Source organism: Pimephales promelas, chromosome 10, assembly GCF_988280905.1.
Source record: "Pimephales promelas chromosome 10, fPimPro1.hap1.1, whole genome shotgun sequence".
Taxonomy (NCBI): Eukaryota; Metazoa; Chordata; class Actinopteri; order Cypriniformes; family Leuciscidae; genus Pimephales; species Pimephales promelas.
In genome coordinates, this window is record NC_142778.1 from 27,891,694 (window position 1) to 28,013,589 (window position 121,896).

At 37.3% G+C, this 121,896-nt stretch overlaps 12 protein-coding genes and 1 long non-coding RNA gene across 20 annotated transcripts; 6 read left to right on the forward strand and 7 right to left on the reverse strand.

Moving 5' to 3' along the window:
• Positions 1 to 13,229: 13,229 nt before the first annotated feature.
• LOC148977428 (uncharacterized) lies at positions 13,230 to 13,781 on the forward strand. The gene is made up of 2 exons (XR_016145453.1): positions 13,230 to 13,377; positions 13,462 to 13,781. It is a non-coding gene; the product is annotated as an uncharacterized LOC148977428 (long non-coding RNA).
• An 18,258-nt stretch (positions 13,782 to 32,039) lies between these two features.
• swap70b (switching B cell complex subunit SWAP70b) lies at positions 32,040 to 50,995 on the reverse strand. The gene is made up of 12 exons (XM_039693042.2): positions 50,810 to 50,995; positions 50,116 to 50,256; positions 43,838 to 44,011; positions 42,699 to 42,926; positions 40,986 to 41,132; positions 40,719 to 40,827; positions 39,443 to 39,624; positions 37,133 to 37,240; positions 36,329 to 36,495; positions 33,965 to 34,163; positions 33,391 to 33,487; positions 32,040 to 32,907 (listed from the first exon to the last, which is right to left on the reverse strand). Exons 1-12 carry the CDS (start codon positions 50,966 to 50,968, stop codon positions 32,789 to 32,791), a joined length of 1,830 nt encoding a protein of 609 aa, XP_039548976.2. The 5' UTR covers positions 50,969 to 50,995; the 3' UTR covers positions 32,040 to 32,788.
• Positions 50,996 to 51,310: 315 nt separating this feature from the next.
• On the reverse strand, positions 51,311 to 57,677 carry wee1 (WEE1 G2 checkpoint kinase). The gene is made up of 10 exons (XM_039693266.2): positions 56,605 to 57,677; positions 55,928 to 56,133; positions 55,558 to 55,624; positions 53,934 to 54,106; positions 53,562 to 53,830; positions 53,369 to 53,461; positions 53,207 to 53,292; positions 52,938 to 53,108; positions 52,653 to 52,798; positions 51,311 to 52,521 (listed from the first exon to the last, which is right to left on the reverse strand). The coding sequence occupies exons 1-10, from the start codon at positions 57,073 to 57,075 to the stop codon at positions 52,365 to 52,367; spliced, it is 1,839 nt and encodes a 612-aa protein (XP_039549200.2). The 5' UTR covers positions 57,076 to 57,677; the 3' UTR covers positions 51,311 to 52,364.
• A 637-nt stretch (positions 57,678 to 58,314) lies between these two features.
• znf143b (zinc finger protein 143b) lies at positions 58,315 to 65,249 on the reverse strand. Of its 2 annotated transcripts, none has more exons than XM_039692761.2 (16): positions 65,098 to 65,249; positions 63,520 to 63,635; positions 63,339 to 63,428; positions 63,060 to 63,143; positions 62,838 to 62,918; positions 62,397 to 62,581; positions 62,103 to 62,171; positions 61,901 to 62,017; positions 61,708 to 61,783; positions 61,498 to 61,623; positions 61,212 to 61,391; positions 60,830 to 61,057; positions 60,418 to 60,551; positions 59,893 to 60,048; positions 59,664 to 59,807; positions 58,315 to 58,662 (listed from the first exon to the last, which is right to left on the reverse strand). In XM_039692761.2, the coding sequence occupies exons 2-16, from the start codon at positions 63,626 to 63,628 to the stop codon at positions 58,579 to 58,581; spliced, it is 1,863 nt and encodes a 620-aa protein (XP_039548695.1). In that variant the 5' UTR covers positions 63,629 to 63,635; positions 65,098 to 65,249; the 3' UTR covers positions 58,315 to 58,578. The 2 variants fall into 2 exon arrangements, with proteins under 2 accessions (XP_039548695.1, XP_039548694.1); XM_039692760.2 differs by having other exon boundaries at positions 63,060 to 63,155.
• A 61-nt stretch (positions 65,250 to 65,310) lies between these two features.
• On the forward strand, positions 65,311 to 71,713 carry LOC120493859 (uncharacterized). Its single transcript, XM_039692759.2, has 9 exons — positions 65,311 to 66,181; positions 66,853 to 67,092; positions 67,213 to 67,430; positions 68,530 to 68,886; positions 68,978 to 69,099; positions 69,184 to 69,325; positions 70,270 to 70,507; positions 70,616 to 71,194; positions 71,448 to 71,713. Exons 3-9 carry the CDS (start codon positions 67,233 to 67,235, stop codon positions 71,699 to 71,701), a joined length of 1,890 nt encoding a protein of 629 aa, XP_039548693.2. The 5' UTR covers positions 65,311 to 66,181; positions 66,853 to 67,092; positions 67,213 to 67,232; the 3' UTR covers positions 71,702 to 71,713.
• Positions 71,714 to 71,815: 102 nt separating this feature from the next.
• Positions 71,816 to 73,306, reverse strand: akip1 (A-kinase interacting protein 1). The gene is made up of 5 exons (XM_039692762.2): positions 73,147 to 73,306; positions 72,745 to 72,918; positions 72,584 to 72,664; positions 72,373 to 72,501; positions 71,816 to 72,214 (listed from the first exon to the last, which is right to left on the reverse strand). Exons 2-5 carry the CDS (start codon positions 72,898 to 72,900, stop codon positions 72,071 to 72,073), a joined length of 510 nt encoding a protein of 169 aa, XP_039548696.1. The 5' UTR covers positions 72,901 to 72,918; positions 73,147 to 73,306; the 3' UTR covers positions 71,816 to 72,070.
• Positions 73,307 to 77,235: 3,929 nt separating this feature from the next.
• On the forward strand, positions 77,236 to 83,368 carry LOC120493283 (uncharacterized). Of its 4 annotated transcripts, XM_089116401.1 has the most exons (9): positions 77,242 to 77,978; positions 78,559 to 78,669; positions 79,263 to 79,373; positions 79,559 to 79,669; positions 79,828 to 79,938; positions 80,874 to 81,065; positions 81,188 to 81,344; positions 82,275 to 82,463; positions 82,706 to 83,368. In XM_089116401.1, exons 1-9 carry the CDS (start codon positions 77,801 to 77,803, stop codon positions 82,905 to 82,907), a joined length of 1,362 nt encoding a protein of 453 aa, XP_088972527.1. In that variant the 5' UTR covers positions 77,242 to 77,800; the 3' UTR covers positions 82,908 to 83,368. The 4 variants fall into 4 exon arrangements, with proteins under 4 accessions (XP_039547715.2, XP_088972529.1, XP_088972528.1 ...); XM_039691781.2 differs by lacking the exon at positions 79,828 to 79,938 and having other exon boundaries at positions 77,236 to 77,978; XM_089116402.1 differs by lacking the exon at positions 79,559 to 79,669 and having other exon boundaries at positions 77,237 to 77,978.
• Positions 83,369 to 83,942: 574 nt separating this feature from the next.
• Positions 83,943 to 86,084, forward strand: LOC148977429 (uncharacterized). The gene has a single exon (XM_089116651.1). The coding sequence runs from the start codon at positions 85,023 to 85,025 to the stop codon at positions 85,971 to 85,973; it is 951 nt and encodes a 316-aa protein (XP_088972777.1). The 5' UTR covers positions 83,943 to 85,022; the 3' UTR covers positions 85,974 to 86,084.
• Positions 86,085 to 87,706: 1,622 nt separating this feature from the next.
• Positions 87,707 to 89,485, forward strand: LOC120493319 (apoptosis facilitator Bcl-2-like protein 14). Its single transcript, XM_039691837.2, has 6 exons — positions 87,707 to 87,815; positions 88,098 to 88,236; positions 88,343 to 88,432; positions 88,551 to 88,618; positions 88,717 to 88,980; positions 89,128 to 89,485. The coding sequence occupies exons 2-6, from the start codon at positions 88,116 to 88,118 to the stop codon at positions 89,161 to 89,163; spliced, it is 579 nt and encodes a 192-aa protein (XP_039547771.2). The 5' UTR covers positions 87,707 to 87,815; positions 88,098 to 88,115; the 3' UTR covers positions 89,164 to 89,485.
• An 840-nt stretch (positions 89,486 to 90,325) lies between these two features.
• On the reverse strand, positions 90,326 to 97,436 carry tph2 (tryptophan hydroxylase 2 (tryptophan 5-monooxygenase)). Of its 2 annotated transcripts, none has more exons than XM_039692846.2 (12): positions 96,757 to 97,436; positions 96,140 to 96,669; positions 95,596 to 95,739; positions 95,284 to 95,467; positions 95,069 to 95,208; positions 94,230 to 94,297; positions 91,980 to 92,176; positions 91,740 to 91,875; positions 91,532 to 91,658; positions 91,099 to 91,194; positions 90,870 to 91,003; positions 90,326 to 90,755 (listed from the first exon to the last, which is right to left on the reverse strand). In XM_039692846.2, exons 2-12 carry the CDS (start codon positions 96,374 to 96,376, stop codon positions 90,581 to 90,583), a joined length of 1,638 nt encoding a protein of 545 aa, XP_039548780.1. In that variant the 5' UTR covers positions 96,377 to 96,669; positions 96,757 to 97,436; the 3' UTR covers positions 90,326 to 90,580. The 2 variants fall into 2 exon arrangements, with proteins under 2 accessions (XP_039548780.1, XP_088972530.1); XM_089116404.1 differs by having other exon boundaries at positions 95,596 to 95,742.
• Positions 97,437 to 97,559: 123 nt separating this feature from the next.
• On the reverse strand, positions 97,560 to 108,430 carry tbc1d15 (TBC1 domain family, member 15). The gene is made up of 17 exons (XM_039692844.2): positions 108,318 to 108,430; positions 107,302 to 107,397; positions 106,715 to 106,786; positions 106,431 to 106,572; positions 106,028 to 106,232; positions 103,417 to 103,519; positions 103,101 to 103,298; positions 102,841 to 102,969; positions 101,914 to 102,017; positions 101,726 to 101,820; positions 101,496 to 101,612; positions 101,164 to 101,264; positions 99,114 to 99,213; positions 98,926 to 99,023; positions 98,673 to 98,789; positions 98,251 to 98,337; positions 97,560 to 98,133 (listed from the first exon to the last, which is right to left on the reverse strand). Exons 1-17 carry the CDS (start codon positions 108,339 to 108,341, stop codon positions 97,927 to 97,929), a joined length of 1,995 nt encoding a protein of 664 aa, XP_039548778.1. The 5' UTR covers positions 108,342 to 108,430; the 3' UTR covers positions 97,560 to 97,926.
• Positions 108,431 to 108,870: 440 nt separating this feature from the next.
• Positions 108,871 to 110,122, forward strand: chtf8 (CTF8, chromosome transmission fidelity factor 8 homolog (S. cerevisiae)). 2 transcript variants are annotated; one of them, XM_039693069.2, is made up of 4 exons: positions 108,871 to 109,089; positions 109,183 to 109,275; positions 109,362 to 109,479; positions 109,722 to 110,122. In XM_039693069.2, the coding sequence occupies exons 2-4, from the start codon at positions 109,253 to 109,255 to the stop codon at positions 109,953 to 109,955; spliced, it is 375 nt and encodes a 124-aa protein (XP_039549003.2). In that variant the 5' UTR covers positions 108,871 to 109,089; positions 109,183 to 109,252; the 3' UTR covers positions 109,956 to 110,122. The 2 variants fall into 2 exon arrangements, with proteins under 2 accessions (XP_039549003.2, XP_039549004.2); XM_039693070.2 differs by having other exon boundaries at positions 109,065 to 109,103.
• A 66-nt stretch (positions 110,123 to 110,188) lies between these two features.
• Positions 110,189 to 119,880, reverse strand: has3 (hyaluronan synthase 3). 2 transcript variants are annotated; one of them, XM_039692035.2, is made up of 5 exons: positions 118,811 to 119,880; positions 116,826 to 117,302; positions 113,967 to 114,596; positions 113,357 to 113,458; positions 110,189 to 113,278 (listed from the first exon to the last, which is right to left on the reverse strand). In XM_039692035.2, the coding sequence occupies exons 2-5, from the start codon at positions 116,832 to 116,834 to the stop codon at positions 112,349 to 112,351; spliced, it is 1,671 nt and encodes a 556-aa protein (XP_039547969.1). In that variant the 5' UTR covers positions 116,835 to 117,302; positions 118,811 to 119,880; the 3' UTR covers positions 110,189 to 112,348. The 2 variants fall into 2 exon arrangements, with proteins under 2 accessions (XP_039547969.1, XP_039547970.1); XM_039692036.2 differs by lacking the exon at positions 116,826 to 117,302.
• Between the last annotated feature and the right edge of the window lie 2,016 nt (positions 119,881 to 121,896).

Below are 121,896 nucleotides of genomic sequence, written 5' to 3' on the forward strand. Positions count from 1 at the left end.
TTTTTGTTTTCGGGCGAAAAATTAAGTTTCTCCAATCTTCTCAAAACTCTGGATTATGATAGAAGGCCGCGAGACTTTGACCTGAGTGCAAAAATGGATGATCTAGACCCTTCCAGAGCTGAGATATCAAAATTCAAAATTTCAACCCGAAAAAAAAACGACAGTGTTACCCCTTTCGTTTTTTTTTCATTTTTGGGCGAAAAATTAAGTTTCTCCAATCTTCTCAAAACTCTGGATTATGATAGAGGGCTGTGAGACTTAGACCTGAGTGCAAAAATGGATGATCTAGACCCTTCCAGAGCTGATATATCAAAATTCAAAATTTCGACCCGAAAAAAAAACGACAGTGTTACCCCTTTCGTTTTTTTTTCATTTTTGGGCGAAAAATTAAGTTTCTCCAATCTTCTCAAAACTCTGGATTATGATAGAAGGCCGCGAGACTTTGACCTGAGTGCAAAAATGGAGGCTCTAGACCCTTCCAGAGCTGAGATATCAAAATTCAAAATTTCGACCCGAAAAAAAACGACAGTGTTACCCCTTTCGTTTTTTTTTATTTTTGGGCGAAAAATTAAGTTTCTCCAATCTTCTCAAAACTCTGGATTATGATAGAGGGCTGTGAGACTTAGACCTGAGTGCAAAAATGGATGATCTAGACCCTTCCAGAGCTGAGATATCAAAATTCAAAATTTCGACCCGAAAAAAAAACGACAGTGTTACCCCTTTCGTTTTTTTTTCATTTTTGGGCGAAAAATTAAGTTTCTCCAATCTTCTCAAAACTCTGGATTATGATAGAGGGCTGTGAGACTTAGACCTGAGTGCAAAAATGGATGATCTAGACCCTTCCAGAGCTGAGATATCAAAATTCAAAATTTCGACCTGAAAAAAAAACGACAGTGTTACCCCTTTCGTTTTTTTTCATTTTTGGGCGAAAAATTAAGTTTCTCCAATCTTCTCAAAACTCTGGATTATGATAGAGGGCTGTGAGACTTAGACCTGAGTGCAAAAATTGATGATCTAGACCCTTCCAGAGCTGAGATATCAAAATTCAAAATTTCGACCCGAAAAAAAAACGACGGTGTTACCCCTTTCGTTTTTTTTCATTTTTGGGCGAAAAATTAAGTTTCTCCAATCTTCTCAAAACTCTGGATTCTGATAGAAGGCCGCGAGACTTTGACCTGAGTGCAAAAATGGAGGCTCTAGACCATTCCAGAGCTGAGATATCAAAATTCAAAATTTCGAGCCGAAAAAAAAAACGACAGTGTTACCCCTTTCGTTTTTTTTCATTTTTGGGCGAAAAATTAAGTTTCTCCAATCTTCTCAAAACTCTGGATTATGATAGAGGGCTGTGAGACTTTGTCCTGAGTGCAAAAAATGGATGATCTAGACCCTTCCAGAGCTGAGATATCAAAATTCAAAATTTTGACCCGAAAAAAAAAAGACAGTGTTACCCCTTTCGGTTTTTTTTTTCATTTTTGGGCGAAAAATTAAGTTTCTCCAATCTTCTCAAAATTATGGATTATGATAGAGGGCTGTGAGACTTAGATCTGAGTGCAAAAATGGATGATCTAGACCCTTCCAGAGCTGAGATATCAAAATTCAAAATTTCGACCCGAAAAAAAAAAACGACAGTGTTACCCCTTTCGTTTTTTTTCATTTTTGGGCGAAAAATTAAGTTTCTCCAATCTTCTCAAAATTCTGGATTATGATAGAAGGCCGCGAGACTTTGACCTGAGTGCAAAAATGGAGGCTCTAGACCCTTCCAGAGCTGAGATATCAAAATTCAAAATTTCGACCCGAAAAAAAAACGACAGTGTTACCCCTTTCGTTTTTTTTTATTTTTGGGCGAAAAATTAAGTTTCTCCAATCTTCTCAAAACTCTGGATTATGATAGAGGGCTGTGAGACTTAGACCTGAGTGCAAAAATGGATGATCTAGACCCTTCCAGAGCTGAGATATCAAAATTAAAAATTTCGACCCGAAAAAAAAACGACAGTGTTACCCCTTTCGTTTTTTTTCATTTTTGGGCGAAAAATTAAGTTTCTCCAATCTTCTCAAAACTCTGGATTATGATAGAAGGCCGCGAGACTTTGACCTGAGTGCAAAAATGGAGGCTCTAGACCCTTCCAGAGCTGAGATATCAAAATTCAAAATTTCGACCCGAAAAAAAAACGACAGTGTTACCCCTTTCGTTTTTTTTTATTTTTGGGTGAAAAATTAAGTTTCTCCAATCTTCTCAAAACTCTGGATTATGATAGAGGGCTGTGAGACTTAGACCTGAGTGCAAAAATGGATGATCTAGACCCTTCCAGAGCTGAGATATCAAAATTCAAAATTTCGACCCGAAAAAAAAAAGACAGTGTTACCCCTTTTGTTTTTTTTTTCATTTTTGGGCGAAAAATTAAGTTTCTCCAATCTTCTCAAAACTCTGGATTATGATAGAGGGCTGTGAGACTTAGACCTGAGTGCAAAAATGGATGATCTAGACCCTTCCAGAGCTGAGATATCAAAATTCAAAATTTCGACCCGAAAAAAAAAAGACAGTGTTACCCCTTTCGTTTTTTTTTTTCATTTTTGGGCGAAAAATTAAGTTTCTCCAATCTTCTCAAAATTCTGGATTATGATAGAGGGCTGTGAGACTTAGACCTGAGTGCAAAAATGGATTTTCTAGACCCTTCCAGAGCTGAGATATCAAAATTCAAAATTTCGACCCGAAAAAAAAACGACAGTGTTACCCCTTTCGTTTTTTTTCGTTTTCGGGCGAAAAATTAAGTTTCTCCAATCTTCTCAAAACTCTGGATTATGATAGAAGGCCGCGAGACTTTGACCTGAGTGCAAAAATGGATGATCTAGACCCTTCCAGAGCTGAGATATCAAAATTCAAAATTTCGACCCGAAAAAACAACAACAGTGTTACCACTTTCGTTTTTTTCATTTTGGGGCGAAAAATTAAGTTTCTCCAATCTTCTCAAAACTCTGGATTCTGATAGAAGGCCGCGAGACTTTGACCTGAGTGCAAAAATGGATGATCTAGACCCTTCCAGAGCTGAGATATTAAAATTCAAAATTTCGACCCGAAAAAAAAACGACAGTGTTACCCCTTTCGTTTTTTTTTTTCATTTTTGGGCGAAAAATTAAGTTTCTCCAATCTTCTCAAAACTCTGGATTATGATAGAGGGCTGTGAGACTTAGACCTGAGTGCAAAAATGGATGATCTAGACCCTTCCAGAGCTGAGATATCAAAATTCAAAATTTCGACCCGAAAAAAAAAACGACAGTGTTACCCCTTTCGTTTTTTTTCATTTTTGGGCGAAAAATTAAGTTTCTCCAATCTTCTCAAAACTCTGGATTATGATAGAGGGCTGTGAGACTTAGACCTGAGTGCAAAAATGGATGATCTAGACCCTTCCAGAGCTGAGATATCAAAATTCAAAATTTCGACCCGAAAAAAAAACGACAGTGTTACCCCTTTCGTTTTTTTTCGTTTTCGGGCGAAAAATTAAGTTTCTCCAATCTTCTCAAAACTCTGGATTATGATAGAAGGCCGCGAGACTTTGACCTGAGTGCAAAAATGGATGATCTAGACCCTTCCAGAGCTGAGATATCAAAATTCAAAATTTCAACCCGAAAAAAAAACGACAGTGTTACCCCTTTCGTTTTTTTTCATTTTTGGGCGAAAAATTAAGTTTCTCCAATCTTCTCAAAACTCTGGATTCTGATAGAAGGCCGCGAGACTTTGACCTGAGTGCAAAAATGGAGGCTCTAGACCCTTCCAGAGCTGAGATATCAAAATTCAAAATTTCGACCCGAAAAAAAAACGACAGTGTTACCCCTTTCGTTTTTTTTCATTTTTGGGCGAAAAATTAAGTTTCTCCAATCTTCTCAAAACTCTGGATTATGATAGAGGGCTGTGAGACTTAGACCTGAGTGCAAAAATGGATGATCTAGACCCTTCCAGAGCTGAGATATCAAAATTCAAAATTTCGACCCGAAAAAAAAATGACAGTGTTACCCCTTTCGTTTTTTTTCATTTTTGGGCGAAAAATTAAGTTTCTCCAATCTTCTCAAAACTCTGGATTATGATAGAAGGCCGCGAGACTTTGACCTGAGTGCAAAAATGGAGGCTCTAGACCCTTCCAGAGCTGAGATATCAAAATTCAAAATTTCGACCCGAAAAAAAAACGACAGTGTTACCCCTTTCGTTTTTTTTTTATTTTTGGGCGAAAAATTAAGTTTCTCCAATCTTCTCAAAACTCTGGATTATGATAGAGGGCTGTGAGACTTAGACCTGAGTGCAAAAATGGATGATCTAGACCCTTCCAGAGCTGAGATATCAAAATTCAAAATTTCGACCCGAAAAAAAAACGACAGTGTTACCCCTTTCGTTTTTTTTTCATTTTTGGGCGAAAAATTAAGTTTCTCCAATCTTCTCAAAACTCTGGATTATGATAGAGGGCTGTGAGACTTAGACCTGAGTGCAAAAATGGATGATCTAGACCCTTCCAGAGCTGAGATATCAAAATTCAAAATTTCGACCTGAAAAAAAAACGACAGTGTTACCCCTTTCGTTTTTTTTCATTTTTGGGCGAAAAATTAAGTTTCTCCAATCTTCTCAAAACTCTGGATTATGATAGAGGGCTGTGAGACTTAGACCTGAGTGCAAAAATTGATGATCTAGACCCTTCCAGAGCTGAGATATCAAAATTCAAAATTTCGACCCGAAAAAAAAACGACGGTGTTACCCCTTTCGTTTTTTTTCATTTTTGGGCGAAAAATTAAGTTTCTCCAATCTTCTCAAAACTCTGGATTCTGATAGAAGGCCGCGAGACTTTGACCTGAGTGCAAAAATGGAGGCTCTAGACCATTCCAGAGCTGAGATATCAAAATTCAAAATTTCGACCCGAAAAAAAAAACGACAGTGTTACCCCTTTTGTTTTTTTTCATTTTTGGGCGAAAAATTAAGTTTCTCCAATCTTCTCAAAACTCTGGATTATGATAGAGGGCTGTGAGACTTAGACCTGAGTGCAAAAATGGATGATCTAGACCCTTCCAGAGCTGAGATATCAAAATTAAAAATTTCGACCCGAAAAAAAAACGACAGTGTTACCCCTTTCGTTTTTTTTCATTTTTGGGCGAAAAATTAAGTTTCTCCAATCTTCTCAAAACTCTGGATTATGATAGAGGGCTGTGAGACTTAGACCTGAGTGCAAAAATGGAGGCTCTAGACCCTTCCAGAGCTGAGATATCAAAATTCAAAATTTCGAGCCGAAAAAAAAAACGACAGTGTTACCCCTTTCGTTTTTTTTCATTTTTGGGCGAAAAATTAAGTTTCTCCAATCTTCTCAAAACTCTGGATTATGATAGAGGGCTGTGAGACTTTGTCCTGAGTGCAAAAATGGATGATCTAGACCCTTCCAGAGCTGAGATATCAAAATTCAAAATTTTGACCCGAAAAAAAAAAAGACAGTGTTACCCCTTTCGTTTTTTTTTTCATTTTTGGGCGAAAAATTAAGTTTCTCCAATCTTCTCAAAATTATGGATTATGATAGAGGGCTGTGAGACTTAGACCTGAGTGCAAAAATGGATGATCTAGACCAGTGTTTCCCAAACTTTTTTTCTGGCGACCCACATTTTAAAGTCGATAAATCCTTGTGACCCAAAAAACATTAGGCCCATATAGTTCATATATCACGAAGAGAATTTATGCATTAACAAAATATGTATGACCATTTTTTAAGGTCATTTTTTAAGCTTCCAGTTAACTATTTAAAAGAGATACAGATATTTGACAAAGCACTTTTTTTGTTTAACCTGTTGTTGACAATATGCAGAGGTGAAATGAGAAAGGAAAAGTTGACAGGGCATCTCATTGTTTTCATATTCTCATAGTTACAGTGTACATAATTTACTTAATTTAACTTAAATTAAAATATTCTGACACTGAGACTTTGTAACCATGCATGGCTCACTACCACTGCATAAAAATGCCTAAACAGGCACAAAAAAAAAAAAAACTACACACACGATTAAATACATATTCCTCTACCCCCCTAATAAATCTAAGGCAATATAAATGACTATAACATAGCATTCAATATAAATATTCCACATTTATGCCCAAACCATGGTAAATTATTACATTCAGGCTATTACATGGTAAATGTTTGTAAGGGGGGTGATTAGGGCATTTAGTCTTCTAACTTTATTCATGTTTCTTCTATTTTTCTCATAGTGTTGGGAATGTTAAGACTGTTTCATCCGATTTAAAACTAGTTAAAATCATTGAGTGATGTGTGGTTTGTAAGAGAGAGGAGTACGTGTCCGACGCTTCTTAAAGGATGTCGCGCAACGTTGTTTAATAATAGTGTCCGGGACCGGGAGTAAACGCAACTCCTTTAAGCTTTGCGTTCCGTTATCCACTGGGCCGTGCTGCCTAGTTCAAAGTAAACTAGTGAAACGACTGAAACCAGCGCTATTTTGTTCTCTATTTGTTGTTACTTACCGAGAAACCGCTTCAGGTGAAAAAAATCCGAATCGTTTCAGACCGTTATGCACGCGCGTTTGGCCAATGGCCAATTCATGGAAAGGAAATAATCAAACCAACGAAAGATTATTATCGCTGGTTCAGTCGACAGAAATACGGGACACACATAAAAACTGCTGAAATATTCGGACTGTAAACTTTTCTCTCAGGTCAGTCGGAGTGCTCATGGTACACACACAGTGCGTGCGTATAGTCATCCAGCTGCACGCGCCACTGCATCCACGCGCATATCTAACCAAATTTAGCCGCGCGGCACCACCAGAAAATAGGAGGAGAGGAGGTTGGGGTGCCCTCGGCCGTATGGAGATGATTGGCGGGCCGCACTTGGCCCGCGGGCCGCCAATTGAATAGCCCATATCTAGAGAGTAGCCTACAACACACTGAAAAATAGTGCTCGACTTGGCGACCCAGACAAAATCTCCCGCGACCCACGTGTGGGTCGGGACCCCGACTTTGGGAATGACTGATCTAGACCCTTCCAGAGCTGAGATATCAAAATTCAAAATTTCGACCCGAAAAAAAAAACGACAGTGTTACCCCTTTCGTTTTTTTTTCATTTTTGGGCAAAAAATTAAGTTTCTCCAATCTTCTCAAAACTCTGGATTATGATAGAGGGCTGTGAGACTTAGACCTGAGTGCAAAAATGGATGATCTAGACCCTTCCAGAGCTGAGATATCAAAATTCAAAATTTCGACCCGAAAAAAAAACGACAGTGTTACCCCTTTCGTTTTTTTTCATTTTTGTGCGAAAAATTAAGTTTCTCCAATCTTCTCAAAACTCTGGATTATGATAGAGGGCTGTGAGACTTAGACCTGAGTGCAAAAATGGATGATCTAGACCCTTCCAGAGCTGAGATATCAAAATTCAAAATTTCGACCCGAAAAAAAAACGACAGTGTTACCCCTTTCGTTTTTTTTCATTTTTGTGCGAAAAATTAAGTTTCTCCAATCTTCTCAAAACTCTGGATTATGATAGAGGGCTGTGAGACTTAGACCTGAGTGCAAAAATGGATGATCTAGACCCTTCCAGAGCTGAGATATCAAAATTCAAAATTTCGACCCGAAAAAAAAACGACAGTGTTACCCCTTTTGTTTTTTTTTTCATTTTTGGGCGAAAAATTAAGTTTCTCCAATCTTCTCAAAACTCTGGATTCTGATAGAAGGCCGCGAGACTTTGACCTGATTGCAAAAATGGAGGCTCTAGACCCTTCCAGAGCTGAGATATCAAACTTCAAAATTTCGACCCGAAAAAAAAACGACAGTGTTACCCCTTTCGGTTTTTTTCATTTTTGGGCGAAAAATTAAGTTTCTCCAATCTTCTCAAAACTCTGGATTATGATAGAGGGCTGTGAGACTTAGACCTGAGTGCAAAAATGGATGATCTAGACCCTTCCAGAGCTGAGATATCAAAATTCAAAATTTCGACCTGAAAAAAAAACGACAGTGTTACCCCTTTCGGTTTTTTTCATTTTTGGGCGAAAAATTAAGTTTCTCCAATCTTCTCAAAACTCTGGATTATGATAGAGGGCTGTGAGACTTTGACCTGAGTGCAAAAATGGATGATCTAGACCCTTCCAGAGCTGAGATATCAAAATTCAAAATTTCGACCCGAAAAAAAAAACGACAGTGTTACCCCTTTCGTTTTTTTTCATTTTTGGGCGAAAAATTAAGTTTCTCCAATCTTCTCAAAACTCTGGATTATGATAGAGGGCTGTGAGACTTAGACCTGAGTGCAAAAATGGATGATCTAGACCCTTCCAGAGCTGAGATATCAAAATTCAAAATTTCGACCCAAAAAAAAAAACGACAGTGTTACCCCTTTCGTTTTTTTTCGTTTTCGGGCGAAAAATTAAGTTTCTCCAATCTTCTCAAAATTCTGGATTATGATAGAAGGCCGCGAGACTTTGACCTGAGTGCAAAAATGGAGGCTCTAGACCCTTCCAGAGCTGAGATATCAAAATTCAAAATTTCGACCCGAAAAAAAAACGACAGTGTTACCCCTTTCGTTTTTTTTTATTTTTGGGCGAAAAATTAAGTTTCTCCAATCTTCTCAAAACTCTGGATTATGATAGAGGGCTGTGAGACTTAGACCTGAGTGCAAAAATGGATGATCTAGACCCTTCCAGAGCTGAGATATCAAAATTAAAAATTTCGACCCGAAAAAAAAACGACAGTGTTACCCCTTTCGTTTTTTTTCATTTTTGGGCGAAAAATTAAGTTTCTCCAATCTTCTCAAAACTCTGGATTATGATAGAAGGCCGCGAGACTTTGACCTGAGTGCAAAAATGGAGGCTCTAGACCCTTCCAGAGCTGAGATATCAAAATTCAAAATTTCGACCCGAAAAAAAAACGACAGTGTTACCCCTTTCGTTTTTTTTTATTTTTGGGTGAAAAATTAAGTTTCTCCAATCTTCTCAAAACTCTGGATTATGATAGAGGGCTGTGAGACTTAGACCTGAGTGCAAAAATGGATGATCTAGACCCTTCCAGAGCTGAGATATCAAAATTCAAAATTTCGACCCGAAAAAAAAAAGACAGTGTTACCCCTTTTGTTTTTTTTTTCATTTTTGGGCGAAAAATTAAGTTTCTCCAATCTTCTCAAAACTCTGGATTATGATAGAGGGCTGTGAGACTTAGACCTGAGTGCAAAAATGGATGATCTAGACCCTTCCAGAGCTGAGATATCAAAATTCAAAATTTCGACCCGAAAAAAAAAAGACAGTGTTACCCCTTTCGTTTTTTTTTTTCATTTTTGGGCGAAAAATTAAGTTTCTCCAATCTTCTCAAAATTCTGGATTATGATAGAGGGCTGTGAGACTTAGACCTGAGTGCAAAAATGGATTTTCTAGACCCTTCCAGAGCTGAGATATCAAAATTCAAAATTTCGACCCGAAAAAAAAACGACAGTGTTACCCCTTTCGTTTTTTTTCGTTTTCGGGCGAAAAATTAAGTTTCTCCAATCTTCTCAAAACTCTGGATTATGATAGAAGGCCGCGAGACTTTGACCTGAGTGCAAAAATGGATGATCTAGACCCTTCCAGAGCTGAGATATCAAAATTCAAAATTTCGACCCGAAAAAACAACAACAGTGTTACCACTTTCGTTTTTTTCATTTTGGGGCGAAAAATTAAGTTTCTCCAATCTTCTCAAAACTCTGGATTCTGATAGAAGGCCGCGAGACTTTGACCTGAGTGCAAAAATGGATGATCTAGACCCTTCCAGAGCTGAGATATTAAAATTCAAAATTTCGACCCGAAAAAAAAACGACAGTGTTACCCCTTTCGTTTTTTTTTTTCATTTTTGGGCGAAAAATTAAGTTTCTCCAATCTTCTCAAAACTCTGGATTATGATAGAGGGCTGTGAGACTTAGACCTGAGTGCAAAAATGGATGATCTAGACCCTTCCAGAGCTGAAATATCAAAATTCAAAATTTCGACCCGAAAAAAAAACGACAGTGTTACCCCTTTCGTTTTTTTTTCATTTTTGGGCGAAAAATTAAGTTTCTCCAATATTCTCAAAACTCTGGATTCTGATAGAAGGCCGCGTGACTTTGACCTGAGTGCAAAAATGGAGGCTCTAGACCCTTCCAGAGCTGAGATATCAAAATTCAAAATTTCGACCCGAAAAAAAAACGACAGTGTTACCCCTTTCGTTTTTTTTTTATTTTTGGGCGAAAAATTAAGTTTCTCCAATCTTCTCAAAACTCTGGATTATGATAGAGGGCTGTGAGACTTAGACCTGAGTGCAAAAATGGATGATCTAGACCCTCCCAGAGCTGAGATATCCAAAATCAAAATTTCGACCCGAAAAAAAAAACGACAGTGTTACCCCTTACATTTTTTTTTTTTTGGGCGAAAAATTAAGTTTCCCCAATCTTCTCAAAACTCTGGATTCTGATAGAGGGCCATGAGACTTAGACCTGAGTGCAAAAATGGAGGTTCTAGACCCTTCCAGAGCTGAGATAACGAAACTCAAAATTTCGACCCGAAAAAAAAACGACAGTGTTACCCCTTACGTTTTTTTTGGGGTGGGCGAAAAATTAAGTTTCCCCAATCTTCTCAAAACTCTGGATTCTGATAGAGGGCCATGAGACTTAGACCTAAATGCAAAAATGGAGGCTGTAGACCCTTCCAGAGCTGAGATATCGAAACTCAAAATTTCGACCCGAAAAAAAAACGACAGTGTTACCCCTTACGTTTTTTTTTGGGGGGCGAAAAATTAAGTTTCCCCAATCTTCTCAAAACTCTGGATTCTGATAGAGGGCCATGAAACTTAGACCTAAATGCAAAAATGGAGGCTGTTGACCCTCCCAGACCTGAGATATCGAAAATCAAAATTTCGACCCGAAAAAAAAACGACAGTGTTACCCCTTACGTTTTTTTTTTTTTGGGCGAAAAATTAAGTTTCCCCAATCTTCTCAAAACTCTGGATTCTGATAGAGGGCCATGAGACTTAGACCTGAGTGCAAAAATGTAGGCCCTAGACCCTTTCAGAGCTGAGAGATCGAAACTCAAAATTTCGACCCCAAAAAAAATGACAGTGTTACCCCTTACGTTTTTTTTGGGGGGGGGCGAAAAATTAAGTATCCCCAATCTTCTCAAAACTCTGGATTCTGATAGAGGGCCATGAGACTTAGACCTGAGTGTAAAAATGGAGGCTCTAGACCCTTCCAGAGCTGAGATATCGAAACTCAAAATTTCGACCCGAAAAAAAAAACGACAGTGTTACCCCTTATGTTTTTTTTTTTTTTTGGGCGAAAAATTAAGTTTCCCCAATCTTCTCAAAACTCTGGATTCTGATAGAGGGCCATGAGACTTAGACCTAAATGCAAAAATGGAGGCTGTAGACCCTCCCAGAACTGAGATATCGAAAATCAAAATTTCGACCTGAAAAAAAAACGACAGTGTTACCCCTTACGTTTTTTTTTTTGGGGTGAAAAATTAAGTTTCCCCAATCTTCTCAAAACTCTGGATTCTGATAGAGGGCCATGAGACTTAGACCTTAATGCAAAAATGGAGGCTGTAGACCCTCCCAGAGCTGAGATATCGAAAATCAAAATTTCGACCCGAAAAAAAAACGACAGTGTTACCCCTTACGTTTTTTTTTGGGGGGGGGGGGAAATTAAGTTTCCCCAATCTTCTCAAAACTCTGGATTCTGATAGAGGGCCATGGGACTTAGACCTGAGTGTAAAAATGGAGGCTCTAGACCCTTCCAGAGCTGAGATATCGAAACTCAAAATTTCGACCCGAAAAAAAAAACGACAGTGTTACCCCTTATGTTTTTTTTTTTTTTTTGGGCGAAAAATTAAGTTTCCCCAATCTTCTCAAAACTCTGGATTCTGATAGAGGGCCATGAGACTTAGACCTAAATGCAAAAATGGAGGCTGTAGACCCTCCCAGAACTGAGATATCGAAAATCAAAATTTCGACCTGAAAAAAAAACGACAGTGTTACCCCTTACGTTTTTTTGGGGGGGGGGGAAATTAAGTTTCCCCAATCTTCTCAAAACTCTGGATTCTGATAGAGGGCCATGAGACTTAGACCTGAGTGCAAAAATGGAGGTTCTAGACCCTACCAAAGCTGAGATATCGAAAATCAAAATTTCGACCCGAAAAAAAAACGACAGTGTTACCCCTTACGTTTGTTTTTTTTTGGGCGAAAAATTAAGTTTTCCCAATCTTCTCAAAACTCTGGATTCTGATAGAGGGCCATGAGACTTAGACCTAAATGCAAAAATGGAGGCTCTAGACACTTCCAGAGCTGAGATATCGAAAATCAAAATTTCGACCCGAAAAAAAAACGACAGTGTTACCCCTTACGTTTTTTTTGGGGGGGCGAAAAATTAAGTATCCCCAATCTGCTCAAAACTCTGGATTCTGATAGAGGGCCATGAGACTTAGACCTGAGTGTAAAAATTGAGGCTCTAGACACTTCCAGAGCTGAGATATCGAAAATCAAAATTTCGACCCGAAAAAAAAACGACAGTGTTACCCCTTACGTTTTTTTTTTGGGGGCGAAAAATTACGTTTCCCCAATCTTCTCAAAACTCTGGATTCTGATAGAGGGCCATGAGACTTAGACCTAAATGCAAAAATGGAGGCTCTAGACCCTTCCAGAGCTGAGATATCGAAACTCAAAATTTCGACCCGAAAAAAAAAACGACAGTGGTACCCCTTTCGTTTTTTTTTTTTTCGGGCGAAATTTTTAGTTCCTCTGATCTTCTTGAAACTCTGGATTCTGATAGAGGGCCATGAGACTTAAACCTGAGTGCAAAAATTGAGGCTCTAGACCCTTCCAGAGCTGAGATATCGAAACTCAAAATTTTGACCCGAAAAAAAAAACGACAGTGTTACCCCTTTCGGGTTTTTTTTTTTCGGGCGAAAAATTAAGTTTCTCCAATCTTCTCAAAACTCTGGATTCTGATAGAGGGCCATGAGACTTAGACCTGAGTGCAAAAATGGAGGCTCTAGACCCTTCCAGAGCTGAGATATTGAGATCCCACATAGCCCGTCTGCAATCTATTGAATGGGGATTTGGGTAGTTTAATTTTTGGACATTTTAATTAAAGTTCCTGTCATGATAAAAGCTATTTTACTGCACTCAGAGGGGCGCCCTGAGTCTGTGGCACCAAGCGCCATCCCATAATTCCACCGTCCACGAACCCACTATTTTTATAATGGCATAAATTTAAACAGAGATATTACAACACGTTTCAGAGTCTTGCTTTCTGTGCATTTGCTGCAGAGCTTTTGTGGAGGAGCAGGACCTGCAAGGAAAGATGATGGCAGCATTTGTTGGGGGAAAAAAAGGTTTTAAGGATTTTATTCAAATATAAAGTAAGGTTATTTTTAATACATAAATGAAATGGCATTGTGCTGTTAAAATGACTGCTTTTGTGTAACGTTTGTGCATTTTTGTAGGATCTGAAATGTCTGCAGACTGGTGTGAGCACTGAGGATGAGGAGCCCAGAGCCGAATCCTGGAAGTGGTGCCATGGATGAGACCCTCCATCACTCCATCTGCCTTTATGAGTCCCTTCATCTCTCCACCTGCCCTTATTGCCTCAGATTGTGAAGCGCAGCACAGCAACAAGCTCTGGGACAAAGGCACAGTCACATCTGGTGAATTCAGCAGAATGGGAACCGCTGTGTTGAGATGGCAGTAGGGTTTGGTGTTCTGCGGCTGTAAATACATGCTTGTAGTTTGAATAAAGCTTTGTTTCATGTGTTGTTGACTTGTATATGCATTTGTTTATTGTGCTGGTTACTTTTATTTGTTATTTTACTCATTCATGCTTCTTGTTGTCTGTATATAAAATATACTGTAATTATTTAATTAATGTATGCATTAATTCATCGATTGACTGACAATTAAGATGTTTCACTGCATTTAGCAATATGAATGTATTCATGCATAACTGTCATATGAAAAAACAAATTACATTTTGCTTGTTATATTAAATTATATTTTTAGTATATAAAAAGTTATATAATTAAGTATTGGTCAGCATTTAATATTATTATTTTGTTTAAGTTTTGGGGTGGGCTAGCAATGCAATTCATTCTGAGGTAATATTATTTTTCAAGGAGTGATACTTATTTTTTATTTTTTTTTTATATAAAATCAACAGTTTTCTCAAAAAGAGATCTTCGATCAGCTGCCCGTCTCCTTTGTGCAGACATTACAAACGCAGAAACCAGTGATGTACCAAGTGTTAGTGCACCTGTTGCTCTGCTCATATAATTTAAACTTATTACACACTGTACAAGATCATGGAAAGATACCATAATATAACAATCATAATGACAAAACAGAAAATATAAAGATCATTGGTTTGTGGACATCATAATAAGAAATTATAAAATTATATTTATGCACTAGAAAAAAAAACAATAGCAAGGCTAAATATCTTCATAATAATTCTTCATATACATAAAAAAAATCTGAGGGATGAAACGAGATATTCATCAATAAAAAGAGGAAAACATAAAGGAGAAACTTTTGGGGTATAAAATAAAGAAATTAACAACATATTCAAGAGATGACGATTTTGGGGTTTCTTAATAAAAATATATATACATATCGTTAAAAGAATAACACTGTTGGTCACATAAAATATAACAACTTAAATCAACCCTAAATGTATTAACAAACTAAATGGGCAGCTGTTACTTCAACAAAACCACAATAAGATGAGCAAGTTTCATCAATATCGAGATATATAGATGATGAAAATGGAGTCTCTAGACCCTTCCTGAGCTGAGATATTGAGATTCTCAATATCTCAGCTCAGGAAGGGTCTAGAGCCTCCATTTTTGCTCTCAGGTCTAAGTCCCATGGCCCTCTATAAGAATCCAGAGTTTCAAGAAGATCAGAGAAACTCAAAATTTCGACCCCCCCAAAAATACGACAGTGTTTAGCAGGGTACCCCTGTCGTTTTTTTTTTGTTTTTTTTTTCAGTGCGAAAAAAAAAGTTTCTCGAATCTTCTCAAAACTCTGGATTCTGATAGAGGGCCATGAGACTTAGACCTCAGTGCAAAAATGGAGTCTCTAGAATCTTCCTGAGCTGAGATATTGAGATACCATGTAGAATTTATGCCATTATAAATATCTCAATATCTCAGCTCTGGAAGGGTCTAGAGCGTCCATTTTTGCACTCAAGTCTAAGTCCCATGGCCCTCTATAAGAATCCAGAGTTTCAAGAAGATCAGAGAAACTCAAAATTTCGACCCCCCCAAAAATACGACAGTGGTACCCCTGACGTTTTTTTGGGGTTTTTTTGGTGCGAAAAAAAAAGTTTCTCCTATCTTCTTGAAACTCTGGATTCTGATAGAGGGCAGTGGGACTTAGACCTGAGTGCAAAAATGGAGTCTCTAGACCCTTCCTGAGCTGAGATATTGAGATTCTCAATATCTCAGCTCAGGAAGGGTCTAGAGCCTCCATTTTTGCTCTCAGGTCTAAGTCCCATGGCCCTCTATAAGAATCCAGAGTTTCAAGAAGATCAGAGAAACTCAAAATTTCGACCCCCCCAAAAATACGACAGTGTTTAGCAGGGTACCCCTGTCGTTTTTTTTTTTTTTTTTTTCAGTGCGAAAAAAAAAGTTTCTCGAATCTTCTCAAAACTCTGGATTCTGATAGAGGGCCATGAGACTTAGACCTCAGTGCAAAAATGGAGGCTCTAGAATCTTCCTGAGCTGAGATATTGAGATACCATGTAGAATTTATGCCATTATAAATATCTCAATATCTCAGCTCTGGAAGGGTCTAGAGCGTCCATTTTTGCACTCAAGTCTAAGTCCCATGGCCCTCTATAAGAATCCAGAGTTTCAAGAAGATCAGAGAAACTCAAAATTTCGACCCCCCCAAAAATACGACAGTGGTACCCCTGACGTTTTTTTGGGTTTTTTTTGGTGCGAAAAAAAAAGTTTCTCCTATCTTCTTGAAACTCTGGATTCTGATAGAGGGCAGTGGGACTTAGACCTGAGTGCAAAAATGGAGGCTCTAGACCCTTCCAGAGCTGAGATATTGAGATATTTATAATGGCATAAATGCTACGTGGGATCTCAATATATCAGCTCAAGGGTCTAGAGATGCAAATGTAAAAGACCTGACTCCATTTTTGCACTCAAGTCTAAGTCTCATGGCCCTCTATCAGAATCCATAATTTACTCACCCTTAAGCCATCCTAGGTCTATTTGACTTTTCTTCTTTTAGCCAAACATAATCGGAGTTATATATAATAAAAAAAATGTCCTGGTTCTTCCAAGCATTATAATGGGAGTGAATGTTACCCTAGATTCTATTTATAACTTTTATAAACTATAACCGACTTCCAGTCTAGTTCCGGCAGAAGAGTGACGTATTGACGAACACTGAAGCTCAGGCGATAGAGCAGAATAAAACACCGGTCACGAATTAGAATATTTTTAAAGTGAATTGTCAGAGAATTTTAATGGAGCTTGAGTTTGTTGCCCAGTCCTATTTGTTTGAACCGCGAGAGGCTTCTACTCTCACCTAAGCTTATATGCTACTCCTATATCCTACATCATATGTCAGGTTAGAGGTCACTCTTCCACCAGAACTTCCCATTATGCACAAATGCAATTTCAGTGTTTTTAATCATGAGACTTCCACAGAAGATGTACATTTTGTTATATTTTGACCACTTCTATAACAAAGTGTTGCTAGCTTTAATTACTATGATGTCCCAATGTAAACTCTAGACCTTATAAGGTGTTGAGGGTCATTTTTAAAGATGGCAACAGTGGATGGGATGTACCATCACTCAACGGCAAATAGTATTTACAATTTTTTTTTTTAGCTAATTTATGGGTTTAAGAAATACTTGTCAAATTATTTCAATTTTTTTAGGTTTTGTGGAAGTAAAAATAACTTAATCTTGACCTAAATCTTTTAGATTGCAACTGTCACCATTAGAAATATTATAACTCATGGCATGGTTTCCCTTGAATCATTACCATTTCCAAAATCTCATAAGCTGCAAAAATTAGACAAATAAGAGTTTAGTTGGAGTTTGGTGTCTGCAACCATAAATGCAACCAATTTTTCCAACACGTTTGTGACAGTCTTTAAAGCATGCGGGCCTACCATTGTTGATGGTGATACAGCACGTAGGTTTTCTCTGTTGGAACTAGTGCCAAACCTCGGCAGATTCATGCAGGCCCAGAGATGGCATGCAAGGAAGCTATTACGGTTACATAATGATGCAGTTGAAACCAAATGTAGGCTCGGGTGAACATTTTCCTAGAAATTCTCAACATGGAATGTTCTCTATGCTGACATGGTAAAGTAATATATCTTTATCATGACACCCTTGAGATGCTCATAGCCACAAATGTCACTTCCAAACTACAAATTGCTGTTATTTTATCTTTTAGCTGAAAAAAGACAGACAGGGCGGTGTTAACCCATTGAAAGTGAACAATTAGCATGATTATATAAGATAATGTTTAATGGATTATGGATTATGTTATTAGGATTTGAATGTACTGTATATAAGAATTATGTTGGTATTAATAAATGTTTGTTTATGGAAGTAGTTGGGTGTGATATAGGGAGCAATACCTGCATTTCTGTTATTAAGTATGAAATAATGGATTTTTAAGAATTTTAGGCTACATGATTTGTTTAAGGGGTATATGTTGCACACACACACACATTGTATTTATTTATTTTTATATATACACCATTCAAAGGTTTCTGTCAGTAAGACTTAAAAAATGTATTCAGCAAATGTGTCTACATATATGTATAAATAATATCTTTATAGAATGTTGAGGTCTATAAATAAAACGAATGAATGGATTATTTAGTCTTGGTGATTCGCTTTCACCACAAAGCACATTTTAGATGATTTTCCTGATCACAGAATGTACTGTAAAAGCTCAGATAAAACATTTCAAAAGTCTCATTCAGTGAGACGTAAAGCCCGTGTCACGTTTTCCAAAGAGGTTAAACTAATCTTAGATATGGATTTGACCTCTTTTCAGAAACATTTGTTTTGAAACAAAACAATTCAATGTGAAAATCCTCACTGGAAACAATCATAAAGAAAATCAACTGAGTGAAAAATGACCATCGTCTGCTTTACGCATGACTTCCTATACTGACTGAGTTCATTAATGCTGTTTAGAGTTACGCTTGTTTTTCTTGAAAGATTATACAGATCTGAAATAAAATATGGTGCTTGGAGTGTGCGGATCGATGGGAAGGATCATAATGTTTTCTTTCCAAACAAAGACGGCTGTTATGGCATACCGCAGATGACCCTAGGGCAGTACAGACTGAGAGGTCATAAGACACAGAGAAAACCTACATTAATTGTTCGTTGGCTTGTCTGTTAACTCTAAAATCGTCAGTGACCTGCATTCCATTTGAACATGACATCAAATTGCTCACTGAATTCATTTAGGTTATCCTAATCCATGTTTTGGGATTATAGGTCTCAGAACTGTCTGTTTTTGTCATAGGCCAGATATTTCTAACTTCAGACATTCCAAAAATACAGCAGTGCAAAGGGAGAAAGGTCTTTTCAACACCTTCTGTGTCCCCGCTGAACACTTTAGATTGAGTTTCAGTGCAGAGGTCAACTGGGGTTAATTTGGCTCTTGGGACCCGTCTTTTGCTTTTCCACTAAGGACCAAATAATGAAAACTACTTGATGCTATTTCATATAGATAAACACTTTTTATTTTTATATTTAAATAATTATAATTATATATTTATATAAACCATGGTTTAAAAATCCTTTAGTTTCTGCATATCCCCTGATAGATTTGTTGGCCAAAAAAAATGAAGTCATCATGTTCAGTTCACAGTCTGTTTTTTTTGACCCAGTTGTGCTTCAATGCGGGTTGAGTGACATGGAAGTCCCAAAGCAAACATAAAAAGCTATTTTGATTGCTGGCACCACTGAAATATTAATGTAAAATGCAAATGCAGACAAGAAAAGCAGGTCACAAAAAAGGTCATATTTCACCCCAAGACAACCGCTTACTGTGGTCTTGAATGTGCTATGAACTAAGATCTACTCGTTCTTCTACATTCTCTTTGTGACCCTGTGGTAATCGAGGAGCATTTTGCATGACTCATTTGCTGTAGGCTATTCCTCTTTATTTATGTTTTCACAGACATCAGAGAATAACGCAGGCACCGACTTCAACATAAAATTAGGTTAGTGTCACTGAATGACTGAATAACATTCAGCTTTTTTGATAGTTTCATTTTCTGTAAGGATCCCTTAACTGGACCGCTGTTTTCCTCCTGGTCGGCAGGTGGCGCTTCTCACCTGACTCCTGCTGAACACTACTTCTCATTATACCTGATGTATCACACCTGTGTCTTGCCCGATTTAAGTGTGTTTGTGCCATGCCTTTTTGTTCAGTCTTGAGCCTATGTTACCAGTTGCAAGCCAGACTGTTAATGTTTAAAGAATAAATTTATTTCAATTAATCATAAATTTTCCCTGAAAAATTCATAAAAATCCGACCTTAGGTCGCTGGAAAGCAAGTTTGGGTTCCACTTCCGTTGCAACATCATATACTCCGCTCCCCCAATTCTAACTTGCTCCACTGCCACAGCAGTACCATCTCTTCCACTCCCGCTCTACAAAATAAACTGCTCTACAGTAATTTGAAAGTCACTGCAGTACCAGTTTTGGCCACAATCTTATATACGGCTCCTTTAAAAGTTTAGTGTCCAAACTTTTGGCCGATTGGCTAATTATATACTATTATACTACATAATATATATATATATATATATATATATATATATATTTACATTTATATATTTTAACATTTTAACATATATATATTTTAACATTTTACCTGCTACCTTTATTGTTGATATGCATCATGACATTATCATAACTTGCATATGAACTGGAAATCTGGGGATTCTGCTTTTCCCCCACTGAAAGAATGTAAACTTGTTAAAGCCACTGCAATGATTCCAACAAGAAAACTGACCAAATACGCACACATTTTTGGACATCAATTTTGGTTCACAGCTTTCGATCAGATCAGCTGATGTTTTGGTCTTTATTGGTAGTATAATTGTTTCTGATTGCCTTAGATTTGACCAAAACCGGCAGATTCTGTACACAAACCAAAAAAAATTATCTGTTGTGAAACACTGGTTGAACTGTTTGAACAACTGTTCTTCTCTATACAAACACCCCCACTTAATCATGTGCAAAAGTACTTCTAGCACTTCCCGTTTGTGTTGTTTATAGATCTATTCCAGAGTAAATACTTGCATTAATTTTATTTATTTTTACCTTTTTTTTCTTTTTTGCACTGGCCCTCATTTGCACTGGTCTTCAGAGCTGTCTTCCCTGTGATATTTTAAGCACATCCAGTCCTTAAATGCAGCAGACTGTCTGGGCCAGCTGGCTACAGACTCAGAGAGAGGTCAAAGGTGACCCTATTGAATTTCTCTATTAGTCTCTCTTCCTTCGTCCAATAACCGCAGGCAACTAGAGACCATGACATCAGACAGTATACGCTATAACTGTAGTATTGTGTGTGTTTAGAGTGTGAGATTTGGTTTATACTACTATTAATAGAATCATTGTAATACGGACAAGATGTATAGACCCGTTATTTCACTAACTCAATATTTATAATCAATAATATAAAGAAATGTTCCTATACTGTGACAGAAATAATTAAATAGAATAGTTCAGCCAAAAATGTAATTCACCCTCGTGCCATTCCAAACCTGTATACTGTAATTGTGTTAGAATACAAAAGGAGAGAATTTGAAGAATGACAGTTCATATTGACCATTACTGTCAAGCTTCAAAAGCAACATTCATATGGACTAAGTTTGTTTATGTTTTTTGAGCTTTGGGTAGTTACAATGAGCTGTTCTTGTATGGAAAAGATTTTTCTTAAATTAATTTAGAAAATCTCTATCTCTAAAATCTCTAAATCTCTAAAACTTTTCGGATTTTGCGAAAACACTTGCACAAATGGACGCTAACAAATCTTCCATTGGAGCCTCAAGATGACAATTCAAGCCAAAACAAACAACTAAGGGCCAGTCCACACGAAGACGCGTTTCGCTGTATACTACGTATTTTTTTACATTTTTTATTGTATTCGCGTTTCATCCACACGGATCCGGCGTTTTGGGAGAGTGAAACCGGGTCCCAAAGTGGATAAATCTGAAAACGACACCCTTGCAGTTTCGTGTGTACAGCCAATCTGTATATTTTGTGTCATCACATCACATGTCGGCTGCGTCACACACCATCTTCGTCTTCTTCGTTCGTATAGACCATTTCACAAGATGTAAACAACACTGGTCCAGAAACACTTCCTGTTTCAGTTTGTAACTGTTTTCTTTATTTCACATGTAAAGAAAACATCTGAAAGATTTTTGTTTAACTTTTTGATTCAGTTTTAAATGTTCTGTTGGTTGTATTTTATCCCAGCTTTTATGTAGTGTTAAAAAACTGAAACAGGAAGTGCTTCTGGACCAGTGTTGTTTACATCTTGTGAAATGGTCTATACAGCGCGCAAGGTCATGCGCATGCTCAAAGTCTTCTTCTCCGTGGATAGTCTATCTCTGTGGCAGAATTACAGCGCCCCATACTGGTCTGGCATATATACTACACCGTTTCCAGTCGGTTTCAGTGGTTTTGTGTGTACGCAGATATTTTTTGAGACGACGCCGTGTTTACGGATTTTTTTTTTAGAACGAGGGAAAAAAATCGGATAGGGAACGCACCGGCTTCGTTCTGGACGTGGCCTAAAACAACTAAAAATCTAGACATTTTAAGCCATCCACTGAATAACTTTTTTTTTTCTTTAAAAACCTAGATATATGAGGTAGCCTAATTTTGATTTCTAGAAAAAGATTCAGAAAAAGTTGCGCAACTTAAAACATTCTTATAACTCCATGATTATAAATTTTTCAAGTAATGGCAAGCTTTAATAGAACACTTTTTTAAAATCCTTATTCTTAATCCTTGTCGCCGAAAAGTAATAAAAATCTGAAAAGTCACAGGACCTTTGAATATTGTTGTGGACAATGAGAATCAATAAGTTTGAGAACCACTGATCAAAATAGATTATATTGCTTCTGTCTGGAACTTGTCTTCTTGGTAGAAAGAATACTTCTACAAGACCAACACAACCCATAATCAATTGTATATTTTGTGCACAACGTGGAATTCGCTAAACAATCACAAACAAAACACTCAAAACAAGACTATTACCATATTCCAGTCACCACCTACGTCCTCCTGTCATTGTTTATGTTTCTGTCACTTATTAATTTATCTAGCCCATGAGTGAATACTTATTTGTTTGGGGTTTGTTTGTTTTTCTCTCATTTCTCTGCCTCCCTCTAGGGCGACAGGCTGTCCAAACTTGTCCTGTCGGACATTTTCCAGATATTGGGTCATGGTACTGAGTTCCAGTCTCCAGCCAAGACGAATGGATCTGTCTGCTACCGGTCATTAAGACTGACCCGAAAATAACAAGCTGCGTTTAGTACTTCTATACTGATCAAAATCTGACTTGTCTTTTTAGTACCAAAAGCAATCAGTGCAATCAATAGTAACCTGTTTAACCACCTTTAACTTGTTTAAGTCACCATCATGTTTAATGACCAGATCTCAATCCAATAGAGCACCTTTGGGATGTGGTGGAATGGGAGATTCGCATCATGTGGCGCTTTTCCGCTGCTGGTACGGCTCGGCGTTTTGTTTTTTTTTTCTTTCTTTTTTCTTCAAGCAAGTCAAGCAAGTAGTTTTAAAACAGGTGCTACACCGGCGGATGTTACTGGCTTTTTAAAACTAGCAGGTTTGATGTCTCGCAAATACAATGAGGCTGGTAGTGACGATTCTGTCTGACTGACCAATCAGTGATCTGCAGTGTGTTCACGTCACATTTTATGGTGCTTTTCCACTGCATGGTACGGTACGGCTTGGTTTGGCTTGGCTCACTTATGGTGCATTTCCCTGCATGCTACAGCAGAGTCTCAGATGACGTCGGTTAGATGACGTTATCGGATCCTAACCCTACCCCAGACCTAAACCTACCCGTCACGTAACTGATGTTAAAGGTAAAGCGTCAGTTGTATGACGTCACAGGATCGTCATGTAACTGACGTTAAAGGGTACCCTAAAATGGCGGATGTTGACGTATGGTCAAAAGACGTCCCAAGACGTCAGTTATATGACCTCTTGGGATGAGACTGTGTTACATGGTACGGTACGGTACGGCTCGCTTTGGCTCGCTTTAAATGGTACCTGGTCTGTTGAGGTTCCAAGCGTACCGTACCGGTACTAAAATGTGACGTGAAACACTGCAGATCACTGATTGGTCAGTCAGACAGAACCGTCACTACCAGTGTCATTGTATTTGCGACCAATATACATCAATTTAACACTGGAAACCAAACCCGCTAGATTTAAATAGCCAGTAACAGCCACCACTGTTATCGATCAGTCTATAATCCCATCCACTTTAAGCGGTACCACGCAGTGGAAAAGGGAAGCGAGGCGAACCGTGCCGCGCCGAACCGTACTGAGCCGTACCAGCAGTGGAAAAGCGCCATTACTATCGGTACGGTACGCTTGTAACCCCAACAGAGGTGGTACCATTTAAAGCGAGCCATACCGTACCATGCAGTAGAAAAGCGCCACAAGTGAGCCGTACTGAGCCGTTCCGTACCATGCAGTGGAAAAGCACCATAAAATGTGACGTGAACACACTGCAGATCACTGATTGGTCAGTCAGACAGAATCGTCACTACCAGCCTCATTGTATTTGCGAGACATCAAACCTGCTAGTTTTAGAACCTTGGAAAAGTGCCAATGTGCATCCGACAAATCTGCAGCAACTGCGTGATGCTATCATGATAATATGGACTAAAATCTAAAAGTGTTTCCAGCATCTTGTTGTATCTATGTCATGAAAAATGTGTTGAAGGCAAAAGGGGTACTATCCAGGTGTACCTTATAAATTGTTTTATTAACAAAGTTTGGGAAGAGCACTTTCAGATAATTAACACAACAGGAGAGCACTCAGCAATCAACGATAAGAGGTGTGTGTATTTAGCAGTCTCACCTCAATCCGTTAACAGTTTAGCAACATCCCTCCACCACCCCTTCTCCACTCTTCTAGTCCTAACCATTTACATACCGGGGGGAGTACTCTGGGTTCGGGCCGAGCTCGGAGTTCCTTTGGTCTTCTGTCTTTCATGCTATTTTCAGAGGTTCACTCTAAATTTCTGCAGAAGGATGCTGGTAAACAATATGTTGGTTGAACTCCAGTCTCCTGAACCAGGCCAGACGTCTCTAAGCCAGAGGAATTATAAGGAGACACAGATTGTGAGGAGTTGGTGGGAAAGGGGTTAGATCCATGGGGGGTGCTTCACATTTTTTTGTGTGGAGGCACTGATGTTTTATATTTGCTCATTTCCGCACATTCCTCTGCGCTAGAAGAAGAAGAGGAACAGGGACGAGGAAGGACTGTGCCTATAAAAAAATCCTACTTATTGGCACGTCCACCATTGCAGACAAATGCACAAATCCACTCTGCCCTACTCACGCCATGCCCCCATGGGACACGAAAGGAGAAAAAGAGAGAGAAATGAATAAGAGTTGCGGTGTAGACTTTTTGTCTGTCATTTTGGAACTTGACTTATGGGTTGTTTGAGTCTCCATTCTATGCAAACTGCTTGACAAAGGTCGAAGTGGCCACTGAGCGTATTTATAACCAGAGAGAACAATTGGAAGGGAAGGGTTCAATATCCCACTGAGTTTCCTGTGAAAATTATCCAGGTTTGTATTAAAATTATTTGGGGCTCGTTCTTTACCACTGCCTCAGGAAGAGGTCAAGAAACTGGGCAAAATAATAAGCAAAGGAAATGACCTGATTTTGATTACAGTAACAATTAGTTGCTCAGCACATTTAATATAATATTAATATAATATATCGATTTAAAATTTTAAAATGTTATTCGTTCTTGTGATGACAAAGCAGCCATTACTCCAGTCTTCAGTGTCACATGATCCTTCAGAAATCAAATCATTATAATATGCTGATTTGGTGCTCAAGAAACATTCACCTGATTTTTTTTTTTTCCAGGTTAGTTTGATGAATATAAAGTTTATATTGACAATAGTATTTTTTTAAAGAAATCTTTTGTTACATTATAAATCTATCTTTGTGTCATTTTTGATCAATTTAATGCTTCCTCCTTACTAAATAAAAGTAAAATAAATTACCGTTTGAGCTCAGTACGATTTTTTTAGTGTATATTCAGCATTTAAATAAAACCAGAAAATATGGATATCATTTAAATTATGTTGAGTGAAAAAAAAGTTATGTAGGCATTACAGTTAAATGCATTGAAATTCAATGCATTGACTTTGCATCAATTTTTTCATACATTGAAATGTATTACTGCATTATAGTAATGAGAATCCCCAATGAAAATAATGGAAATTACAAACAACAACAAATGGATGTATTATGGCAATGAGGAATTCCTTATATTGTCAATCATATTATTAATATATTTGACCTTAACATTTGGTCAGATTCGTTCTCAAACACGTAGATGCTGTATAGTAGTAATGTGAGTTGAAAAACCTTATTTATTCATAACCATGACCCATCCTTATTATCACAGTATTTAGGCTTAGACTGGATCTATATCTGAACTGTCAGCAGCGCTCTCTCTCTCTATATATATATACATATATATGCATGCATGCATGCATGTGCAGCTTTGATTACGAAAAATACTTGTTTTCATATTGTTATACCAACTGTAACATTTATGAATCATTTTACTGTCATTTACTTGGAACTCTGACATTTTTTTTTACAAACACCTCCAGACTATCAATGCAGAACAAGCCACTAATCAGTTCCATAGATAGCTGCGACTTTTACAACACTGCACATTCCAAAGACTCAAAGAATTAAACTGAACACATGGCTCCCCAGAGGTGCTAGCAGCTCCTCGCAGCACAGATGTAAAAATGCCTTTCCGTGGACACCCCAGAGCCCCCTTTTTTACAGTATCTACTGAGGGGCCACGGACAGGCATAACCCAGCGATGTATTCCAGATCAGGAATTTGATGCATTTCTGTTTCACATCATTTCTCTGGAATGTTGCGCTAGCACAGAAGGCCCCAAACCGGAGCTGATGGATTCAAGGAAGTTTGAAAGAGGAATGATGGGATACAGGCGCTGCTGGGGAGCGGGGCGCATCCGGCGTCCACCATTAATGACCCTCCATCTCGCCGCGTAAAAAGCTCAGCCAGAACGCCGTGCATCTGGAGCGCACATTTACCCACAGCCTGTTTCTTGCTCTCCGTCACTCACGTAGTATGCAGATATTTGCACAATCATTAGATTTTTCTTTTAATATATAAATAATTTGGAAGGTCACTGAAAAGATATTTCATCAACCGTGGTGTTGAGGACGTGAAGTCCGTGACGGAACGACAAATGATGATGGATGCATAAATATGGGCTGTGATGTTGCAAATTATGCACGTTTTTTAATAAGTGCAGCACTTTTTGTTCTGGATGTACATCAGATAGATTTGGAGGAATGCAGAGAATCGCCCATTTACATCACTAATGACGTCTTTCGCCGGAGCCAATCAATCAGCCAGGGGGACGTAGTTGAAATAAATATTGCTTTTATCATCAAATATCTGATTGCATGTGAGTACACACGCGAGGACCGGCTTACTTTAATGAGCCAAAATATTTCAGCATAAATTGACTGCAAAATTTTCAGATCATTGGACGAGGCTGGGGGTCACGGGGTCGGTTTCGGCAGTAAATACAGCTTTAAGTGGTATTGTCAGTTGCACCGTTTATTATAACCACAGCTGGACGTGTTACATAAGATATTGATGTGGTTCACCTTTTGCCCTCTGTGTTTGTGTGGTATAGCTATAAACTTCAAGGATACAATAATTTGTCTAATGCCAGTCTAAACCAGAAGAGGGACAACATCATTCTTCTGCACCACATTTCCCTCTTTAAAACCTCTACACAAACAAGCACAATGCAATTGGGTGGTTCTGTATGGTAGCCTACACTGTAAAAAAATAAAATATTTTCACGATTTTTAATCACAACATTTTTTTCTTTTGTCAAATCAACTTAAATAATTGATGTAGTTCAGATAACATCCTATTTTGATGATCATATTCATTCTCGATCTCAATCTTCATTGTAATAACTTCAATTTTCCTTTTCAATGAACTCAAAATTTTAAGGCAACCAGGTTACTTAATTTTTTAAGTTAAACCAACATTTTTTACAGTGCATAAGTATATTATACTTTGCTTTGAAACAATCTGTATTGTTTATTTATTTATTTATTTATTTATTTATTTGACAGGGACAATGCAAACAAACATAGTGTCAAGATCAAGCATGTCACTGAAGTGTTGTATATAAAGTTTATAGCTATAGCTAATTTTCAACTCCTGTCCCTGGAAGGGCTTTTATACACAATAAAATTTACATGATTAGCTACTTCAAAAAAAATAAAAAATAAAAATAATAATAATAATAATAAATAATAATAATAATAATAAGCATACCTACATATCATATACAACTCTAATAATTAAATGTAGTTAAAAATGAGTACAGTTTTGGTTTTATTTGACCAATTTTTCAATTTCTTTGTAAAAAGCACTATATAAATAAAGGTCGGCAATTAAGCAACTATTGGTAACACTCATTGGTAAACATTAATTAATTACATTAACATGAACTAACAATGAACAGTACCTTCACATTAACTATTTATTCATTTTAAAATATAATAGGTATACTATAAATGCATATCTAAATTTTTAAATCAAAACGGTAATGCACTGAACTAACATGAACACAATGAACAACTAGCCTAATAAATGCAATAAAAAATGTATAGCGCATTGTTAGTTTATATTAGCTAATGCATTAATAAATGTGACCTTACTGAATAAATATTTTAAATAGGCATATTAATATATGATTTTATTAATTTTCATAGATGAATATTATAATCACATTTTGTTTAAAAAATGTTTTTGTTTGTTTGTTTGTGTTTAAGCACAGATTGATCTTTTTTATTGACAATGTAATCTTGCTTCTCCTATTTTCCATATATGGCAGCCAGGCAGCACTTGAAAGAAGTAGAAGAACTAGAAATTAATATCTGACAAGATAAGGCATGAATTTTTGTGATATTTCAGAGGGTGAGTTCATGGAAAACAAATGGACCCTTGCGCCTAATAACACAAATCTGACACTTCCGAACAAGAATGGAGGCGATACAAATTTAGTGTGTACAAGTGTTGATCTGTCATCCTCTTGGATAAGAGAAGCATTAACCTCTGGTCAAAGTCAATCTTACAGCTTAAAATAATCTCAATTATTATCTCATCTTAATCATTCCATGCTGTACGAGAGCAAGCATGCTAAATAAGAAATTCAATTTCCTCCGTTATCTGAATATACGGTTCCCCATTGAGAAATTAAGATGATATATCTTTGCTCCACTAAGTTAACCTTTGATTGTTTAGGCTATGAGTGATTTTCAATCGATTTTAAATAGTTTATGGAAACTGTGAGTCTATCAGGAATCCAATTATCATATCAATGGAGGATGACAGTGTCCTGAAAGGTGGCCAACTTTTTTTTAATAGACTTGTATAACATTTGATCAGGAACACATTTATGCACAGGGCGACCACATTAGTCTCCTGTCCTCCTATTCATATTTTTTTTTTTTCTTTCAATCCATCATATTTTCATTGTTTGGCCCTTGTAATACATCTTGAATAGAATTGAGTATTTCAAACAAATCTCTATAAGGGCAGGTGTGACAGTAAACTAAAGTGCCTCACCAAAATATTCATCCAAACATAGACTATATACACTGAATTACTAAAAAAAAAAGTAAACTTAAGCATTCTGCAACAAATATTTTTCAGATTTTCTAGACTATTTTAAGTCGTAAAGAGCTCAGGATACATTAAGATTTTTCCAGGTGAATTTGGTAGGCCTATCTTATGGAAGCTTGTTTCCACCATGGAATGAAAAATATAAAAGGTAATTGCGACTTTTTATCTCACAATTGTTTTCTCACAATTGCAAGATGTAAAGTCAGAATTGCGTGATATAAAGTCACAATTGTGAGATATAATGTCAGAATTGCGAAATATAAAGTCAGAATTGCGTGATATAAAGTCAGAATTGCGTGATATAAAGTCAGAATTGCGAGATATAAAGTCAGAATTGCGAGATATAAAGTCAGAATTGCGTAATATAGTCAGAATTGCGAGATATAGTCAGAATTGCGAGATAAAGTCAGAATTGCGTTATATAAAGTCTGAATTGCGAGATAAAAAGTCAGAATTGCGAGATATAAAGTCAGAATTGCGAGATATAAAGTCAGAATTGGGTGATATAAAGTCAGAACTGCTTGATATAAAGTCAGAATTGCGAGATATAAAGTCAGAATTGCGAGATATAAAGTCAGAATTGCATGATATAAAGTCAGAATTGCGAGATATAAAGTCAGAATTGCGTGATATATTCAGAATTGCGAGATATAAAGTCAGAATTGCGAGATAAAGTCAGAATTGCGTGATATAAAGTCAGAATTGCGTGATATAAAGTCAGAACTGCTTGATATAAAGTCAGAATTGCGAGATATAAAGTCAGAATTGCGTGATATATTCAGAATTGCGAGATATAAAGTCAGAATTGCGAGATAAAGTCAGAATTGCGTGATATAAAGTCAGAATTGCGTGATATAAAGTCAGAACTGCTTGATATAAAGTCAGAATTGCGAGATATAAAGTCAGAATTGCGAGATATAAAGTCAGAATTGGGTGATATAAAGTCAGAACTGCTTGATATAAAGTCAGAATTGCGAGATATAAAGTCAGAATTGCGAGATATAAAGTCAGAATTGCATGATATAAAGTCAGAATTGCGAGATATAAAGTCAGAATTGCGTGATATATTCAGAATTGCGAGATATAAAGTCAGAATTGCGAGATAAAGTCAGAATTGCGTGATATAAAGTCAGAATTGCGTGATATAAAGTCAGAATTGCGAGATATAGTCAGAATTGCGAGATATAAAGTCTGAATTGCGAGATATAAAGTCAGAATTGCGAGATATAAAGTCAGAATTGCGAGATATAAAGTCAGAACTGCTTGATATAAAGTCAGAATTGCGAGATATAAAGTCAGAATTGCGAGATATAAAGTCAGAATTGCGAGATATAAAGTCTAAATTGCGAGATATAAAGTCAGAATTGCGTGATATAAAGTCAGAATTGTGAGATATAAAGTCAGAACTGCGAGATATAAAGTCAGAATTGCGAGATATAAAGTCAGAATTGTGAGATATAAAGTCAGAATTGCGAGATATAAAGTCAGAATTGTGAGATATAAAGTCAGAATTGCGAGATATAAAGTCTAAATTGCGAGATATAAAGTCAGAATTGCGAGATATAAAGTCAGAATTGCGTGATATAAAGTCAGAATTGTGAGATATAAAGTCAGAATTGTGAGATATAAAGTCTAAATTGCGAGATATAAAGTCAGAATTGCGTGATATAAAGTCTGAATTGCGTGATATAAAGTCAGAATTGTGAGATATAAAGTCAGAATTGTGAGATATAAAGTCTAAATTGCGAGATATAAAGTCAGAATTGCGTGATATAAAGTCTGAACTGCGAGATATAAAGTCAGAATTGCGAGATATAAAGTCAGAATTGTGAGATATAAAGTCAGAATTGTGAGATATAAAGTCTAAATTGCGAGATATAAAGTCAGAATTGCGTGATATAAAGTCTGAATTGCGTGATATAAAGTCAGAATTGCGAGATATAAAGTCAGAATTGCGAGATATAAAGTCAGAATTGCGAGATATAAAGTCAGAATTGCGAGATATAGTCAGAATTGCGAGATATAAAGTCAGAATTGTGAGATATAAAGTCAGAACTGCGAGATATAAAGTCAGAATTGCGAGATATAAAGTCAGAATTGTGAGATATAAAGTCAGAATTGTGAGATATAAAGTCAGAATTGTGAGATATAAAGTCAGAATTGTGAGATATAAAGTCAGAATTGCGAGATATAAAGTCAGAATTGGGTGATATAAAGTCCAAAGTAAATCTGTGGTGAAATATGGAACTGCAGTGCACATTGGTGCAGGTTTCTGGGTTTCTGACTGCCCCGCTTCTTTCATGTTACCTCACGTAAATCTCGCTCCAGAACAAGACAAAATCAGTTGGCTTCAGAAATGTATCTGCATTAGGTCAGTAACTAGTTGGCATGTCTGTTCTTCCTATGTGGGTAACATATCAAATTAATGAAAGTTTTAAAAAAAATATTTAGTTTAAACGTGCTTATGTGAATAGCGTCTATAGGGTAGTTCTGTTGTTTGTTTTATGTTTGTTCTGAGAATGGAAATGACTGTTTTCTTCACTGGAATTCCTACACAATTGCGTTCTAAAACAACATTCGGAGGCAGTTTACAATTCTAAGATGATGTACTGAAGTCTATCAAGCATCATTATAGCGCCACCCTCAGGCTGAATATCGCAAGGACGTTGGAGTGCTACCAAACGTGTGTGTCTGGTGTGTTCAGGGATTAGAATATAAAAGCATGATATAACAAAATATAGTTAGATAAAACAACAGGTGTATCATACACTAGCCCTAAGCCCCAGAATATGCACTACATTTATGGCCAGAAGCCACTGCTGAAACAGATGATATAGGCCAACTCGTGACATTCAGACATTCAGACCTTCACATCCAATCTACAAGCAGGGAAGTAAATACAGTAATCTAGCGACCCCTTGTGGACGGTTACTATTAAAACCTTTCACCTTTCATGCACTGAACAAAATGACTCTGGTAACAAGGCAGTAGGTTCTAAAACACAGAAAATAAATAATTTACAACTATTAAATAATGCCCTTTTTATTGAATGATAAACAATACAGTCTCAGGACTTAAATCTGGGCATTAGTTTGAGGCAAACACATTAGTTTGGTACGGTATTGTAACTGACTGAATAATCCCAAAAACACAGATAAATTGTGGCATTGAGTTTAGTTAATTATTAGTTAATACCGCAATCATGTCTCCTTGAATGAGAATGGGTACAACTGCTAGGTGAACTGTACTTGCAAAAGTATTATGTATGTTATAAATTATCAGAATGTTTTAGACCATTTTACATGATAGCTGACAGACATTTTTAATAAAGAAAATGTAAAACTAAATTAGAGATATAAGTGCACTTTGTAAAAAGTTACTTGGTCAGTAAGGTTTTTCACTTCATTGTTTTTTTTTTTTTTTTACATTTATAAAAATAAAAAATGGTTTAAAACTCATGAATTACGGGGAAGAAACATCTGCCATTACTTCGGTGGAAATGCAAGATGTAGAACATCATACAAAAATGTATAAAATCACTTCAAAGCAGAGGGCCAAATGACACTGGAATGTTACAGTATAGATTGCAATGGTGAGACACGATTCTTTCAGATGAAGCCAGGCTAAACTTAACCCTATGTAAAGTCAAGTGGCCTACAGATTTAGTGTGGTCAGAGACTAACCCCACAGAGGCAGCATACATACTTCACTAGTGACTTTATCTACAGTAACGGTGTATTAACAGCACAGCATTACAAACAAAACTTTAAGGGCACTACTGTGGTGTAGCAGGCCTGTTTTTCTTAACCTGCCAGTCCTTTTCTCTCAGACTCAGTTCTGCCTCTGTGAATGCTGCAGGTCCCCAGTTTGTGATTTTCTGAGGGTGCTTAGGACCTGAACAAAAAAAGATATATAAACGTCTTAATTCAGCAAATACTAATCTAAATTTAGTCACAAATTAGATTAATATGAGCATAAACGGTCAACTGCATTTTTTATGGCACTAGATGATCAGTAAATAATAATAATAATTAATTGTTAATATTATTTTCCAAATGGGGTTATTGAATGGGGTTATCCTCAACAATAAAATTCTAATTAAAAATGTATAAAAAATAAACGGTTATTACTGGTATTTATTATTATTAATAAAGACATTAATTACATCGATAATAATTGCAAATTTATTGGTGTAATAAGTAATAATAATAATAATATAAATGTTATAAATCAAAAAAATATGGTCCATCGCAGACAGTATATTACATAATTGGTGTGAATCGATGTGCAGCATAAAAAGTTCTAGTCATATTTGAAAAGATCAGGTGCTGGAAAATAAATGTTAAATAGAAGTACTTAAATTAAAAACTAGGTCACCTGGCTGAATGAGCCGTATGAGTCCCTCATGGTGGGTCACCTTGTCTTTCCAGCTCTTTGTATTATTAGCAGCATCTGCTAGTTTCTTCATCACCTCCTGCTCAGACAAAACATACAAACCCATCATGAGTTGTGTCTGGCTGTGCACCAAGGTATATTTGTGATCTTATTGTGAGATCTTCAAATCACTTGCTTTTAAATGTGTCACGATGTTGCTACAAATTAAAAGGCTGGGCCCAAGCTTTGGATTGCTCTCCCATATCATGTGAGGTCTGCTCCTTCATTGGACATTTTTAAATCTACTCTGAAAACACATTTTTATTCTGTAGTCCTTGTTGTTTTTTATAGTGCAGTCCTGCTATGCACTATGTACAGCACTTTGGATCAATATTGTGTTAAAAGTGCTTTATAAAATAAAGGTTGTTGTTGTGATGAGAAGTAGCAATATAAAAGAGTGGTTACATTGCACCAATTCAGCCATTAGATGGCAATCTACACAGGAAAATCTTTGAAAGCGAGAACGATCGCAACTCGAGTATAATTAGCCTGCGGCTCTATTATTCTAGTGTCCTACCTCATATTGCTCCAGAGCCCCCAGTCTGTCCGCCTCGAGCTGCTGCAGCTGCTGCATGGCAGACTCCAAAGCGCTTTCCTTTGCCAGCCGTTCTCGTTCCAGCTCCTGCTTCTCTGCTTGTGTCTGAGAAATGGTCTGCTGTTGATACAGGTGTATCTGTTCCAGCTCTGCACGCTTGGATACCTCCTCTTCCAACAGCCTGCAGCAGACATAGATACACATGATCACATTTTAAAAAAACATTTCATTTTCAAATGCTATTTGTAGCTTTTTAGATCTTAATTAGACAACCAGAAGGCAAACTGAAAAGTGGCGGGAGGAAGTGGTAAATCCTTGTCGCAAGCTCTTGCGTTACTGCTGTGCCAAAAAAAGTATACATTCTAAACATTTGTCATACTGTATTAGTGAAATAATACTACTCAAATACACTCTTATACTTGTACTGGCAGTGCTGGGGTTACACATTATCAGTTACGTAATCAGAATATGCATTACTTTTAATTTAACAAATCTGAGTTGCTTTGTCAAAATTTGAGTTACTGTCTTCCCGTTTATTGACTGACAACTCTCCAGTCCCCAATATTGTTGTGAGAAATCGAGAGTAAGTGCAGAGGCGTTGTTACTGAAAGTTCTGAGCATGCACTTTCTCATCTGACTTGCACAAAAACAGATTCAGTATTCCTTGAAATTAATACAAATAGTGAAATGCAAACTCAGAATACCTACAATAATTAAATGTTAAATGACACAAATATAAAAATCTGCTTTTACTGCTGATCTTCGATGATCCAATTCAACCATAAGCAAAAATTACTTTAGATAAACACATTTAAACACACATAAATCATGTTTTTATTGTTGAAGTAAGAGTGTTGTTGTGCTATGTCGCAATTTGACTGTTTGTACTACACCCTGAACGTATGTACTCTTTTTGTGTGTAGCAAAAGGGTAGACACGCTCTAAGACATACTATCGTGTCATTAAATTGTGTCTTTTGGACAGACTGATCTCATGAAATGGCGTATGTATGACACGCCAATTTGTATTTCCATTTTTGGCGTACTATCAACACGCATAATTGCTTTTCAGCATGCTTATGAACGCCGTTGACTCAACGTTATTACTATACATATAAATATATGACCTACCCCACCCCCGTCCCTAAACCTACCCGTCACTAATAGCATTTATGAGTGTTCCCCTACCATCCTTGGAAAAAAATATATGGCTCTCCAGATGTAGATCTACATTTTGTTTCGTTTCGCTCTGACATTTGACGGAGTGTACATACACGCGGAATCACTCGGACATTAATGGCGTAGATATACACGCATACACGCTGATAGCTCAAAATGCGTATAGATAACACGCCACTTGACTTGAATGTGGCGTGTATGTTTACGCAAAAGTCATGATGTCATGTTGCTTTTGGAAGGCGTTCTGTTGCATAGTTACACACATCTTGTCACATACCTGGCCTGTAAATCATCTGGTCACAGTTAAATTCCTCCACATTTAATTTCATTTAATTTTCTACAGTATTGGAGAGAAAAGAAGTGCCATATTGTTCTGCCAGTTGTGGAGAACTCTCCTCATGTGTTTGCTTTACAATTAAAATTTTAGCCAAATGGATCTTTAGAAAAGTCCACATTGATGTTGCAGATGAATATAACACAGCTAACGTTAAATAACAAACCTGTACAGTTACAGATGTGAAGTAAATACATTTAAAAAGCATTTTTACTGTATATAAACTCATGTGACCTAAAATAGACTGTATAAAGCAAGCATGTACACATTGAATTGCATATATTTTAAACCGAATGGCCTTTGCGAGCCAAGATGTGTGGCCATATAAATGAGGGGAATTCACACACGGTTAATAGTGCAGATTGTGTCAGTTTGGGTAAGTGATGAGCTTGCGATGGGTCAGCACAAACACAGGAAGAGAGATGGCTTTCGTGGGGTGAGACTGGGAACAGGAACTGCAGACTTGAACAGACATCATGTGTTTGTGACGCTACTGCAACTTCCCACCTTACAAGGAAATGGACACCCCTTTGTAGCCAACCACATGACCTTCATGCCTCAACTGTGTGTCTATGGTATAATAATATGTTTCTTCGGAACTACTGAGCAGATCAAACCACAGCTTATTCTAATAAATAGGCTAGGAAGACACAGATTCTCTTTACTTAAGGATAGTTACAAAGTATTATGTTGAAAATCTTAGTCTCCTATCAACTATTTTTGAATAGGCTAATTAATGGTATGTTATTTTGGATGTACTGTATTTCTTCAACTATATTGCTGAAATAGAGCACCAAAATGGTCAGAAACGGCCCTGACTTTATACATATTTACCTGGCCTGTAGTTTTCGGACAGTTTCCTCATCCTGTCTGGCCTGTCTTTCGTCCTCTAGTGCCTCTTCTAAGCGGTGGTACATGCTCTCCAGCTCACGTACGCGCTGCAGATACTGCTCTAACTCACTGGACTTTTGAGCCACCTGTTCCTCCATTTCTTGCCGCACCTAAAACACACAAAATAATTGTAAAAATCCCATAAGACACTATTTAAATAACGTTTTAATTCTTGAAACAACACTGGACCCCACTGACTTTCATTGGACAAAAACTTTTTTTCAAAATTTCCACTTTTGTCTTCCACTTCCACAGAAGAAAGTAAAGTCATTCAGGGGTGCGTTTCCCGAAAGCATCGTTCGCCAACTATGGTCGCAAGTTCCGTCGTTACCAATAGAGTTCGATGGAAATTGCGACCAACTTGCGACTATAGTTGGCGAACGATGCTTTCGGGAAACGCACCCCAGGTTTGAAAACACATGATGATCATCAAATGATGACAAACTTCATTTTTAGATGAACTCTCCCTTTAAAAAATTCCATAAGATCTAATTTATCAGTTCAGAGAGAATGAGACTGATTATTTCTTTATTTTTATGTGTGTGTAACTGTGTGCACATTTTGTGCTTCCACATTTCCAGTTATAATAGTAGAAAGCAGAACATATGCTGCAGCGTACTTCCTGTAATAATCAAACGAGGCTCCGTGGAGCTGAAGTAATGAACGCTATTGGTCAAATTAACATCTCTAGGTGCATGACTTCAAAACCATAGAAGAATCAATCAGGTAAACAGAGAAAAAAAGTACCATTTTTTCTTTCTCCATTTCCACCCGGTAGAGATCCTGCAGCTCGTTCTGGATCTGCAGACGTCTGTGTTCCTCTTCTGTTGCATTGGCTGCAGCCTCCTCCAGTTTCTGTGCAACGGAAACACTTCATTTGTAAATACAACAGATACACGTGCTGAACTGGATATTTAGAGTTGGCTATTAAAAGGAGGAAACAATCAACTTCTCTTCATTGGATCATAATACCACTACCCAGAATGCAAGTGGTCAGAGATAGGCAGTACCATCTGGATTAGGGCCAGTGCAAACTTAAGCACAGCAGGATCTAACCAAACCAAACACAAATAAACCACAGAACCACTAAAACTGACACATCCACACCTATAACTCTTGAGCACAATGTTGTAAAAGCCAGAATACTTTTTTTTTTTTCTAGTTAAATATAAACAGCAACAATATCCTCCATTTACACAGCTGACCACAGTCTCTCCCCTCAATCACTGTCTATATGGTTGTGCTCAGATGGCAGGTCAGTGTGAGATCCCAGGTGGCCGTGCTGAGTGACAGGGCAGGTATTGTTCAGGGTTTGGAACGGCCCTCTCTAGCTCTCTCCCCAGGCCCCTATTGTCCTGCCATGTATAAGAGGACAGGGGGAGAGGCGCTGACACATCAATGCTGGACTGTTCTCCATTCAGACAACAGTTCAGACACAACTGGACTAGACAATGAGAACTTGTCATCACTGTAAATTAAATGATTGTTTCCACTTAACACTGCATTTACTGTGCCACTGGTTTTCTATCAGAGAATATGCGAGTATTGCGTCTAATATACTGTAATCAGCTGTTAGTTTTTTCTTCTGCTGAACACAAAAGAAAGAATTTTGAAGAATGTTGGTGATTATTACAGTTGATGGACCCAATTAAGTTCCATCATTTTTTTCTCATACTATGGAAGTCAATGGGAATTATCAACTGTTAGGTAACACATATTATTCACATCATCTCCTTTGGTGTTCTGCAGAAGAAGAAAAATGAATACAAGTTTGGAACAACTTGAGGGTGAGTAAATGTTGACAGAATTTTCATTTTTATACATTAAATGCTTAAACTGAAAGCATGCAGGTTAATTAATACATACATAAAACACTGTTTACATTTTAATTTCTCTGTGTTTATAGACTAAGTAAACCAATAATTAATATAGAATAATTTCTATTTAAACATAATTTAAATTTTCTATTTACAAAACATGTTTAAACAGTTTAAAATACTTTTTAATACTTGTGTTTTTCATATATATATATATATTTATATATATATATATATATATAATGATGAAAAAACTTTTGTCAAGTAAATGTTTGAATGTTTTTAAATAGTTTATAGTGGTTTGTGTGTATACAGTAGCTAGTCAAGTCTAAATTATTGATTTATTTTTGTATGCCAAAAGATTAATTTAGTATTGCTTAAAGTCTATAAACAAATTTCTATACTGCACATTACTCAACATTTAAAATGCTCACCAATGAAATCTCAGTCTTGGTTGATTAGTCGGTGTGTTAAATCTGTTCAGGGTCATGCTTATCTTATAGATTTTAATCCACTTGCTGACGATAAAACTCACTGCGGATAAGTCTGGCTAAACCCTTATTTAACAATATTAAATCACTCAACCAGAAAAGATAATTAGGATAACGAGAAATGGGATGAAAGAAGGTTCTCACACATACATACTAAACTCACTTCTTTGCTCAATCCACATTTCTCTATAGGGTGTGAAACCACACACTCTAAAGCTAATCTGATTTCAGCTTTCAGTACAGTCTGTTTAGGATTAAACAACTTCTGCTGCAAGTTTCTGTAGAGGGCCTGAATAGGGAAGGTGGTACTTGAAATCAAAGAAAAGGGATTCAGTGACATCAAAATTCATGAATAGCAGAGAGAGAGAGATTACAAAGAACCACCGTGGGTTCCTGGGGAAACATTTCGTCATGAATGGTCAGTCGCTAAAGACAAAGTTCCTGTTTCACTCATAGTTCACTCATTTCAATTGAACAGTTTTGTTCGCAATCCCTACAACACTTTATCTTTTCATTTTAAATGCAAAATGTTTTTGCCATTCCATGCATGACTAAATACAGGTTTTTCAAGTCTCATAGTTGTACTAAAATTTTCCAGAGATGGTGATATTTTGCAAGGATTGTAATAAAAATAGAAATTAAATTTAAAATGTTGAAGGAACAAAACATGCAATTTCCAGTAAAAGGTCTGAGAGACATTTGTTTGTGAGTTGTAAGCTCAGCAACTGTTGATGTAGAACATTACAGACCTTCCTCATGGCCTCCAGCTCTCTCTGTTTGTTCTCATTGGCCGTCTGCAGCTCTCTCATCCTCAGCTCAAGTTCTTCCTGCTCAGCCTGTTGTTTCTGTCGTAACTCTCGCCGCTTCTGCCGTGCCTCGTGGTGTGGAGCCGGACGTCCGACCTTCAGGAGTGTGATACAAGTCTGAATGGCTGAGTGGGCATAAATGACAGAAATGATTCAATATCTCAATATTAACTAGATAACTCTCACAAAAATGTGATATACTAACCTGACAATGGTGAATAACAATAAAGGATAATGAAACAATATAAACAGTATGCACTCCAGTACACTTTTCTCAGACCTACTCATTCTTTATTAGAGTATTTACCACATTTTAGAACATTAGTAAAGTATTCAAAACTACAGTACCACTACACTACCGCAAGGATTAATAACATTTCTCAAAAGTCAAAAAAAAAAAAAAAATGTCCTGTTACAAAAGATTTTGGTATCAAATAAATGTTGTTCTTTTAAACTTTCTATTCTAAGAATCGTGAAATTTTCACAAAACTATTAAGCAGCATAACTGTTTAAAGCACCAATTTGAGCATCAAATCATCCTAACTGACACAACTATAATTTTAAGGCTGGGCAACGATTAATTGCATCCAAAAAAAAAAGTTTGTTTCCTTAATATTTGTGTGCGTAGTGTGTAACTATTTTGTATATATAAATACACACACATGCATGTATATATTTAAGAAAAATGTGTTCTTAATATATCAAATATTTATGTTTATACATAATATTAATTATGTATAAATATATATAAAGTATATACATGCAAATATTTCTTAAATATAGACATGCATGTGTGTGTAATTATGTATACAAAATAGTTATACACACTACGCACACAAATATTACATAAACACAAACTTTTATTGTGGATACGATTAATCGCGATTAATCGTTGCCCAGCCCTGCTGCATTAATTGCGTCTGAAAACAGCGGCAAGTATGACGAGAATGACGAGAAGCTGTAAGGAAAGGGTGTGTGGAAAGCCCTTATATGGAGATGGTCTGGTTGTGTTTTATCTAAACCACTGACTACCCTCGGACACACTGTTGCTCATTTAGAGTACTCCAAATTCAATAACATCAGAACGATTTTAAGAACAGATTAATGTGTGTACGAACGTGTTGTTCTCCTGTGTGCACAAATACGAAATAATCCACGCAATTATTAGTGAATGTGACCCAATATGACCAAACTTTTGATTGGATATTTCATATCTCACCTTGAATCCACTCTTGTTTTTTCTTCTTATCGGAGGCGCTGATTTCAAAGCTTTTGTCAGAGCACTTAACGTAGAAAAGGCATTTTTTGCCCTCCTTATCGGGTAAGGACTGCAGAGGAATGCATGAGGTCATCACAAGAAGAGGAAAAGGAAATGCGTCCATGAGAATGATGCCACCATAACAATTGCAGACAGATTTCACTTATAGTAAAACCCAAGCTGAGATCACAACGTTTACAATAAATCATTGCAGAAAAGCGTTCTTGCCTCAACACAACAGTTTCCATCTAGTAGTATGTCTCCTTTCTTCTCTGTAAGATCTTCACTGGCATAGTATGAAATTACACTGGGCTTCAACAGGAACCACCGCTCGGTCCAGTTCTTCCTTTTGTGGCCCTTTTTCATCATGTAACCCTGTAACAGGTAAAGGGAATAGGTCACATTGCAGTTGGTGGAGCCAACAGCTGGAAACAACAGTGAGTCCTGCTCCTCAAATTATCTATGAGTCACTCTGCATCACTGCTGCAAGTGCTAAATGGACCAAAAAGTCTGGATAGCCATGCTGACTCACATGCTCTATTTTTTTCTAAGGCGTCTTTTACACTGAATGCACATTTCAAGCCATGAAAGTATCACGTCCTGTTTAAGAATCAGTTTCCTATGACTTAGTTAATCTCTACCTTTCCTGACTGTGTCTGCACAGCTGGCCTTGGCACCAATCTTTCTCTCATTCACAGTCAAAGCAGAAAACAACATTGATGCAAGTGTGCTTTGTTCACACTGCCCTCAGATCTACAAAACATTCAGACATCAAAACACAGGCAACTGATTTAATGGCTGTTAGCCAGACGCCAATATACTAAAGGCCATTTTTAACAGTCAGGCTACACTCTGTTAAGACATTAACATTCCAGGTATGACTTACATTCTTAACCATTAGGAAATTAAATTGTAACAGGTTTGGCAACAGCCACCACAGTGAAACAATGATTATAACAAACCAGATTTTCCATGTTTATTCAAAATGACTTCATGAGATGAACTGTACATTTTTGCATAGCAAATTAATTAACTGTTAATAGTTTACCTTCTAAGCAAAATTTTGACTATACTTAATAAAAAAAATGGATATACACTATCATTCAAACTGATGCAGTAAATTGATCAAAAGTGACAGTAAAGACACAAGATTTTTTTTTAAAAAACAAAAATGAATAAATAGAAATAACAATCCTGGAAAAATATATATCATGGTTTCCAAAAAAAAAATATATATATATATATATTAAGCAACGCAACGGTTTTCAACAATAATAACAAATAGAACTGTTTATTGAACACTAAATCAGCATATTAGAATGATTTCCAAAGGATTGTGACACTGAAGACTATGTAATGGCTGCTGCAATTGCCTATCACAGGAATAAATTACAATTTTAAATAGAAAACAGTTGTTTTAAATTGTAATAAAATGTCACAATATTACTGTTTTTAATGTGTCCATCAAACATTCAGAGGGTATGAGCACAACTGTCTATATAATAATTAAATATAATAATTAAATTATTTTGGGTCCAAAATTAACACCTGCCAAATAAGACGAAAATTGAATGGTAACTTTATTAGGAAAGATGGGATTATATATCAAATTATAAATATCTAATATATGATCGAATGACAACGTGATGCAAAACAAAGTAGAGAAACTTGTCTCCAAACTACTTTTACTTCAGTGAAAATTGTATTTAAAATGTTTTAAATTTTTCAGCTCATAACATTTTTGTCAAAAATATGAAAGGGAAAAATCAGCCAAATAATACCATTTTCATAGCCTGATAGCCAATTAGAAATATTTATGGCCAGCAGATTTTCTCAATACTAAGGCCAACGGAAATTATGGCAAAAGGTACATTTTGGACCCTGTATGTATGTGTAATCTGTATAGAGTTTGCATTATACTGGAGCCATACTCCTTCTTACCTGTTTGAGCACATCCAGAATAAGTTCCTGGAACACTTCATTAATGCCCATGGAGAGGGTCTGGCGGTCCATGCCCTTACTGAAGTGACCCATACCCACCAACTCGATCATCTCCCACACGATCAGACACTGGTGCTTGCTGCTCAGCTGGAGCTTGTACTCTTCAAATTTTTCTTCGATCCAGCTGCCACCCATGGTATCCGTTAGCTTACGAAGGAAGTACTCTATCTGAGAACAAACACATAATTATATCCATACTTGTTTTAATAATTAACGGAAAGGGATAAGGTAAGGAAACGGAAAGGTATTTTTGTGAGCCTAAAACAAATGCACATTTCTTAGTAAGATGATAGTTTTTCGTGTGCAACATAGCTATTCTGCTGCACTAATTATGAATTTGAGTTTTTGAGTTTTCTTTGGCACATTAAGTAATTGTATTTGTACAACTAAGAAAGGTATAATGATATTGATATAGTTCCCTCTCTATTAAAATATCACAGATTTCACACTGATGTAAAATTTCCTTCTTACAGACTGATCACAACCATAACAAGAATGAGAGAACCTAACAGAAGTTTATAAAACAGAAAAGTATATTTTATTTTATTTATTCATTTTTCCATTAAAATATCATGGGTGATTAAAAATACACTATTAATCATGAAATGAGGTTGGAAAAAGGTTGTTCTCTTTCCAGGGTTCCCAAAAACATACAGGAATATTGAGGAATCATGTCAGGATTAAAAAGTCAGGAAAATGGATAAAATATTTGAATTGTTAAAATTGTTGAATACAAATTGTTGTTAAACACTAAAATATTTTGTCAGAACCCAACTGCTCTTTGTGTGAAATTAAATAATTATTTATAAAAATCTTTCTCTAGTGATCGACTCAAAAAGTCATGAAAATAATTTGTCAAAAGGTGTGGAAACCCTGTTTTCAGACAATCATATGTCCATTTTCAGTATGCAGATCTCCGCATCTACATTTCCTAAATAGAAATCTCATGGACATTTAGTAGCACCCGTATATCGCATGTAAGTTTACATCATTTTGCAAGTGATTTTACCAAGCTGTCTGGTTCTTTCTTGTAACATTTTGTTTCAGAACTTAGCAAAAAATATAGTTATCATTCTCACCTCCTCAGCGACCATGACCAACGGATATTTATCCTCAGACAGGAAGTTGAAAATGCACCAAATCTTAAATGCATCATCATCTGAGATAAGAAGGTGGTTTCTGTTTAGGTTTTTTCTGGCACACAGTGTCCAACACAACATGTTAAAATCCATTCGGTCAAAGTTGTCCTGGACCTGCAGGGGGAAAAAAGTCATCATGAGACCTTGTGGTACTGAAAATGAAAAAATAATAATAATGGGCAGAATAAAGTGTTAGATGGGTTCAACTCTAAGCAGATTTGTTATACAGTTCAGATGAACAAAATGTCCTGAATCTGGTTTACAAGTGCAAAGAAGGCCTGAAACCTATTCAAAGCACACACAACACTGCAAATAAGACATGTTTTCCCCTCAGTACTTAACTAGAGTTCCCATGGATACTTTTGGAGAATTCTGGGCACAGTTTGCAACCAGTGCCCATCTGAATAGTGAATCTGAAACATTCTGTTTGAAAAACTCCAAAACATTTTAGCAAAGCAAGCTTTGGGGCCGTTAACACGGCAGCGTTTTCAACTAAAAACCATACGCGTTTCGGCCATTCATTTACATGACGACAGCATTTTGGCGGCCTGAAAACACAAACTTTTGAAAATGTGTTACAAAGTGCAAGTTTTTGAAAACAATGGTGTTATAGAGTGGTGCAAGTATGATGTCAGAACCCTTCATTCTAATTCGCCGGTGGTTCCTTCATATCTAAATAAAGACAAATGCTCTCAATAACAAATGCGGAACAGTCAGTTCATAGTGTAAAACCCAGTTCTAGTCCAGGACAACTGGAAGCTGTAAGAGACTGGAAAATGCTGGCTGATTTTTATCAACGGCTTATTTTTCTACCTGAGATTGCCACCACTAACCTACGACCAGATATTGTTTTGCAGTCTTGATCAGCACACATTGTTCAACTGATAGAGTTTACAGTGCCATGGGAGGATGCGGTAGATGAGGCATATGAGAGGAAGAAACTTCGGTATGCTCATCTGGCCACTGAAGCAGGACAGCGAGGATGGAGATTCCAGGTTTATCCAGTGGAAGTGGGTTGTCGAGGTTTTGTGGCACACTCTACAACCCGGTTCCTCAGAGGCGTCGGATTCAGTGGCCAAGAGTTGCGTCGCACAGTAAAGAACTTATCTGAAGCAACAGAGAGGAACAGCAACTGGCTGTGGTTGAGACGGAAATATTCTAGCTTGCTGTGTACAGGCCGCCACGCTACGGGTTTGTAGAATTCTTGAACAACTCATAGAGTCTGTTGGTTTATTTGTATAGTTTCATTACATTTATTACATTCCTGTGTATATTGCGTGAATGAGGGATGGTGTTTGGGCAGATAATGTGTTTTGCGGTAGGTAGTATGCCATATGGAACCGTTGCCACTAAACCTACTTTAACGAAGAGGGTGGGGCTCGACAGCCTTAGTCAAATGGGTTGGCGTGTATGGTTGGGTTGCAGAGAGATTGTGGGATTGTGGTTAGGTCACATGTGAACTACGAGGATGGATGTAAAGGTCAGTAAGCTGGGCTGAGTTGAGTGAAGGACGGAGGGGGACGCCAGAGTTACTGTCAAGCCCTCTTAAGGTGTCGTGGGCTAGTCAACGAAACACTGAGGATGGAAGGTGCCCACTTGAAGGCCATAGAAATGTCCCCTACTCGGCTCAATCCAGACGGTTGTGGTGCTGGTCCACTGAGGAGACCACACAATAGTTGCAGCCGTCGTGTGTGCTAACGCACCAAGTACACTGCAGCCGTTAACGCCGGACAGAAGGAGATTCACATCACCATATGAAAGAAGCGTAAATGGGTGGAGAAGCATAGTTTACTGTAAAGCTACGTCTTAGTTGGTGCTTATCTTGGCGAAAGCCGAGTACAAATCAGCATGAAGTTTTAACATCTACTCTCGTGTAATGGAAATTATGTGTTAATGACCTCAAGGCTAAACGTTTGGGAAAAAAAACTCCATTTGCACCAAAATGCAGCAGCTAGAGTTCCTACTAGAAGCAGGAAGTATGACCACATTAGCCAAGTTGTGTCAGCACGGCACCCTACAACACATCTCATTCATTTTAACATCTAGCTAATTACTTACAAAGCACTAAATGGTTTAGCTCAGTACTTGAGCAAGCTCTTAACACATTATAGTCCTTTCTATATAACGTCTATTGTGATCTCAAAATTGTGGCAAGTTGATACCCAGAATATGATCAACTGCAGGTGGTGGATCCTTTTTGCTATTTAGCACCCAAACTCTGCAATAGTCTTCCTATCCTTGTTCAGGAAGCAGAAACACTCTGTCGGTGTAAATCTAAACTAAAAACACATCTCTTTACCATGGCTTACACATAACACATGATACATTGTATTATTCAAAGGCTGCATAAATTAGGTGCTTCAAAATGCATGTTTTCGCAATGTGTGTGTAATTTATGCTGTAGAACACAATGACAAAATATGGTCAAGTTATGTTTACAACACAGGTTTATTTTACACAAAAAACATTATAAGACACCAGAAAAAAACCTTGAAGGAACCAGAGGTGAATTAGATGTCCAGGTTCTGATGTCAAACCTGCACTATTGTCTCTGTGACATGTAAACTACGAAAACATCAAAAGTCATGTCATAAACTGACAAACTTAATGAAACAAAAGTAGTAACGCCTTTAAATGATAGGGCACAATTCAATTTATAAAGCACTAAATGTGTATTGAACACAAGTCTGACAAAAGCTAATGAAAGCTAGTCTACTCTGGATTATTACAGTCATTATTCAATACAAACCTACAACATATTAATAAAACCTATATACATTATTGACAAAGAATAAGAAAAGATAAAATACAAATAATTGAAAAGAAATAACCTGGGGTGCGTATTCCAAAACCATGATTAGCCAACTTTGGTAGCAGGTTTCGTTGAACTCTATTGGTAACTATGTAACTTGAGTTGGCTTTGGAAAACCCCAGATCAGCAGCACAATAACAACTCAACAAATATCTACAAAATTTTAACAGTGGTTGTTCGCAAATGTTTTTATGTTTGTTTTTTTTTAAATATTGTGTGTAAATTGATTATCTTTTTAGCTTCAAAGGAAGAAAATATATTCAGCTGAATGGAATTTAAAAAATGCAAATGTTTCCAACAAAAGAGAGACCAGACAACTCCCATTAAACACTGTGATCCACTGTAAACTCAAGCGCCGTCTCAGTTGCTGTGGTGTAATTCTGTTTGTTTTGAAATGGCAGCTCTTCTTTACTAATATATGTGCCAGATTTGATCCCTCGCTTCCACGCACACCTCCCATCGCGCCCCTGGTTTCTCCGGGAACCTTACAATAGGGGCCTTGTAGAGACCTGAGAGGCCAGTGGAGCCTCTGTTCTTCTCCAGATGAAGCTGTTCATTTGTATTCAGTGGAGCTTGGGCTCCATCACATTCATAAATAGACTTTATCACGCCTGTGAATAACTGCTTTATGGTTTCTCTGACTGTATAAAGTGTTTGGGATGAGCAAGATGCTGAAAACTAGCCAATGCAATCAGTGAATATTTCTAACTATAGACGAATTGCATGTATTTGACCTGTAATAAGGGTACAAACTGAATTTTGTGAGCTGGAAGTTCACAAAACAGTGTCAACTAACTTCAACAACTATGGACATCAATATAACAAAGAAGTAAGGAATAAAAACCAATTGCACGTACATGATTTCATAGCTACTGGAATGGACATACAGTATTAATTTTACTTCAAAGTATTTTATTATGTGAGGTGAAAGACAGAGTAATATAAAATAGATTAAACTAGCACATGTAGAGAATCAATTGCCATGGGACAATGGTCAATTATACACTTTAGTGGATCTCCAAAGCTACATTTCATTTTCAAAAAAAAAACAAACATTACGATGTAAAGTATATTTAAATGGCTGTGGTCTATTTGTTGTTCCGCTTAATATTTTTTCTGAATAACAAATTTCAAAAGCATTTATTTGTAACAATCTTTTTAAAATCATTATTGCTGAAAAAAGTATTACTTTTTTATTAATATTACTAAATCCCAAACTTTTGAAAGGTAGCATATGTTTCCTGTCAGTTGGTTTTTGTGTATCATCTACCGCGGTTTTTGAGTATCATCTAACCATCATCTCAAGTAAAACATAGTTGAGAAACAAACATATTTTGAACTCTACACATATTGTGGCCACAGCATGTTATACAGGAACACAACCACACTACGTATTAGACGAAGTGGGTCACACAGCACTAGCCCATTTTGATATAACGTCAATCTATTTTGGTCTTGTGTTGGTTTGCGCTCTTTTGTTCCTCATTTGACATCATAACATTTCACAGACAATGCATTTCTGGAATCAAAAGAGCTGAAAGGCTATGAAAGATGTGGGGCATAATTTACCCCAAACAAAATCACACGATCATACATAGTCTTGCAAATAGACTTAAGATGTGTGACTAAGCTGTTTGTGTACTGACAGAAGGCCATGACTGTGAGTGTAGTATGTGAATGTATGAGTGTAAAACTGTGTGAAGCACTGTAACTTGTTTTCTCCCACTGACCACAAGTTAAATGACTTGGATGAAAATCAAAATGGAATGCAAGGAAAGGGGAAAGGCGGGTCTCTTTGCAGCAGGGTGGAGTGAGTGTTTGGTCAGTCATACAACTATACAATTAGAGGCAGAAGTGTGACCAGAGAAAGCTGACAATATGTGGCTAGTGATGTAAATGCCCCAAAGTTTGTTTAACATGAGACCTCAGGTCAACATAAATAGGCAAAGGGTATAATTTGCCTTTCCGCCGTAGGAATTTTAGGCATTAAAATTCAATGTGGCTTATATGATATCTTTTTTCAACAACAAATCTTGCCTAAAGAGCAGAATTAAACTGCTTTGTGGTGCATTGAGAAATCTGTTCCCTCCCTCTGTTTCCCTTTTGCATAAGAAAATGAGAAATTACAAAGTAATTCTTCCATGATACTTTCAACATCATTTCTCTTGCAAAATGAAACACAATTCTCATGCCTTTTATTACTGTATCTAACATTTACTCTAAATAGTTCTAAATGCAATTGTTTTAGTCAAATTGAGGTAAGTGTTCCATGAAGAGGACACATTTTCACATAAAAAATGAACAAAAGAATTACAGAATTTATGATAACGAAAACCGCACGCCGTTTGTAATAAGAATGGCCCTCAAAAGGATTATTTGTCAGTACAGGCAACATATATTTTATGTTGGAATTCTCTGCCCTCTGAGATTAGGAATGCAGAATCCCTGAAAGGAGTAGTTCACTTTTAAAAAAACTTTTGCTGATAATTTACTCACCCCCATGTCATCCAAGATGTCCACGTCTTTCTTTCTTCAGTCGAAAAGAAATTAAGTTTTTTGATGAGAACATTCCAGGATTTTCTCCATATAATGGACTTCATTGGGAACCAAATGGTACAAGGTCCAAATGAGAGTTTCAGTGCAGCTTCAAAGGGCTTTAAACGACACCAGACGATGAATAAGGGTCTTATCTAGGACCCTCGAGTCATGACTCGAAAAAAGATTTGTTCATTTTGATGAATGAGTTCGAACAGGAGAGTCATGAACAGAGCAAGAGAACAGAGCAAGGCTAGCATTTGTGCTTATAAAACTTATAAAACTTTTTTTATTTATTTATTTCTTAAATGACTGATCGTTTTGCTAGATAAGACCCTTATTCAACGTCTGATGTCGTTTAAAGCCCTTTGAAGCTGCAATGAAACTCTCATTTGGACCTTGAACCGTTTGGTTCCCATTGAAGTCCATTATATGGAGAAAATCCTGGAATGTTTTCATCAAAAACCTTAATTTTCTTTTCGACTGAATTCAGCATCAGCAAAGTTTTTTTTAAAGTGAACTACTCCTTTAACGGTTTTAAAACTTAGTTTTTTGGGGTGGCTTTTATGTGATTCGTGTGATTACTTTGTTATTATATTAGCTTTTTGTTTTTATTGCTTGTTTAGTTTTTATTGCCTGGACTGTTATGTGTATCTGTTTAATTTCATTATTTTTATGTAAAGTGCTTTGAGATGCTACTTTTTAAAGGCACTATATCAAATAAAGTTTATTATCATTATTTATCTAGAGAAAAACTAAGATCTAAAATGTCCAAAATGTGGGAAATCCAGACATTTTTGTCAAGATCATTTTTTCCACTCAGTGATGGCCCACAATCCTTAAATCTCTGGAAAATGAAAGAAGTGCTCACCTTGTCCAGAATGAATCTGTTCAGGTAGGGCATGTATCCCTGATTGGAAACAGGACCTTCATCATCATCTCTAAAGTGTTCCTCCAGAGCTACAGGATCATGAGGGATCTTCATCACTGTGCAGAGGTTATGGGAAAGCACCTGCAAGGCAACACTGAGATTAACACCACAACATCCAATAAAAATTCAATAATGGAAATGTATATTCAATAATAATTATCTAAATCAGTGCTCAGACACTTATGAAGAAGGACTAGTGTTTTTTTTTTTTTTTTTTTTTAGACGTCATTGTGTATTTTTGGGAGAACATTTTCATGTGTTGGAAAGAATGTTGATATAATTACTTAATTAATTTGAAAATATTTTAAATATTGGATAAAGTTTTAGAGGCCTGTAATAAAGTCAACGTTTTGGAAGCGATTAGAAAATAACTCAGTCTTTAAATAGTCAGGCTGCATTTGTATCTATTGCCGTCATCTGTAACGCACTGCAATTAAGTCAGACCTCAGAAACAGAAGTTTTGAAACAAACTAGGGTTTGAAATTCTAAAGACAACGTCACATGAAACATTGTTACATTTAATTCGCGCGTCCTTAAACACTAAGAATTTCCCGCACTGAGCTATTGAAACAAGTTACAGTCCAGTGCCCAAACTTAAAGAAACAAGACAGTTAATGCAAAGGCAAAAACAAACCTTTAACTGTGACTTGGACACTTTCCCACTTTTATCCACATCCAGCGCTGTGAAAGCATGCCATATTGCCTTGAGAAGTTCGTCCCTTAGTCCCATTTTCAGAGGTAGTGTTTCCCGACTACTGTCTGCTGTCGCTCTTGATGTGAACTGTTTTCTCATGAGGTTTGACAATAGAGCGGTCACATGACCTTAGGACTGGAACCACACAACTCGTAGTTAGAGCACCACTCAGCGATGAGCGCGTGCTGCTGAAAGACTTGTCAGGAATTTATGACATCAATCAGTAGGTACGGTGATAATTAACAATGTTTTTTGGTTTTTTTTTTACATAATACGTTTCTACATTTCCAAACATTTAAATGTGATATTCACGAAAGACAGTTGGGTTTGCCGGAGCGTTACAATAGAAACGGTAATCTGCCTGTTCTAGCGCCATCAGAATGTGAAGGTTTAATTACAAAAAGTTAACTGTTAAAGTTCAAATAAAGCAAACTAGTCGCGTTTAGGTGAAAACAGTTTATTAAAATGAACTTATTTACAGACAAAATGAAGTTTTGAGGATTAGCAAAACCAAAGTATCTAAACAGTACCCTATCAATGTAGTTTATGTAGCACATAAGTCAAAACTATACATTATTAACTAAAAAGACATAGGATGAACTGGACAGATTGTTTTAATGCTACAAAAATAGGGTTGGAGATTTGAATGGCATATGTAGATTTAAATCATTTGAGTCCAGTTTTAAGCATATTTGTCACATGGTTAAATTCAAGATTTGACAAGATTGAACAAAGCAAAGAAACAGATGAATGTAATTGCAAAAAAAAAAAAAAATTAATGATGATGTTTTGAAATATCGCTTGTTTGAAAGGATAAAATGATTTAAAAGTTACTTAAAGAAAAAACAAAAATCTTCCAACCCTACCAGGATACAGACGAACATGAATAGCAGCAGGCTTTCTGTGGCAAGCTCACCATTGCCTCCAAAGTGCTCATTTTAATGGCAATCTAACTCAACCCCCAAGTTCTGTGGCCCAACAGGCTTTTTTTCACAGGCAGTAAGGTGTGCACCTTAGGTGTGCACCTTGTGTGCAAATCTTCGATCTGGTACATTCACATATCAGGGCTCAATAGGGGCACACATCTCCAATTTGGTAAAGAGCACACTGCAGCTTTGAGAAAGCAAGTGCAGGGAGACCATTTTGACTCTTACCTATGGAACTTAAAGCAAGGATTAGGAAGACAGATCTATACTAAAAATGTGTCCATTATAAAGGCAATTCTGTCAAGAGATTTTGAAATGGCAAACCTAATAGATAAGGCAGATCTGCATTACATATTCAAAGGCTATTGCCAAAACAATGCAGAAGGACCCAAGCTTCAGTATAGACCATGGTACTTGTGTCAAACAGTGTAAGCACTATAAGTCACGGGACAGTCTGTGTCATCCTTCTGGCTATAGACAAAACTGTCTGTGTGCAGTGCACAATCTTTTCATAAGCACCACTGTAGTTCTCGCTCAGGATTGGTCATCTCCTTTGTCTGGAGTTCAACTCAGTAAATTGTGAGGCTAACAGAGCGGTTCATCTTCTTTCCGATGAGTCGAGAAGTTCTCGAGCTGGACTGGATTGTGGAACGTGTAAGAACGCGATCCGTGGACAGAACCCTCTCCTCTGCTGCAGCCTTTGCCATCTGAGCTTTCTTTAGCTCCCTGAGAAACAAACACCAAAAATGAATTCAATCCAAAGTAGAAGTTCTCACCAGTAGGATTTAGTATAACAAGTAAAAGACTTCTTAATGTCCAGAATTTGCCTTTTTAAATGAAATAATATAATCACATACTTCTGCAAAAGTGCGTTCTTGAATTTCTCAGCATTGAGCTCTACACGCAGCTGGTCAGCACTCATTCTGGAAGCAGTCAGAAGAACGGGATGTCTGACTAGGTCAGTGGTTGAGGGTCGCCGTGTTGGGTCAGGATGGATCATAAGCTGTCAGGAGGATATATACATTTTAATCAAACATTCAAGACCCCGTTCAAAAACATTTTTAAAAAAAATGTTACGGCACTACAGATTTTGTTTTTTAGAATTACTTACATTTAGGACTATTTTATAGAAGCAACCTTACCTTCAACAAGCTTAAAAATTCTTGAGAAAGCACTTGTGGAATATGTGGCAGAATGCCCTGTCGGATTTTGTGCCACTTTTCTCCATTGGTGGGAAGGGGCTCTGCTCCACAGGCACTGACTAAAGTCAGAGCAAGGGCAAATATGTCTGCTTTTTTCAGGTTACTGTAGTCCTGTGGGTAAGAACAGCTAAATTAGTACATGATATTTCACACAAGTTTGTGACCCTTCAGGAATTCTAAAGAATAATTAAAAAAAGAAAAGGGTGTACCTCCTGAAGAACTTCATTTGCCAAGTATCTGCTGTCACCTTCTTCAACTTGTGGATTGGTAACCGTTGTAACATGACCCAGATCACCTGAAACAGAAGAGATTGTTAAAATCTTGTCAACTTCATTAAGCAATCATCTAGGCATGTAATTTCAGCATTTTACCTATTTTGTATACCACACTTGTAGTGGGCCCATCTTCTTCATCTTCAAATTCCTCAACACTTGGAACAGGTTTGCGTGAAATGAATATATTGCCTGAAAAAGAAATCCAAAATTAAAGCATAATTAAATGAAATTTTAACAAAGCATCAACAAGATATTTTAAGCTAAACGGCTGTAATGATCAAATACATACTTGGCTTGATATCCATGTGAACAAGTGCTGTAGAGTGAATGTACTTCAGTCCACGAGAGACTTGCAGTAGCAGATCCTTCAACTCCAGCTCAGACAGGAAGTGTATGCGTCGATTGTTCTCAGCGATGACATCAGACAGGGTTCCACCATTGCAGTACTCATTCTGAATCAGCATGTGGTCATCTTCTGCCCAAGCAGAGTAATACCTCACAACATGGGGGTGCTGTCCAAGAACTGCATGTGCATATACCTCACGAAGTGCATTTTGCCTATTGGGACGGATAGAATTCACAGAAATAATTCGAAAACAATAAGAACCTCCATTCAATAAAGTCAGTGTTGTCGAAAACGCATTCATGAAGGTGCACTTACTCATCCACAGAGCCTGCCAGGGGCTTTTTAGAACGTTTGATTGCATAGATACACCCGTCCAACCGCTTGACGCATTTGAAAACAGAACCAAACTCCCCAGAGCCAATCTTCTCCAGCTCATGGAATTCAGATGCATATCTGGACATCATGTTATTCTCCATCATTGTGATCCTCTGTGGGGAAAACCAGTTTTTATTAGGGCAAAAAAAATACAGCAGTACTCATCTAACTAGATATTCAAGAGATTAAAGTAGGAATGCACCCAAAAAAAAAAAGCCATTTCGTGTTCTCGCCCAAGTGTTATTGTTAAAAATCCAGACTGAAACTGACCAGAAACGGTTACTTTAAAATCCAGTAAGAGGATCTTTGACAAAAAGACATCATGAAATAAAATTGACCCATTTACTTAGTAAGCGGACATTACATTACATCACTCTTGTGGTGAATCCATAACAAGAAAAAACTGTTCGTCACTGTAATCTATATTAAAATCTGAAAAAAAGAAAAAAAAAAAAAAACGTTCCTTCTCAGATGACTCCCCTCCAACCGTCAGTCAGCTATGAGCAAGGGATGGAGAGGAGGTGCGCTAAAGTAAAACCCCACTTTCTATACAATATTCCAGTTCACTTGGAAATACATCACAACACTGAAGTCGGTTGCAACTACCAGTTCACAGGGACTTTTAATTTAAAGGGATAGTTAACTTAGAAATTAATTTGATATGTTTTGGCTTACCTCAAGGGCATCCAAGATGTAGTTGTCTGTTTCCACAGTATTTTCAATTTTGATGTTTTTAGGTCAAACTGTTGTTGTCTATCAGTCATATAATGGAGATTTATGGGGCCCACCCTAGGTTCACCTCAAAAAGCATTCACAGAGAAGTCCAAATTAAACATGATTTAATGACTCGTAAAAGTACACATTGATGGCCTAAAACACGAAATGAGCGGGGTTTTTGTTTTTCCGGAAGTTTTACCTTTCACTGTGAAGATCTAAACATATTTAGATATACAGGAAATCGCAATGGAAGACGATTTCGATATATCTAAATATGTTTAGACCTTCACAGTGAAAGGTAAAACTTCCAAAATCTGTGTAAACAATAAGTGACGTAGACGTGCGAGAGATCACTTCCGGCGCTTGCGCAGACCGAAGCGCCCGCACCCTCAGTGTACTTGGACGCGACTGTGATCACAAGAGGTAAAAACGATAAAAATACTTTGTTTTCCCACACAAACTGCTTGTTTCGTGTCTTAGGCCATCAATGTGTACTTCCATTTATGAGCCATTAAATCATGTTTAATTTGGACTTCTCTGTGCATGCTCTTTGAGGTGAACCCAGGGTGGACCCCATAAATCTCCATTATATGACTGATGACAGACAAGAACGGTTTGACCCAAAAATATCAAAATTGAAATACTGTGGAAACAAAGACACCTACATCTTGGATGCCCATGAGGTAAGCTAAAACATATCAAATAAATTTCAAAGTGAACTATCCATTTAAAAATCAGTTTCAGTTCCTTTTGGTTTCTGCCTAAATGTATTTCTGTGCTTCAATCTATAAAAAGCAAAGAATTTAAGAGTACAACTCACAGCTACAATTAAGTATAAAAAAAATACCTTTGGGGGCGGAATCAGTTCCTCTTCTATTTCAGCATCACTTGCATCCATGTCCTCTCCGCAGGAGCTACGGAATGAAAAGACATTATTAGAACGCTAGGGGCAGCAGAGAGGCCTGACTAAGCACATGGCGTGTAGTTGGAGCGAACACGAGGAGCTGGTTCCTCTCCAACTTTTTGTCTTGTAACAGAATTAGTAAACGGATTTAACGAACGGCCCTGCAACCTGTGCCACACCTGTCCAGTATCAGCATAGTCTATCATTCTATTAAAACTACTTCACAGCAGTCAGCAACCTCCTGTAGGTTAACTCGATAAAAAAAAGAAGAAAAGATAGAAAAGAAATTTAAAGTGCATTATGATCAACATACTCATTCCAGTGTGACCGTTTCCTGTTGTTTCTTTGTAGTGTTGAGGACTGCACCAGAATGGAGTCCGGGGTGAAGGGGTTGATGTTTACTAAAGGTGTCTGGTTTCGTCTTCCGTCCAGACAGGCTTTGCTCGTTGAATCCACATTCTTAAACAAGGCGACTCTCCGGTTCGTCGACCCCATCGTCCTGGCCCTCGACAACAAGCTCTGTAGATGCAAAATTAATACTCGTTTTTAAAACGCATTTAAAGTTTTAAACCACATTCCCAAAACACAGTAAAATTCAAAACAAACCGACACAGTCAAAAAGAAAGAAAACAGGGAGGGGAAAGGAACACTGCACAGTTTTAAATGATGTAATGTGCTATTATCAATAGACTGATTCACTCAAGTGGTTACGCAACTTTGTACAGCAAGTCCAATATGTGTGTCACTAGGTGAACTCATCCACCTAGTAAAGGCTGGACTGCTTTTTCAAATCATAACTAGGTTAACGTTACTTTGCTTTTTGAATATTAACAATGGCAGAGGAGACATATTATACAAATGTAAACAACAAAATGTTCTCTTGCGTTATGTATTTTGAGTAGAACCAATGTTATATATTTAACATCGGTTCTACTCAAATACATAACGCAAGAGAACATTTTTCATGATTAAGGTAACATGAAAACAAACCTTTGGGGTGTGAGGGGTATCAAACAGACGGAGTTTTCTGAAGGTTTTATGGGGTGGTGTATCAGGACAGTCCGGGACAGGAGAGCTGGATCCTTCCATGTCATCATGAACGTAACTCCTCTCGGGTGAACTGTCGTAAGCCTGGGGACTTTTCCTTGGCGATGGAGAACCTTTCATGTAAAAAGTTTGTTTCGCGCGAGACGGTGAGCCAAATCCCTCCTCGTCCCAGGACTCGTCGTCGTCTCTGGTTCGGCTAAGCGGGCTGCTGCTGCCCAGGTCCTCCGGCCTCTTATCGCTGCTGCGCCGCACGGACACCGGGGAGTCCAGCTCCGTGAAGCCCGACTCGGCCCCGGTGCTATTGTTTGCGTCTTCGATGCTGTCCTCTTCGCCATCACTTGGCGAAAATTGCAACTTTTGGCGAACGGGTTTAATATTTGGAGACTTGCCGTGCCTCCGTGGGCCGAAACTCATCTTTCCAGGCAAATGTTCAGTTTATGTGAAAAGATCAAACTTAAAAACACACAACGCAAGTTGTGTAAGAGTATAACAACCAGCCCAAAACGGCTGGAAAATCAGGCAAATATTATGCAACTTAATTTAGATAAACATATCTAACAACACTGCTCGTGCAATGCAACAACCGGAACGCCGATGAACAGTCCCAAAAACGGCGATGCGATGTCCCAGGTGAAAACTGCTACAGATTGTCCGAAAAAATATCTCCTTTTGACGACTGATATCTCCGTGACAAGTCCAAACTAGTTCAGTTTAGACGCATATCGAAGCTGATAACGACGTTGAACTCGTATAAAACAAGCGTCCACGGAGGAGTTTCGACTGAAAAAATGGCTGCTCCACAAACTTCCAACTGATTTAGAAAGAACTAGAAAAAATAAATTCCTAAAAGTAACTACGCGATATTTAAGACGCCGAATTAGAAGGCAAACTTCTCAAAACATGTCAAAACACCTCAAATAGTATCTTTTAACACAATAATGTTTACAAAACTAGTTTGAATGGTGAGCTACTCCTCCCACCAACACGCGTGGTCAAAGCCTTCCCGCGACCGTTGGTCATGTGACGTAATATACTCCAATGAGCGACGACTTTCAAAGTTTAAAAGATAGGAGGTTCTGTAAGTGCTACGTCAGTAAGCCCCTCCCCTGAAATGCCCACTGACTGTGACCTCAATTTGGCGCGAATGCTCTTCTTTCATCTACGAAATGGTCTCGTTTGATCATGGAGTTGATCAGACGAATGTTTTAGTGAGCTTTCACTATGGCACATTGTCTTCCGTTCTAGGTGACACACAGGAACACGTTACATTAATAGCTTGGTATTATATTTGATTAAATTAACAATTTTTGTTAGTGTTTTTATGGTGGTGTAAATTAGCCACATGGTTTTGTTTTGATGCTTCTCCAGTTGCATTCACTGGCAATCAGTTAACAATAGCAATCACTTAAAAAGCCTGTTAGGCTAATGATGTTTTGCACACCATGTTATTGGGATTTTCCAGTATTGTTCTCAGATTATCAGGATTAACTCAGTACATAAAACCCCCAATCACAATACTGAAATTAGATACAGTACCATGTTTGGGTAGTCTCTAAAAATGTATATGGTAAATATGAAGTGAATTCCAACAGTTGTTTTGTTAAGTCTGTAAACATTTTACTGCATGATGTCAAAGAATACAATACAAATAAATACTTTTTTCATCAATATATTTGTAGACCTTTTCATAACAGTTTGCAAAAAAATAGCATAATCAAATATATACAGAAAAACTCTACTTTTAAAACAGTTATATACATATCCACACAAAAATATCTTCTTGATATATTGCATTCATGATGTCTGCATTACAAAAAACAATGATGCTTGACAGGTTTTCAATACCCAGACTTACACACACACACACACACACACACACCCTTGAGATGTTTAGTTCATTCTGTTATACAATGTGAGTTAATCGTCCATGCCAGGAGTTTCTCCTTGCTGTATTCTTGATGCTATTCTGATGGCTTCTTCTAGAGAGGGCTGATCACTGAGCTGATAGGGGGAAAAGTTGAAATTAAAATTTAATACAACTAAACTGTTTGCAATTGTAGCACAACTAATCATTTCAAAATTGTCCATCTTGCAATGCACAATGGCACCACCCACCAAACACAAAGTGACCCCTTTTCTAGAGAGTGACACATTGCCAGCTCTTTTGTTGGCAATAAAGGCTCATTAATCAGGAGTGAATGGAAAACCAGTCAACAAGGTTGATTGGACTAGGTTGGTCAGTTAGTTCTCCATTAGTGCAAAAAAGACAAGTGATACAATCACTAATCATAATTATTAGATGATTAAAAGCTGGAATCAGTGCTTCATTAAATAGTATTATTTAGAAGCCAGGATTAAAAAAAGAAAAAGATTATGGCCTGGTTCCACAGACAGGGCTTAGATTAAGCCAGGATTCAATTACGACATTAAGTAGCTTTTATAAATATGCCTTCGAAAAAAAAAAAACACTACTGGTGTGCATCTTGATACAAAAAAAAGGCATTGACATATTTTCAGATGAACATAAATAATAATTTAAAAAAAATACTCTAGCTTTGGTGTTTTTTTGTTTAAAAAAATATAATTTCTAATATAATACATAATATTAAATATTAAATACATTTGATCTGGCTTATCTTAAAATTACTTATATCATGCTGAGAAGCGTAGTGCATTTTATTTAAAATGCTTCCAAACATTAGACCTACAGAACAGTCCACTATACTAATTCGGTTGAGAGACGTACATCTTTAACACACATCCTAAAAACACTCTCAATGGAAAGGTTACAACCACCAACAAACAGTCTTTTGGAAATAATTGCATGTTCCCACCCTAAAAGTGGCTTAAAGGTTTACAGCATTAACTGGAGATTTTATTATTTATTAACAGGCAAAGTAAACACATGATTTAAGCTCTGTGACCACTCCTAACTTTGTGTGTAACGTAACACTGTCTGTGAGAGTGAGAGTGTCCATAATGCATGTGTATATGTTCTATACCTGCACAGCTATGTGTGTGCCGTTAGAGGTAGCCAGCAGCGTGACTGGGTGTGGTCTTGTGGAAACCACATGCTGTTCGTGATCCTGTACAAGTTCCCCTTCTTCTGTCTGGTATGCAGATAGATCTGGCGTCACAATGGCCACCTAAATCGCAAATAAAGTTTACAAATTAGCTCAACTTATTTGTGTATTTAGCAAACTAATGGAATCCCTAGGTAACATCACCAACCTGTCCCTCTGTACCATCTGAAGACACCATTGTGACAGAATGTGCTCCCCCTGAGGATAGCATTGCTTCATGTGCTGGGATAGTTATGGTGGTTCCCTCTTGTGTTACCATTGTAATCGTGCCTCCCATAGCCTGCATATCTTCTTGAGACAGAACCTAAGAGGGAAAAGATACGTATTTACCTGGAAGGTAACTGCATATGTGGATCACCCTGACATAGATTTTACTACACCAACAAATGTTTTACGTTTCCATTTTCCAACTGTGTACACCGGACGCAAGTGGCACGACATGACAAAAGCAAATAGGACCTATTATAACCAGTGGCATGGTGTGATGCGAAACAAATTCCTGACAGTAAACTGATGTCCCTGTTCTATTTCTCACATACTCCAAGTACCTAAGCTATTTCTGACATGAAGAACAAATGGATTTGCAACGGTCACTTAGTTGCGTCCAATGTATTGTGGTGCGACACGACAACAACAATCTTGTCTGGTGCAGACAGTGCATGTCATCACTGACCTGTTGTGTGCCATCCTGAGATATGAGAGCCACATGATGTTGTCCCATGACTTCTGATCCTGACACCTGCTCAGACCCTGAGTCATCTTCCACCACTGATGGAGTGTACATTAACCCAGGCTCATCAATGGCCTCTGAAAAAGGTGCGATTTCAAAATTCAGATTATGAGTTAATCAATATCATTTAATCATTGCTCATTGACTAACATGTAAATGTAATGCGCCGCCTTTATGCGATTCTAATGAGATGTAGGCAGTACTGCGATTACAACTGTGAAACAAGAGTAAAGCAGTATGTCATGTACACATCTTTCGGCATTAAATAATAATCCTGATTATTGGAAATAATCACATTATTGGTCCACATGTAAATGTTGTCATTGTTTGTGACTGCAGATTTAAGTAAACAGACCTGCAGGGGGCTCAAAATAAGCTTCTTGTTCCTCTTCAATTGGCTCTGTGTCATTGTGCGCTGTGCGTTTATGCATGGCTAATGTAGAAATCTGCTTGTACGTCTTTCCGCAGTGGTTACAGTTGTAGGGTTTGCAAGGCGTATGAACCACATGGTGCTTGTACAGGCTGGAGTACTCAGTGAAACGCTTGTCACAGCCAGGAACAGTGCAGACGTAAGGCTTCTCACCTAAACATGATGAGACACACTTTTGAGCTTATGGTCTGAAATTATACCTTATTTCTATACAAAATAAATCCATGCAAACTCAAAGTGTCTTCAGGTTTCATTATAATAATACTGTTATATGTTGGAAGCAGTTAAGAGCAGACAAGACAAGTACCTGTGTGGATCCTCATGTGATTTTTGTAATTGGTGGCACTTGCAAAGGCTCTTCCACAGCTGGGTTCGGAGCAGTAGTAAGGCCTCTCACCTGTGTGAGTACGGATGTGGACTTTACGGATATTGGAAGTGGTGAAAGATCTCCCACAGCCTTCAAATGGACATTTAAAGGGTTTTTCTCCTACAAAATGAAATGTTATGCAATTTAAACAACAAATTTAAAAACAATGTATCAACATCAAGTCAGATGAAACCCTTATCAGAGATGAGGTAAATATGAAACCCACCTGTATGTGTTCTTGTGTGTTTTTGTAAGTCTCCAGAGGTTTTAAAAGACTTGAGGCAGTTAAGTTCCAGACAGCGATATGGTTTCTCTCCAGTGTGTGTTCTGACGTGACTCTTGAGACCATACCCTGAAGAAAGCGGAAAGAAAAATAAAATGCTTGTACAAATAAATTGGAGGACAATAGAAACAAGCTTGTGGAAACAATCTTTACCTGTTGCAAACTTTTTGCCACAACCTATATGTTCACAAATGTATGGTTTATCCCCAGTATGCGATCTTTCATGTACCTACAAATATTTGGAAAACGACATTTTCAAGAAATTAACTTCAAAAAGTACAGCAGAGACAAAGGACACATGTGAACAGAAAACTTTTAGAAAATCTTCTCTCTTGCACAATTTCACCTTCAGATGGTGAGCAGTAGTATACAGTTTCCCACATCCCTCATGTTCACATCGGAAGGCCTTTTCCCCAACATGCTGGATTCTAGGTGACCGGCTGTCTTGACCCTGCAGTACAATCTGAGTACAAAAAGTGGGGCACGGCTTCATTAACATGCAACGCATTCATTTTATTAGATACTTATTTAATAAATAGAGACGGTACCTGCATATGCACACTGCCATCAGAGTCTCCTCGACCAAGTAACCCAGTGCTACATTCTGTGGCCTCCATCTACAAAAAGCCACACATTTTAAAATAGATTTGTAGTTACATTACATAAAGACAAACCCTTTCTTTAAATTTACAAACAATTTAAGAGTAACGCAATACATTTATAAGTTTAAATCGGTTTAGTATTCCAATACATGTTTGTTTCTGTTAGAGTGGGTTAATTAAACCATATAAACAGAATAAATAAAAAGAATGCAGAATAAGTGACAGGGCATTGATCTTAACCTTAGTAGAGTATTGCTCCAGCACACTGATGGTCTCAGCATCAATTGTCCCATCCGTCTGTAAATCTGCTACAGTACCATCTGCTTGGATGGCCAGGATGGTGTTGGATGGAGGCATATGCTGAATATATGCAGTGGTGCCATCCTCCAGCTGAACAGCCTGTAAACCGCCCTGATCATATGTTTCTAAAAAGATAGAACATGTGGAGATTTTCTAACTTGATATCATCATAGCGAATCTAACATTTAAACTGATTTTTTTTTTTCTTCTAGTGTCTTTAAAGGCCAATTCACCCCTCACTGACAGACGGCAACAGTCTGTTGAGTCTGTTGGCGTCTGTCGGAGCTTGTTTTCACCAACTGAACACGCTAAATAGGAATTAAAATGTCTGAGAAGCGACAAGTTGTAGTCACAATACACAGTAGTAGATCTGAGACAGACCTTTGGGTGCATGAATGTAAGCAGTCGTTCCATCCTCTAGTTGCACAGCTTGCCCATCTTCTAGTCTCAATCCTTCTCCACCTGAAAAATAAAGGTTAAAGCATAAAGGCAAATGTATGGTCTTTAAAATACAGAAGTAGTCTGCGTTTTATCAAAATAGTCCAATTAGACAGTCAGTGATCATAGAGCTGCATCCATTAGAAGGAAATCCATATGAAATACCTGTTTTAGACATTGGTAGGTGCTGGACGTAAGCAGCAGATCCATCCTCCAGTTGAATCACTTGCCCTTCCATTAATTTGTTTTCTGTGAAAGAAACTATAATATGCTGTAAGATTTGAATGGTGACTGAGCAAGAAAATTTGTGCATGCTTTGTAACCACACAAATGTTTGTTCGTAAGATGAATGAAATACAGAACATCTGGACATTTTGTATCAGAAGAAGAACTGAATTAGCTAATGCATGCCAAAAAGTACACATTAACGTTTAGTTACATTACCTTTAGGGCTATGTTGGATGTATGCTGTGGAGCCATCGACCAAAGTCACCGCCTGCAAGCTCACTGTGTCCATTCCATCCATGTTGTCATCTGTGTGGGAGCAGTTGACCATTATGGGTCTATATTGCACAATCTACAAATTATAATAAGGTTACAGAGATTTTATACATATCCATCTCACCTCCAACTGTTACTGCCTCCGTCAGACAAAGGGTGACCTGCTGCGGGTCCCCATCAATGCTGTGAAACTCCATGCCCTGGGTGTCTCGATTCACCTGGGCTAAGAGCATGATCAGCCTGTACAAACCAAGCAATAACCATCAGTGATTTTGTGTTAAAACCCACAGGTAATCAAAGGCCTGAGATGATTTACTGTCATGGTGGGTTTTGAAATACTCCTGTCATTTTACAAAATTTAGACAGTGCATGAACTAAATTTATTATAATTTAGCTATATTTAGTTTACAAACTGCAAAAACACATTGAAAAAAGTGACAGGATATTACATTTGTAATATACCCTTCCTGTATGACCTAATTTTTAAAGATTTTAACATATTAAAATATGTTATAATAGTGAACCTGACCCCTACTGTACTACATTGTTCAGAAGTGTACGTGCATTTCTTAAACCAGCATATATTTTTTTGTCCTAAAACTTTTTAAATATGCTTAATTTAATCATTACATAAACATATTATAAATACTAGTAAAATCAAGTAGTGACAGTGTTATTCAGATATCAACTATTCCCCAAGTAATTTAGTTCTGTTAAAATAACTTCTATTAATATTAAACATGATAACTGCTATAGACTCTAGTGTCTATTTAATAGTGCTAGGAAAATTGGAATAGATTATTACAGCAACAACTATACTAGTCAGAGGTGATTATTACGTGAACGACAGATCCCAAAAGATTCAATGGCAAAAATGTGTCATGTGCATCGCACGCATCAGGAACAACAGAATGCGTTGACTATTTAAGTAATATTTAAATAATAATAATTTGACAAAGGTACTAGTAAAATACATAATAGACAGTGGTTATTGTATGGAATAAATATTATAAAGGCTTGGCCCAGAATATATAATTCTTAGCATTCTGCAAAGAATCTATTTCTCAAATAGTGCAATAATGAAAATGTTGTTAATGCACGTGTATCCAATTCATGTATGTGCTAACGCGGGAATTTCATTGCTACTGTCCATTTTAACCAAATAGCTAAAATTTCTTAAGAATATAAGAAATATTACGAAAAATGTCGGGGATGAAAAGGCAGTGCGGGTAAAGTTGCTCACAAGTTTTTAGTTTTATTAGTTGACAGGAGGACACCTGTCATGCTAACTCGTCCTCACATGTTAGCAAATATGCTAAGTTACAGTAAAGCTCGCGTTTTAGTTTGGCTGTTTCCTAACGTTCCCGTTGAGATTCATACAACTATACCATTTCCCAAACTATCCCAAAACAATAATGTCCTTTAAAGGCGTTTAACATAAACAAACAGCTGTTAGCCAGTATTGAGTTCGTTGCTGCGGTAAATTGACAATCACAATCGGGACGTTACAATGTTTCAACCGATTACAACCCTGGTCCAACTGCCTTCAATAAATAAAACAACGCTTCCGATGCATTTTCACTATTTTATTTCGTTTTGCATTCCACATTGACTTCCACCACACTTCCACAACCGCACTTTCCGGCTAAGCGGCGTCTGAGGAAATAAGGCACACTGGGTAAAAACACATTTATATACTAACCTCCGAAAATTTTCCAACAATCCCTTCGTTCGACCACCATGCACCAGGGCAGGAAACGCTATGCAGAAAATTCAACCCCAGAACCTGAATAACGGCAGAATGATTCTAATGATCCGTAATACGTTTATGCGATTGGCTGAAGGAGGCTGTTGACGCGCTCCCATTGGCTGAACGCCAGTCCATGCGAACTCGTGCTGCCAGAAATTCATGTTCAGGGGCACCTTAGGGACGCCATTCGCGTCTGTCGGGTTTATTGTTCAAGCGTGAATAAGCAAATCTAGCACAGCAGCATCTGGGCATGATATATTCATTTGGCGGATAGATGCCACGGGTGTTGTGTACATTTCTTCGAACGCCATAACTTGACCAGTGGTTTTCTTGGTTTTATAAGAGCACATTTTTACAGTGTGTCACAAAAAGCTTGGTAGCCATTTTGAATTGCATTATGTCATGGTCGGAGTGAGGATGCATGGGCAATGCAGTGCAGAAGAAAGGCTCCACTTTTTTCAGTTTTTTCTGAAGGAGAACATGGAGTACCCTGTTTGAAATTATGAAGTTTTCTATCTGAATGGCGTACCATGCTTATCTTTATATTACATTTTATATGCCAACATTTTGAATGCCTTTTCAATGCATTCACAATGTTTTGATTATATATGACTCCATTTGTTTGATGAAAAATACAGTAAAAACAGTAGGAATATTTTGAGTTATTATTGCAATTTAAAATAACTGTTTTAAAGTATTAGAATAACTTTTAAAATATTTATTAGTATTTATACTAAGTAGTGTGACGACAAAGTTGAATTTTCTGCAGGTTGTACTCCAGTCAATAGTGTTTTCTCTGCTGTCCGGAGTGCTACTTTTTTTTTTTTTTTTTTTTTACATTTTTAACATTTCTATTTTAGTCTGTCAAAGTTAGTTACAAAAAAAACACATGTATTTTTCATTAGCTTTTCTCACCTCAGTCAGTGTCCTTTTCACATTTGAGCCTCATGTGGAAGAGAGGATGACAGCAGTCTATTTTTGGATTGAGTCTCTCATTGGGATATGCCGGGCATCATAGCTCCGAAATCAGTTTCAGGTGAATCTTTCTGGTGCTGGATCTCAAATGACATTTCTCTCAAAGCCATCAAACACATTTTTAAAAGTTTCATCTTTTATACTGCAGCCTCATTAAATGTGCTTTTCTAGTGTTTCCAAGATATTTAAGTAGCCTACATTTTACTTCCATGTATATTGTGTAGAATACTAAGAATATAGTACCTGACATCTGTCTCGAAGATGTTCATGAATCTGAGGACCAAAAGACTGATATATAACTTTGATATATAACTATAACTTTGTTTATCCAATCTGAAAGCAAGAGAGCAGCAACCTTCAAATCGCCACAACGTTGCCATTGATGTTGGCCATAGTTTATGCACCTCAAAAGTTGTTTCATGTTGTAATATATATTTCCCTCATGGCCAACTGGAATTGATGGATAATCATTGCCATTATGTAGCAAAACAGCTTTAAAACTGTTTATACTGTTGTATCTGTCATATATAGTTACCTACCCGTTAGCATATCTTGAAAACTAGAGCCATCAACAATTCTAAGCATAATTTTTGTTCAAAGTGACCCAGAATTAGTAAAGTTTGACTACATTTATTTCAGAAGCATTGACTGTAGTATGTATATCAGTGACATTAAAGCAACAACTTGCATGTTTAACTTGCTTTTTTTATATTATTTTATGCGCCCGATTAGAGAAACACCAGTCTCCAGAATGATCCTATTCCCTTCAGACATATAGACCATGTTCCCAACTGCGCATCAGATGCTCTCTGTCACCACTAGATGGATGTAATGGCATTCTAATTGTTTAAGGCTGGTCAGTGACTCACTATGGCAACCTCAGTACACAATAGAGACAGAGATCCATGTTCAGTGGATTATTCAAACAAAACTTGCTACAAGTTTGCAAGTGTGTTCTTGGAGTCAAGAAAGGTATGAATACGTTTTAATTGTTTTTATATGCATTTACATTCAAAAAAAGAGTTGTGTGTTGACATAAGCTAGTCAGAGGGGTCTTTAAGTCAACTAACAGAAAATTCAATTGTGTTGCAGGACATTTGATGCGATAAACAATGTCATCTCAGGTATCTCCCAGCCAAAGTGTCCTTCCCTTGTTCATGGGTAAAAGCAGGAATATCACCTTTATTCTGGACTCATCTGTGGGAATGAATGGCTTTTTGGGATCAGTGAAGAATCTTATCATCCAAACCTTAATTAGTAAAGCTTCACTCAGAGACTCGCTCTTCAACATTATCAGCTTTTCATACAAGGTAAATTTACAATGAATCACAGTGAACCCGTCGCAAAAGGTTACTTATATATTCTAGTTTATTAAGTGTATGATATTTGTCAATGAATTCTCCATATTGATGGTGCTCTAAGTTTGTTTGCTAACCGTTTTAAAAACAATTTAATCATTATTTTTATCTTAAATGGTGGAGTTTATTAAAGTCAGCTTGAAACAGAAGCAGCAAATGTCTTTTCTTCCCTATTGAGAATGAGGAGTCACGTGCCTATTTGGGCGGGGTCTGAGCCATTCGGCCATGATGGTAGGTGACGCTATCGGTTACCAGGGTTTTTATCGGTTTTTAACGCAGCGCTTACTTCCCGGCATGGTAAAACAGTGCGGTATTGCGAGAAACTCCTCTACTACCGAGCTAAAAACACACGTAATCAATACTGTTTTGTCGTGGGAAACCTACCAACATGGCGGAAAGGGGAGGGGCACTGTAAAATGACGTCAACTCCTCATTGTCAATACGTGATGTGTATCCAAGAGAAACGGCTTCTCGAACAAGAAAAAATGTAGGGCTGGAATTGATTTTGTACGGAGCCCCAAAAGGGACATGGTGGTGAGGGAAAAAAAAGATGAGATGGAAGGAAAAATAATAAACAATGTTTTTGCGTGCTTTTGCGAATGTTTTACGTTCCCCCGAAAAACTTTGCGTTTGCTCGCAAAACCTTTGTGTTCCCCCGCGAAAATGTGATCCCACGTAAAACCTTTGCAAACTTTTTAGCGAGAAAATGCAAAGTTTCTAAGGGGAACGCCAAACATTTGCAAGAGAACGCAAAAGTGGTGAAATTTTTCCTCCGTGCATATTATCACCCTTTAGGGCCTCAGTAATTCTGTCCATCAGGAATTGATTGGATGATTAGATTGTTGTAGTTTGATATTGTTTGATCTTATGTAAGTGACAATTTGTCCCGCCCTCACACCAGTAAACACGTAATAAGAGAAGAAATGAGATGTCATTTCAAGAGGGAAGTTATTTTGTTTAAAGACGACAAGGGCACACAAATTAAAACAAAGTATTGATGTGCACAGATAAACTTACAATATTCCATAAAAACTAATATATATTTCACTAGGCAACACCGTGGTCTTCTCACATGATGCCCTGCACTCCTGATGTAGTCTATGAAGCCTTGAGCTGGATCCATACTTTACAGACGAGTCCTGGCAGAGACCTCCACACAGCACTGGCCTTAGCCTTCTCTGACCCTGCCTGTCAGTCTGTCCATTTGGTGACCAGTGGTCTCCCAGACAACCCCACACAATGCTTGGGTTCATTATCAACCTTGGTGACAAGGCCTGTCCATACATTTTACATATCTGACAAGACTCCCATGAACACCGACATATCCGACTTCTTGCAGTGCATCACCTCCACCACTAGAGGAAGCTGTTATGTGATGTCTCTCAACTCTGCTGGCAATGTGGACCAGGTTTGTATGGTGACTGACCACCACTTATACTAGCCATCCTTTATTAGTTAATCGGATATTTGTCACCATTTAATGTTTTATAATATGTCAGATCAGTTTGTTGCATTCAGTCGATGACCTGATTCAAAATCCAGAGGAGCCAAGGCATTCAGTGGACTTCTATCAGGTCCCATATCACAACTGCACAAGCTGTGTCTGTTCTACACCCTACTGGTATGCTTTAATTTAACTAAACTAAAGAGAGAAAGAAATAAAAACAATACATAATTATATTGTGGGAAATATATATCTCTACAGGTGTTCCCCTATGAATCCTTTTAGCCCAGTATCATGTGTGTCTGGAAGGGTAATGCGAGGTGCTGCGCTGTTTTGCGGCTGCCGTGTGTTAGCCAGGAAAGAGATAGACGGGTTTTATTACCTGGGGACAATCATAAATCAGGTACTGAGAAAAAAATGTTATGAACATGCACTACCAGTTAATAGTTTTAGGGTCTGTCCGATTTTTTTATGTTTCTGAAATGAGTCTCTTATCTTTAACAAGGCTGCATTTAAAAAAAAAGTTGAATAAATTAAAATCTGTTTAAAATAACTCTTTTCCTTTTCAATATATTTAAAAATGTAATTCATTTTTTACCATCAATGCTCCAGTCTTCAGTGTCACATGATCCTTCAGAAATCATTCTAATATGCTGATTTGCTAAAAAAAAAATATTTATTATTAGTAGGGCTGTCAAACGATTAATCGCGATTAATCGCATCCAAAATAAAAGTATGTGTTTACATAATATATGTGGGTGCACTGTGTATAATTATTTTGTATATAAATAAATAAATACACACATGCATTTATATTTAAATATATATATTATTTATGTATAAAATATTTATATTTATATATAATATAAATTATATATAAATCTATATACAGTATATACATGAAAATATTTCTTAAATATATACAAGCATGTGTGTATATTTATATAAAATAATTATACACAGTGCACCCACATATATTATGTAAACACAAACTTTTATTTTGGATGTGATTAATCGTTACTTTAGTAGCATTGTTGAAATCTGTTGTGCTATTTAATATTTTAGTTAAAACGTTTTTATTCTGAATTTTGATGAATAGACAATTAAAAAGAATAGCATTTAAAATGGAAATCTTTTGTAACATTGTGAAAGTATTTAATGTACCTTTTGATCAATTTAAAAATATCCTTGCTTAAAGTATTAATTTCAGAATAAAAAAATCCAACTGACCCTAATGTTTTTGAAATAGTGTCTTTAAATATAATAAGCTCTTTAATTCAAATTCAATTTAGTTCAAATCTAAATGCATAATCATACTTTGTTTATTATTTCTCTCAAACTCTATAGGGCAGAGGAAATACTTATATGGTGGAGTTTGATAAGTTTGGACCTAAAGGAAATACATTTAAGGAAACATTAAATACAGTTCAACCAACCTGCCAGCCTGATCTAGTTAATCTTGCCAGTGCACATGGGCACAGTATAGTACCAGGGGACACCGTTTTAGCACCATGGGAGCAAGATCTGAGAAGATATGGGCCTGGAAGAGTCGTCTCTGGTATGGAGCCAAGAAATCCACTTAAAAGTATGATTTTTTTAGTTAAAAATTTGAAACCAATACTACATCATAAGAGTGGTCTGTATAACTGAATAAACCCAGGGGAATTTGCTCAGATCTGTTGTCTCATTAAAGGTGATGAAGGTCTTTTGGGACTTCAGGTCCTCTTTTGGAACGGGATGACAATGCATGTCCCCAAGGAGCTTGCAGTATGGATTCCAGCCTCTCACCATGAGCAAATTATCAAAGACCTCCAGCATTATTCATCTAGGCCATGTTGCTACAGGGCTTCCCACTGCAGCACCATGAATTGTTTCGAATTGCCATGTCACCAGTGCAACCACAACAGCCTGTTCCCCATTCCACTGCTCCACTGTCCAGTCAAGAGATGCTGGCCAATGTTCATGTCACCTCCACTACTGAACAACCAGAGGAGAGATGAGCTGGAAAGGAAAGTTGATCTCCAACTGAAAGAACTACGGAGCTCTCAACAGACACAAGTGCCTTCATCTTCCTCATCATCAACCTCTGACTCAGATGAGAATGAGGAGGATAATACAGCTGAAAAACACAGACCTCTGGGGTCAGGACTGGTGAGCCGCTCAATAAACACAGATATTTCCTGTCTGAGAAAGCCATACAGTCAAACTGATTCCAGACCAGCCTGGAGATACTGGAAAAGCGGTTCTGCAGAACCACAGCACAAGCAACCAGGTAATATGACAAAATATTTACAATACAGCTATACAGCTGTCAAAATGTACAAATGCAATACATTAAAATTTGGTGAGCATAAGATACTTCCTTCAAGAACATTTGAAAAATATTAAAACCCCAAATATTTTAATGGTATGGCACACATACAATTTTTCGAAACATTTGGTCTAAATTCAAGTGTCAGAATTTTTTTTTTTCCATCTTTATAATTGATTTAATTTGTACTGTCTGTGTGTTCTTGGTATTTCAGGAAGAGCAGTCAGGTGTTCAAGTGTAACCCATTCTTGGCCAAGAGACACTGGGAGCTCTACAGATAACTCTATGACCACCAATCACAGCTCTGTATTTAAACTGGTTCATGAATCACCAAAACGAGGAGTCAATATGAGGGACATATTTGCATCAACGGAACCGAACTCATCACCATCACCAATATCTGTAGCAATCAGCACAAGGCCAAATAAACTGATATTAGTTCCACAGCCAAAGTTCAAAGTATTATGAGAATTGCCAGTCAGCTTTTGCTGATTTTTTTCGTTCTTCAGGGATGATTTGTTTGTTTGTTGTTAATTCAAACATCTTATGGCTGTGTAGTAATTGAATAGAAAATACTATTAATGTAAAATCATGCAAAAGTTTATTAAAATGCAACATCTGTAAGACGTATAAAGAAAGTAAAGATTAAATGTACATTTTTGTCTTGCTGTATAATCTCATTATGGCTTCTGTGCCACAATATAAAAATGAATGAATAAATATTCCTGAGTATTAGTAATAACACTTATGAACACTCATGCAGAAATCAAGAAAAGTCAGTGCATTTTAACATTTTAGTGCAAGTCCTCAATTAAGGCATTCATTTTCACCCATAGTTCAAAGGTTGAATGTAAGGCTCATGCTTTCTCCTGCGTTGATGTGGACAGTTTTTGTCTCTGGCCTTGTGTCCTGCATTGCTGCAGTGATGGAATAGGTTCCTGGAGGCACTTCAATAAGAAAATCCTCTGGTTCTGATGAACCCTTCAATAAAAAATGTAGATGAACCAAAAGAGTTGATTTGCAGAGCAAACATGGCCTGGCTATCTGCTCAAAATCAACTTTTGTATACTGTCTTCACAGTTTAGGTTCACACACACACAACATGACAAGAAAAATATGTAATTCAGGTCAATACTTACAATGTCTCGTTGGATGGCTGCAGTGGCATTCTGTTTCCGGTCTGCAGTCCTCAACATCTGATGTGAATGGTAGCGACAGATGTGTTCACGTTCACTGGGCTGAGCCAGGTGAACAGTCTTATAAAACTTCTGTAAAAGAAACATAGGCTATTTCTTCTCATTCATATCTCAACACAGTTGAAGTAAATTAATGAATAAAGAATTTTCCCACCTGGCACTGTCTCGTAGTTTCAGACATGTACTCCACTATTGTACTAAAAGCATGGTCCAAGTTTGAATGGGAAATTTCTCTCTGTTACACAAGACAAAAAGAATTAGTGTCGTCAAGGGAGTTATTTATTGACCTAACTTGTGTGAATTGAGTTTACTCACTTCGTAGCCCCTCTCATAAGGATTGAACATGGGTGATGCTGGTTTTGGTCTTGCACTTGAGCTGCTAACAGACCTTCTTTTTGCCTTTTCCAACACTTCCTGCCCGAGTTTAGATGAACGGCGCAGGGAAGACTCCAGCCAGGATTCACTGGCCATGTAAACAAGGGGAGTGCACTGGAATTACATATGACCAACATTAAGCTGCATCTTATATAGCCTAAACAAAGTGATTCTCACAACAATTACGTCATAATACGAAAAACTATTTGCAGCCGAGCTATAATTCTGATTTTGAACGTATTTGCATTCATAAAAAAACATACTAGCCTACGACTTAGAGTGGTAAGCGCATAGCAAACATTTACCAAGAAAATATGTCTGTATTTTAAACGCGAAACTTACGATTAAATGACGCCCAAAATATCAAGTGTTTGTTCGTTTAACTGTATAAAATGATCGCCACATTTAGTCCAAAACTGTTGCTGCTGTAGCGATGGGTGTGTGTCGCTAAAAGTGAAAGTTGCATTTCCTTCTCACCCACGTGTTGCTGGGAAATGGAGTCTTTAGTCAGTGGTTTAAACGTGACACAAACAAGAGAACCATGTTACATCAATTTCCTACTTTTTAAAAAAAAAACCTTCACAGCGAAATTTTATGATAATAATAAATACTTGCTTTGTTGTGCGTTAGAACCACAGGCATTTAGTCATATTACAAAGTAATTTATTGAGTGAGGCCAAATATATAAAATAATTTATTGGGGCCAAACATTTAAAATAGTTAGGAAATAGGCTATATAGAGCCTATATCCTATATATAGCATATATATATAATATTTTATACTATAAATAATATATATTTTACATATATCAATCTCATGACTTTTTCGTTCAGCACTGCGGAAGGCATTAATAAAGACTTAATAATGGTTTATTGTATTTTTTATTTGTTATTCCAGTTCTTGAATACAGCGCTGAACGTTCTCTATTGTAATGCATGTTGTCTCTACATTTACGTTTACATTTATTCATTTAGCAGACGCTTTTATCCAAAGCGACTTACAAATGAGAATATAAGCAGTTAAACAGGACAACTATATGCAAGTGCTATATGACCCCTTAGTTTAATCTAATGCAGTACAAGTCAATTTTTTGATTAAATAAACAAAATAGAATAGAAGAGAGTGTGTTAGTATAACAGGATCAAGTCCTACCAAAAAAGATTTGTCTTCAGCTGTTTCTTGAAAGAGGCTATATTGACTCAGCAGCTCTGGTTGAGTTAGGCAGATCATTCGACCAGCAGGGAACAGTCATGGTTAAGGTCAGAGAAATAGATTTTGTGGCTCTTTGAGATGGTACCACAAGACGACATTTGCTTGCAGAGCGCAAGTTTCTGGATGGTACATAAGTCTGAAGTAATAAGTTTAGGTAAAAGGGAGCAGAGCCAGTGGTTGTTCTGTAGGCTAACATCTGTGACTTGAATTTAATGTGAGTGTGCGCTTGGAGTTGTGTAGCATGCTCTGTTAGGGAGGGCCTGATCCTCCTAATGTTGTGCAAAGCAAATCTACATGACCGGGCAGTTCTAGCAATGTGGTATGTGATGTTCAATTGATCATCAGTTACAACCCCAAGGTTCCTGGCTGACCTTGATGGAATTATGGATGACGAGCCTAGCTGAATGGTGAAATTGTGATGAAGTGTTGGCTTGGCCGGGACCACAACTATAGCTCTGTCCTTGCAAGGTTTAGTTGAAGGTGGTAGTCCCTCATCCAGCCAAAAATATCTGTCAGGCAGGCTGAGATAAGAGCAGCTACCGTCGGATCATCGGGCTGGAATGAGAGGTAGAGTTGTGTGTCATCAGCGTAACAGTTAATAGGAAAAGCCATGTTTCTGAATCACTGTCATGTAGATGGAGAAGAGAAGTGGTCCAAGCACTGAGCCCGGAGGCACCCCAGTAGCTAGATGTTGGGTCTTCACACCCCTCCACGACACCCTAAAGGACCCATCTGAGAGGTAAGACTTGAACCATTGGAGTTCGGATCCCGAGATGCCCTTCATCTTTAGGACTGACGGGAGTATCTGGTGGTTAATTGTGTCAAAGGCAGAAGGATGAGAAATAAGGATTTGGAAGCTGCTCTTGCCAGTCTCAGAGCTTCAATTACTGAGAGCAGGGCAGTCTCAGTTGAGTGTCTGCTTTTGAAACCAGACTGATTGTTGTCCAAGAGGTTGTTCTGTATAAGAAAGGAAGAGATCTTGAAAACAACTCGTTCAAGTGTTTTCGCAAAGAATTGAAGAAGGGATACCGGTCTGTAATTTTCAAGACGTGCTGGATTTAGAGTGGGTTTCCCGAGTCTGCTTATAGGGATACTCTACCATTTTATTCATATTAAACTATGTTATTCCCTTAACTAAGACGAGTTGATACATACCTCTCTCATCTCAGTGCTACTCAATCGCTCTGGTGCGCGAGACAATTTTAATAGCACTAGCCATCTGTCAGAAATATAAGTCTTTTTAGTCTCAGCTATGTCCATTAGGCCCAAGAGTGTAAAGGCTCTATGAAGAGTTCATGCTTTGCTTGCACATTCCTCTGTATGTATGTGTGTAAGTTCAAACATCTGGAGAGTTTCTCCCTCTCCTCTTTCTGTTCTTCTTTCTTTTGTTACATATAGAAAGTCTTCTAGGATCCCTAGGTTCTGAGGGTATTTTCAACGGATATTGACCATATTCGGAGTTATTATATAAATGTTATACAACGTATATATGATATGGCATGAGGTCATATATAATTCTATTGGATAAGACCATATAACTCCCCTTGATATTTTCATATATATTTGCATGTCACATATGGGGAGGCTGAGCTATCTTTTCTGGCTCCCCCAGCGCTGGTGATTTTGATTCTGTATGGTCTGTTCACAACTCAATAAAAGGACGTGGAGGAAAAGGCACTTGTTGGAAGTCGTTCATATAACACCATCCCAGCTCATTCCTTAGGATCCAAGCAGAGAAGCAACCAAACGAAGTGCTCTCCGCCATGTTATTTATCCACTTTATACACTTAGAAAAACACAACGTTTTATTTTGTGTCACCATTTTTGGTCGAGTTACACTACTCCTGTAACTGTATTTAAATAGGGACAACGTGGAGGTGTTTGGTCGCTTCTCTGCTTGGATCCTAATGATGAATGAACTGGGCTACGTTAAGTGCTAAAAGTGTCTCGCGCGCCAGAGCGATTGAGTGCACGCATTGAGACGAGCGAGGTATGTGTCAACTAGGGAATAACATAGTTTAATATGAAAAAACGGCGGAGTATCCCTTTAAAAACTGTGGGAAAGGTACCAGTGTGAAGAGAGGTGTTTATGATGTGCGCGAGTGCGGTTACAACTGAGGAAGAAATGGCTTGAAGTAGAAGTCTCTGCCTTGACAGTGTTACAGTAATAACACATATTTTTTTATTATTATTAATAAATAAAAGAGTTAGAGTTATAGTTAGTATGAGACTTTTAGTTCCTTCCCCAGCTGGCATTTTACTGTACGTCGAGTCACCGTTCAATCAACGCAGGTGCCAGTGTTGGATAATCATTGAATTTTGAGGTTGTAGCCTACAAATAATTTTGATTTGACGTACAACTCAAAAATTGTTGATATTTCTATGTTTCAACTATTTGGCGTTCAACGTTGTTTTGACGTTGAATTCATGTTTTTTCATAAACTGACATCATTTCAACAACATTTAAACGTTCAGTCAGTCAAATGCCAGCTGGGTCTTTTCATAATGTCTGGATATCAGAAAAATATCAAATTATCTCTCAAAATCCAGAGAAGCATCTTTACAAGACTTGAATCCTATTTCACCAAAAAAATGTAATGCATGGAAGCATCTTAAAGCTTAAAGGATTACTAGCTACGGCAGATGCTTAGTAATTATTTGACATCCATGGCCAGTCATAGATTAGTGTGCAATCACATGTGACATGTGAGAAACACAGCATTCATCAACAAACAAGTAAACAATTAGTGTTCCACTACTTAAAAAATATAAAAGATGCAACAAACTCATTGAATGCAGCTGAGCTGGAAACTGTTATTTGATTGTGTCTTCACATCCTGTGGCTGCACTGTGATTTATCAAACATTTATAAGGCATTCAGGAAGACAGACCATAGATGGGGAAAAAAAAGTAGCTGCATTGAATGCATATCCGTAAAACAGTATATATAAATCGTGACACTGTTACCACGGTTTCAGTGTTATGTAATGAGGAAACCTTCCTATAGCATCCTTCTAACACTTCCCACACAGTGTAACAGGCTCTCTGCACTGAGATTAAAACCCACAGTGCTCATCCAAGTGAACAGAATTCATTCAACCGTACTGGTGTTGGGACCACGTGCCATCTATAAACACCATCTGCTGCATCACGCTCTGTTTATACACACACGTTTATTCTGCATTGGTGCTCAAGAAATTGTGACGCATTATAAGTCAACATGTTAATTTAGGTATATATATTTATGTATAATATTACACTCTCTCAGCAGCTATGGGACAGAGGCTCACATGCTCATAGCCACATGACCTGATTCACCCTCGAGTGTCCCGAGAGAGAGAAAGAGAGAGAGAGAACGTGCACGAGTTACTGGAGAGATGAGATTGGGGATTTAAGTGCACAAAAATTACATTCACACGTGCACTTCATGTTATGTAAGACCCTTGACTGCCTCACTGTATGCTGTAGGATAACAGCAGCAGTGAGAGGACAGGCACAGCAGATGCTGTGTACACACACAAGGACGCCTATGCTTAATACAGCAGGAGAAACAGAAAAGGAGCTGCCATTTTTTGGAGCTATGGGCATGAGCTTGGATGAACTATGCTTGGATGAGCTTGAATATTCACAGACACCTTTAGGAAAAGAAGCTCTTTGTGATATTCCTTCACCTGGGACAATGAATGGATTATAATCAGTGATGTTCAGCGTGCTACACGCAGTATTGTGATCACCTCAGGACATATCTACTCTTTGTGCTGCGGCCCCTGGGGGCCTTTGATCATGACTTCAGTGCGGTCTTTGTTTTGGGTTGTGTGTGGATTGACGGTGTGGTTTCCCTACACTCACGCAACCTCAGTGAGACCCAATCTGCTCATGACCACCTCTGATCCAACCTATGATGAGGAATCAGTCAATCCAGAACATCAGACTGAACCGACAGATCCACCCAGCAACACAGGTAAGACCAATTGACAGACAGACAGACAGACAAATAGATAGATAGATAGATAGATAGATAGATAGATAGATAGATAGATAGATAGATAGATAGATAGATAGATAGATAGATAGATAGATAGATAGATAGATAGATAGATAGATAGATAGATACTGTAGATAGATAGATAGATAGATAGATAGATAGATAGATAGATAGATAGATAGATAGATAGATAGATAGATAGATAGATAGATAGATAGATAGATAGATAGATAGATAGATAGATAGATAGATAGATAGATAGATAGATAGATAGACCAATATAGGGGTGGTGATGGTGCAGTGGATAAGACACATGCCTTTGGTGTGAGAGACACCAATGTGTCCTTAAGCAAGACACTTAACCCCTAGTTGCTCCAGAGGCGTGCGACCTCTGACATATATAGCAATTGTAAGTTGCTTTGGACAAAAGCGTCAGCTAAATGAATAATATTAATGAATAAAAAATGTAAATATAAATTGTTCTGATACAGTACATGGTGTGTGGAGCTACAAAAACTTGTGGGTTGTGTGTGGACTGATTGTGTTATTCACGCAGCCTCAGTGACACCCAATCCGCTCATGATCACCTCTGATCCAACCACTGATGAGGAATCTGTCAATCCAGAACATCAGACCAAAACTACAGATCCACCCAACAACAACACAGGTAAGAACAATTGACAGAGAGACAGACAGACAGACATTCTGTAAGGACCACAGGACCACAATCGTCAAATACGATTGCCAATTATACAGTTTGGATTGGCGGTATGGTTCTGTTCTGGGCAAAGACTCCATGCGCGTCCATGGAGCCATAGCATAGATGAGAGCAGGTAGAGCAGCAATAACCCCCCTTATAGGGTAAACAGAACAGAACCAACATGAATGCATTGCTAATATCATTAATTCAAATTTTTTAATGTACAACATTATTCAGATTCAAAGCGAAAACAGAATGCCAAATCCTAACTGGATGATAGGAGGAGCTGGGGATGGAGGAGGGTAATTAGCTCCTGAGAAACGCGATAGGTGTTGACGACACGGAAGCAGCTTATTTATGAATGCTGTGATGGGCGACGTATTCCTATAGGTACATGGATCAGCTGAGAGTCAGCTAATGTGAGCTTGGCTAACGTGACCTGCCAGGACTGCCAGAGCTTGATTTATGTGACCAATATAAATGGTTCTGATACAGTACATGGTGTGTGGAGCTACAAAAACTTGTGGGTTGTGTTTGAACTGATTGTGTTATTCACACAGCCTCAGTGACACCCAATCTGCTCATGATCACCTCTGATCCAACTACTGATGAGGACTCAGTCAATCCAGAACATAAGACTGAACCTACAGATCCACCCAGCAACAACACAGGTAAGAACAATTGACAGACAGACAGATAGATAGTGTGAGATAGACAGATTGTGTTAGATAGATAGATGGACGGACAGATAGACAGACATTATGTGACCAATATAAATTGTTCTGATACAGTACATGGTGTGTGAAGCTACAAAAACATGTGGGTTGTGTGTGAACTAATTGTGTTATTCACGCAGCCTCAGTGACACCCAATCCGCTCATGATCACCTCTGATCCAACCACTGATGAGGAATCAGTCAATCCAGAGCATCAGACCGAACCTACAGATCCACCCAACAACAACACAGGTAAGAACAATTGACAGACAGACTGACAGATAGATTGTGTGAGACAGATTGTTAGATAGATAGACGGACAGACATTGTGACCAATATAAATTGTTCTGCAATAGTGTGTAGAGCTACAAAAACATGTGGTGTGTGGACTAATTGTGCTATTCACACAGCCTCAGTGACACCCAATCCGCTCATGATCACCTCTGATCCAACCACTAATGAGGAATCAGTCAATCCAGAACATCAGACCGAACCTGCAGATCCACACAGCAACAACACAGGTAAGAACAATTGACAGACTGATAGATAGATAGATTTCAATGAACTCAAAATTTTAAGGCAACCAGGTAAATTACTTTCTTAAGTTAAACCAGCAATAACTTTTTTGCTGTATAGATATTGTTTAAGTATAGTTTACTATTTAGTACACAACAAGTAGACTGAAAGTATACTTTCTTATTTTTAAGTTTAATAGAAGTATACTAATAGCACACTTGAATAAACTTCATTCTCATAAGGCTAGACTGACAGATACATGAATATAGATAGAGAGATATTAATAGATGGATGGACAGATACATGGATAGACAGATACAATTGGGTAGATAAGACTTTTAGCACTTTAATATACAATTCTCCCGACCTGTGCTCCAAAAAATCTGACATGTCAGCGGATGGCCTAAGTGCACTTTCAAAGGTTTTAATAATAGGGAAACTGTGTGGAATTAATCAATATTTGATAAAGGGCCTTATCTTTATTTAATCAGTTGCTTCTCCAGAAACATGGAGAAACTGGAGTATTTGATAGTGAGCTGGGATCATGGGACCAGAGGCTGGTTACAGGGAAGACAGTCACTGATATGATGGCACTGATTCAAAGCAACATATACTCACAGAACACCATGCAAATACAAGACAGACACATTAATGAAAATTCACTGTGGTTCACCACAGGATACAAAGATTGGTGAAATGTCTCACAGCAAAGGAAACACGTGTCTGCAGCAAGATGCATGAGGCAGAAAGAAAAACTATAACATATGCAAAACAACTGGAATGATACGATCATTATCCATAGGTTTCATTGTGATCCATAAAGAGGATTTGAAAGGATTTCATGTGTTATTAGTGCACAGTTTAACACATCACAGAATATTCAAAGTCTTTGCTCTCATCTTATCAATCTACATGTCTGTCTGTCTATGTGTTCCTACAGGGCTTGCGTGTATTTCTGTGCTTCCCCCACGACGGGGATCCTACTACGTGGAGCACGGCACAGGGGTGTCTGTGGGCTCTATGCTTGTGTTCTGGTGTAAGGAGGGCTACCAGCTGGTTGGCCATGAGAAAATCACCTGCGTCCTGCATGCAGGCGTCCCACGATGGAGCAGCTACCTGCCAGTCTGTGAGAGTAGGGCAGCCATTCAATTACCCTTTATGGAAAGAAATGTATCCTGATAATACTTATAATAAAAGCATAATTACAATCATATCCATCATATATGTTGAAACCAACACAATTTTTTTTTTCAGGCATACCTCGGCCAAATAACCAGGGACTTCGCATTGCTTTGCTGGTGTCTGTAGTGAGCGGGGTCGTCATCTTCGTCATGACCGTCTGCTTCATCGTCTGCTGTTGTCAAGAGCGCATGAGCAAAAAGAAGGAAAATCATCGGATGGGCAGAAGCAGGTCAGTCACTTTAATGATTAAAATAACCTTAAAGATATATATTGTTTAATTAAAATTCATTCGAATTTTTAATTAAAATTCAAAAGAGTGGTGTCTTTTAATAAAATATTCCATTCTATTCACACTTATTTGTATAGCGCTTTTCACAATACATATCATTTCAAAGCAGCTTTACAGAGTCCATTTTACAATGTAGAGTGATGTTATCAGAGGTAACTGTATAATTGATGTATTTCAGAAATGTACATATAAATATCCCAGTTAGCTAAAAATTTATTAAAAAGACAATGGCATTGACATATTTTAAGATATGTCAGTTTTGTGGACCCTGGACCACAAAACCAGTCAAAACTGAATGCATAAGCTTTCCATTGATGGATGGTTTGTTAGGACATACAACTATTTGAAAATATTTGGCTAAGATACAACTATTTGAAAATCTGGAATCTGAGGGTGTAAAAAAAAATCGAAACATTTAGAAAATCGCCTTTAAAATTTGTCCATTTATTTTCGCGATTGTGCTGCATTCGCTCACAAAAATAAAAGTTTTATAATATTTACGGTAAGAAATTTACAAAATACCTTCATGGAACATGATCTTTACTTAATATCCCAATGTTTTTTGGCATAAAAGAAAAATCGATCATTTTGACCCATAAAATGTATCGTTGGCCATTGCCCACAAATATACCCGTGTGACTTGTGACTGGTTTTGTGATCCAGGGTGACATTTGTCAAGTTGCTTTCAGTTAAAACCATTTTAGTCTGGGCTCAGCCCAGAAACATAGTGTCACATCTGGTCCACATGATCTGGGCTGACACTATGTTGCTGTATGGGAAGTGTTATCTGTAAAAGCGTGGGATACTGTGTTTTAAAGTTTTTTTTACAATCATAATACTAAATGTGTTGGTGTATCTGTTCACCTTTAGGAGAAGAGAAAAAAGGGGCTCTAGGTCTAGGAGGAGCCCGTCCTGGTTAGAGAGAGAGCAGCTGGACTGGGAGGCATTCCCCCCACCTAAACTTTTCAGCCTGTCCCAGCGTCTTGATCGACCGCTGCCTCCTGGAAGTCCTGTTTATTCCGAGGTCATCAGAGCCTATGAGAACAGAGGGTATGAGAGGTAAGGAGAATCACCGTAAAATATATTTTTTTAAAGCAGATTTCTCCCCACAGAGACTCACAGTACACTTACAACAGGAATAGCCTCCCTGTATATTAATAGGCCTCTTACGTGTATTGAAACCCACAACCCTTGCCCACTCACTACAACCAAACCACATTTTCTACTATTATGTAATATTAGATGTGTAAAGCCATAATATGATTTTGTACATCACTAAATCACTCTTTCTTTGTACACAGGAGTCAAGAGAGCCTGCTGAGAAGCCCCCATACCACATACCCTACATACCACGCCAACAGCCAAAGTTACCCAGCACTTGTGTTCCAGAGGGTTCAAGCTGACCCAAACCCCTCCACTTCTTCTACCACCCCAGTTTACGTTCAGATTTCTACACCTCCCAAAAACAAGACCCCACACGCTCCTTCCGTCATCCACCCATAGACATGCAACCATTAGTCGACTTTCTCATCAGCAGCACTGAATGTGGCCAAGACAATACAAACAACACTGCACAGATTTAACTGGTCGGCGTAACCAGAAGCACTTTGATATTTTTAACGTTGATGATATCTTTTAATATCTGCTATATTGTAAATATATCTTGACCTGGTTATTCTTGTCAAATCTGATAGCACTATACCCAATTTAACCAAACTGTAAATAGATGTTTTGATGATATTGTTAGACAATAAGAGCAAAATCTTTTTGTTTTGCACATAGTGATTTGCTTGTGGTTGCCAACCACCACCCATTTTCATAATATCACATTCACAATGTGTTGTAAAGAAGCGGTAGGTACTCTTGATTAGAGTTTATACATTTGTTAACTTAAAATCTATCTGTAAAATTTGCACTTTGAACACACTGATTCATTTGTAATAAACTCTTGGGGTCGATCTGTTTTCTTTTTGCCTTTAATTGAGTCCAGATGCCCTCGTCGATTTGGGTAAAATTTGCTAAATGTGTTTTTTCGTAACCAGAAAAAAAAATCTCTCATTTACATTGGGTTGTGGGAAAAAATGCGCTCAATGAACCAGCACAGAAATTCAAATAATTGGATTTAAATTACACTGACAAAACACAACAAGAATTGATGTATTTAAGATCTGTCAAGAAGAGAGAAGGACAGCGAGCAATCAAATTGATCTCATAGCCTGAAAAGGTCAGTTTATATATCTCAACATTTTCAGTAACATTTTCTTGTTTATACATTTAAATTTACATGCATTATTTGACTGTGTGTCTATACACTCTAAAAAATGCTGGGTTGTTTTAACCCAATTTTGGGTCAAATATGGACAAACCCGAAATGTTGGGTTAAAAATTTAATGTAAAAATTTAACCCAACGGCTGGGTTAGTCCATATTTGACCCAAAGTTGGGTTAAAACAACCCAGCATTTTTTAGAGTGTAGGCATTCAAAAATGTGGGTTTAGTAAGATCTTTTAATGAAAGAAAATTTTAAAAAAAAACTTTTATTAACACTCTAAAAAATGCTGGTTTGTTAAAACCCAAATGTTGGGTCAAATATGGACAAACGCAACTGTTGTGTTAAAAAAATGCAATTAAAAAATGTTTGGTCGGGTTAAAAGTTCTTGAGAGAGCTTTCATGTCCAATTTTTAACCAGGAAACTTCTGATAGCACATGAATGCAGCATTGGATCCGTGCATTAGGTCTTAAAGTGACAGCAGCCTAATATTCCGGCTGCTGTCTGTCATTAATGTTGATCAAACAACAAAAGACAAAAAGAAAATCACTCACTGATCTAGACTTAATAACTTTTGTAGCTTTAACAAGGATTAATCTATAATTAGATATTCGGTGAAGACTGTTATTGCATTTGATTATTCTACTACATGAATAATATTAGAACTAATGAACTGTTAGACTTATAACTGAAAATCTTAAAGCCCTGTTTGTTTCATTTGTTTCATCTTTGTTTATTGTATTTATTTGTGCTTTTGTAATTTGTTAATGTGTTCTTATTTTATTATTTAGCCTACTGTTTACTTGTTTTTAATGTTTGAACTAGTTAGTATTTTTTGCGGTTGTATCGAAATTTGGATATTTTTCACAGGTATCTAAAATGTTGGTGTCTTATTTAATAGAATAATAATTATAAGTATGCTTAATGTGCAAAAATAAAATAAAAAAATCACCCAACTATTGTAACAAGACTTTAAAAATGTAAACATTATATTTTAGCATTGTGTATTGTGTTAAAAATGCACTTAAAAAATGTTAGATTGGGTTAAAAGCTGGGTTAAAATTTGAAATTACATTTTTAAACCAACATTTGGGATTGTCCATATTTTACTCAAATTTGGGTTAAAACAACCCAGCATTGTTAAGAGCATTAAACTGATGGAATTAAATTGTTAAGAATGATTTCTGAAGTTTTTCTAATTTTAAAATATGTTAAAAATTTAAAACAGTTATTTTGAAATGTAACAATTATTTCACAATAGAACTGTTTTTAGATGATGCATTTTGGCTATATATTTGCCTTGTTTTTGTAATTCAAGCTATTTTTTGTTTCTCTAGTGCTCAATCAACATGACAAACATCATTTCAAATGCAACCAATGCACACGAAATCTACAGTAATACAAGCAATTTTCTATTGTTGCTTCTTAAAATTGTGGATAAGTGCAATGAAAAAGATTATTCCTGTGTTCGCTTGCCACTGCATATTTTTACTCTCGTGGTGGGTCTGCCAACTAATTTGGCTCTACTATGGCTGCTGGTGAGGGGTGAGAAAGCTTTGTCACCTTCTGAAGTTTCGGGGCTCAATCTTGCCATGATGAACATACTCTACTGTGTCAGTCTTCCTCTTTCTGTGTACAATTCTCTGACTCAAGCCACTGGAACGCTTCTCATGGTTTCTGAGGCCATCTCTGTCCTCAACATAATCGGCTGTCCTCTTCTCTTGACCAGTATGTGTGTGGAGCGCTACTTGGCCGCAGCACATGCAGTCCTCTACATGAAGCTCGGGAGTAAATGGGAGTATCGTGTTTTCTGCTCGGCTGTAATCTGGATCTTAACTTTGGGCATTGCACTGATTACCTACCAAGAAAGGCTCCCTAAAATAGCTCTGTACTTGTCAATCATCCTTGATGTTTTCTTACTGATAATGCTTGGATGTCTAATGGGCATTGTGTGTGCACTCTCCAAAAAAGGTCCAGGTGAAGAAGGGCAAACTGGTGGAAAAGGTGGCTCACCCATAAAAAACAGAGCACTTAAGAACACCTTGTTGATTCTAATCCCAACGGTTGTAATCTACGCACCTCTCCTGGCTATAGCCCCTTATGTGCTCACACTTGATGATGTAGATAAAGAAATTAGTGACACACACTGTTTGTTCTTGAATCTGTTGAATGCCTTTCCCAGTCTCGGGGCCTGTATCGGGCCTGTGTTTTTTATGTCCCGTGCAAAACAACTACCCTGCTGGAAGAAGATTGCTGAAAAAGAACAAACAACCACTCAGGAGCAACAGCATCCCAAGTGAAGTTTCCTTTATGACATTCATCTGATATATGACGTGAAGACATAAAAAATAATGAATCTTGTGGCTTTTAGTTTTTACTGATATAAAAATGTGTAAACATGATTACGTAAAATGATTATTAGTCGATAATATTCAGAATATTGTTACTTCGTGACAATAAAAATCTTCTTGTCCTTTTGTTTTTTCAGACAAAACTCATAGAAACCTTTTTGTAATTAATTAGTGTAGGCTTCCTTTTTCCCTTTTTGTATTAAGTTTTTTAGTAAATGCAATTTTATTTTAATCTATAATAATCATATACACTACTTTGACAAAAAAGACATGGCGATTTGAGAGAAAAAAAGCAAATAAAGAAGTTATAAGAGCAATTGTTATCCCCTACACCGTGTTTAAAGTTTGTGACCCGCCCATCTTGGGAACATGCATGGGTATCAAAATTATCCCAGAACTTTCCAGTGGTAAATATGCCTTGAGAGGGCTTTCATGTCCAATTTTTAACTGACTCATATTTACGATAATTCTGATAGCACATGAAGGCAGCATTGGATCCGTGCATTAGGTCTTAAAGTGACAAATAATTATAAGTATGCTTAATGTGCAAAAATAAAAATCACCCAACTATTGTAACAAGACTTTAAAAATGTAAACATTATATTTTGATTTTGCAGGAAATGTAACTGGTGATATATTTGAACATTCTTGCTACATTGAGCATTTTTTAAAACGATCACGTCACAAAAAATTATTTGAATAATGTGAAAGGAAAAAAATGTATGTGCAGAAACCCTTGATATATGTACTATTTAGCATATGACATTTAATATTTAGGTTTTCATATTTATAAATGTTAATTTATTGTGCGTATTAGTTTAATCATTTGAAGCATATTGAATATTCATTTGAATAAATGAACATTTATTCTGGAATGTTGGTCAAATACAGGCTATTTTCGCTGTGTAGGCCTATAAAGTATAGCATATAGCCTACATTATAGTACACAGAGAAAATAGCCTGTATTTGACCAAAATTCCGGAATAGTCAGCAGCAAGCTGACTTAGCGTGGTGAATGTTTAAATCGTTGTCAATGGGACGCTAAATATAATTTGGGCTTTAATAAGATTTTCCAAATTAATAGGGAAGAATAAACCTGGTGTCCTCCATGGTTCCTGTTATTTTTCTTACAACAAAGCATGCGACAATCTCAATTTAAGAAGTGGGAAGTGGGGCATTTCTGAGGGCAGCATCATAAGACAAAGTGACAATACCAGCATTTTCACATTCACAAGCTATTGGAAATTCCCATCTTCCCACTTCTGAAATCATGAGCTCGCATTTGCTTGTTGTCAGAAAGAACAAGAACCGTGGAGGATAGGCCTACGTGCTCTAAAATTATTCTTGCAGTCACCTCTTATTATTTTCGTTAGTTTTAAGGATTTACAAATTACCAACTCTGGGGTTGTTTCTTGTAGGTTCAATATGGTTTAAACCTTAAAATAAAAATATGGACATTTTTACAAATATTAACACATTTTACAGCTTTCTTAATTTTCAAACTCGAACTTCTGCCTTTAAAATCAAAACAGGGCTCATTTCTCCATAGCCTATATATATTTATGCTAAATTTAGCTCGAATTTATAATATTCAAGACATGTACGAACAAAAAATTTTCAAAACACTTTCAACTGTTTTGAATTTTTTTTGATGTGATCCCTTATAAGGATAAATGATCTGGGGACAACTTCACGAAAATGAAAGCAGCATAAGGTCCGTACGTGACAAGGAAACTGGTGTTGGTGACGTGCGTACGTACTCAACACACTCTGGAGGACAGAAGTTTCCTGGTCAGTTTTGTTTTGTTGTGTATTTTCTGTTAAGATATGATTGAGACCACTTTGCTTTGATATTCATTCGGCAGATGATATGCTGTCCGATAACAGCATTATAGCAAAGTTATGTGCATTTTAGATTCAGATGTATAGGAACTGATCACGTGTTAAGTTTCAGCTGTAACGTGCGGTACCGGAGTAAAGAGTCTTGTTGAATTTACATTATTTGTTTTGATTTGATTAAGTGTTTTACGTATAAGATGTGACGAGCACAAAAAAATCTCTTTATCTAAACAGCAAAAGTCAGTGGTTTACATGATGGAAGGTGATTCACCTTCAATAACACGTAGCGATGAATATCGACTGCTTGAAACATACTGCCAGAAGAGAAAGCCACAGCAACGGGTCTGTATGCTCAGCCTAGGGGCACAAACAGGTCAGACCAGAGAGAAATACTGCACTTGATAACTTTCGTTTCTCTTTCGGAGAGTCACATTAATTGTAATTTGAATGACATTGTCTGGAAAAAAAAAAAAAAACAGGTGGCGAGAAATATGAAAATGTGGCTGAAAAACTGACCCGGATTGTAGACAGTGGACTTCTTGTTGACGATGGGATAGAGCCAGATTCTGGTAAAGTGTAGGCTCCTATTATAGACATTCAATTCTTACATCGACATACAAGTCATCGAAATATAATCCTATTAATTATCTAGACTGTAATTGTTCTATGTCCTTGTTTTTATAAAAGTAAACCCAGATGTTATAGAGCAGCTTGTCGACTTACTGAAGAAATCAGGGGATGACTTAAATGAGAAGGTAATTATCATTATCTCTTTATAGTCTGTAGCCTAAACTGTTTAGTTTGTAGTTATACAAAATTGTTACGTCTTTAAATGTCCCATTTGCCTTCTCAGATTGAGAAGAACCATGAGCTTTTGGGATACCTGCAGTGTACTTTCTCTTATGACTTTTTTGAAAAATTGATCTCAGCCTTCATCAAAAGTGTGGTACCAGAATTTCCTCAGAGCAGAAACAAACATGAGCAGATCGCCCTGACCTTTGAGGTGACCAGCAGACTCAGAGCCTTGGACCTTCAGCCCATGAACAAGGTCATGGGATTCGGAGCTCAGTACCTGCAAAAGAACTTCACTCCCTGGGTTAAACAGCACGGTGGTTGGGTGAGAGTTTATGCACCATTTACATTACAAATACTTTGTTGAAATGTATTGTTACAAATAAACAAGTTTACTAGAAATGAATGCCGCTTACTAAATACAATAATTACAAAAACGTGCGATATACTAAATGCATCTTATTCACTATAGGAGAAAGCCTTTGATGACGACGATGAGGTCCATTGACAAGATTGACTGGTTATTAGAATTATGATAAAATATGAATGATTTTTATTTTTTTTAATTTTTATATTTAAATGTGTATATTCTCAGGATTGACTATGTACCTGCTGACTATGTACTTGCAAATTAGTTTACATTTATTGTAAAATAACATTGTGTTAGTGAATTAAATGTGTCCTTAACACATTGCTGCACACTTTTAAAATGCAAACCAAAATATAATGCTAAAATATAATGCTTTATTGATTGAGAAGTTTGCTTTGTTGGGCAACAAATAAAGCAAGCACCACAAACATACAAATACAGTATGGCATTGGAATCAGAACAGTGCTTCGTTATTTTTATTTTTCATTATATGTACATATCAACTTCATTCATTGCTGCCTACAGCAATATGAAGTTTAAAGGGATAGTTCACTTTGAAATTAATTTTTGGTATGTTTTAGCTTACCTCAAGGGCATCAAGGGACATAGGTGTCTTTGCTTCCGCAGTAGTTTCAATTTGATATATTTTTTGGTCAAACCGTTCGTGTCTATCAGTCATATAATGGAGGTCTATGGGGTCCACCTCAAAGCACATGCACAGAGAAGTCCAAATTAAACATATACCCCTCCATTATATGACTGATGAACACGAACGGTTTGACCTAAAAATATCAAAATTGAAAATACTGCTGAAAAAAACACACCTACATCTTGGATGTACTTGAGGTAAGCTAAAACATATCAGAAATTAATTTCAAATGGAACTATCCCTTTAAATAAAATGGAACTGGGTTATAATTCTGTCTTAAGCACAACATTAGGCACAAAGAGGCAAAGACGAGATAAATATTAAATCTGTTGATTTTCTTTAGTGTATTCTTAATACATTGTAGCAATGATTTGTTTTGATTGCTATATGATGAATATGGTTGCAATATTTCACACCTATTCCGTTCACTTTAAAATGAACTATTCCTTTCCTTATTCCTTAAAAAATTCTGACTTTCTCACCCTCACGTTCTTCCAAACCTGTATGAATTTCTTTCTTCTGATGAACACTAGGAAAGATATTTTGAAGAATGTCAGCAACCAGACAGTTGATGGACCCCATTGACTTTCATAGAAAAATGGAAGTCAATGGGGTCCATCAACTGTTTGGTTACAAACATTCTTTAAAATATCTCCTTTTGTGGTCAGCAGAAGAAAGAATTGTATACAGGTTTGAAACAACTTGAGGGTGAGTAAATGATGACCGAATTTTCATTTTTAAATGAACTTATTCCTTTAATTTGTGACAAGGCAAGACCAATGGATGTGTAGCCCAGATAAATCAACATCACTGCAAATGTTACAGTATTAATGTAAACTGAATTTAATCATGTAAATCATTTGTATTTGTATAATTCTACAACGAAGCACTGGTGACAATGTTTGTCTATATACCAAGGTAAGTGTTCATTTTCCCCAAGGCATCACAGACAGTGGTCAGGTCGCTGCGTAGATCTTGAACCACGTTCTCGATGCTCCTGGTGTCCTTCAATAAATCAATGCTCTGGGTGTATGGGTTGTAGTAGACCGAAAAAGGCCTCTTTATTGTTTTAGCAAATTCCCTGTTTAGAAGGAAAAATGTATTAAATTGATATTATATATGACATATGTGTCTCTTTTATACAGATTAAGTCAGAGTTTTAGATTGTTCATGACTGAGTAGACATATATTCTACCTCATTTTCTCTTTTGCCTCTTCAAAACTCTCAGAGACAAAATAAACGTCTTGAAATGTTGTAATGAGGCACTCCTGGTAGCATGTGGTTTTGGGATCAAACATCTTCACTTTTGCTTTTTCAGAAAGTGCATGCTGCATAATCAAAGAGGATTATACATTCAGTTGACTATTAACTTGACATTTAAATACTTGAGGTGTTTATGTACGGTTAATGAAGGGCTTCTTACCCTTAACTCTCCAATAGAAGACAGTAGACCTGCTCCGTATGCCCTTAACTGGCCATCCTGTTTGCACAGCCCAAACTCAATTGTGAAGAAATAGCACTGGGGGGGAAAAGCACAGTGGTTTATTGCATAATAAACATGTCTTGCATATTTCAAAGGTTTGAAAGCAAGGTTATCTACAAGTTCCTTCAGACCCTTATGAGATGTACACTCTCATATTGAGACTTCCAAAAAATGTTATACCCAGATCTGATTGTGTCTCAAAGCCTGCCATACAGAGCCACTGATATGATTTCAATGCAAATGCATGCGACTCGACACCATCGATCAAACTTTACGCCACGAAAAAACTTCGGTGACCTTTTTATTTCCGTATCTAGTTAGGAACCTGCCAGTCAAGTTCCATGTGACATTTAAGAATTCAATAAGCACTTACTGTTGCCAGCTTCTGCACATCCTCATCTGAAGAGCCTAGAGATGCAAGGCCAATCTCCTGAGAAAACTGAGCAAACTTGGGATCAGCCAGGAGTGGTACATGACCCAGAAGTTCATGACAGGTGTCTCTGAGGACATGAAAACAGTTAACAGGTTAGAAGAGATTACGTTTTCTGCACACAAAGTAAAAGTGTGGGGCTTTTGCTCACGGTTCTGGTGTGTAGAGCGGGTCTGTGCTGTGACGTATATACTGAGTGCAGTTAAACACTCGATAAGCCAGGCCGGCCAGGAAGTCTCGTGGTGACAGATATCCAGCCACAGGCCGTACGGTAAACCCTGACCTCTCTGCAAAGGTCACAACCCAAACCACCACATTAAAGAGAGTTGACTTTCTTTGTCATAGAATGAGTGGAATTTATAATGCAAGAAGTAAGCAGTTTTCCTTTCACCTCGTAAGAACAGAGACACATCTTCCAGCTGTGGAATGTTGTCCTCTCTGTACCCACAATGCTTTGTGAGAAGAGGGAGGTTTTTCAAGTACTCGCGGCAGGCGTGAGTTGGATAGAGTTTTGTAAGTTCTCTGAAAACGACTCCCCATGTCCTCACTTCCTCTGGTGTGTACTCTATTCGTGGGATAGGCTGGCCACTGTTACACAAAGGACATTCGGATTAATTTTACGTATGAAAAGGGGAAGAAAATTGACTGTCATTTCAGTTAAGACTATTACTATAACTGCAGTTTCATATTTCCATTTATGTAATTGTACACTGCCCGGCTGTTTGGATTTAATTAGGCAAATGCTTCAGAGTCTATGACTGGATATGTTGAACGGTTCTTCTAACCCTAACTGATGGAGTGTGTTGCTTTTCTTAAACAACCATGTAGGAAAACACATAATGGCCATAATCCAGGATGACAGTGTCAAGATTGAAGGTACCTCTGAGTCCAGATCAAAATCTTGACCAAAAACCGATGAAAATAAATGTTGTGATGTTATTGGTCAAGATCTTATATTGACAATGGAAGAATCAAGCACTCTGTAAATGTAAAGTCGACTCCAGCACATCCCAAAGACTTTCAATGAATTTAAAGCTACACTGTGTGATTTTTACCCCCATCTAGCGGTGAAAAGGTATATGACCATCCAGTGAATATTAGTTTCTGTTCCTCTCAATTCCGATTTTGGTGGGCAATGTAGTCCAAGATTAAAGGGTTAGTTCACCCAAAAATGAAAATTAAGTCATTAATTACTCACCCCCATGCTGTACCAACCCCGTAAGACCTTCGTTCGTCTTCGGAACACAAATGAAGATATTTTTGATTAAATTTGAGAGCTGTATAACTACCACGTTGGCTCCTAAGGGACTGCCTCTTGACGGCCCAAAAAGTCAATGAAGAAAATGTTTAAATATCCCAACCAAGTGACTACCGTGGCTCAACTATATGTTTATCAAGCGACGCGAATACTTTTTGTGCGAAAAACAAACAAAAATAACGAGTTTTTCCGACTATTTCTTTTCTTCCTTGTAGGCCAGAACAAGACTTCCTTAGATTTCCACGACGCATGCGCGAGAATTGCGATCTGCTTACACCAGCTTACACCACTTCAGATCGCAATTCTCGCGCATGCGTCGTGGAAATCTAAGGAAGTCTTGTTCTGGCCTACAAGGAAGAAAAGAAATAGTCGGAAAAACTCGTTATTTTTGTTTGTTTTTTCGCACAAAAAGTATTCGCGTCGCTTGATAAACATATAGTTGAGCCACGGTAGTCACTTGGGATATTTAAACATTTTCTTCATTGACTTTTTGGGCCGTCAAGAGGCAGTCCCTTAGGAGCCAATGTGGTAGTTATACAGCTCTCAAATTTAATCAAAAATATCTTCATTTGTGTTCCGAAGATGAACGAAGGTCTTACGGGGTTGGTACAGCATGGGGGTGAGTAATTAATGACTTAATTTTCATTTTTGGGTGAACTAACCCTTTAACATGGCTTCCAGTTCGACCTCGTCCATGAGTGTTAACTCAAACGTAAACGCGAAAGGCGAAGCTTGAATTAACGGGTATGTCCCTCTTTGGCTAATGTACTTTCAAGATGGAGGGGCAACATGGCGAACCCCTTACCCGTATGTATTTTCAATGGCATATTATACACTCACGAGAATACTTTATTACTTGAACAAAGTAAATATACATTAATGAGCACATATATTTTTGAAAGAACTAAGTGTTTTTAGCTAAGAATAAACTAAAAGAGTTACACAGTGTAGCTTTAAGGTCTGGACTTCAATTCATGTGTGAAAATGATTCTTTATGCTCTCTCCCAGCCATTTTTTCACAACTTGAGCCTGATGAATCTTGGTTTTGTCACCCTGGAATATGGCTATGTTGTGTCTTCCTAAGAAATAAAAAGCTACACACTCCATCAATTAGTGTTAGAAGAATTGTTGCCAAACAAATGCCATGCAAAAAAAATATCATAATCATTGCAATAATGATATAATCATAGACTTTTTTAAGCTTTGCCTATTTAAATGTTATATATATATATATATATATATATATATATATATATATATAAATATATAAATGTCGAGACAGTGTATTATGTTAGTTAGGGCCATACACTAATAATTGAGCTACAAGAACCCACTAGCAAAATCAACAACAAAAGAATATAAACTATTATAATCTATACTAACAATTTATAGTTCATTGCAACCTCCACAAAGTACTTCCTCCTCTGTCGATACACCTTGTCTTTGAATCCCTGCAATAGAGAACAGAGAATAACTTTACAATAAGGTTCCATTTATTAACATGAAATGGAAGTTGTGATAGTCTTTCCTTCCCATTTGTGATGTATAGTGAACCTCCTCCTAAACAAAAAAAAACAAAAAAAAAATAGGGCTGGATTTGATTTTGTCCATCAGACTTGAGAGTAACAGATTATCCCGCCCTAACGTGTGACGAAAAACGTGTCATGGGATTATTCATGTCTATTATTCATTGTTAACCCATGATAATCAACTTTAAATAATAATGTATCTGTTCTGTGATGCGCATTCGTGACTCTCCTGTTCGGAATCGTTCATCAAAATGAACGAATCTTTTTTCGAGTCTTTTGGTTCATTCAACAAACGAAATGAACAAATTGACTCGGAAAAGATTTGTTCATTTTGATGAGTCACGAACGTGCATCACAGAACAGAGCAAGGCGAGCATTTGAGCTTATAAAACTTAAACTTTGTTATTTTTAGTTTTAAATGACCGATCGTTTCGCTTGATAAGACCCTTATTCATCGTCTGGAATCGTTTAAAGCCCTTTGAACAGTTTGCACTGAAACTTTTGGACCTTGAACCATTTGGTGCCCAATAAAGTGCATTATATGGAGAAAAATCCTGGAATGTTTTCATCAAAAACCTTAATTTCTTTTCGACTGAAGAAAGAAAGACATGGACATCTAGGATGACAAGGGGGTGAGTAAATTATCAGCAAAAGTTTTTTTTAAAAGTGAACTACTTTAACAGATTTACTTACCGGGTGGTCAGCATCCAGTTCTGAGCCATACATTAACACTCTATGTGAACATTGGTCCAGCTCTGAGATCTTTTGGGGAAACCATGGTATTCCTTCCCCATCTGCCAATCCTCCCAAAACACACACACAGTCCAAACAGTCTGTAATAAAGAGACAGATGAATCAGTAACAATATCACAGTCATTACACTGGCAATTCTTTCACAGAGAACTCACCAGTCTCTGCAGACCACACTTGTTGGGGTGTGTTATACGAGACAATGTTGACGTGGTCTTTCAGGTGCTGCACCAGCTCATTGAACTCTTTTTTTGAGCAGTTGCACTCTGCATATATCTCCACCTCATTGGGGACTCTCTTGGATCTGCGAGACTCAATATGGGCCAAATTCACTTGTTTCTCCTTTTAAACATACAGTAAACAGAACAGCAGGATGTCACTTTGGTTTCATCTTCACTGTCGTAATCAAAACATCCCTTATTAAAGTGTACTATTAATAAACCCCACCAAAGGATAAGGTGTTCACTAACCTGAAAGAGTCTTAGCGCTTTCACCAGGCAGCCCACTTCATTCTTCAGAGAGAAAATCACTGCTAATTTCCCAAGGTCATAGGTGGATTTCTGTTCCTCTTTGTCAGGTCTTTCATCTATCCGATTAAAGGATGTCCTGCGGAGCTGCTTGGAGGTGTTCAGTAAATATAAAAACTCTTAAGATGCAGAAATGGGTTGAGATAATAAGTAATTTAAGTAGTTTAAATGACAAGAGTGGTAATTAACAAACTCAAAAGAAGAATTTACACTTCCATTTTTTTTTGTAATGTTATGAATTTTGTAAGAAAACATTGCCTCTACATCCAGAATAACCAACAGACACTAAAGTTTTCCAGTGCAAATCAATGATTTATGCAAGTAACTAGTTAAAAAACAAACAAAGCAATTTAATATTTATTTGAAAGAAAAAAAACATTTCAAATGTATATTGAAATCACGGTTCATTATAAACAAATAGTATGGCAATTTGACTATATAAAATGTGGTGCCCAAAATAGGGTCAATCAAACTGTTCAGTACTCACCATTGAGGTTGCAAGATGTTGTTGGTCATACATTGCTGAATCCAAAGATAGTCCTCGCCGAGCCCAGTATTTGCTGGAGAACATCATCATAGCAGGTTGCATCTTCGGAATTACATCTTGACCTCTCTTCCTAAGCAGCCCAATTGGTGATTTAGGGGCTGTCTGCGGCCCCTTCGCATTGGCTTGTAGTTCAGAGGACATGGTTAGTGTTTCTTGAGAAGTCTTCTTTCCCTGCATTTCCTATGGCAAAGGTACTTTTGTCTCAGACGATTTTTCTTCAAGCTGTTCCTTGGAGATCACGGGGAGCACTTTGCATGTGCCACACACTACCTGACACTCCTCCCCCGTCAGTATCAGAGCTGGGATTATATACTGTGACGAATGACGTTGAGAAGGGCCACTCTCCAACACAGGGTAGGCTATCACTCATATTGGCTTTTGAGGGGATGGCTCTTCCATTAGGAAATGTCAGCTCGTCCAAGACCTGATTGAAGTGGATAAGCTCATCTCGCCCTCTAGGAGAAATGAATCTAGAGCAAAGTCATCAAGATTTCAAGATTCACAGAAATGTGGCTTCATTTTACAGATGTGAAGAAATAGAGGGGGACATCACCCACCATTTTTGTTAGATATAAATGCCTTTGTGCAGTGTGTATCCTTCAGAGGTAGGATTAAGAACCGTTCGACATAGAAAACAAGGAAAATACGAGCTTTAGTGAGATTAGAGCATTCGTTTTCATAAAGTATGAACTTAAATGTCAGTAATATTTATGGAAACGTCACCTCCTTTGAGGTCAGATGCATATTGTTTATGGTTCTGGCAAATAAGTACGTTTGTCAGTGCACAAGATGCTGCCGTTTTTTTTTTTAATGAAAGAGAGCTAGAAGAGAGATAACATTACGGCGGTGAGCAGTGAGCTATCAGCTTCCTTTGAGGCAATTTCCTGTGGAACAGGAAATGAAAGAGATGGAAGTTGATTCGGTGTGTCTTTGTTGTGGGCTGTGGTTATGAGTGGATAAAATACATTTCATCATCAATCAATATTTTCACAGACTGTCCATCTTTTCCGCAAATGTCATAGCAGAACCTCTGAACCAAGACTACCGACTTTGAATAATCTAAAGCCACAGTTGGCAGTTGGAACTGTTGCCTTTGGTCAAATGTTCCTTATTTACAATTGCGAAGACCTTTGCAAATTGTATAAGGTGACTACCTAATTACAAAGTACTCTTAACTAATTAAATCTCAAGTTATGCAACACGTTAACTAATGTTATATTACATAACCCAAAATGTCTCTCTTCATTGGACAAGGACATGGGCAACAGCAGTGTATGTTAAATTTTGGGTTAAGTGTTATTTAAAAAGATTGAGTTCCACTACTGGTAAAAGGAAACAAAAACTAACCAGTCAACAAGACTAATGGAAGACAGATTTTAATTTGAATCTGAATTATTTAGGAAAAGGGCAAACTGATAAGAACAAAAAATATATATAATATTCAACAATGGATACCCCACCTCTGAAACATTATGAAAAGTCTCTCTATACACTGAGAAGGAATGATTATTTCAATGAAAGACATTATGGTACAAGATTTTACAAAAATAATGCTTTAGGATCCTTTTGGATCCTAGTTTTACATTCATATATGTTCTCTGCGATTTTTTCTTTTCTTTTACAATGTGGCATTTGGTAGCAAATATCTACATGAAACCCAACACTGTTCATCTTGCTGGAATACAGGGGATATAAAATCTGTACTATACATCATGTAGTGCTGTACACTAGGAAATGAAGGCTACTTTGCAGCCGTTGTGTGTTGCTTCTTTTAAATGGCTGTGGCCGTTGGAGACGACGTGATCTTGTCTGTGTGAGGATCTTGGTGGGGTTTGAGGTGACTCAAGTATTCCATATTCACTGGTTTCTAATGCTGCAGAGGGTTTAGTGACTGTGTTGAGGCCCAGAATCTCACTCACTGAATGGGGCAAGTCCTTAGAGGGAAAAATAAGAGAATCAAAACTTGTATTACCGGAACAAAATAATCGTTTTCTAGAGATTTTGTATTTTGTTCAAATACCACACTATCTGCAATCATGCATGTGACATACCTTACAATTCTTTATCTGCATACAGATAGATTCAGATTTGATAAGGATTTCTTCGATGTCTAGTTTCATGGAGAGTTCATTTATATGCTGTAAAGAAAACATATCAATAAGTGAACTATTTTTCTCACAATCTAATTTGTGTATGTTGCAAGATGTAGATGCATATACTACTATTCAAAAATTAAAGGTGCTGAAGAAAAATTTCTAATTATTATTAAAAAAAAAATTGTGGAAACCATGATATATTCAGGATGTTTTGATGAATAGAAAGTTTAAAAAAAAATTATAGCATTTATTAAAAACTATTTCTGTATTGTCACTTTTGAACAATTGAATGCATCCTTGCTGAATTAAAAGTATTAATTGTCCAAAAAATAAATCTTACTGACCCTAAACCTCAGAATGATGTAGTTAAGGCTTACCTTCAGGATTTCATTGAATCCATATTTTCTGTCCATTATTTTTTGTTTCTCAGAGTCTAAAATGGCACAGCACACCAGAAGGTGAAAGTTTTGGCAAGGCAGTCTGGTCCACATAACCTGAATGGGAAAATATAAATTGAAGAAATTATTAAATCAAATGCCAATATAACAAAAGTATAATCAAAATTATACCGGACAGTAGCTGCAGTGTCCTGAGAAACAAAGGAATGGACTGATGGTTATTATTACACACCTCCCAAAGGCGAAGGACGTCCTGAAAATGTAGCTCTCTCTTGAATCGGATCAATAACCAGCGAAAACAGAAATATAAGTACCCAGAATCCTGTGCCTCTGTGAAAACACATAAATACAGAAGTAAACACAATGCCTACTGATGGTCAACATTAATGAAAAAGACTAGTCTTCCTCTGGGTATCTTACCTAGGTAGTTCCAGAAGGCCAGATCTAGCAGACGAAGCAAAGTACTGAGCTGAATTAGTTGGGTCTTCATCCCTTGCATCTGCTCTTCAAAGTTTTCATGCTGCCACAGACATTAGTGACAATTAAAGAGATCGTATTTTGTTTTTAATCATTTTCAACTTCCTTTAGTGTGTAATGTCACTGTTTGAGCATGAATGAGGTCTGCAAAGTTACAAAGTCCACACCAAAAGGGAATTATTCTCTATATCAGTGCGCACTGTTTTTGAACTCCCTGAAACGCCTCAATTGTAGTCTTGAGTTTTCTTGCAGGAATGAAGAGGTCACAATTTCACTCATTTAAATAACTCACAGGCAAGGCATACACACACAAACTGGTTGATTTTCATTAGTGTGTTTAAACTTGCGGTTATGCAAATGGGCGTGACATTTCTGCAACAAGCTCGAATCGATCGACCAATTACAACATCCTTTTTTTTCAAAAGGAGGGACTTCATAGAGACGGGAACTAAACAGGTGCTGTTCTCGAAAGCATTGTTAGCCAACTATGGTCGCAAGTGCTTTCATTACCAACACGATTCAATGATACAAATACAAACAAAAACAGTCATGGTTTCTATGCGAATATATAGTATAGTGTAATTTATTCCTGTGATCAAAGCTGAATTTTCAGCATCATTACTCCAGTCCTCCAGTGTCACATGATCTTTCAGAAATCATTCTAATATGATGATTTGATGCTCAAGAAACATTGATTCTATGATTATTATTAATGTTGAAATCTGTTATTTTTACATTTTTATTTCAGGATTCTATGATGAATAGAAAGTTCAAAAGACCAGCATTTATCTGAAATAGAACGCTTTTGTAACACTTACCCTGTCAGTAATAATTTTTGGGGTCAGTAATAATTTTTATTTTATTTTAAAATAAAATAAAAAAAATACTTTTATTCTTCAATGATGAGTTAAATTAATCAAAAGTTACAGTAAAGACATTTATAATGTTAGAAATATTCTATTTTAAATAAATGCTTTTCTTTCGAACTTTCTATTCATCATAGAATATCTTTCTATAGCATAAAATCAGCATATTAGAATAATTTCTGAAGGATCATGTGACACTGGAGACTGTAATAATGATGCTGAAAATTCAACTTTCATCAGAGGAATAAAATACATTTTAAAATATATTAAAACAGTCATTTTAAATTGCCATAATATTTCACAATATCACTGTTTTGGTTTTGTTTCGATCAAATAAATGCAGCCATGGTGAGCAGAAGAGACTTCTTTTAAAAAAATTACAAATCTTACCGATCTAAAACTTTTGACCAGTAGTGTATTTATCACATTTTATTCTATATATTTTGACGCATTAACAATCGACAGCATTTTTGAACAGTGCGCAAGAGCCTAAATGCGCAAGGCAACCCTTGACGTATGAGGAAGTCCGTGATGAATCAAACATCAAATTAAGTAATATAGTCAGCAGCATCTCGGAGATCTCGAATAAGTTATTACTCCTCCACGTGCGTGTGACTTCATTAACGGCAGTCCTATATTGTTGAACCAATGTGGTTTAAATGACAGAGGTGCGACCATGTTACTACGGTTTTGGGAAACAATGGTGAATATGTGTATACCGACGGTGCCTTATACTGCGGTAGTTATTCAGCATTGTACGGGAAACACACCCCAGAGCGTTCCTGACAGACTGGAAAGAGAGGTGCTGCAACAATGCAAAATATGTGCGAAAATAATGTATTTTTTGAACATTCAAGCATGAAAATCTATTCTAATAAACCCCCAAAACAAAATCAAAACAGGACCCCTCTAAAAAAAACCTCTCTCCCTATAATGACTTAATATGCAGAGACAACTAGAAGTAAACCATTTGTTGGTTGACTAATTTAGTCCATTTAAAATGCTTGCCCAAAACAGCGATAGCGTGAGGACAGAATCATGGTTTATTGATGCAGGCAAATCTTCTCACAAACAGCAAACCCAAGAGTGCTAAAGAGAGATGTGCTGAAACAAACGTATTGTATTACCATTTCATCCATGAAGGAAACAAAGCACCAGAAGGCATCTACTTCATTCTCCATTACAAAAAGGACAGGAGAGAGCAGGTCACTCATACCCTGCACGTACCCTGCACAGGAACAGGAAACCGGGTAAATACAGGTCAAGTAATGTAAGCAATCGTAAAGCACTTAAGGTAATCCATAATCTAAATAAATGAATGTGCAATTAAATCACATTGATTTAAGTGAAAACAAGGGATCAGCATGGGAGTCAGTAGTATACTGTACATGTCAGTAGTTTATATTTTAATTCAGAGAAGTTGCACTGAACAATAATTGAAACACATGTAATCACTTGCCTAAGTCAAAGTCGTACATGCAGTATGTCATCAGGATGTCATGTAGTAAAATCAAGCCAGGGTTGTCCAGGCCTTCATAAAACTTGTTATTGCGGTCGGTTCGGTTCACATCTTTTTCTAAAAGAGATTTAACAACCACAAACTGAGCTTCACCCAGGTAGAGAAAAGGTGCATGGGAATATTTTTAAAACAACTAAAGAATAAAACTTGCAATGTAATTAAAGACATACCAATCAGGCTCCTGTAATCTCGTAACCTTGAGTTTCTCCTTTCCTGCTCCTCACTTACTGACTTCCACTGGAGCTTCATTCTGAAGTATTCATCACTGTTGAGAGAACACACGATCTTACGTATGCGTCATCTAACGAAAGAGAGCTTTAAACAAATGATGTCGATTCTCTGAGGGAAACATGCGTACGTTTTACTCTTTAGCAGGAGCTTCCTTTCTTCATGAGTGCTGTTCCACGGAAAATAGCCAAGCAAAAACTTCCAAGCCTCTTTCCTTACTGCGTGACAAAGGCCCTGGTGAGATAAAAACATTTATAAACATGCCTGGCCTAAGTGGAAGGAGTTGGACAAGAGGTCACACACATCTCAGACTCAGCTCATTGTCAATAAAGTTGAAATTGAACAGAAATTTGTGTTGCGTTTAACTTTGCATTTAGCTAATGTGGAGGGTATTCCAAAAGGAAATCCACCCAAACAGATCAGATTGAGATGTTGTAATGCTGGTTATGTATAATATAAACAGTAAGATCTTTTTGAATGAAATTAATACTTTTATTTAGCAAGCCAGCATCAAATTGATCAAATGTGAAAGACTTACATATTTTACATAAATGCTGTTTTGCTCTTTTAAACTTCCAAATTATCATGAAACAAATGCAATACAATATTTTTGTTTTCGACACTGATAATGCAAGAACTATTTCTTGAGCACCAAATCAGCAGTTTAGAATGATTTCTGAAATATCACTTGACGCTGAAGACTAGGGTAAATTCGGCTTTGCCATCACAGGGAAAAAAAAATCACATTTTTAAAATCAAAATTATTTTGACTGTTTTTACTGTATTTTCTATCAAATAAATGCTGCCTTGGTTTCAAATTAAAAAAAAAAATCAAACAGACTCGAAGTTTGCGTGACTTGCTTTATGATGCAGAACAAAACCAAATGGGTATAACTTCAGTAAGTCGTGACCTAAATGTTTGCAATCCACCACAAAGGTTACAGAGAGGCCATGGTGATAAAACCACAAGCAAAGAAACAACTGCTGAAGACATAATCGCCAGACATAGGATATCCTTCGGGTGAGTTACAGTAAGATATTCAAAGCAATATCTTACCCCTTTAAATATTACATCCTTTATGTGAGGTACATTGGTCATTCTTCCCTCTGAGTCCTGGTACTTTTCCCATTCTTCCATTGTTACCGGGCCCTTCCTTTGCACCTCTGGCCTCGGCCCCAGATCAAGCTGAAACGAACACACACACAAATCAAATCAATTTTCCATAAGAATACTTTTGCACAGGATACCTCATGTGGGCTGTCTTTGTCCAGTCTCAACTAAGTGAAACTTAAGGCTGGAATTAGATCTGCACTCACTCTGGTGATGACTTCAAATCCAGGCTCTTCCTGCTGGTTAATCTCTAGTCCGGGAATGAGTTCTCCCAACAGATCCGCCACCTCCTCAGCAGGCCGCTGCTGACACTCTAATTCAGGCGCCCGAAATGCGTCAAAGAGGTAGTTAGTGACTTTGGAGAAGCCACCCAGCGTTGTTGTATAAGGATCTTTCTTGAATTTCTGTTTGATAGTGAAAATATTGTGAAGACAACTTTTAAATAATCCATCACATTCATTTTTATATCAATGATCAATTCATGGATGACTACTACTACGATTCACAGGATAAACCACATACCTGAACAAAGTTAAAGTTTGTATCATCCAGAAGATTCTCAAAGGATTGCGAGAAGGCTTTGTTATAAGAGCTGACAATCAAGATACTTTCATCATCGGGACACCTTCGAAAGAAAGAGACAGTGATAATAAGATTCATTGTATTGTCTTAATAAAGTAATATCATTTATAATTTTGTTTTAATGTGCAAACAAAGATTGTGACATAAAACAAACATACATCCATACAGCCTACTTATTAACAGTCTATTCTGATAACTCCTATATGTATATACATTTATGTGTGTGTGTCTGGAAGCATTTAAACAAAGGAACATCTAGAAATGATAGTAAAAACAAATAATAATGAAAATAATACATTTTAAGAGTCCACATAAGTGCTCGTAAACATATGACATCACTGGCCATATCGCTCTGTGGTTTGAATGACGACAGAAGCTGAGCCAACAAAGCCCAGCCTACGTTTCATTATGGAGACTAAGATAAGAACTTTAATAACAGCTATCTTTTCCTCAGCAGGGCTGAATTCAGCATGCTTACGGGCGGATTTAATCTGGTGTGATATTTAACGCAGGGGAAAGGAGTGTCTTCCTGTCCCTTTCATAAAGCCTTAACTCTAAACGAACAGCTGCTGTTCGACCTTACACGAATCACGCTCACGGCCTCTTGCCACAGAACACATGCGAGACTTCCTCAAAGGTGCCGAGATATTCAATCTCGTTTGCATGCAGATTGGGTTACATTTTGATGACTACAGTTTTAAAGGAGGAAGTGTTTGGACGAATAATTCTGATTGTGAAATGCCAGTGGTATTTAGTGACTTAAAAGTTCAGGGCTCACTTTTAAGTTAAGAACAAGAAGAATGAAAATATTAAGCCATAATCATTCAGAGGAAGACACCTGACGCTACACAGTTATGTAAAAGCCGACATGCTAATTTATGCTCTCAGGAACAAAGGAAGGCATAAGCTGCAGTAGCCTGGCTAACGTCAGACCACGTCTCATTGAGATTGAGACGTGTTCTGGGAACCACATGTCCATTTCTCGTATTTGAGGTGTGGTTTACGAATGCCCAGAGCTGTTTATTGCGTGCCAAGAATGTCTATCAAATGCGCCTGTATGTCGTAGCTCATAGCCAATCGTTTCAATTATACCAGATCACGTATGTAGAGCGACAGAAATTAGACGATGAGTCAGAGATTTGCGTGTACATGCGTCTGCTGCCATGTCTGATCCATAGGTATAAACAAACTGCTAAGGTGTGCCGCATTGACGTCATCATCATCTTGCTGACTCCTCCTCGTTCTGTGATTGGTCCCCTCGCTGAGGCGAAAATCTGGTCCATGGTATCCAGACTGTCTAGCGGCATGAATAAAATGTTGCGGTGCAAAGGCAGAAACCCAGACTAAAGCTGCAGCCCAATTACTGGGTACTTGTGCACTATTCTGTGCCATTTTTAGGATAAATTAGGGATTTATTAGGGAAATCGCATCTAACGTAAAAGTTTGTGTTTACATAATATGTTTGTATACATAGATATTATACATTTTTATTTATCATGTATATGTCTGTGTGTGCATGTGTATGTACACACACACACATTTTTTTGGTGTGTACAAATATTGACCTACAGTGTACACACATACATACAATATATATTAATCTTATACACATACACACACATATATATATATATATATATATATATATATATATATATTACGGCTGTGAAACGATTAATCGCGATTAATCGCATCCAAAATAAAAGTTTGTGTTCACATATGTGTGTGTAATGTGTATAATTATTTTGTATATATAAATACACACATATGCATGTATATATTTAAGAAAAATGTGTTATTAATATATCAAATATTTATATTTATGTATAATATTAATTTTGTATAAATATATATTTATATATACACAAAATAATTATACACACTACACACACATATATTATGTAAACACAAACTTTTATTTTGGATATGATTAACCACGATTAATCATTTCACAGCCCATATATATATATATATATATATTGTAAGACAAATTTTATGTTAGATGTGATTAATCGATTTGACAGCACTAGTTATAACTGATTTCAATTTATTAAAAATATATAATAAACATATATATAAAATAATTATATACTATACATAAAATATTTTTAATTAATCAAATTTATATTATACTTATTAAAATATAAAATTTTTAACATATTTTATCACATTTTCAGCTGTAATAAGAGCGTATTATTATCTGTTTATCCGATTTTAACATTAAAAATAATTTTAACATCACAAAAAGCAACGTTAAAATCATTCCATGGAACTTACCTCACAAGAAAATACATGCAGAGAAATTATTAAATAAGACTGCAGGTTCTGTGCACAGCTTATATAATGTATTCAAAACCATTTATAAAAACAATTGTAACTCATGTCTACACTCTACTGGTCTAATGCTGTAATTAAAAAGAGCATACAAAATCATTTAGATCTTGCGCAAACAGAATAATATTACAGTAAGATATTGCACAACATTTGTTAACAGCTGAGCCAAAGATCTGGCTTGATCCATTGAAATAAAATTAACGCATACTGCACTCACTCGTTGATCTGAACTGATTTCCTCAGGCAATCCAGGAACGCTCTGCTCCCTCCCTGGTGGAAATGAATAGCTGGCAGTGCTGTGCCATCCTTCAACCGGAAAATAATGTATGACCAGCCCTCACATTTGACTGTGATAGACCTGAGGTCACACACATTAAAAGAGAAGGCCCACTTGTTCCGGTCATTTGCGTGGTTTGATCCATCTGTGACAATGTGACAATAAATAATACGCTTGGTTACCGTTACACATTTCCATCTGGTTTTGGAAAGAAAGGGCCATAGGCAAAATTCACTGGTTGTTATCTTACTGACATTTTCTTTTAGGTACCGGGTAAAATGAACAGTGGAAGCAATTTGATATAAAAGAGGTTTTTCAGCCACATTTGACTTAAATGTTTTACCATCTCCATGTGAGTGGGCTTTTCTCCGGTATGAGACAGCATTGATCATATCCCACTCGGTTTCGTAGCTCAGCTGATGGTCGAGAGGACGATGAGGGTTGTCTTCTGAACTCTGAGTCCATTCCACCACTGAGCTGGAGTCCTTCACACAATCAAACATTCGAGTTATCCTTCCTAATTCAGAAAACTATTCAGAATCTTGAATATACTAGTATAGATTACATAACAAAAGTCTGAGGCATTTTAACATATGCAAACTCTCACAGATGAAACGGGTGACAAACCTTGCAGGCACACAGTATGTTTGAGGGATCTGTATCCTCCAGGGGTTTATATTCCACAAGGGTTTCACCATCCTACAGTTAAAGAGAGATTGTTAGATGGCTGTCATTTTTTACAGACATTTCAAAAGCAGATGTATCATTGAAATGTATGAAGTACGATGTTGTTCGAAAGAAATTCATATTTTTATTCTGCAAGGATTCACTAAATAAAACAAAAGTGACAGTTAAGTTATGTATAAAGTTATAAAATATTTCTATTTTTAAATAAATGCTGTTCTTTTGAACTTCGCATTTCAAAAAAATCCTGTATCACGTTTTTTTCCCCCCAAAACAGTGTTCAACATTGATGATAATAAGAAATGTTTCCTGAGCAGCAAATCAGCATATTAGATGGAATGGAATGTGGATGTATAACATCTATATGTATATAACATGAATGTATGGAACATGAATAACATAAATGTAATGTGGTATAACATCTTATGTATGTCACGTGGACCCAGTTAAGGTAAAACTTAAAGGAATCATAACAATCCTGAAAAACACACTCGTTTAATAAATAATATTATCACTGACAACCACCATACCTTATCAACAATCCTGAGGAACCCCGATATTAAATCCTGATCCTCAGATTCATCTTGAGATGAGTGAATGAAGACTCCCTCATGTTCAAACACCACCTACAAACACAAAGAAACATGCAAATAGGCCATTAAAAACAACAATTTCAGTACTCTACTCCGTGCCTTTAAATGTCTAAGCCTGAGGCCTGAACTGACAGCTCCTGACAAACTGACATCAACAATGTTCTTGAAGACTCCCCAACAAAAAAATGCCATTGATCATTGTAAAAATAAAAAATGACACTGGGAAAACAACCATGGAATAACCTGGAACTATGTGCAATGATCATGTCTCCTATATTATCATCTTGAATTTGTGTGATAGTGGTATGTAGCTGTAAGAATATATATATATATATATAACGTTATATATTGCCACTCAATCAGCAAAACATCATGGTGGCCAAGGTATTTGATGATGATTGTGTAACAAACACGAGAAAACGATACAGACGAGAATGAGATTATGTAGTGCCAATAAATTCATATATAAAGATAGTTAGAAAAAAAAAGATAGTTAGTTTCCTTATGGCCTGAATTCACCGGACTCAGTAGATAAACAACCAGTCATCAAGCTCAAAACATCTTCATAAACCTGCCAGACAGGCAGCTCATGACTCAAAACGAGTTAAAGTACAAACACAACTCTGATTATTTGTTTTTAGAGTCCAGACGCCCCGAATACGTTCGTTATTGCAGTTGTGCTGCTATTGGCAACGGAAACGCTACTTCTAACGTCCGTGTTTTTAGCAGTTTGATCAGCTGTATGTCAGTGGGTTTGGCAGCTAGCAGCCAGGCTAACTGTTGCTAAACACAGCAGTTTCCCAGACCAGTGTATCATCTATTTCCCAGCACCGACAGTTCAAAAAGCAGGTCAAACAGAATATCTACACCACAACCCACGGAAAAATATCGGTAAAATGGAGCTATTTGTCTTTTTGACCGTGTATTGACTTATAAAGCAGCATGCTCAATACCTTGGGAGGAGTTGTGGCCGCCATGTCGACTGCTAAATGAAGACGTAGCACCGCTCACGTGCCTGTCAGCGATCCACAACAACACTGACGAGTCATTTTCCGCATGGCCAACGCCGCGCATGCGCACGGACATATTTTTTAATGAATTTTCAATTTACAGGCATCTACTACATGTTTTAATAATAATAATAATAATAATAATAATCCTTAAATCGGTGGAAAATAATTTACTATTTGGGTGCGATTGACATGTATTTTACTTTATGTAGGTGGTTATCCAAATATAGAGTAGCAGCAAAATTAGAATGATTTCTGAAAAGTTTAAATGTAATTATATTTCACAATATTTAATGTTCTTTTAATGTTATATATATATATATATATATATATATATATAAGAAAAGAACAGTAAAATTACTCTATTTATAGTCATTCTCCAATGAGCCACTGTAACGACCCATGAACAATCTATGAAATTGTTTGTGAAAAAAGAAAGAAAGAAAGAAAGAAAGAAAGAAAGAAAGAAAGAAAGAAAGAAAGAAAGAAAGAAAGAAAGAAAGAAAGAAAGAAAGAAAGAAAGAAAGAAAGAAAGAAAGAAAGAAAGAAAGAAAGAAAGAAAGAAAGAAAGAAACCTTAACCAAGAAAGGCTCGAGCAATGCACACGAAGCTCGATTGCCCTCTAGCGGTTTACACAGTGGGACTTTTATTTTGAAATGAAATGTCTTCCAACTGGCGGGAAACTTCTGTCAGTGGACAACGACAGACCTGACAAGTGAGTGTACTAACGTATGTAGTATATATTTGTAAATACATGTAGACACTCGTTTGTGCATGTAATATTTGACTTGTTCTGACAACATTTCAGATGAGAAGGTCTACAAAACAGGAAGAATTGTGTGATTTGTGAATTCTGACACCGAGGAATCAGATACAGAATGGTTCAAATAGTCATTTCAAGGTAACTTAGGTGTGAAATATAAATCATTACAGATCATGAATGTTCTGAAAGTGCTCGTTGAAAATGCTTTTCGATGTGTTCTGCAGCAATGCTGCTGAAGGTCCAGCCGAATGGCTGCTGGTGGAGCTGCAGGGAGAAATGATGTCCAGACAAAATACTGGACTAGCAGGAAATCTGATGGGGGACCTGCACTACACTAAGGAGGTTTGTCTTTCTCTAATACTGTAGCTGGGCAGAACAAAAGAAAAAAAGAATATAGATACAAACATATTATGTATGTGTATTTATGCACACATGAGTATAATATAGGTATGTATCTATATTATTTTTTCTTTTGATTTTGGTCTGAAATATGCCCAATTATTTATTTGTGTGTGTCTGTGTACATACAAAATTATAAAACTACTTTTTACCTATATCAATTCTTGATTTGTCCACTATTCAAGGGATTACCAGTCCTTATAGTTGGACATCACATCCTCTATGGAAAACAGGTCAAACTGGAGAAGCCCTTTGCTGTTCTGATGAAACACTCTGGACTTCCTCGGAATACAGAAGAAACTATGGAAACCAACCAAGAGAAACCAACATCTTACACCGTATCTGCCCTCATCAAAAAGAAGCTTATCTTTAAAACTCGACCTAAACCTATCATCACTAATGTGCCGAAGAAAGTATAACTTATGTCCAGATATTAGAGACTTAACTTTAGCACAATATTCTAGATTTGTAACCATATGTTGTTTGGAATGGTGGATTAGTATTTTAGTGCATTTATTGTTAACATACATTGTTGTATTTTTTATACATCTTTATGACTAATAAAGAACAAATATAAATATTTTAAGTATGAAATGTAAGTAATAGATCTTAATTTGAAAATGAAAAAAAAAAAAGAATGCTCCAAAAATGCTCACTTTTGAATTGAAGTTTATTGTATCAAAACATCAGTTACAAGTGTTTGCAAAAATAATTGTGAGGGAAATGTCGAAATGTAAAGAATCCCTTTGTACATACAGGAGTAGGGCAATGTACATAATGCATAAAACAAATATGTAAAATTCACATGAGGTTAAAAGACCATGCAGGTCCACTGTAGAAGTACAGGTTAGCTGTGAGACTTAGACTTAATGCTGCTGTTTCATCAACACATGATTTAATTCTGAGTAGGAGACAAAAGCTGCCAGTGGCAATCTGTAAAACAACTGCATTTTGGTTAAAAACATGTAACCTCTACCATTATGGAGTATGAATACTGTAATTTATAAATCCCTAATCTGTACAGCGTTATTAAAATAACATTTTACTTAAAATAATGTTTCCTAGGAAAATGCAGATACACTGATAAGTGTGAGAAATAATTCTTGCATGTTTAAAATATCTTAGAATTTTAATTTACAAAAATATATATTACTTTACAATATTGAAATGACTGACATAATCCTAGTTTTCACTGGTTAAGCTTCACCATCTACAAATGAATGCACTGTCTGGCAGACAGCAGAGCAAGAACTTTTTTCACTGAATATTGTGTAAACCCAATTTGTATTTTGTATTTTTTTTACATACAATTTTAAGCCCCTCAAATTCAATCAGGGATTTCTTTTCCTGAAGACGGAGCATATTAAATATCACAAGTTTGACACCCAGTTTACAAATGAATAGCATAAAATCTTAAAATACACAAATGTGAACAATGAGAACGCAAGTTTGATTGTAAACAAATGATAAGTTTCATAATTGTGTCATCAGAGTCATAATGCTGCAGCCTTATAGGATGCTGCAGTCCACAGCAGTATCGCACATGTAGTGCACAAGTCAAGTGGGTAAATATTTCTAAACTTGTCCATGCACACATTTGAACACTAGCCTCTGTGTTTATTTCTGCCAGAGTTTAATGTGTGTTTTGGGGGAAGGGAGAAAAAGTTAGCGTTAGCATTCACGGAGAATGCTAAATCTGCTAATTGTTGCATTAGAATGGCTGAGGCTGGGGGGAAAAAAGCTGGAATGAAAATCCACTGTATACCTTTGCTCCATATAAAGTAATCTTTAAACACATAAATTTGCATAGCATAAATAAGCTACTTCAGTTCGTGTGATTCACGTTTATTTATTTTGATAACCGACCATTTTATTTAAATGAATAGGAATGATAGGAACAATAAGTTTAAAAATTACAGAAAAGGTTTTTGTCAGGATCACCAGATTCCAATATTTAAGTATTTTTCCATAAATAATCATTTTTGATCTATAATAAAAGTAAAATATGACCTTTTATTATATACTTATACCAAGTTGGAGAATACTGGGTAAAAATAGGAATCCAAGTAAAACTTTGCAAATTATCCTCCTCGAACAGAACATTGTAGATGCTAGAGAAAATCCTTTTTGGTTGCCTGACACTATTTATTCACTGGTACTGGATGTAACTTTTAAAATTTTGTAAACATGTAGCCTGCAGTGAAGTAAATCATTGTGGAGTAACAGAAATCTCTCATTTAAATGCTGTTTGCTCTTGTTCTATCATGTTACACCACAAAAGTATCAGAAGCACCACAATTTCAAATGATGAAATATAGAATTATGCTGGATTGTCAGATTAGAGACATTAAAATACTGACTATATTTGGCAAGTAAAACCAGGTTAGTGTCTTATGCAAGTTTCTTTAAATTTTGGCACACACCTCTCTAACCTTAACAGCACATATTCTGTATAATTATCAAAAGTTCAAGCACCAGTTATAACCCTTTAACTTCATATGTCATCTTAACTATATTAACTTATCACTCTTACACTAACCTTTGGCTTTACTTGTTGTGCCCGCCTTGGCTGGCGCCTCCTCCATGTGTGCTTTATAATCACGAGGAGCACAATTCCTGATTTTAACTCACGTAAATCATAGCTTTCTCAAAATTTCATGATTTTGTCCAAAAGCTCTCATGTAGCCGTAGCTAACATACTTAAGTCTTGGACCTGCACATGATCCATAACTATATCCAGGATTGCAGCATCAGGTAAAGACAGGTCCATGTCAAATGAGCTCTTACAGCATGTATTGATCTTTTAGAAAGACTATGCTTCGGCATAGGATAGGTGGTATTGTTCCTCTCTTTTGTTACAACGCTTGGCCACTATGGCCAGGTAGAGCACCAGAAGTATGAGCCAGTAACAGGCATAGAGGATGGTGCCTGCAATGAGAAGAGCCTTCTCAGTCTCACTGAAGGGTTCTTGCACCTCGCAGTAAATGGTATAAACCACGCCACCGAGCAGTATGGCCACCCACGTGGTCACAGGCACAGCTCCAATAAGGTTTACCACTATCTTTTTCCTGCCTGATGTGCCCCAACCTGCTTTGTTAATAGTCAACAGGGCAAAGATCTTGGCAGGCAGCAAGCTTGACATGTAGAGTAGTGAGTACAGGGACATGAAGATCATAACAAGGCTGCCTCGTAGGAAGCAGGCATAGGTGGCCTTCACCATGCCCACCAGCTGGACCGTCAGCAAGAAAAGCAAGATGTTCCACAACCGACCTCGGTAGAACAGATGGATGACTGTAGCCACCAGAAAGAAGGGGAAGAACCCAGTGACCACAGATTCGTAGGTCATCCAGAGGCTGTGCTTGTGGAACCAAAGCGCATTGTAGAGCCACTCTCGAAAGTAAGACTTGCTCCAGCGGGTCTGCTGGTTGAGCCAGCGCAGGTATTGCGTGGGGGTCTCGGTCTGGCATTGCGAGCGTGCCGTGAACTTGGTTTTGTAGCCGAAGCTGAGGACGCGGTTGGTGAGGTGCCGGTCATCACCGAAGCTGCACTTGCTTCCTAGGAAGGTCTGGTGGTACCAGGGCTCCAGGAACTGTTGGAGGAGAGAGTTGCGGTACATTCCCAGAGGTCCACTGATGCACTGCACACATCCAAAGTAAGACTGGCAGGCCCGCTCTATGTTGAACGCCATCCAATACCGGACACTGCTTAGGAAGGAGATCCAGGAGTCGTACTTGTTCAGAATCTGAAAAGACAAGGAAACAACTCTCCGTGGGTAATCTTTAAAGAAGAAAGGTACAGGAAAACTAAAAACATTGCTCACCTGAACATCTCCTCCCACCCCACCCACTTGTGGATCCTCCTCTAGAACCTTCAGCATCTCAATGGTGCAGGCTGGATCAAGTACAGTGTCAGAATCACATACCTGCAAAACCAAGAGATGCATACGATTTAGAACGCTCCTCTGCAACTTTAACTCGTGCAACTATTTACTCTTTTCAGTCATTGAGGCTGATGTTGACAATGACTGTGTGAACAAAGCAAGGACTGTTGCAACCATAGACATTGGCTCACAGATGTTTCAAGGTCATCTTGGTTTCTGAAGGTATCAATCATATGCCGAAACAATGAAAAGTTGATGACAGCGCACAGGTGTGCTCAGGACTACAGGGGAAGGTAAGTAATACGACTGACCTTTGACCTCAATGCTGCATGGATTCATATTACAGTGGCATTGAGGGAACTATGGGGTTATGGCAGACTGTGAAGAGTGAAAGTATTGTAGGCTCATTGTAGGTTTTTCAAAATAGAAATTTGGCCATCCAAGAGCAACAAGTAAGCAAGTCTGGAATAAATGCTGTTTACTCCTATAAAATTCCAGTACCTTTTCCATTTTATTGAATTTTTAGGTTGTAAAAGGTGTCAAGACTTACTTGTATGTAATCCACAGTATCTCCCAGTGCTTTGAAGGCTGTGTACATCACCTCTCTCTTGCCACCCCACTCCTGCATGATGCAGGAGTAATGACAGCTCCGCACCACCCTGGCCACATGTGCAGCTTCCTCGGCATGCAATGAGCCTTTCCCTCCTCCTCCATCCCCGTCGCTGTGATAATTCCCCTTCCACACCACACAACCCGTCTGCTCCACTCCCCCCATCACCTCCTGGAAGATGTCCATCATGTAGGAATCCTCCTGACGATTCCCATCCACCACCAGCACCACTTTAAGCCCCGGAAAAGAAATGCGGCGAATGCTCCGCAGACACTTGCGAAGGTAGTCCGGATCTTCCTGATAGGCTGCGATGCAGAGGGCCACGGTGTGACGCAGGTGCTGAGGTCTGGAGGGGCCACGCATCTGTCGGTGCTCCAGATAGGCGAAGAGGCTCTGCAGGAGGAGGTGGAGGGACAGAAAGGCACCGTACAGGCCAAAAGACAGGTGGTGCTGCTCCGTGTGGATGAACTGGTAGCCTGTCACATAAGCTAGTAGGATAGCAAAAAGCACCACTGCTGCGAATAGGGTGGTGATGAAGATCCGCACCGCAGTGCCAAATCGAGAGGGCATCTGAAGAGGGAGAAAAATGGATATTATAACTAAGGGTAGTGAGAAACATTTTGAAAAAGCATAAATCCAAATATAGCAAATATAAAATATCAATGTTATATATTTTTATCAAATTTGATTTGAATTTAAATTAAAGGGATAGTTCACTTTGAAATTAATTTTTACCTCAAGGGCATCCAAGAAGTAGGTGTCTTTGTTTCCCCAGTATTTTCAATTTTGACATTTTTAGGTCAAACCGTTCTTGTCTGTCAGTCATATAATGAAGATTTATGGGGTCCACCCTAGGTTCACCTCAAAGAGCATGCACAGAGAAGTCCGAATTAAACACGATTTAATGACTCATAAATGGAAGTACACATTGATGGCCTAAGACACGAAACGAGCAGTTTGTGTGAGAAAACGAACAGTATTTATATCGTTTTTACCACTTGTAACCACAACCATGTCCAAGTGATCTGAAGGCACGGGCACTTGCCCGTCCAAGTGATCTCTTGCGCGGTTGCGGAAAAAAACAACAACCCATTGTCTGTTGGTATATCGAAATCGTCTTCCATTGCAATTTCCTGTATATCTAAATATGTTTAGATCTTCACAGTGAAGGATAACACTTCTGAAATCACTGTGTAAACAATGAGTGACGAACACGCGCGAGAGATCACTTCTGGGACTTTTCGGCGCACTTGCGCAGATAGAAGCACCTTCGCCCTGAGTGTACTTGGACGTGACTGTGATTACAAGAGGTAAAAACTATATAACTACTGTTTGTTTTCTCACACAAACCGCTAGTTTCGTGTCTTAGGCCATCAATGTGTACTTACATTTATGAGTCATTAAATCATGTTTAATTTGGACTTCTCTGTGCATGCTCTTTGAGGTGAACCCAGGGTGGACCCCATAAATCTCCATCATATGACTGAGAGACAAGAACGGTTTGACCTAAAAATATCAAAATACTGTGGAAACAAAGACACCTACATCTTGGATGCCCTTGAGGTAAGCTAAAACATATCAAAAGTTAATTTCAAAGTGAACAATCCCTTTAAATAGTATCTCAGGAATATTCCACCCAAAAAAATCAAAAGAAAAAAAGAAATAGGAAATAACAGAAAAATGCAAAAATAAAAATCTTTAAAGGCTTTGTGAGATTACCACATGAACATAAGGGTCAACAATTTTGAATTTATTCCAAACAAATGGCAACAACTGACATTGTGACAATTTTTGTGAAACTCTCTCTCAGTCACTCTCTCTTTGTCTTTCTCACTTTTTTCTCATTCTTTCAGGTTAATGACTTTAATTAAAGGCTAGGCCGAGTTTGGCAGGTAATCAGTGGTTCCAGACTAAGGAACAATCCCCCCCTTTCATTCATTCACTTGCCTCCTGCTCCCCCTCTCATGAAAGAAAGAGCTGCTTCACTCAGTGCCCTTATATCATAACCGCCAACGCAATGGAGAAGAGTGGCAGAAATAACGCCGACTTCCACTGAAGTGGTTGTTGATTTTTCTATCACAGTAACTGACTGTTCCCACAGTTATTTACAGCTGCATCAGACCGGTACTTAACCGTTTTTACATCATAAAATTCCAAGAAACACATAACTGTTCCTTTCATATTAGCAATTTTGGTTTCACGTTGGTTAATTGTATCTGAAGTGAGAACTGCCATAAAACCTAAATATTGTTTATGATCTATATAATGGGTTTCTCCCTTTCTGCGTTATCCTACACACCTTCTTGTGATGTGAACAAAGACAACATAGACCCTGAGGGTGAGATAGAGACAGCAGGCAGATACTGAGTGTTATGTTTGACCATAATTAGAGGGCATCTTCCTCCGGAGGGGCTTGTTAGCTCAAAGGGACGGGTATGAAGAAGGGCCCCATGTCATACTCAACAAGACACCAGCCGTCACTCAGTCCCTGAACACAGCAAACAAACCCACTACCATACGTGTGATGAAAGCTGTACATTTTCACATGGCAGCCTTTGATTAAGGTAAGATAAAGTCAACTCAAGATGCACATCCAAGAATCATCACACAAGGCGATCTGTAACACATTTGATCTTTAAATTAACCATTTAGGACAATAAAACATCACAATGTTCATAGCTGCATGCTACATAGCATTCTATGTAACCCCTGGATGTCAGTATCAAACCTAATGATGGAAGTTGAATAATATTTCAACTTTCCACCAAATAAAGAGGTCAGAGGTCAATGGTTACTCACTGTTGTCATGGTGAGATATTCACAGCCCGGGTGGAGATCAATCCATGAGAGCTCGATAATCTCAGATCCTTATTTTGCTTTTAATAATTCTATTCCAGACTCTTCCCAGTGATTAACAGAGAAGTTTCAGGACGTCGTTCTCAGGTCTGTTTCTCTTGTGAGTGATGGTAAGGATGATCATGGGTAATCATGCATTCTCAGCCCAGAAGCAGGTGGTCTCAGATGAAACAGAAGTGGACAGGATCCAAAAGATGAAGTCTGTATGAAGTCACAGGTGCATTGCGGGTTGGTAGGGGGGTAACTGGCTAAAGCCTCTCTTGCCCCGTGTATTCTCAGGTGTGAACCAGATAGAATGAGGACGTTGGATGCAAGACAGGACACTGACAAAGGGAGGAAGTGGGAGAGGAATGAAGGGGGGCTGGGAATCACCAGGACCGATGAGGGAGGGCAGCAGGTGAGAGGATGTGAGATGAATGGCTGGAAGGCAGAGCATGATGTGTTTGGGTGAATTATTGTACCAGTACACTATACTAATATTCATTATAATTGATCAACTGAAGTAATGATCAATCGAGACTCAGATATAAATCACTTTTATATTTTATAATCCACAATTTCCACACTGTAAAAAAATATTTTCAAGATTTGTTATCACAACATTTTTTTTTCTTTTGTCAAATCAACTTAAATAATTCATTTAGTTCAGATAACTTATTATTTTGAGTTTCTGATGATTAAATCAATCTCCTTCATTGTATTAACTCACTTTTTCCAGTTCAATCAACTTAAAAATTTAAGGCAACCAGGTTACTTACTTTTTTAAGTTAAACCAACAATATTTTTTTACAGTGCACAGTCATGATGTGATTGGTGTCACAGATATTCAACTTAAAGTCCTGGTTTGTTATAGACTCAATTTCTTTGTGTTGTTTAATGGGCAAATGACGTGAAAATACATAAAAAAAATGAAATGCTTTCATTGAGAATAGAATAGAATAAAATAATATTTAAAAAAAATGCTAATAGTCTTGGAAACAATATTGAAAAATATTTTTGTTTTTACAATCTAATAAAATATTTTATTTGAAAATATGATTAATATTTTATATAAAAAAAATATTTTATATTGATGTTTAAGAAATTGTATCTCTTTTTTTGTGAATTTGTAAATGAAAAAATACTAGGGGGCACCTACTATGAATTCATCCTCTCATCCAATTTCCGAAACGTATTCCCAAAAATCAGGTATTTCTTATTTTATTATAATTAAATGCTCACATTTATTTATATAGACCCAAATTAACAATAGTAAAGTCACTCCGATTACAATAAAATGCATTAGATTTATAGAAGGAAAAAAAAAGCACACTTGCATGTAATATTTAACAATTCTCTTGTCAAGTTCTTCCAGTTCTCTAGAGCCTGCGTTGGGGTAAATCCTATTTTGGTCTCTAGCAAATAGTTTGAACACTTTTGAAACTCTCACTAGACCCTTGTGTTGTTACAGTATGATGAAATGGAAAGCTAAACAGGCGTCATTTTCCTTAATCGAGCCCTTCTGAAGCTTTCCTGTTTTATTCCGTCCTGCTGCCCACTTGGTTACTCAGCCTCAGGGCACTAGCAAGGGTGCCAAGAAACCGAGGGCCAATCTAATACTGTAATTACTAAAACACACACATATGAGGATCTTAAAAAATCTCAGAATTTCACAGATTCTCTCAAGCTCTACACATAACCATTTATTTGAAGTTGCTTAGTATTATTGAGTGCCTTGCACAAGCAGTAGCCTATTTGTGCAAACAACACACCTACCCAACCTAAATTTACACGAGTTGACTCTCTCACAATTTTGTGTATTATACACACACACAACCACACAATGCACATTTGACAGAGCTCTTGTGCAGCATGCTTTCAGATCTCATCCACTCCCACATTAAACACAGACACGAAACAAAACTTAAGTCGAATGATATGTCTCTCACCTTCCCAGCCCCGCAGCTGTGACGGTGGTCTCTCTCTCTCTCTCTCCTCCGGTGGAGTCGGTGTGTGTGCGCGAGTCGGTGTGTCTGCCAGGCGTCTGCTCCGCTCCTCTCCACCACAGTGGAGCACAGCACCGTCCTTGTTCAACCTCCTGCTCACACTACATCTTTATTCCAGCCACACTTAATTCAGGAGATCCCTTATCCAAAAATACAGCACCATCACCCTCCTTTCTTTTCGTCTCTCTCCCTCACTCTCCTCCCGGAGAGTCCCGAGGCATGAAGACCTCTGATATCAGCTGTGAACTAACTTCTCACCTGGAGCGAGGTGGACCTCATGCCTCTGTTTTAGTGCTTTACTGCAGTGGCACCGTTCTGCAGTGCAGCCGAAAATCCTTCAAGGTCCCTTCTCTGTGCTTTCCCCCCCCTGCTCTGCACTGCAGCCAGCCTTCAACAAGACTCCGGACTGTTTGAGCAGGCACACTCTTCTCTTGGCTACACACACACCCTCTCAATGCATCCTTTATTGGGTTATTTATTTATCTATCACCCCTCCCTGCACCCCTCCTGCTGGCAGCCTGCAGGTCCAACACCGGCTGATGAAGAGATCTGCGAGAGGAGGAAGAGAAAGATAGACTGCAGCAGACTCGGACATAATCAATATTCACGGCATCCCCAAACATTCCTATCTCAGTTGTGTCTTCTTCCGAACACCCAATGAAAACTTGCTCTGTTTTCGGGAAAACCTCTCTGAAAGTCACCAGCCAGGTAAAACACGTTCAAGCCCTTTCTCTTTCCGAGTCTGCTGCATGGCAGGAAAAGTAATTAGCGTAATGGCTCTTTCATGGCTGGATAGCAGTCGTGAGAAGGTTATTATGGGGTTTGCGTGGAAGGAAGGTAAAAGTGTGACTTTCCACTTGATAACTCCATCGTGGCGTCACTGATTCACCCCTTTGCTGTGGGAACGTCCTTGGATCTTAACCAGAGAAGCAATTATCAGAGACACCTCAAGAGACTTGGGAGGTTCCTTTGCAGAAACACTGAGACAAAGTTTATGACTTCCAACTGGGCAGCAGGCCACCACACGGCTGTTGTTTTAGCCTGAAAATGGGTTAAAATACATGTGCAATGAACAACATTATGATTCGTCAAAACATGGATATCAAAATCCATTCACAGGATTGAATTCAAAGACAAATGCTATTTTGATTTTAAAATGTGATTTTAACCTCCAGACCTTAAATTTATTGAAAGTCTTATTATCACATTATCACAAAATAATGTTTTTTCACTTTTGTGATTGAACTGATTTTTAAATGTGAATCACCATTGAGGTTTTGATGCAATGATACAAAATAATACACACTAAAATGTTAAAAAAGTTGTTGATGCAAAACAGTAAAAAAAAAACAGCACAAACAATCTCTAATTCTTTTTGTCTTCTTTTTTGTTTTTCAAATGTTTTAAAAATTGTATTTATCATTGTTTCTCTTTTTTCTCAAAGATTCTAAGCACAGTAAATGTATTGTTGACATGTACATGTGGTCATTATGAAAGTTAAATAGTTCATATTTACTTATTTTCTAAATGAACACTCTTATTGTGAATATTTCATCTGTGTATGTTATTCCAAAGTAAAACCTTTGTAATTTTAATCAAAGGCCCGGTTTCACAGACAGGGCTTAGATTAAGACAGGATTAGGTTATAGTTAAATTACGACATTCAAGAATTACTGGTGTGCATTTTGTGACAGAATAATGGCACCGACATATTTTAAGATGTCAGTGCAGGTTGCTTTCAGTTCAAACGGCTCAAACATGCGTTTTAGTCTGGGACTAGTCTTAAGCCTTGTCTGTTAATCCACAGGAAAGGGTATTTGGGTACAATTTAGATATTGCTTTTGCAAACTGGCTCCATTAAATGCCCACAATTCATGTACTACATGTTTCCTGCACTTCTCAGAAATACTTAAAAGGGCCATTCACCCAAAAATGAAAATTGTGTCAACATTTTCTCACCCCACCCAAATCTGTGTGACTTACTTTGCATGTGAAACACAACAGAAGATATTTTGAAGAATGTTGGTAACCAAACAGTTTTGGTGACCATTGACTTCCATTGTATGTATAAAAACACAGAGACATTTCTCAAATACCTTCTCTTACATTCCACAGAGCACAGAAAGTCATACAAGCTTGAAACAATATAAGGATGAGTAAATTATGACAAATCTTTCATTTTTGGCTGAACTATCCCTTTAACATTACAGAAGTACAATCCATTGCAAACTGCAATTCATATTGAGTTTAACATACTATAAACCCACATTAAAGATTTTTGTTATACAATGTGAACTATTTTGAGCTTAATAATATTTGGTTCACCTATTACCTTACAGCACATGAGGCAGACAGGAACTTGTGGCACTGCAACCTAACCCAGATGTTCAGACACATGCTTACATTTATATTACCTATAAAACAGTCCAAGCAAAGGGAAAAAGAAACTGTTAACGACAGCATAATATAAACACATTAGACCAGCTTCGGAAAAATAAGCACTCTTTATTTTATTTTAGAGACACATCATGACCAAGACATCTATTTATAAATTAGCATAAATGCTAACATTTGTATGCATATGGTATTTAACCAGTTCTGCTTCAGGGCAGTTCCAAGAGGTCAGGATGCTATACAGATGGTGAACATGAATGGATAGTTTTAGTATTGTGCAGTTTTAGTATTGTGCAGTGGGAGGAATTTTAAGAGAATGACTAACTGCCCTGTCGTACAAAGATGTCACGACCTAGCCGTCTTTATATGTATAACAAACAATCGATAAAAAGCAAACAGGCATTTTTTCACCAGTACAGAATAGAGTGGCAACCAGCTACACAAGGGCTCTTTACAAAGATATATCTTTGGCTTTTGTTGCCCTCTAATCTCAGTGTAACAGATAACAAAAGGCACAATGCTAGTATATCAATGGTTTTTTGTAGGGCTGTCAAACAATTAATCGCGATTAATCGCATCTAAAATAAAAGTTTGTGTTTACAAAATATATGTGGGTTCACGGAGTATAATTATTT

Excerpts from the sequence above, each read along its gene's own strand:
- LOC120493859 (XM_039692759.2), top strand. The coding sequence starts at position 67,233 with ATGTCATCTCAGGTATCTCCCAGCCAAAGTGTCCTTCCCTTGTTCATG. Across the intron at positions 68,887-68,977 it reads CTGCTGGCAATGTGGACCAG|ATCAGTTTGTTGCATTCAGT; the intron begins GTTTGTATGGTG and ends ATAATATGTCAG. Across the intron at positions 70,508-70,615 it reads GCCAAGAAATCCACTTAAAA|GTGATGAAGGTCTTTTGGGA; the intron begins GTATGATTTTTT and ends GTCTCATTAAAG.
- akip1 (XM_039692762.2), bottom strand. The coding sequence starts at position 72,900 with ATGGCCAGTGAATCCTGGCTGGAGTCTTCCCTGCGCCGTTCATCTAAA. Across the intron at positions 72,665-72,744 it reads CTTATGAGAGGGGCTACGAA|AGAGAAATTTCCCATTCAAA; the intron begins GTGAGTAAACTC and ends CTTGTGTAACAG. Across the intron at positions 72,502-72,583 it reads AAACTACGAGACAGTGCCAG|AAGTTTTATAAGACTGTTCA; the intron begins GTGGGAAAATTC and ends TTTCTTTTACAG.
- znf143b (XM_039692760.2), bottom strand. The coding sequence starts at position 63,628 with ATGCTCTTAGCCCAGGTGAATCGAGACACCCAGGGCATGGAGTTTCAC. Across the intron at positions 61,392-61,497 it reads ACACACAAGAACACATACAG|GAGAAAAACCCTTTAAATGT; the intron begins GTGGGTTTCATA and ends TTCATTTTGTAG. Across the intron at positions 60,049-60,417 it reads CTCAGGATGGCACACAACAG|GTTCTGTCTCAAGAAGATAT; the intron begins GTCAGTGATGAC and ends TTTCCCTCTTAG.
- LOC120493283 (XM_089116401.1), top strand. The coding sequence starts at position 77,801 with ATGACTTCAGTGCGGTCTTTGTTTTGGGTTGTGTGTGGATTGACGGTG. Across the intron at positions 77,979-78,558 it reads AGATCCACCCAGCAACACAG|CCTCAGTGACACCCAATCCG; the intron begins GTAAGACCAATT and ends TTATTCACGCAG. Across the intron at positions 78,670-79,262 it reads TCCACCCAACAACAACACAG|CCTCAGTGACACCCAATCTG; the intron begins GTAAGAACAATT and ends TTATTCACACAG.
- chtf8 (XM_039693069.2), top strand. The coding sequence starts at position 109,253 with ATGGTTCAAATAGTCATTTCAAG. Across the intron at positions 109,276-109,361 it reads GTTCAAATAGTCATTTCAAG|CAATGCTGCTGAAGGTCCAG; the intron begins GTAACTTAGGTG and ends TGTGTTCTGCAG. Across the intron at positions 109,480-109,721 it reads ACCTGCACTACACTAAGGAG|GGATTACCAGTCCTTATAGT; the intron begins GTTTGTCTTTCT and ends CCACTATTCAAG.
- LOC148977429 (XM_089116651.1), top strand. The coding sequence starts at position 85,023 with ATGACAAACATCATTTCAAATGCAACCAATGCACACGAAATCTACAGT.
- tph2 (XM_089116404.1), bottom strand. The coding sequence starts at position 96,376 with ATGCAGGGAAAGAAGACTTCTCAAGAAACACTAACCATGTCCTCTGAA. Across the intron at positions 95,743-96,139 it reads AACATCTTGCAACCTCAATG|CAGCTCCGCAGGACATCCTT; the intron begins GTGAGTACTGAA and ends AACACCTCCAAG. Across the intron at positions 94,298-95,068 it reads AACTGGATGCTGACCACCCG|GGATTCAAAGACAAGGTGTA; the intron begins GTAAGTAAATCT and ends TCTCTATTGCAG.
- wee1 (XM_039693266.2), bottom strand. The coding sequence starts at position 57,075 with ATGAGTTTCGGCCCACGGAGGCACGGCAAGTCTCCAAATATTAAACCC. Across the intron at positions 56,134-56,604 it reads ATACCCCTCACACCCCAAAG|AGCTTGTTGTCGAGGGCCAG; the intron begins GTTTGTTTTCAT and ends TTGCATCTACAG. Across the intron at positions 55,625-55,927 it reads AAACGGTCACACTGGAATGA|CTCCTGCGGAGAGGACATGG; the intron begins GTATGTTGATCA and ends TTCATTCCGTAG.
- swap70b (XM_039693042.2), bottom strand. The coding sequence starts at position 50,968 with ATGAGAAAACAGTTCACATCAAGAGCGACAGCAGACAGTAGTCGGGAA. Across the intron at positions 41,133-42,698 it reads TTCTGGATGTGCTCAAACAG|GGTTACATGATGAAAAAGGG; the intron begins GTAAGAAGGAGT and ends TACCTGTTACAG. Across the intron at positions 37,241-39,442 it reads AGCTGGAGGCCATGAGGAAG|AAACTGGAGGAGGCTGCAGC; the intron begins GTCTGTAATGTT and ends TCCGTTGCACAG.
- tbc1d15 (XM_039692844.2), bottom strand. The coding sequence starts at position 108,341 with ATGGCGGCCACAACTCCTCCCAAG. Across the intron at positions 107,398-108,317 it reads CGGCCACAACTCCTCCCAAG|GTGGTGTTTGAACATGAGGG; the intron begins GTATTGAGCATG and ends TTGTGTTTGTAG. Across the intron at positions 101,265-101,495 it reads CATGTACGACTTTGACTTAG|GGTACGTGCAGGGTATGAGT; the intron begins GCAAGTGATTAC and ends GTTCCTGTGCAG.
- has3 (XM_039692035.2), bottom strand. Across the intron at positions 113,459-113,966 it reads ATACTGTGGATTACATACAA|GTATGTGATTCTGACACTGT; the intron begins GTAAGTCTTGAC and ends TTGGTTTTGCAG. Across the intron at positions 113,279-113,356 it reads GGGTGGGAGGAGATGTTCAG|ATTCTGAACAAGTACGACTC; the intron begins GTGAGCAATGTT and ends TTGTCTTTTCAG.
- LOC120493319 (XM_039691837.2), top strand. The coding sequence starts at position 88,116 with ATGATGGAAGGTGATTCACCTTCAATAACACGTAGCGATGAATATCGA. Across the intron at positions 88,433-88,550 it reads TGGGATAGAGCCAGATTCTG|TAAACCCAGATGTTATAGAG; the intron begins GTAAAGTGTAGG and ends TTTTTATAAAAG. Across the intron at positions 88,981-89,127 it reads TTAAACAGCACGGTGGTTGG|GAGAAAGCCTTTGATGACGA; the intron begins GTGAGAGTTTAT and ends TATTCACTATAG.